This window comes from Excalfactoria chinensis, chromosome 3 (genome assembly GCF_039878825.1).
Source record: "Excalfactoria chinensis isolate bCotChi1 chromosome 3, bCotChi1.hap2, whole genome shotgun sequence".
Classification (NCBI taxonomy): Eukaryota; Metazoa; Chordata; class Aves; order Galliformes; family Phasianidae; genus Excalfactoria; species Excalfactoria chinensis.
Genome location: NC_092827.1, coordinates 37,376,199 through 37,496,398, shown reverse-complemented (window position 1 = coordinate 37,496,398; position 120,200 = coordinate 37,376,199). Strand labels below are relative to the sequence as shown.

Genomic DNA, 120,200 nt, shown 5'->3' with positions numbered 1-120,200 from the left:
TTGCTTTTAAAAGTTGTCTATGAAGAGTCAAAAATTCAAGGACACCAACTGGAACTGACCCTCTCTTAAGAGGTGCATGAGAAGCTTGTGGGCAGAAGGCACCTAAATTTGTCCTCAACAAATTCCCTTCTAAGGAAACAGAATAAACTATGCGGATGGCAAAATGGTGCTTTGGGAAAGCTGAGGTTAGGTAATGGAAGGGGCCTCTTAACATAGGTGGAGTTCTAGTGTAGAACTACATTCAATTATTACATATGTATGAGCGTGCATTAATGAATCCCTGTGTAACTATATTACCAACTGCTTCAGCAGGCTAGAGTCATACAGAGGATATTTGTAAACAGATGATGCTACATGAACAAATGTAATTTATCCCCATTTAGACACATACCTGCCACAGTGGTGTGACAGTTTGTTGCTAATTCCCAGAGCAGAACCAGAAATTTTACTCCCTTTTTCCAGCCATCCTGCAGAGTTATGGGCTTCTGTAGTTTTTCTAGAGGCCAGAGTAATTCAGCTTTGCTAGTTCCCTTAAAGCATTAAAACAGGCACACCAAAAAACCCAATCCTTAGAATTATGACTATGTAAGTTTATAGGTGGGAATGAGATGGGTTCGTTTGGGGTTTTTTTAAACATTTCAGATATACAGATTGATATATGGAGAAGAAAGCAGGGAGTTAGGAAGCTTCCTTAGACACCTCCAATTTTGCGGCCTAAAATGATTACATCTCCATAATAACAACTTCAAGTACATATAAGGCAAGTTCTCACTTGATACTGAGCTGCTAAGGAAACAGAACAAGCTGACTGAATGCTATTGCATTTTGTGCTCAGAAACAGACCAGTGTATACAAATGGATCTACTTCTAAAATATGGAATCACGCATTATGAACAGTAAGTCAGTTTCCCATTGTATACTCTCGATAACATGGCAAAAACTTAAAAACAGAGCTATACATGAAGGATAACAAACCTGTGCTTAGGATACTTACACCAACTCCATTAAACTGCAGTTATTCTAAACAAGCTACTCAAAGTTATTTGGGAAGGGTAATTTTATGCTTACTATCACAGTTTATTTAAAGTCATAAAGCAAATCATACAAAAATCCTAGTAGCCAAAAACATTGAAATTCTTGTCACTTTCTTCCAGCAAATAACATAGTGCAAATTAAAGGCTGAACGAATTTAACATCTGTTCATTTCATAGTCCTTAATTTAAACAAAGCAGTTAATATGCATGGCTAATGAAATGCTCGTTTACATGAGGAAATGGGAAAGGTTTGTATTCTGAAAGTGGAACGTGGGTAGTTTGAATGCTAAAATCTACAAAGCATCCTGAAGGTGCGGCAGGAGCTGAATGATGTCATCTTCATTTTTTCTCTGGAGATTCATGTTTTGCCCAGTCCTCAAAGCCACCAGCATAGTGCTGAACTCTGAAAGTATGCAGAAGATACGTATCACAAAGGACTCTCCTTTATCAAGGTACGTAAGGTGGGGTAGAAAAGTCACAGAAAAAAAGCATAAAGAAATTATCTTAAATACAGTTGTATGTCATACAGTGAACCAGCCAGAATAAGGGAACTCAAACACTGCCCGCATCTAAACAGAACACCCTTCCAACACCGATGTAGTCCTGCAGCACATAGATCACCTTCAGCACAGAAAGAGTTGCTGGGGGTTGTTTTACAGGACATCTCACTTTACTGTAACGCCAAAGATGATCTTTCAAGGTACAGTGGGGACACGAGGAGATACTGTCTGGCAGTTCACTACCCCCTATGATTAATCTCTTCGTTCATGTCCCACATCACAATTATTACTCACACACATTGGAATCTGAGAGAGTTACTTACTGGGGGAGGTTGTAGTAACTTCATCCTTAGGCATGATTTCATGCTTACCTGCTGAAACCCAGGGATGCAGCAAAACTCAGTGCTTGTCTACTTCTTGTTCCTGCAAAGCAGGAGAAAACCACATGGTCTGACTTGGCAGGCATCTTCTGGTTGTACAGCTCCTTAAAGTCTGCTGGATTCATCTGCAGAGCTTCCACTAACTCATTCACTGGGAAATACAAACATAAAACAATATAGAAAGTCTCACTTATTCTCTGTCCACCAGCAGCCCTATATTCTAACGTTTCAAATTCCTCTGAGATGATCTGGGCTCCCCTGCTCAAGAAAGATGGGGATTTTCTAGACAGTCCAGTGGAGGGCCGCAAGATGATTAAGGGCCTGGAGCACCTTCCTTATGAGGGAAGGCTGAGAGACATGGGACTGTTCCGCTTGGAGAAGACTGAGAGGCAACTGTATCAATGCTTATAAGTATCTTAAGGGCAGGAGTCAAGTGGATGTGACCAGGCTCTTTTCAGTGGTGCCCAGTGCAATAGGCACAAACTGGAACATAGGAAGTTCCATACAAACATAAGGAAAAGCTAAATAACTGTGAGGGTGCCAGCACTGGAACAGGCTGCCCAGAGCAGTTGTGGAGTCCATTTCTGTGGAGCAAATCAAGATCCAGCTGAACTCCTTCCTGTGCCACCTACTGTAGGCAACCTGCTTTAGTGGGAGTCAGGCTAGATGACCTCCAAGTCTCTGACAAACCACGGGGTTCTGTGATCATGTGTTCCATAGCCTCGCTCACCAGCCAAACTGCACCAACAAACACTTCCAGGTAACAGTGCGAGTATCTTACGTGGTATGTTGATGGACGCAGGGATTTTCCCATCTCTCTCAATCTCCCACCTCTCTCGAACATCGATGTGAAGGACGTTGGCTTTTTTCAGGTCCTTGAGCTCCTGGTAGGACACGCTGCTCTCGGAGCAGAGGCTGGGGGAGGGGACGTGTACCGCCCTCGGCTCTGTAAGAGCAGCACAGCCCGTGAGCCCACGCCGAGCTCCCCGCGGCTACCGGCAGCAGGAAAACATGAAACCCCCCCTCATGCTCTGCGCCTCGGGTGACCCCCAGCCCGACCAGCCGCCCCGGTTCGGGCCCCGCGCCCTGCCTCACCGGGTGCCGCCCCCCGCCGCCGCCCCCAGAGGTTGCCGCCCGCCGCCCGCAGGGCCAGCGCCGCCCGGCACCGGGACCAGCCGCAGGCCGCCATCTGCCCGAAGATGGCGGCGACGCCGGCCCGCCCTGTCCTGCCCTGTCTTGGCCGCTCCCTGGGGCCCGCCCCGCCGGCGGACACCGCTTTGGAGCGAAGGGATGGGGGAGCCCCTCTCCTTCCACGTGTCTTTGTACGTACACCGCGTAGCGGTGGTGCCCGTCCTCAGAGGCAGGCATGCTGATCTTCCCTCTTCCTAAATGTGAACCGTGTTTTGAGGGCTGCCGTCTTTGCTAATGCGAGTTTTCTTTCTCCAAACGAGAACAAAGTGTTTCTCAGAGCCGGAGAGTGTGACAGATCGAAGCTGGCACAAGAGCTGGTTCCCCAACCGCCCTTCTGCTGCTTCCCATATGGCCCCGTGATGGGCATTTGCAAACGTCTCTTTGGAGCAGCATAGCTCTATGTGAGTTCAAGCTTTATGCGCTTCCGTTTTTAACAGGACACGGGGAGACGGAATGCTTCCTCTTTTGAGGCGTGTTTTAAGTGTGTACTTCATGGGCTGTGAAACAGTGACCCACGTTTCTCTTGGTGTGCTGCAGTTAGGACTGTAGGTACAGGCGGTGGTGCATCAGAAGCTGGAACAACCCAGCAGCTGGCTTTGGCAGGGCTCAGTTTGAAGTCAGAGTGGGTCAAGGCAGGCACAGCCCCGTGCTTACTAAATGGTTGGGAAAGGGGACAGCCCAGCCAATGCTCCGAGCTGTGGTACTGCATGGATCACCATTTCTAATAACTCTTTTACGTCTTTTCTTCAAAAGCAGCGTATTTATTGTCTTCATGGTACTGCCATTAGCACACACCCACCAAATTTACCCACCTTCCCACACTCCTTAGCACCATAATCATGCTGTGCTGCGTGCTCTTGGCTTTCCTTCTCTGCTTTCTCTTTACTTTTCTCTCTGGCTCTGATGGCAGGTGCTGTTCACGTTTCATCCTTCCTCACCCTTAGCCTTTCATCTCCCCTCACTATGTGATGTCTATGACAAGTCTTCCTACCGCACAGCTGTAACTTCCCCGAGAGTTTTTCCTGGGATAGGCATAAAGCCTCCTGACCTTACTGCACAGAGTTCAGTCTGTGCTTCTCTAACCATCCCCTCAGCCCGTGTGCCAGCGCAGCCGCTGCAGGTTCTCCGTCCTTGTTTTCGAAGAGCCCCACAGGACGCCCCTTCCCTGGTGTCTCTAGAGCCGCACTTCCCACACGCTGCCCGCCCCAGGCCGGCTCCTCTCCCGCTCACCCAGCGCCGGGCCCGGCCCCTCTGGCGCAGGAGGCGGCCGGGCCGGGCCCGGGGGCGGGCCGCGCCGGGCGGAGCGGAGCGGCGGGGCCCTGGCTGCGGCCCAGCTTCCTCCGCCGCTTCCTGCCGCTGCCGTGCCTGCGCGCCCGCCGCTCGGTGAGTGCGGGCCGCGGGGTGACGGGGAGGCCGCCGGCCGAGCTCAGGGGGGCCGTGCCCGTGAGCGGCTCTTCCTGCCGAGCGGGTAGCGCGGGGCCACGGCGCGGGTCCGGACCGGGGCCGGCCGGGACCGATCTGCTCCGGCATGGCGGCGGCCGGCGCCGAGACCGCGGCCTTTGGGGGAAGATCGCGGCCCGGAGATACGGGGCGTCGGGTCTGCGCCGCGGGGCTAGGCCGAGGGCGGCCGGGCGGAGATCCCCACTCCCGAAGTTCCGGGCGGCGCTGCCCGGCGCCGCTCTCACGTAGCGACGGAGCGCGGCTGGTGTGGGCTTGTGGTGCTTCGCCAGCTGCCAGCTGCTGGTGTCCGCCAGCCGTCAGCGGCCCCAACGCGCTGAGCGTGCAGCGAGGTGAAAATAGCAGCATCGGGCCGTCCTGCCGACCTGCGGCGAGCTCCTCGGCGAGATGCCTGCGCGGTGAGAGGGAACCAGCCGCCGCGCAGTTGGTCGGGCTTAAGCATAAGCTGCGGTCACTTCGCATTAGGCGAGTGAGCGGGCGTGCTCCGCAAACACGGCTGTGACATAGCGCTGCGATCGCGTATCGCGATGCCGTCAGGCGGGCTGTGCGCGGCACTGACAGCACGGCATATGCCGGCCCGGGGGTGACCGGGAGCCGCCGGTGCGCACCGCCCCGGGCCGGGCGGCCTGGGCCGAGGCACGGGGCTGTGGGTGCTTGGGGCTGTGCGGCAGCCTGGACGTGCGCTTCATTCGTCGGGGTTGTGGGGCTGCTGACCAGTAGCAGCGGCTCTGCAGGGCACGTGTGGGTTCGTATTTCGATTCTTATGATGTGTGGATGTTCGCAGAACTTCAGTCCTTTGTTGTCTGTAGGCTTTACTTCAGGACCTCACCCTGTTCTTGCTGTGGGAATGTTGCCGCTCGAGCAGGATGTGTTTGTGGCTGCGTGTACAGGAGCACGAGAACAAACGTGAGCAAAGTAGGAGCAGATGGCACTCACTTCAGGTGTGCTGTGGCACGCTGTCTTTAGGTGTGAGTGAATTCTATTAGATAGACCTTTAGTACATAAGGACTTGTGCTTAAACATTTCTTCTTACCTCCCTCCCCCCACACATTTTCTAGCATTTTAAATGGAAGTGCAGTAGTGGCATGCACATACACCAGTCTGGTGGCAGAGCATGCCTTGTAAAACTGCTCTGCAGCTTACTACTGTTGTAACTATTTTGTCAGATTTCTTCATGAAATATTGAAGAACTTGCATTCTGCAGTTTTGTTTCCACCTGATTTGCAAAAATGCAGCTGGCATCTCGTGGTTCTGCTGTGGTACATCAAGGACAAGTTGTTCTACTTTCGGTGTGTTAGCAAAACAAACTGGAGCAGTTTGTTTGTAGGAGGGAAGTAGAATGAAATGCTTTGCACTACGCAGTGAGACTTTGACTTTCAAAGAGCTCAGACTAGTTTTTCTTAAGACCTTTATGCTGTCTGTTCTACCACGTCAGTTTGCTCACTCCCACAACTTCCAAGGTAGATAGAAAGCCTTGCGTGGTCTTTATCTCTGTGGGATCTGTTCCAGTTCAGCCCTCTAGGCAGGGAGGCTGCATGGCTCTGTGACACCAAGGCCTCTCAGTTTGCAGTGTGGGCTTCGGTCTGCCTTCTCAGGCAGTGTACTACTGCCACAATTCCTTTCTATTATGTGACTTCTAAAAAAAGTATTTCTTATTATTTTTTAAGACTCCACAGATGTTTCATCACAATTCACCATTTCTTGGTATTGCCCTTTGTTTCTTCTTTATGCCTTCTTGTGGTTTTTTGTCTCGCAGCCCTGCCAGGATGCCATGAGCTCCCTGCTGTTTCTCTGGCTGTTTCGGCTGTTAGTTCTCATGTGTTTGTAATGACAGCACTGCTCATGTTGCTGCTCACACCACGTGGCTGCTGGGGCTGTCAATGCTGCCAGCACACTGTTGCTTTACTGGGGAAGTTCTCTCTGGCAGGCCAGCATAATAACTTAGAAGCTATTGCTCTTGCTATGGTACTTATGTATTTTCATTTCTCAAGGATATTCATTGTGTCTGTAGGAAAATCCATGTTAGGTCCTGAATGTGTCAGCCCAGATGCTTTTCCCTCTTGTTGTGTTCACTATGAGGCTGGATATTGGCAGGACACTGTCAGACACTAGCAAAACTGATGGTATAAAATGCTAGCAAAAATATGTCATCAAATAACTGTTCCTTTTACTCTCTCCAGGGCACATCTTGTTTCTCTCCATCATTAAAAGCAGTGGATTTGGGGTTGGTTTTTCTTTTTGGTGGCAATTAGGTTTCAGTGGTGCATACGTGGAGAGTTTTGTAGAAGGCAGATGTGAACATTGACAGACTATGTTTGGCACGGACAGGTGAATAAAAAACGATTAATAAAAATAAGAAATGCCATGGGATTTTCACTCTCGCTTGGGAAGTTGTATCCAGTGGTCAGAAGGCTCTGTCTGTCTGATGTGCAAAAAGTACATCTGTGTCTCACACTGTGAGGAATGCAATCTGGTGTCAGGACTGGCGTTTGAGCTCCAGTGATGGTGCAGGATGTGTGATGTGCCTTTGGGCTAGGAATCTGGGAGATGACACTTTGAGAATTTCAAATGACGTTTTCCAGGGGAAGAAGTGTTGCTGCCACTACCAGTCAGCAGTTCTGGTCCTATTACTGCTCCAGCAGGCAGCGAGGGCTTGTTTGCTGTGAAGGTTTTGGTGGCTGTCAGAACGCACAGTGTCCTGGTGGCTGATTGATGGCACTGCCCAGTTGCTGACCGTGATGGATGCGGTTCTTGCTGCGATTGGGTGACATTTGATCTAGCAGTGAATGAGCCAAAATGCCACAGGTAATACTCTGAACAGACATCCAAAATAGATCAACTTGCAGCTTACATCAAAACATGTTGCAAATCTGCTCTCGGGGAATCCGGCATTACTGTCATGGACAAGACAGTCATTTTACAGTTAGAAGGAAGCTTGTAAAGTGCCATTGCAAATGTGCTGCAGAGCATCTTGACCTTTTGGCTTAATCTGCACATCTTTCCTGCTCAGTGGCCCTGTGCTTTGGTGATAGGCTGCTGTTGGCAGCTGTGCAATGCTGTTGAGAGTCATGAAAGACCTCTGCTGATTTTTGGAATGCTATATTTAGTGCTTTTCCAGCCTGGTACAATGCTTTTGTGTGTGTGTGTGTGTGTGTGTGTGTGTGTGTGTGTTAGTGACACAAAATGGTATCATTTGAACTGTTACGTTTGAATGCAAATGGTGAAGCAGTTGGCATTTAGGATACCTGAGATGAACTGAGATAAACACATTTGTCCCCACTCATTTGCATTCAGGTGCTGACTGTTGGGATAGTTCACTGTAGTGGTTTCACACTTAATGGCGAGTTCTTCTTGGAGAGTCTTTTCCGTATCCAAAATAGTACCTGGAAACCATCTGGAAACTCTTGGTTTTATTTTGTAAGCATGCTTAGGTAAACTGATGGTTATTAAGTCGTTTTTATCTTACTGTTTACATTCCAGTAACGCAAGTGTAATTCTCCCAGGTAATCATGAAACAGGAGAAATGTTGTGATAGGCGTTATACAGGTAAGAACACATAAAGGCAGCACTTGCCTGGAAGAGCTGGCACACTAATTGTAAGATGGGAAAAAACATGGATCTTGACAGATGGAATGGAACATTGGTATGGAAGCTGGCAGTGTAGCGGGCTATTGCTGGTGTGATTCAGGTTTCTTACAAATGCCTCAGTGAAGGTACGGCATGAGAAAACACTACCAGTGCAGTGAGTGAGTTGTAGGAGTTGTGGGAAAGAGGTACTTGACTGCTGAGTACGGTGTGCAAGGTAAGATGGGGATAAGTTTTGAGGAATATCAGCAATGAAGTTTGTATCTCCACCTCTGTTGCATAAAGATCTTGTGGAGGGGAGTGACTTGTTTATTTTTTCCCAAAAGAGGAGTGGGACACCAGCCTGATGCCTTTTATTGGTCTTAGCTCTACTGAGTTTCAGTAAAACGTAACATTTAAAAAACAATATTTAATTTAGGAATTCTATCCAACTCTTTGAAGCTTCTAGATGTAGACTTCATTGAAAGGGCTGTGTTAATTAGCGACTATTTCAGGCATACCTTACATTAAAAATAATCTAGGCATACCCGAGTTTAAGTCAACAAATTTAGCGCTGTTACCTTCTGTTGCTTGTTGGCACTTTATCAAATCTGAAGCATTTAAAATTAGGCAGGCAGTTTGTTCTGCTGCTTTTGAAGTGTTTTGATCTTTCTAGAAAGGTGGAAATTAGCAGCTAGAAAGAGGAGCTTTTGATCTTCGTCAGCTTTTTGTAGGCAGCCTGCCATTACGAGTCATTTTAAAAGGAAAAAGTAAACCAAGAATAGCAGGCAATGATGATTACACTTCAAACTCTTGTATGCTGAACTCAAAGCCTCTGAACAAGTTTGGCAAGAACTGTTTCTTATATTTGTATGGAAGGATTATTTAAATGGAAGAGATTTGGCTCTTTATTTTATTTTCCCATGAAACTGAATTGTTTTTATTTAGGGAAGCTGGGTTGGAAAGTGGCAAATCATGCAGATATTGCCAGCATTTTAATCCTTGGTGTACCTAGTTCATTTTGTGTTCGCTTTTCCTCCGCCTGCTCGTCTTGAATGGATTGTGCCTATGATCAGGAGAAACTTAAAGAGTTTCTTTCTTGTTTTCTTCTTAGCTATACCGTATGGTTTTTTTGAGGGGTTCTGTTTTTGTTCAGGGTTTTCCCCCCTACTATCAGTCTTTTGCACCGAAATCTCTGATAAATTTATTAGCTTTTAAAGTTTAGCGTAAAATATTTATTGTTCAGTTCTTTGTCACTTAGGACTCCGTTGTTAATGTCCTATGAGAGTGTTCACCCGCGTGGATTCTCTGATGTTGAACAAGGGGGTCAGCTCACGTTGCAGTTGGTCCACACTTAGAGTTGATGGCAGTTCCATAAGAACTGGAAGACATTTGTCTTTTGTTAAACCATTTGAAATTGCTCAAAATGTTTTCGGGAACATGCGCAGGTAAATGATGAGAGAAGCCTTTCTTACAGGAGGTATGTTATGGGAGAGATGTGTTAAGGAAGGAAGCTTTTCTGATAAGATGTGGCTGGGACTCTGTAGAAGTTTAAAATGTCAAAAATAAATAAAATCTCAGTATGTCAGATATTTAACATTGCTGCCTGGAAGCGCGTGTCCCTTGTAGCTATAGATGCGATTTATAACATTGTATAATATAACTGATATTGCAGCATTCCTTAGAGTCCATTCCTGACATATTCATATGTTTTATTAGCAAATAGGTGACATTAGTCAAAGTCTAAAACTATGTCCCTGAGGTATAAGCATGTGACGTACTCACACGCTTATACAGTTTAAACTTAACAATATGTTTAGACAATAAGCAATCCCTTTTTATCCTTCTTAGTAAGTAACAGATGCGGGTGAAAGATCCATCAAGAGTTAACCCTGAGAAAACGAAGAGAAGCAAAAGGCCTAACAGGCCGCAGGATGAAGACTCTTCAGACGATATTGCAGGTAAATGCATTAAGTGATGTTTTGCCCTAAGGTTGAGAGCTAGTAATTTCCAAGTTGACTGATGAAAGCCACCGCTCATTGGTACCAGGAGGTACTTTTATTGTTTGAATTCATAACAGAGCATCTTCAGTCAAGTCTTTACTTTGTGGTTGTTACACTGCATGACTATCCTGAAGGGTTGTTTTTCCATGACAACCATTTCAGAACACAGGGACAGTCTTTTCCCGTGCATGGAAGATCAGATGCATGGCAGGGGGATATGTGGCTGAGCAGGGAGCTTCTGACTAAGCTGAAAGGCAAAGAGGAAGCACAGAGAGAGTCGCAGCAGGTTTGAGTTGCCATCTGAGGGGCTTTGATTACGTAGGGATGGGATTGGGTAAGCCTACCTTGGTTAGAGTTGAATCTGATGAAGGGTTCACTGCATACTCTGCTACAATGAGTGTGAATGTGCAGCTTGAGAGTGCAGGGGACTTAGGGACAAGGGACATGGAAAAAAGCTGAGGAACTGAATTCTTTTTTTGCCTGTCTTCACATGTAACAATGTCCGCACTCAGACTTCTCTGGTCCTTGGGCCTGGTGGCAGGCTCTGGATTACAGTATTATCTGGAATAGAGGACTTTTGAGAGCTGTTAAGCAAACTGGACATATGTGAGTCTATGGGATCAGGTAGAACGCATCTGAAGGTGCTGAGAGAGCTGCATAATGTTCTTGTAATGCTGTACTCTTGTCATCTTCATCAGTATCTTGACAGCAAACTGGGGAGAGGAGTGGATATAATGGAGGGTAGCTCATCTGTTGAGAGTGGCATAGGTCTGCTGGAGAAATGAGCTGACAGAAACTTCACAGAATTCAACAAAAGCAAGTGGAGAGTTCTGCACCTGGGCCAAAATAATTGCATGCAATTACAGTGTGGGAACCTTTACTGGTGCTGAATTGTTAAAGATTGTGTTCCTTTAATGTACGTATGCTCTCCTTCCTGTTATTTTCAATTGCTCAAAGTGTTATTTCATTAGGCTTAACCTGCCAGCACGTGAGCCAAGCAGTGGATGTACATCATGTGAAGAGAGCGGTGGCTCAGAGCATTTGGTCAATATGTTCAGAGTGTCTGAAGGAAAGGCGGATGAGTGATGGTGAGCCGGTGGCACCTTCAGACATATGGCTGTGTCTCAAGTGTGGCTCTCAGGTAAGCGCATGTTCTGAACTCGGGGGGGGATAGGCCCTGATTTTCTAAAGGACATTACAGATGTAGATCCTGTTGGCATGGCATCTCTTTACTTTCAGTGAAACACTGTTACTTAAGTGCTTAGTTGTGAGAATCCGTTCTTCAGCTTCTTTAATAGAATGGGATGTGGCCTTGTGTTCTTCGCTGTTTTTGGCAGTGTTTTGGGGTAGCTTTATTTAGGTGCAGTTCTGCATTACAGGCGGTAGTTCCACCTCTTCTCTGTACTTGGTGTGCATGCTTTTGCCACATGTGGAGAATGAGCTCCAGGAACTGTACAGTTGCAAAATATACCAGGTGAGCCGTTTCGTCTGGCAGAAGATACTGCAAATACAAATGAATGAAAAAGTGAATTTGCTGGTACTGAAAAATGGAGTCTAGAAGCAACGTCATGTCTAGTTCAGCTGATAGTTGCCTAGAAAGAACATTTCACAGTTTTGTTAAACAATCTACAGATCTTTCTGTATAGTAAGGACAAATGCCAGCTTCTACCAGGGTTATTTGGACAGATTTAATTTTGCAAAGAAGCATGCAATTGTTAGGCTTTGGAAGATAGTTAACTAGATCTGACGAGGACTCATAGATTATCTCTGAAGATTTGTAGCTAAGAAGATCTTTTAAAGGAGTTAAATCAACGTGCTTTTTCATGTTTGTGCAGTCAATGGCCTCTAAAATTCATACCTTATTCAGAGACCAGTATTCCTCCTTACTCTTACCCTACCTTCTTCAGAGTTCCACTCTGCAGGCACTTGAAAAACTGCAGATGTTTTCTCTTGAATTTGCTATACATGTTTTATTCTGAGTAGCTTTTTAGTGGGAGAAAAAACAACCCAACAACAACACAAGAATTTCTATTGCCTTTTGCTTTTGCTGTTTGGAATGCATGAGCAGTCTTGAGCAGTGAAGGTTACCTTGATATTCCATGGACAAAATGAGCCACACAGTTATTCACTTTTCTTTTTGTAAACCTTTGTAAATGGCATAATTGGCTGTATACTGACAATACCCATTCAGAAGATAGGAGTTATTTCTCTTCATTCTAAGCAAGTTTAATAATTTTCCTAAGTAGAAAAGATGAGATGCTATTTTTGTGTTGCAGTGGGTTTTCTTGTATTAGATAAAAGAAAATGTGCTCTTTTTTTTTTTTTTGCAAAAATGTTAATTGATGTCTTTGTCATTACTGGATTATTTTGAATGTTAAACCCTCTCAGTTGTTGAGAATGAATATTTTTAGGCATTACAGCTTTCTGCTTGATTTTGAACAGTGAAGTTTTTGTAGTTTATTTAACAAATAATACACTCTTTTCTCACTTGTCTTTTGTTCTCACTGTGTTAATGTTTCCATTTTTAGGGATGTAGTAAGAACTCAGAAGGACAGCATTCTCTAAAACATTTCCAAACAGCACGCACAGAACCCCATTGCATTGTTATCAGTCTCAGTACATGGATCATATGGTAAGAACGAGTAGGAAGGTGTTCATTCATGCTTGTATGCAAGGGTTACTCCTAACTAAGAGTAGTGTCTTTTCACTATAAAGAATACTTCTGGAAGATAAAATAAGCTGTTTATATAGATCTCTGAAGAGCAAAGAGGCAGGTTGTCTGTACGGAAAATTAATTTGTCCTTAGATATGTAGAAAGGTCACAAATCAAGTAAAATAAAAAGCAATTTTGGTAAACTTCCTGCCTGCTTATCCAATGAGAGCTATTTTTTCTTTTTATCTTATTTGTCCAAACACAGGTTTCTTCCTGCCAAGTGATATTCAGTCACATCACCCACCTTTTTCTTGTTTGTCAGTTGTTTTAAAGCAAAGTGTCCACCGGGTTGTGGGCTGATCTATGATTTTTGCAGTGGGAACTGTACTTTATTTCCATGGAAGATTACAGCACACTGGCATAGCAGTTTGTGAGTCCATTGTGTTGTGTAGAGAGTTGACTGATTTTTGGGGTTTGCCTTTCCTGCTTGTTTTAATCTGGCTACTTGCAGGGCTTTTAGCTGACATTAACAAAATCTGTTAATTTTGAAGTGAATTAGGGCTGATCTAAAGAGGAGTATGTATGGGATGAGGGGACTTAAATTTACTCCTCTTTTTAGCATGAAGATTTGAGACTTAGAGCATAAGTAATTTGTGTAAGATGTTTTTAAAAGTTGGTTAGAACTTGGACGTGAATACAGATATCCTGAATTCCAGTGCATTTCCTCTTTTGTTTAGGTGTTATGAATGTGATGAAGAGCTGTCAACACATTGCAACAAGAAGGCTTTGGCTCAGATAGTTGACTTCCTTCAGAAACATGGTTCCAGAGCTGAACCAAGTAAGTGTACGCAAATAACTTCATTGTGGACACCTGTAACGTGCTATCTCTTAAAGTGAATATTTCAAATTTTGAGTCATTAAACAATTAATTCAAAAAGTACGTGTGACTATGGGAGTATAATACAGTTTTTAACTGCACAACTATTTAGGCAAGTAATGCTTCACATAATGGTTTTTGTAAACAATTGAATTTCTTTTATTCAGCACAATTAATCTTTTCAAGTATTTTGGGCGCTGTAGAATGGTTCTCCCAAGCTTTCTCTTTAATGAAGAAGTACCAATTTGTTGTACAAAAATTATACCTTCAGTAAAAAGCCGTATGAATTAATGCACAAAAGCTACGTGGAGGAATTAATGAATTGAGTTTCTATAGTGTGGATGTGTAACATCTTAAAGTTTCTTCTGATTCTGATTTGTTTTCTGTAGTTTATTAAATCTGTGTAAGGGGATCTTATAGTACTGTGTTGTTGAATGTAATGCTTTCTGTTCTTTGATTGGATTGTGATTTAATGCTTATTTCTGTTAATAGAAAACTACTTTAAATTATTTTCTTACTTGAGGAGCTTCCTGTATTTATCAATATATATGATTGTAGATAGAACTCTGTATGTGTGGCCCTCAACTGTCTGCTCTTGCTAATCCCTATTATTCATCCCTACTGTAACACACATTGGACCCTTTCTGGCTTTTGACTTATGAGAGACATTAGATTCCAGGTTATCTTCACACACACATGCAGAAAAGCTTAACTAAGCCTGTGAAATAGTTGGCTGCAGATTTTAGCAGAGATTGGCAGTCAACTGGTTGGAAATAGGATTGAAAAAGATTGCCTTACTGGATTGGACTGTATTCTTCCAGCTGCATGTGCACAAATCCTGCTAGTTCTAATGGGTGATAGGTAATTCTTGAGGGAAAAAAATCTAGGTGTCACTCAGAAATTCATATTTTATCTGGTCACAAGTTCTACACTGAGTAATTTATTTGTAATACATTTATGAATTGCTCCTTTTTGCATCTTTTTGCCTGGAATGATGAAAATGGCAGTGTGTGATTTCACTTTCATTCATAGCTACAGTTTCAAGCTTTCATGTGCACATAAATTGGCATCACAGCTTTTTTGCAGATTAAAACGGAGTGTTTGATTCAGTTAATGGAAACAATTTCATTCTAGCTTAGAACTTCTGGGTAGGACTTTCAGAAGTGATAGGATTCTTGTGCTTCATGTTTTGGAATATTGATTTATGAAACTTGAAGACATCGAGAGCTTTCAGAGTTGGGGACTTAGAAAATTACTCTTCTGTGAAATGTCTTAAATTAAGCCAGCACAGTTCCAAATTAGTTCAGAAAATGTAGGGTCGTCTTCACAATCAGGGGATTCATAGTAGAACAGGGCAGAATGTATTTCCTCTCTATCTATTTGTGTTTCGTTTTGATACTCTTTTGTGGAAACATGCATTTCAGTTAAATATCTGCTGAAAGGAAGAGATTTAAAGGAATTAGATTTAAAGGAGTCTGTTAAAGGAATAGACTTAAACCATTTTTTTTTCCCCACTCTCCTGAATCAGGGATTGAGATTAAGATCTAGCCATTGTCCAGCTTCAGTCTTTGGTTACATATGTGGTGACAGGATTGTACGGAGTCCTTCCTGCTTGCTGTAATGCCTTGAAACAACGTGCTGTGGCAGTGACTGCCGTGTAGCTCTAGTAATCAGTATGACTGGTGAGGTCAGGCTGGCTTTTACTGAGAGCACAAGGCAGTGAGCAAGGTAGTGCAATTTTATGTCGTTTACAACCTAATGTGTCTACATTCCCAGTGCCTCACACCATGTCTGTGAGGTAGAAGCTGTTTGAATGGTGTAGCTGGTTGCATTGGTCCCATGCCTCACACCATGTCTGTGAGGTTTTTGTGTCCGTGCTGCCTCAGAAGCGAGGCCCCACTGCTTGTTCCTTCTGCTTCTTTCCCCGTCTCCTTCACTGGTTCAAGCCTAAGGCAGCACAGGGAATTGGTTTAGAAAGCTGAGAGGGGCAGGATTTCTGCTGGCTTTATTCTGGCTTGGGTCAGTTCCCCATTGTACCCCACTGCATGCTCACTTCTGCAGCAAGAGGCTGCTCCATGTGTGGAGATGGCTCCTGGAGGGTGGTCATGTTGCATGACCTGTTCCAGACAGGGGCTGAAGCTCACCTGCAGTAAGCTGATGCAGAAGTAGGAAAATATGTGCTCTGAGCTGGGTTGTTTGCAGCCCTCAGTCAAGAAGTGGCTGTGCCAAGCTGTTCAGTTTGAGCTCTGTCAGTACTGGCCCAAAGGTACTTTGTTGGGCTTCCTCAGAAACCAGAAGAAGTAGAAGCTGTTTGACTGGTGTAGCTGGTTACTTTGGTCCCAGCTCCTTCCTGGGAGATGCTAGGAAATACTGATGCATGGATGAATAAGTAATAGGTGTAAAAGCAAAGATTTCCTAACAGATCTGGTGTTCTAGTTTAACTTCCATGAATTCAACAGCATTCTTTTACATCAGCTAGTTACATTGAAGCGCTAGGTGCTTGCACTTGAGAAATGTAGCTTAAAGAGTTATTTCTTTTTTAAAGCTAGAACACCTTCAAATAGGTATTCTAACAGAATCAGAAATCAAAGCGTAATTTGTGCTGTTCAGAAAACAAAGGAGACAAATGTGAAAATTAGCTCTACCATTCATGACTTACCTTTTATTTTGTTTAAGGTTCAGCATTTCATTTCAGTGATATTTTCAGTGTAAACTGTCTTTTAAATTCTTAGTTGGTTTAGATTAAATATATATATACACATATATATATATAGTATAGTAGTCAGTACTAAATTACTGATTTTAAACCTGGAAATACAAACTTGTTGGTTTTACAGAGCTTGTTTCTCATAGATTATTTTTTCATTTATTTAAAATTAATCTTATGCTTCATCTCATTGCTTTTCTTGTTTCTGCCTTCAGTTAAAAAAAGCCTAATCGAACATATTTACTTGCTTTTCATACCCCAGTGCTGCTCTGTAATAAAAATGCATCCTATATCTGGATTTCTTTAAATTCTAATGGCTGGTTGGCGTGGTGCTTCATTACAATTCAAGTGGCATTGTGTAGAAAATCCTACAGAAATGCAGTATGAGCATAAATATAAGTAGCAGATGAAGGCTGTTGGGGATTTTTCTTTCCTTTTTTTTTAAAATTCTTGAGAGCACGGGAGTCATTTAAAGATAAAATAATCAGCTTCAGTGTGCAAGGGAGGGTTATATAGATTTCTTAATTAACGCAGCCTGGAAAATAAACAAAAGCAAAATGCTTGTCATTTGGTACTAATGTGGTGGAATAGTGTGGCAGCAGGATCCCTGCTTTTCACTCAGCCTCTCATAAAGATTCGACTTCACTTCAGCTGTAAAAATGTGCAAATTACATTACTACTACATGACTGACTTTTGTAATTACATTAAGCGATTGAGATAAATCCCAGTGCTGGGTTCCCAAAAGAATGCTTGCAGCTGTGTGATTTTCGCATCTGATCCTATGGTTTGTTGTACCCAGCCATGCCTGCTAGTTTTTTGTTTTTTTTTTTTTTTTTCTTTTTTCTTTTATTTTTTTTCCCCTCCCCCTCTCTGTAGAGGAGTTTGTTTGGTTAAGAGGTCACGTTGGGCACAAGATGGAAGAATAAAGCAAGATTGCTTTCTAGGGTGTACCACCCAGAAATTTGTTTTGTGGAAAAGGTTAGCAGGCCATGATGATTTCCACAGAAAGGCAGGTGCAGTATTGTCAGCGTGGCACACTTGTGAGCTTCACATGGACATAATGCACATGTAGTACACAGAAACCATGCTGAGACATTGCTAGCTGGGTGCCTGCTCATTTGCTGGAGAAAATAAATTGTTCTGAGTGATTTAAAAAATGCGTATTTTCCTTTCTAAAAGCCAAACTAGACATTGGTGAAGACGTAGGATCGCATACTGAATTTCTTTATAAAGCAGTTAATTATATTTGTTTGTATGGCAATAGAATGAGAAAGAAGAATATCTGTTCTCAAATTCCGTAGTTAATTTTGTTGTTTGGAAGGTAAAGCCGAGGAGTAAGATTTTGCTAGTAAGTTCAGCTGCTCAGCTTTTGCCAACAGATGAAAGCTGAAAGCTTGATATTTATTTTAGTGGATATAACTGAGGGAAAAATTAGAAATATATAGCTTTGCAGGATGAATACTGGGTGTTAACATGTCCGGAAAAGCAAATGGTATGAAAAATCTGAATGTAACTAGCAAAATAATGCAGAATATGTTGACCGTCCAAATTTGAAGTACACCTCAGCAAAAAGAGATTTCTGTTCTCTGTCCTACATTTTTCTTATGTAATTAACTTGTTATAATAAAAACAAATGTTTAGGCATTGTCATTTTTAGCTATAGGTTTTTCCCTTTCTTGTCTGCATGCTTGGTTATGTGTGAGATGTGGCACCGGCCATCTGAGCAAAGAGCATCAGCTCTGATGGCTGAGTAGGTTGCTCTTTCACTCTATGCGCATGAGTTTTTTTAGTTCATAACAACCTACAGACAGAATAGTGGAAATAAAGTTGGTAGGACAGTAACTCCACAAGAGAAATCAATCCTTTAAAACATGAATCTAGTGATCGTTTATGTTTAATACAGTGCTGTTTTTCTAAGGGTTGGATTCTCATTGTTGTACGGTGTTGGAAAAAAAAAATAAATAAGATTTTTAAATAAAAAAGTAGCGCCAGACAGTTTGGTAGCATTTTGTAATACAGCATGAGGAGAACTTGGTAAAAGAAAGGAAGTCTATTAACCTTGCTTTTGCTATGAAGACCTTCAACTGAGGTACTGCAGTTCTATTCAGTGAAAACGGCTTGACCTTGGGATACAAGTGCATATTCCTGGAACTCTCATATTTAATTAAAAAACAACAACAACACAGCAACAGTTATATTGAAAAGATGAGCAAAAATGCTTCCTTCCCCAGCTGAAAGAAAAATTGGATGTCATTTACATTTTTGCTTGCGTACCATCTGCACCCCCAGGCACATTTCACTTTCAGCAAAAGAGGTATAAAAGTCCATGTACACTGCAAATGTTTGCAGTGCTGGAGAGCAGATATAGGACCACTGGTAAGTTTTCTGAATGTCTTTTACAAGTGGTTGTGCCAGCACTATGTTGCTTTTGCAGCTGGGCTGGTGACTTGTCATTCATGAGCTGAATTGCTCTCTGCATCAAAGTAGGGCTTGAGCTCTGTCACCTGTAAGGCCAATTCTGTGCAGTTGTGATGTTCTCTTCTCTTAGAGCCTACAAGGTGAGATATAGATGATCAGAGGGAGCTAGAAAAGCTGAAGAAAACAGTGGCACAGTATTAATCGTCTGTTGTGCTGTAGGAGAGGAGCAGCCCCTGACGGCTGCCTGGGGCTGATGCCCACCCTCTCTGAGAAGGGCAGAGAGGTTGAGGGGACCTGTGTCAACTCTAAGGATACAATAGTGAATTGCAACAAAAATGAGGTGATGAATTCCGTTACATGTGCACTTTTCACCCACCTTGCTTTTGGTAAGGCTGACAGGAGTTCCTCTGTAACAGTTACTGCTGCCTGTGGCTGGGTGGATGACAGTTCTTCCTTTCACTAAATGCAATTCAGCCAGGGGTTGTAGGTCCTTGTGTACAGCACTAGATTTTTTTTTATTATAGAGTCCTTATCTTAAAATTCTTTTATCTATACTGGCTTAAAAAAATCACTTTTCATATCCCAGAGCATTTCTGTGAAAACATTTCAGAATTGCAAGATTAGGGCAGGAAGAATCTGAAACAGTTCAGTGCAAATTCACTTTAAAAAATTATGTATTGGTCTTTTGATTAATAACAGGCTTGTAGCCGTGGGTTAATATTGCAGCAGGACCCTCCAGCCCCAAGCTGCAGAAGTACTAGCTATCGCAGGCATCACCAGCATCTTCTATTAAGACTGGCCAACTCATCACATGTCAACTAAACATTCAGCTTTAGGCCTGTCTGTCATCTATCCTCAAACCAGGGACGCTGAACAGAGTTCAATTAAGAACTGCTGTCCTTCCTCTGGCTCTTTGTATGTCCCTAAAAATGTCTGTATGGAGTGAGCTAGATGGCAGATAGTGATTGTAATGGCAAAGCACTGATGTTTTTCACAGATACAAACAACAGTGAAATAGTAGAATTAGCTTGTAAAGTGTACTGAAAAGTCAAGAGATGGTAATTAAAGCCTTCTTAATGAAAGGAGGTTCCTATATTTCTGTAACAACATACAGGCCTTTTCTTAATTTATTGCTCCTTCTCACCCCTTTGCTAATTATCTGGCTTTGTGGCATCGTATGGCTGGTTCTCATGCACTGTGCTTAGCAATTGCATTTTTTCTCAGCCCTTATCACAAAACTGGATGCTGTTGCTTTGTTTTTCCCCCTTAAATAATTTATATGTGAGGTTCAGCAAATGGAGCCTTGCTACTTGTGTGAAGTTTCCATTTAACCATGAAGTGAAATGCTTTTATCGAGTTTGCCCTGCAGATATGGTCCGCTGTGGCAGTGCTGTCCATATTTGGTGGCTATGCAAGGAGAGCCAGGTGGTGCTGCAAAGCGTAGCACAGTGAAGCGTGGACAGATCTAGGTTTGACATTTGTCATCCCGTACTGCTAAAGGGAAGAGAAAAATCTGCTTTTCCATATGCTTATGCTTTAATTTTTGCCTGCAGTTTTGTCCAGATGGCCTTGTGAACATTGTTTACTTTAAGATGCTGTCCCAGATGTTTTTGAATGCCGATGGATAAATGCAACAACTGTGGTATACTAATACACAAATTATTTACACAATTTTGGCTTTTTTTTTTTTTCTTCTTCATTTTAACCATCTCTTCTCTCCAGCACTTTTTGTGTGCACACTTTTCCTAAAGAAAGAAGTCCCTAATGATATTATTCAAATAAGTGAGGAGTGCCTTCAGGCTGCATATACTTGGGGTTCCCTCTCTCCCGCTAAGATTCTTTTGGAACTCTTTGTGGTTGAAGGAGCGTCAGACACTGCAGCACAATCCCTTGCAATGTAAAATGAAAATTGTTACTGCACACAGCCCACGAAGCATTGACTGCTTTTGGGTGTGAGCAGCTCTCAAGATGTTTGTTGTTTACTGCATTCAAAAACATGTTACTTTTTCAAAGAGAATTTCGTCTCTTTCTTTGCCCTTCTCTTGATTTTCCACACTGGTGGAATGGAGAATATTTTAAAGCTGTGTAAGCAGCGTTACTAGGAACATTTAAAAATATCTTTAAACAGCAAAGCACCTCTCGCTGCATTTTGACTAACTCGGATGCAATTCAGGGAAATAATTATGCCTTGATGGCGCTGCAGGGTGCAGACAGACTGCATCAGAGGCTTGTTGCAGATAAAATATTTTAATGACTTCTTCTTTATGGAATTGTATTTTTTCATCTTGTAAGCAGGGAACTATGCAAGAACCTACATTAAAGAACCTTTTGGCATGAGCATTTCATTAACGTAAATAGGCTGGTTAGTTGTTTCCCAAGAACACTTTAATGAGACTTCGATGTGAAACTCATTAGAACAAATACATGAATTCATATGTCAAGGCATAGATTGCAGCATCACAGTTCTTGGCATCTATTAAGTCCATAACTCGTTTGCATTGACATGCATTGTTAATCAATATTTAAGACACTGCAGATGTCAGTAATGTTCATATTTAGTCCCGCAACCATGACAATATGAAAGTTGCTAGTAGAATTCCAGGCTAAATATTGTTATCTCAAGTCTTTTCCATTACCTCTAGGCTACAAGTTAATGACTGTCTAACTTTGCTGCCCCAATCTATTTAAATAATAAGAGAAATAGGGGAACGCACGGATGTTATGCTGGTAGCATATTCCACTGCAGTTTTATCAAATTCTTGTGGTTTAAAATTAAAATAACGTTGTATGAATTTGGGTTTCACTAGCAACTCCTCAGGCTGTTACAAAGGGAGGTGAGTGGGGGAGTAAATGTAGCATTTGAGAAAACTCATAACAACTCTAATTGAACTGCCTTGGTCAGGTTGTACTGGACCATTTAAGGAAAGAACAAAAATTGGTAAAGACGTGCAATATTCAGGTGGTAGCTTTTGGTTACCTCTCCATAAATGCACCAAAAAACAGCCCTTGTGTGGTGTTTCCAGTGTGTCTAAAGAGAATACGTTAAACTTCCTGTTGTTAATAAGCAAACAGAACCAATTTTACTTCTTTATTTTTTTTTCCTGGGGTTTTAAGTGTTGATGTCTCATGTTTTATAAAGACTTTGTAAAGTGTCTTAGAGTACCGTTGGGGTGTCTTTCAGCTTATGTCAAAAGTAATAAACATAATCCAAAGAAGGACGGAGTTGTTTTAACTATCCAGTTATCGAGTAATGCTAATCCATAGTTTAATTACAGGTTCATCAAAAATCATCCGACTCCGTGATGAAAGCAGTGAAACAAGTGAAATTCTGAAAGGGAAAAGTTCTGGTAATGGTACATCAGTTCCAGTTAAAGGAATAAATAATTTAGGAAATACGTGCTTTTTTAATGCTGTCATGCAGGTAAGATGGAATGCTCGTACAGTTTTTGCTTCATAGACTTCAGAAATGTTAATCTTTATAAACCGTGGGCTTTGTGAAAGGTTCTGAAGGTTACCACTTTCTGCTTTCAGCAGGTCCTTTTCAAATTCTTTTCGTTCCTTTCTCTCAACATTTCCTTTTATTAACAAAAAAAAAAAAAAAGAAAAGAAAAAAATTCCTGATCAGTAACATTTTTCGAAGTATTGAGACAAGTGAACATGTCGTGTGTTACACATTGCATATGTGTGTGGGTTGTACTCCAGCATATGGTTTTATTTGTAGTTCAGCATTAGGCAGTCATGAGTAAGACACGGTATTTAACAGACTGGTGGGGTTGAAAAAATGGTACTTTGTGCATATTTTTATTGATTCTACATTTTTTTTCCTGACCAGAATGGACTATCTGAGTAAACTTTTATTGATTTGGATGTATAATGAATCCAACATCCTAAAAATAGCAGCAGCTTTACTAGCTTTTATATTGGAGCATCTTAATGCCCGCTGGTTGGACAGAGATATATACGTGTGTATCTGCAGTCAGGAGTAAGCACATGAAATTAAATTGCTACAAAGGTGTTCTGATCTGGCACACTGCACTTAACATTTATGATGGTGGCTATAAAAAGTAAATTTTTAAGTATATAATTACTACAGATTATTCTCTGAGCAGATGTAGGGCACTGAGGAGACCTAACAAAACAAAGATGTTCGACCATAACAATGTTGTTAATAGAAAAATACTTGGGAATTGCAGAAACAGAATTAGGTCCAATTTAGAAACAGTCTGAGATTAATAATAGCTCTTGTAAGAGTGATAACTTGCTTTTTCTACTGATTTAATCCTCAGTTGCGCATTATTAAATGTGTCTGGTTTTGTCTAACAGTGGGTTTAGAATTTATAACTAAAGAGAGCTGTGTAGTAAAAAGATTGGTGTGTTTTCTTGGATTTGTTTATTTTTTCTTTAAGAATTTGGCACAGACCCACATACTCAATGAACTGATGTACGAGATGAAGGAAAAAGGAACAAAGTTAAAAATCTGTCATACTTCAGACTCCCAGTTGGTAAGTATGCAGTGCGAAATACAGGTTTGGGCAAATGTGGGAAGAAGCTGGAGCAAGGAAATCACGTCTCTGTTCAAGACAAGCTCTTACTCTCCTGTTTCTTTTTGTCTTAGAATTATAGACGAGATTGGGTGTTGCCAGGGTGGTATGGCTGCCTTTTAGTAGTTCAGCCAGTTTATGATGTCTGTGAACTCAATCGTGTTACAAAACCAATTGTTCTGCCCTGAAAGAAGGGGAATAGTCACTTCTTTTTGAATTTTCTGATACTGGAGTAACAAATAATGCTTGGCCCTAAGAAAGAGTAGCTTGTCTTCGTTTCCCATTTTGTTTCTTTGGTATGTGTGTATAATACAGAAAAGAGTATTTCTGGCTCTGTAAAGTATTGATGAAGTATTTTATTCTGGTCTATCTCAGCAGTACGTTGATGAGGCTTGTGAAATGTACGGCGTGCTTCCCAGATGGAGAGTTAAACTGAGGGTAACAAAATTCTAGTTGAAGACTAGACATCTTGTCCTCAAGTTCATTGGAGGCATATAGGAAAGAAACTATTGTCATTGTGATCAACATGCTGTTGTTCCTTGTCGTTTCTTGGAGATAATCATTTTCATAGTATATTGTTGGCGGGTGGAGTAAGGATAGTGCCCCTTTCCCTCCTGTAGTTGAAACAAGCAGTTTGCAGAGTTTTCGTATATATTTTTTTCTTTCTTTCTGCTGGTTGCTGGGAGCTTTCTGGTGGTGGTAAGGATTGAGAGGTGGGAATCTCTCTGCTGAAATTACAAATGTTTCTGTATATTGCTCTCAGTTGCACTCATAGCTTCTCCAGGCAAGAGCAGTGTGAAATTCATTGCACTGTTATCTGTGTTATTGCTAATGGCAGTTCTGAACAGCAACATGTTTCACCAAGTTATTCCCCAGCCGCAGCTGAAGTCTGGAGCTTGTTTGTGCCGGGAGGCTTAGAAAAGCAGCGGTATGTTGGTTTATGTGTGATGTGAACCTTGTACAGCCATAAGGTTGAAAGATTTATTTCTCTTTAATGACAATACTTTAAAAGTAAGTAAGCTCTTTGGAGCACAGAATATATTTTGTGATCTGTGTGTGTCAGCAGAAGATCAGAGGACTCCAGTAGCCTAACTGATTGTAAGGGTGAAACTCCTAGCTTTGTGCTTGGTAAAGGGCAGTTTTGATAGTGCATATGTAATGTGAGGTGATTACTTTATGTTTGTGTGTATCCATAGAGCTTATGTTTTCTTCAGTTCTGTGTTCAGAAGAGGCACCTTCTCTAGTTGTTTGTCTGGAAATTGTAATCTGTTTTAGTCAGGATCAGAAGACCAGTAGACACTGTGACCAAGGATGAACCTAGGGGCACATGAAGGAGAGCTGCTGACCTGCAGCTTTCAGAACACAAGTAGCCCTAAAGCAGTTCAGCAGCATCTTCTGCTCTAAGACATGACTGCTGGTCAGTTCCCTGCAGCCCTGGGGCCTGCTGGGAGGTGTGAGTCTTAACCAGGAGGAGATGATGCCATGTCCTATAGGTTGTCCACAAAATGGCTGGCTGGTGTACAGTGGTCTGCTGTCAGCGTCTGCTTGTGAACTGCAGTCTAGGCCTTCCTGGTGCTCAGTTCCTGGGGGAGCAGGGTGGGTTTCTGTGGCCGCTGGATGTGTGATAATTTTGGTATGCAGCTCTCAGCTCAGTGCACGTGGGAAGAAGAGTAAAACAGGTAAACCAAGGGGTATATGATGGAAGCTTCCACTTGGCATTTGTGTACTGAAAAACAGTTTGAATAAATAAGATTTCATTACGTTTGTTACTTATTAGTTTCAGGGAAAAAATGGGAGAAAGTTCCCTTATGGATAGCTTTGATGACCCGTAGCCTGGTTAAAAGACCTCACTGTTTAAAAACTCATTACTCTTTCCATAAGCACTCCTACATTTCACTTAATTCTGGGAATAATGGACATATCTGTTTAAAAAAAAAAATGCTGGTTAATAGCCAGTTTATTCACTGAGAATTTCTTGGTATTGTTACTTTTACAGTTTAGTAAATAACTTTGCTCAGTTAAAGTCTTTGAAGAATCAAACTAAGACTAAAAGTTACTTTGTTCTTTGTGATAAACATATTAACCTGAAATAAGACTTATGTGTCACTCATTTTGAAATCTGATGCATATTTTCCTTTTACTTTGAAGGATCCTTTGGTGGTGAACCTCTCCAGCCCAGGACCCTTGACTTCAGCGATGTTCTTGTTCCTTCACAGCATGAGAGAGGCTGGAAGAGGTCCTCTTTCTCCCAAAGTACTGTTCAGCCAGCTTTGTCAGAAGTACGTGTTGTCAGTATCTTGTCAATATCTGTGTTTTATTTTCCTAAATTTGCTACGATATGTTTCTAAGTGTACCGTGTCTGTTGTGCTTTCTAGTATGCTCTTATTACCAAGTGGTCCAGACAATATCATCTTTGTGTTTTGAAGTTCCAGGATTCCTTGTTGCACTCCAGGTTGTAAAGGCTTTTCATGAAATGTATGCCTCAGCCCTTAACTGCTGACATGCAATGGGCTTTCACTGGGGTTTAAAGAAGCAGAAGAGGACTTGCTAAAACAAAACCTAATACCATTATCTTTCAGGTTTTGTTGAAGGCTGTATATTAGATTAAAGTTGTGCTAGTACTGGGAGAAGTTCAGATGCTTTGGAAAAAAAAAATCAACCTTTAAATGGGAAACCTCTGCTATGATGTCTGTCCTTGGCATCATTTCCAAATTAATAGGCTTCTAACAAGTAAAGATGTAAAGCAGTACTGAAATGGCTTATGATTCCAGATTGCAAAGAGCTTAGAAGCCCTAAAAAAAGCCTCTGATTCTTGGTGTGGAAAATGCTTACAGTGGTGCTTTGTAGGTAACTTCAATTATGATGCAAACAGTCTTGTTTTTGAAAACATCTGTGGAGGACCTATTTAAAAGCTTTTGCAAATGTTTCAGTATTGACTTTACAAGCAAAATGAGCTGTAAAAACAGAGTAAATGGAAGATGTTATAGTCGAGTCTCACATTTAAAAAATGTAGAAGTTAATAAAAGATGTTGTTTGTTACAATATTGTTAAATAGAACAAGAAACACTCCGTGTGTGTTCTGCAGCAGGAGATTTAGGAGCATTCCAACTTATTACTGCAGAATTCCAGGGTAACATAGCTGTGCAAACATGGGTTTAAAATACGCGATAAAGAAACATCAGCTTTTAGGCTGGAGTGGAGACCATTTAATTCAGAAACAGAAATCACATAATACTCTTAATTTACCCTCATTAATATTATACATTTTTTTTTTCTATTGTACTTGACTTATTTTTGGTTCTTCTGAGCTGTAAAAGGAAGTGTATGTAAAATGTCCTTCTAGTGACTTTGAATCAAATAGTAGTGTTCTCTGCTTAGCATCATCTGCTTGCAAGAAAAATATACAAGGAAGTTAAGATATGTCCTTTGCTCTCTTGTTTTGTGGATGACTCAAAAAAGTAATTATGAGTACAAAACTTGGTAAAGAAATGGAAGGGAAATTGTTTAATAAGAATAGCAGCTTTTTCTCTGTAAAGACTCAGAGTAGAAGAGAAAGGACAATATCAAACGTGTTTTGAAGCCCAAGTCAGCAGATTCATTACAAAGTAATAACAGTGCAGTGCACTTCAGATGAGGTTGCACTTTTGAAATCACAGCTGTTTTGTATTTGCCCTCCGTGTTTATATCTGTGTAGTCATCAGGTGATGAAACGGTATTACATTTTAGATATCTTTATTTTCTTTTTATTTGATTGTATTTTGACCTTTAAGATGAGTGTACACTAACTGTGGTAAAAGTTTAATGCTATGTGAGCAGCAGACTTGCTGTTCAGATATCCTTGTGTCAGGTTCTGCCATCTCATATTTTTATCCCTACTTCTTACTTTCGTTAACCTTGCAGAACAAACCTAACTGAAATGAGTCCTTTCCTGACTCATGTATCAGTAATGAAGGCCACATCCTGTTAGCACGAAGTTAAGTGTTTGGGGACTGTAAATGCCTGCACAGTTAGCATAGAAGGTTTTGATCTCGATTCTTTTGTTGTTGATGATGCGCAAGAAAGAAGAAAGGGAGAATTGCAGCAAATTCAGCACTGCACTGTAGTAGAAGGGGAAATCTTTGCAAAATGAATACGTTTACTGTCTGTAACTAAAACAAGACACATGCAGTGTTCTGTCATGCCATTTTTATGAAGTCTTCTTTCATTTGTTGAAGTTCGGTTTTCCACTCCTTAGCAAAGCTGAAATGAAAGGGGTAGGACAGGAAAGTGGTGGGAGTCCCAGCTAGAAGGAAGTCTGCACTGCTGCAGCATTTTCTTCAAGGTGCTTTTTGAATCCTGCCAAGACATTGTGTTAACAAAGCAATCTTAAAGACCTGCATTAGCACAAACTCTTTTTACTTAACGAGCAACTGTGTGAGAAGCAGTGTTGTCCTCCTGTCTGGATTCTCTGATGTTTAGAAAGATTCAGCGTGCTAAAAGGGACACATTATTTAGAGTTTCCCTTACATTCCTAACTAGACTCTTAATTTCATAAACTTTAAAGAAATATTTGTAATTGTCATCAATTTTGCTTTAATTTGTCTATTGGCCTCAAAAGTTATGAAGATCAGGTTAGGGGAGCATATGTGTGCATGTTTTCGTATGGATCCCCAGTGATGCAAGTTAGAAACCCCCCTGTGTGGGTGGACGGATTGCCCTTCACTTCCTGCTCCTGACTGAATCCTTGAAAATTCTCATTAGAAATATTACTTCTGTTGTTATTTAAACTTAACCCATTTGTTTTACAAAACTAAGGACACAGGGAATATAGCCTGATCTGGTGGTTGGCAAGCTTGCACATAGCAGGGGGGTTGAAACTAGGTGATCATTGTGGTCCTTTTCAACCCAGGCCATTCTATGATTCTGTGATTCCTTTTGGTCTAGAATTTAAACTGGACTCTACATTTTATCTCCCCTCTGATCACTTATAGTTCTTGTATGTTAACTACTAGGTGAAATACATTGAAGAGTTCAGTAACGAGTGAGATTTTTACCTGATTTTTACCTTCTCTCTAAGAAATACCATCATTTGTACTTCTGCAGATCTAGGTAAAAAGTTCATGTGTTTCATTTCAACTGTGATTTTAAAACATTTTGTCAATTGTATTTCCAGCAACTTTCCATTTTCAGTTAGAATGACCTGTGTCTGTACATCCTTAGCATAGGAGCAGTGGTTACATTTTGCTATGAGCTTCCAGGAAGGTAAAAGCTCAAACAACTTCTCTGCTAAAGAGATAAGGTGATAAGATGAAAAGAGAATAACTGCGCTGAAAAAACACATTCATATTTCAGAGAGAGATGTCAGAGAAAGACACGTCAGTTAATGCCAGGGGAGAAGGGCACAAGTGAAGGACTTCTAATGCTGTTGGTTTATATATTGCACTTAGAAGATTTTTGAGTCCGATTGCAGCTTGGTTTCAGTTTAACTTCTTTCCCCATCAAATATCTCACTGTCACTGTGTCACTGCACAGAATATGACTGTGCCTTTCTTCAGTAAAGGGTTTATGAAATACATTAGAGAGAGTCTAAAATATGATACTAGGAGTTGGAGTCAGTGACCAAGGAATTGTCTTTCCAGCCCTGTATTTACCATGACATTAGTTTGGGAAGTAGCTTATAGTGTACAAAACAGGGAGACACACTGACTGATTGTGCAGAGTTTAGACTTTTAAGTAAGACAGTGATTTCCCAATAGCATTTTTATCATGTGCTGCAGAAGACTGGTTCTTCAAAAATGATTGCTTTTCCATGGTGGCACAATTAGGATATTTGTATTTATATATAAATCATATATAAGCACACTAATTTCTCTGGCTGTCTAAATTCTTCAGGTAAATCACTACTGTGCTTGGAAGCTTGGAGAAGAAAAGTGTATTTTAAGCTTTTTAAACATATCTATATTTATATATATTGAAAAAAATTTGTTCTGATGGGTTTGGGATTTTTTTTCACACCCCTAGCAGAGTAATGACATATTTTCATGTTGGAACAGCTGACACAAGATGGAATCATGGAATCCTTAGAGTTGGAAGGGACTTTTCAGGGCCATCTAGTCCAACTCCACTGCAATGAACAGGAACGTCACAGCTAGATCAGGTTGCTCAGGACCTGAGCCAGCCTCGCACTGGAAGTCTCAAGGGATGTGTCATCAACCGCATCTCTGGGCAACCTGTGCCAGTGCCTCACCACCCTCACTGTAAAAGACTTGTTCCTTATATCTAACCTAAATCTACTCCTTTCATGCTTGATACCATTTCCCCTTGTTCTATCATAACCTACTAAAGAATTCTTTCCTGTAGCTCCTCTTTAGATACAGAAGAGAGGTAGAATAGATATAGAAGCTGTATACTTTTAACACCTGACACTTAACCTCATTTGCAGTCCAATTCCTGATAAACTTCTGAATTTGATATCCAGAGTCATGTTTTTTTTTTTGGGGGGGGAGGGATAAGTGGTGAGGGGAGGGAGAGGGGAGCTTGTCCTTGGAGGATTTCAAGAGTTTGTCTGCTTCAGATGTTCCAGAATGAGTTTGAATGCCAGCACTTGTGTTGGACATCCTTACTCAAATTGTTTGAGATGTGCTCAGCGGGAAAAGAGCAAAGAAGCAGGGAAGGAAGGAAGAGCATAAAGGAACAGGTGAAGGCACTTAGAAATGAGGCGAGGTATGGACAGGGAGCTTGTAAAGGAAGAGAGCAGATGCTGCCTTGTTCATTTGACAGCTCTGTAATGACACTGAGTTCCCACAGCCCAGAAGTGGGAACACGCTGCAAGCGGATGTATGTTTTCTGCTCAGAAACAGAGAACTGGGGACATAGTCCTTTCAGCTGCAAGCTGCACCTTGAAGAGTTTGTGGAGATCACAGAGTGGAGTTCATCATCTTGTGTATGAAAGGGTATTTATGGTGCATTTTTTTTAAATAACAAAGGGAAAAAAAATGATACCGAGTGTTAATTTTGTCGAGTGGTGGGGTAGCCAGGTTGAAGAAGAGGGGAAGAAGAAAAGAAATGGATGAGTCTTTCTATAGCAACTGTTTAGCGTCTGGTACTAATTCTTCCACTGTTAATTCTGTTAGTGTTGCAGCTGTCAGATGTTTTGCTAGGACAGATTGCGAACATAGCTACAGGGCCCTTCTGTTTGTTTTCCACTGTTCTGAATATTAGGATTGCAGACTTCTGACTTATCTGGAGACTTAGTGACTGATGCAACGTTCATGTATTAAAAGGACACAAATTTTATTTCCCTTGTTTTTTATCAATAGGTGCTTTTGTTGGTGGGTGAAAGTGTAGATTTGTATAGTAAGTAAATCTTGCAATATATAAATTAATAGTCCTATAAGGAGTTATGTAATCTTAGAAAATGGTACTATCTTGCTGCATTAACACACAATAATATTTTCTTAACAGAGATTTTGTTGGTGACAACTAAATCCACAGAGGTTTAGTTCTTAGTTACTTGTTTTTCCTAATGAGTATTAATCGTTCCTTCTCATGCACAGAGGATAGAACTCACGGTAGAGGTCTGTGTGGAGCTGACAGAGCTGGGATCATAGGCATTTAAGTCTATTGATTAGTTTTGGAGAGAAGCCTAAAAAACGTTTGGAACATTCCACATCTGTCACTTCTGAGCAGAAACACTCAGAAGAAACAGGTAATTTTGTACCAGATTTAAGAAGTGAAGAAAATGAGACTTATTAGCTGGAAAACTTGTTGATGCTTTTCTTTTAGTACTATTGTAGAGAAAAAATCTCTCTTAAAAAAACATGCCCACCTTCCTCATTTTGCCCGTTGGACTTTAGCCCTTTGGAGGTAGCAGCAACAGAACAGCAGGTTGGTGTTTTCTTGACCAGTAGTGAAGAATGACTTTGGGTCCCACTTGTACCATTGTGTTGCCTGCTGATAGTGCTGCCTCAGGTTCTGGGTCTCTCTGACAGAGGAGTCTGCATTGCGTCCTGCAGCAGAATTTGAGAGATTGCACATGTTCAGTACAGTTGGTTTCCACAATTTTTGAACACATTAACAAAAGAACATGGATGGGGTTTATGACTGAAGCATAGACTAATTGCATAAGTAAGTCATGTGCGTTGGCAAGATTCATCTGCTTTTGCTCCTCAGTTTAGGGTTTGCTTCTTCCATTCAGGAGGAAGAGCTGTACAGCATTTTGAACAGCAGAAGTGTTTGCATCGTGTGAAGTCTTGATGAACTAAGTAAGCACTGTTTGTAGATATAGTAGAGGAAGGAAACAATAATTTAGTTAGGTCTGATACAGATGTATCTGCAGCTGGAACACCCAGGTTAACCACAGAACATTGTAAGGTAGGGCCCTTCCAGAGCTTTAGGGAGAAGTGACAAAAATGGCAGCACTTCATGTGAAGAGGGACTTAGTATCAGGAGATCAGACAGAAGAGGAAATTAAAAAATGTTACCACAAGAGAACACGATAAATGATAGAAGATAAATTAGCTATTCTTATTTAACTGCCCTCATAAGAGTTGGAGGAGCTGCATGAAACTGAAAGGCAACAGATTTAGAGCCAGAGGGGGGAAAAAAAAGTCTGTGTTTTTTTTTGCTTATTTGTTTTTTAAATTATTTTTTTACATTCTGTATAACCAACCTGTACAATTTGCTTCCATGGAACACTATTGAAAATATCAGTAATTAAAGGAAGAAAGAAGGGGATGTCCATATAAAGAGGACATTTCTGTAAGGTCTTATAATGTTACGTGTAGACCTCTTGTGTACAGGCATTTACTTGGCTACCAGCTGGTAGACAAGAAGAAATTCCTGCAGAAAAGGGAAATAAATTTCCATTACTTGGTGAAAGGACCTGTATGTTCTCTCTGATGGTCAAGTGGGAAATGGATCTGTTCTGGCATGTCAGCTATTACCTCCATTCAAAGATACCTCTAAGAAGTGCTTTTTGCTCATATATCAGTTCTTGGTACACTGTGGTAAGGGAATGATACTGCATCTCCTTTGAGGGTAAGGCAAGGCAGAAAAAGATGAAGCAAGTCATGCAGTACAGCGGAATGAGAGCTAAATCCTGTCTGTTCATGCCGTCAAGATGAGGCAGGCATGTCTCTTTTATTTAAGTTACATGTGCCAAGCCTGTGTCTTTTTCCTGTGTAGCACCTCATGGTAGCAGAATGTCTGCAACTCTGTGTCAAATCTGAGATAAGAATAACTGAATTTCTGTTAGCAAATAGAAGATGGGAATTAAAAGTATAAATAATTAGAGGACTTCATTTTTCTTTGGCCATGTGTATTACAGTGTAGTTTTTGTTATTAAAAATATTATAGGAAATCAGATTATGATGAAAAATATTTTGGTGAGTGATAGTCCAGCAATTATAACTTGTCTCCAGATGAGTAGTGAGAGGATAGATAAGTAGCACGTATGTGGATGTCACAGTTGTCCTTCAGCACTTATGGCCATTAGCAGGAGTTCAACCTGTTCTGTCATTATACTGCTGACACTGTACAACAGGTTGTATCGCATTGGCACTGGCTTCCATATGTCAGCACATCTGTGAGCGGTCAACTCAACCAACCATCTTAAAGTCCCCCACTATTGCCAAGGATCTTGCTTGAAGCATATTTTCAAGGAGACAAGAATGCACATCTTTTAGTTGTCAGATTTCTATGTATCAACATGGATTAATTCCTTTTTCCTCCCAAATACTAGCTGATAAATGTAGGAATTTTCCAGTAAATGCATTATGTCATGTGAAATTCCTTCCATTACACCTCTTGTTTTGTTTTTATTTTGTGGCTTCCTCTTGAAAACAAATATACAAGCCTGAAATGTTATTCCAGGGTTCAACAGACGTGAATGATCAGTTAGCTTTGTGTCAGTGCTAACAATGACATCATTTCTCAGTCAAAATAAAGGGCTCATACCTTGCATAGCTTCCTCACAGTCAGCTTCCCTGACATTTACAATGGTCACTTACATTCCCATCATCCTGTCCCCATTAAAATCCAGGCATGTAGATACATGTGAGGCTGAGTGAGGATTTAGTACAAGCACAGAGGAGTGTAAATAATCTTGCCCATTACAGATGCACCGTGTGCTAATAAAATGAAAGATTAACTAGTGCTGTTCCGTTGAAAACAGTTGCAGCTGGGTTCATTTTTCCCTTTCATTTACACTAATAAAACTGAATGGAATATACAGATAAACTATTTTGCCTTCAGATACCATTGATAGAAAAATTTTCATCAGAAGTGAGTATTATCTGGTGTTTATCTGCGGAAGGTTATACTGTAAATCATAAACACTAAGAAAAGGCATTTATGTGGCTTTTTTTTTTCTTTTTTCCTACTTTGCATTGAAAAATGAACTCAGTGCTGTGTTCCTACAACAATTAAAAACACCAACAAAATCCCTCCTGTAGATGTGATGGGTTTTTTCACTGCTTGTCAAGTAGTCAAATATTTGTCTTCCTTTGCTGTGTGTTGTAGTCCTGTGGCTAGAAAAATAAACCCTATTAGTACAAAGATCTAGTTTGTGTCAGTGCAAGAGTTTAGTCTGTCACTATACACAGGAGCTATTAGTATGGCTATGTTGGAGGAGCCATGCTGAATATGCCTTTTAATTCTCATTGTGTCAGGAAGACATTTCTCATAAATAAAAGAAATAATAATACTGTGGATAACCAGGCTTGTCAAACTTAAACTCATCTCTACTTCTGGGTTTTTAAAACAAAGATTCATTGATTTCTGGCTGTTTAATGAAAGATGCAATGAGAAAACTCATAGTCAATTGAAAAGTTAAAATGTGTGCATGTTCCTTTAAATATATGTGCAAGTTAATATCTCATTTAATTTTTGTAATGTAAGTTGAGTGTTTTATTGAATCCAGTATAAAGGTTTAGTGCTTTTTGGAATCTGTTTGGCTTCAATAATCAAGTTAACTGGAAATAAAACATTTGATGTGAATAGAAGCAAAGGCTGGGCTTTAATAGTATTAATCCGATGTGTTTCATTTCTTAGGAGGAGTACTTCAAGTTTGAATTTATTGATATATTGGAAAAAATTGGAGTTAAATGTTTAGGTTGACCTGCACATGCAAAAATATATAGCATTAAAAAGAAAGCTAAGAAAGTATACCTGCTTTGCTGTGTCCAGGTTTTGTTGTAAACCTCTTCATAAAGCAGTGTCATTAAGTCATTTTAACTATGAGTATTATTGACCCTGTATCAAAAAAGCAGATAGAAATGCAGGTAGGCTTTTTGTAAACATGAACGTGTTGTTTTGCATGTGCAAGGCCAGATTTATTGCACTTAATTTTAGGCACTGACCTTAGATTCCTAACCACCTTAGCTCCTTCTCCAGTTACCTCCTACTGTGCTTACAGAGAGCGACTCAGGCCTTGGACCCATCTATCACTGTACTGCATGGACGCTCAGTCTGTTGCATTTCTAACGTGACATCTTGCCCAGGTTTAAGTTTCACTGTGGTAGGCACGTTGCAAGTCTGATGCAGCTTCTTATGGTAGCCTTTAATTTCTACTATTTCCAAATTTCGAAGCCAACCCGAGTGTCTGTATTGTGTAAGTAGGAAAGAAGCCTCATCTGCAGGAATCCCAGAACAGCTAAAGAGCACGGCTGGGCAAGGAGGATTACTGCGTGTTGAGCAAACGCAGATAGATATTTACAGCTCAGTGCACCTGTTAGTCAGAGCCTGCAATCTGGGGCTGAACATGAAAACTGGCTCGAGATGTGTTTCATAAAATGGAATAACCCAGTAAGTGGTTGGTTTTTCTGTCCCCTCTGCCAGTTTGATCAAATTCCTGCTTGAGCTCTGCACAGCCAGTTGTCTCCTGTGCTACATTTTGGAAGATTTTTAGCACATGGCTCAGCTTGTGCATCTTCTTACTGTGCAGCAAGAGACGCAGCTGCCATTTGGTGGCATTACTGGAAATAAAACAGAAAAAAAACACCCTCACTTTCAAATCCCGTTTCAGATGAATCAGTCCAAGGCTTTAATTAAAAATCTGAGGAGCGAGTAGTTTGGAAAGACAGGCGTGATTTGGCCAGTAAATTATTGTTAATGTAAATAACAGATTGTTTATAGGGAATATTTGCACAGTCTCTTGAGGGATTGGGAGAAACTGGAGATCCAAACTTCTGTGAGAAACTATTGTTGTCTCAGTACAGGTAACATCTAAAGTATCTATCCACATACTCATAAGTGTATTTGATAATGCTTATGTTATCGACACCTGCAAATTATGATCCTTACAATGGATTTAAATACTGTGAGCAGTACAAAAGGAATCAGCAGTTTTGAATACTGGTGATTTAGACTACTGAATGCCTGTGTCACAAACAGGCACAGCATCGGCCCGGTGCAGTTGACTGGTGTAAAGTAGAGTTTGAAACAGATGCTTTTTCTCTTTTGCTTTATGAAAACCGTTGTAGATGCTGCTGGTGGTCTGTTTTTTACTGGAATTGCCTTTGCTGTGTACTCCTCAGTTTCCATGTGTCTGGCATAGTGAAGTGTAACAGTAAATAACGGGCAAGTGCCAGTGTTCTGTCTGTGTCCTTGGGCTGACTGGCGAGCTGGCTGGCCTCTGTCGGTGCTGATGCCAGGCACCATCAAGGAGGACAAGCTGCTCCAAGGGCAGGGGAGGCTGAGTGAACCAGGGCAGCACCAGATGCATGTTTTCTGGGGCGTGTAGATCCTTTCTGTCAAGACTTGTAGTTTCTAGAGATGAAACATACTGTAGTGCGCTCACCTTTTTTTAAGATGATTTGTTTCCCTGTTTAACCTGAGTAGTAAGCTTGTATTATTTTAGAAGGTGGGCTTGTGATCTGGGCATGTCAGACAGTAAGTATCGTCAGTCCAAAAGGTAGTGATGTTACTACTTACGGAAAAGCAGTATCTTCATCAATTGCAGCTCTAATGCATTTTAGTTAGCGGGGATCTCCAAAACAAAAAAAATCTTCACTTTGCCTGATTACAACGTAGGAAGGAGGACTGTAGTGCAGTTAGATGAGAAGAGCTGTCATGCACCCCACAGACAAGATCACAGGACAGCTGGGGAGTTGGAGCCCTGCAGCCTTCTGTTGTGAGCCCCTGCAAATGCTCAGCCTGAGGGGCTGCTTGCTGCTGTGCTGGAAAGTGGTTCCAAGGAGCTGCCCTGCAGGATCCAATTCTGGTGGGCTCAGGGCTAGCACATGTGCCATCCGTACTTACAGGTGCAGCATGGAAATGGGCTTTAAGGGGTTTTACCAAGGGTTGTGAAGTTCTAGAGGAATGTATCCCATCTTCTAAACTTGATTAACGGCAAGATAAAGAGCTTTGTATCATGATTTTCATTTTAATGGTAGCTATTCAGATTAATAAAGGAAACTGTGAGTGATGAGAAATACAGCAGTGTTAATAAATGACAGTAACAATTAAGATTCTTCATGATCTTCCATGGTTTGTACATCTAACTCCTTTGGTGCACTCAGGAATTACAGAAGAGCTAAACATTTGTGATGCTTTTGTATTCAATATGCAGTGGGAGCAAAGTTCCTGATACAGTTGGTTGTTCTGATGGATGCTTAAGGAGGGTTCCTTAGTATTAGTGTAGACTGGTGCAGTTTGAACCTCTGTCATCTCAGGTGGTGCTTTGCTTTTTTTTTGCTCTCTAAACCAGTTGGGCATACAGTTCCTTAAGCTGTTCTGGGGAACAATTATCAGGTGTCTACCCTGGTTTATTACTTGCTTTGGCAGACCTGATAATCTTTGGTACCTGGAAACTTTGAAGAGGTTGTCCCATCATTTTCAGGCTTTTTCCATTTTATTTAGGTCTGAAGCTATGCTTTATTTGCTCCTAGTCATGCTGTACATTTTAATATGAGTTTCAGATATTAAGTATTGCAATTTGTTAGATTACAGAACACAAGTTTGAATGTGGCTGTGGTCTGATTACTATGACGTGATTCATGATGTTAAAAGGTCCTTGTGAAAACTTATGTGAAGCAAATATAAGAGAAACTCTTGCCTGATGATATAAAGAGCATCTAACTCTTACGCAGGGAGTGTTGAGTCATTGCAGTAAGCTACAGATTAATAGAGTGGCTGGCTGAAGAGCTCTATTAAGAGATGGCTATAGATACTTTTGTTTAAGAAGTTAAGATTTATTCTTGTTTGGATTCTGACCTGTGTGTTTTGCTTGTCTGTGTGCAACCCTGTAACTTCCCTTAGATTTCAAGATATTTTTCCAATCTAGATTATTGGGCTGCTTCTGTTTTACTGTACACAGACTTCTTGCATATGTGCTGCGAGATGTGAGAAACATGAGACAGCTGGAGTGTCCCGTTAGGTCCAGTAAGGACTGCACCTGTTTGTACCTCAGCATCCAACAAGAACCTAACAAAGATATTGTCTCTCAGTGTAACTGTAAATTCCTTACTGCTTCTTTTGCAGGGCTCCTCGATTTAAGGGATTCCAGCAGCAGGACAGCCAAGAGCTTCTGCACTATTTGCTGGATGCAATGAGGATTGAAGAAACAAAGGTAACACCTTTGTGTGTGTTTTTAGTGAAGAAATACTTGACTGTACTGTATACTGATTGTCATTCTTCAGTATTCTTCATGTTTCCATTGTTCTTCATGTTTTAAAGATGTCCTTTATAGATAAGGTGAGGCTATTTTTGTTATCATGAGAGAAATAATGACTTTTTAGGAAGATGATATAATCGTGTTCATGTTGGTGTCTTAAAATTGCTGATTGGGATGAAAGTTTTGATGAGCAATAGAAAGATTATGGCAAGTAGATCATGAGAACTTTGGGAGTGTGAATTGTTTGCATTTATTACGAAAGAAAAGAACAAAAAAGCCCCTTCTGTGGGTTCAGGAAAAATGCCTGTCAGGAGAAAGCTTTGGGACAGAAATTAGCAGCTCCAAAGCATGAGTCAGCCCACAATTTTCATTGAAACCTATTTCACTAAAAAAAAAAGAACAAAAATAAAGTCTTGTAAAGTTAATCTTTTATCTTAAGAAATAGTGAAGAACGACTTATTTTGTAAATAACACACTGTGTTCTATTAAAATCAACATATATATAACTCGTTCTATGAAATGAAAAATGTTCCCCCTGTATCTTTCTTCATGTTTCTTTCCCTTCCTTCTTTCTGCCTCCTGCATTGTTGAATACAAGAAAGTGGTTTTTTGCTTGCTTGAGCTATTTTGACTGTATCTGATTTCATCTGCCTGACTTAGTCTTGGAACCTTCCATTCAGATGATATTGTGGTAAATAACCTTTTCTGAGTCTAGTCAAAGGAAAGTCCTTAAATATTGTACTGACCAGCGTGCTTCTCTTCCGTCTCATTTGATTACACAGGGAATGTAATGATCCTAAGCTGAATTCTTCTGGAAACAAAATATAAAGCTGTAACAGAGCCCAGTTTGTGACACTAGAGTAACACTGAATGAACCCTGTCATCGGTGTACTTAATAATAAGCACAACTGAACTACAGGGAGAAAGAGCTGACCCTTGACATTGTCACAGCTAGAGGGTGGTGTGTCGGTATAGGCACACCACAGAAGCAGGTGACTGCTGCTGCTTTTCCTATTCAGTAAGAGCAGTGGCCGTGCTTTTACAGTAGAGGGAAACTCTTGTTGCTGCACATTGATTTTCATGTAAGAAAAGATGGAAATTATGTTTGCTTCACAATCGTAGATTCACCCGAAGCAAAACCATTGCAGGCACTAAGCTGCTTCTGTAGTCACTGCTCTTTCCCCTGCCATCAGTCTCTTGGTCCATCAGTGAATGTGCCATCATTACAATAAGCTGTGTTTTCAGTTGTTTGTTGAGTCATCTGTTAGAGCTGAACAGCTATTGAAGCTACCATAAAAGGGTAAGGGGACATGTTGCGAATTTAAATGACGTTTTAGGCAGCAGAGTGTGTCTGCCACCCTCAGCACTGAGCACATAAGGGCTGGTCCCACCCTTCCTGCAATTACACCCCCTGTTTGCCCGTAATAGTGCGTTACGACAAACACTGACTCCATCACCTCGGGTTGCTCACCGCGGGTGATAACTAGTGAAAGCTCTGCCTTTCTTTCCACCCTTTTTTTCCCCTTGTATTTGGAGTCTGTAGATTGTGTGACGGAGCGGGTCACGGCTCGTTCTGCTCTCTGCCAGGAGGGAGCGGCATTGTCAGCCCTGGGAACTTCACAGCTGCCAGCTGCCCGCTGCCCAGCCCCACACCCCCAGCCCGCTGCCGGGGAAGGCCCGCAGCATGCTGCCTGCCACCAGAGCCAGAAGTGTGTCCAGCAACTGCCTGTCCTGGGCACTGCTTGTAATGCTGTGCTCCAAGGCAGGAGGTGTGCTGTGCTCCACCTGCCACAGGCCGGGCTGAGCGCTGCAGGCCAGCCGGTGCCCCTGCTGGGCTCCTTGCTCTGACTGACAGAGCTCTGAGGAGAGATGTGTATAGTACAGAGCACGGTGTGAGTTACAGCAACTTACGGAGCTCTCACAAGTCACATTCTGCTTTCGCCTTTTATCTGTTTTCCTGCCTCATGAAACAGCCTTCTCAGACCAGTGTTGAACTTTTTCCTGTTGCCATTAGGGTGTGTGTATACACAAGTGGGTTTTTAAGATAAAAGGCTGTCGATATGACGATAAAAATGACATCCTGACTGGCGTACCCAGCAGTGCGGGCTGGAGATTGTTTCACACCAGGGCCTGAAGTAGCTGAACCCTGCTGCTAATTGATTAATGTCTGCTGCCATTGTCGGCAGCACCCTGCCCATTCAAAGACTGTGTTTTTCTTTGACCTAAATAAATGGTTCAACGCGCTAATCCCAACAAAAGGGTCGCTTATGGCCCTAGACCCATTTATGGTGTTCAACTTTGTGAATTATCTATTGATTAGCCCTTTTAGTATATTGTTGGCTTTAAGATGAACAAAGCTGAGCTTGGGGCAGCGGGAGTTAATTCACAAGCCAGGTCACATACTCATAAGGTAGGAGTATGACTTAGCCTGATGGGTGCCTGAACTGGAAACCAGACCTCTGGGGCTGCCTGCCATCGTCACGCTGCTGTAATCGATGGCTTGAAAGTGCACTTTGCTGTCTGCAAACACAAGTTATTTGTTAGCTTTTTTTCTGCTGGTGCACAGGTTTTGTGTTACTCGCGGAACGGTTGGTAACACCATTTGTTCCTAGAAGGGTGCTTTGCTCTAGTTGTGACTTTGATACCATATTTCATTGTAAATGTCATTTGCACACTGACATGGGCAGCTGTTAGTGGAGTTTCTGGATTGGAAAGCAAGTACATTTGCCAGGAGAAGAAAACTGGGGTCAGGCATGCTGTGGTGTTCTCTGGTGGTAGAACCAGTATAGTCCTCACCTTCCCTCTTCACAGCTCATCGCAGGATGGGTAGAGTATTTCGTATCAGCAGGTGCCAGCATCATACACATCCAAGTAGTTCATAAAAATACCTCCTTTGCCCAGATACAAATTGAGGTATGACTCCCCTATAGTAGGAAGAGTATAGTAGGCTGCAACTACTACTCACATGTAAGAGTATATTTCTTTCTGATTCTTCTTTAAAAAATGTAGCTTAGGGGAAATTTTTAAAAATAGTGTTGTTGAAGTTTATATGGATTCATAGAAAGTTTTATGTATCTGAAAAGATATTATTACATATCTTTGAAATGAACGGTGTTAGAAAATAAAGTAATAAAATGGCTGAACGGAGTCACAGAGATCTGGCAATTGAAAGGCTCTTAGCTGCCCTTAGCTGCCTTCAGGTATTTTGTATCCCAGTCAATCAGTAATAGACCATTTCTCTGGTAGTATGGTGCTGATTTTTTTTCCCTAAGTATGGAAGAAATGAAAAGCATTTGTTCACTGACAGTCTTACTGTTTGTTGATCGCCTCCACAGCTGCTCCTTTTTGTGGGGAGGAAATTTAGTAATGGTTACATGCTGAAGCTAGTAAGCTTGCGTAGCTTTGGCAGTGCTTGAATAACAGTAGTAAGTTACGCTTCTTTTAACCATATATTAATTGTGTTTAGAATGTTTACACTGTAAGTACTTGCTAATATTTTATTTTATTTTATTTTTATTTTATTTTATTTTATTTTATTTTATTTTATTTTATTTTATTTTATTTTATTTTATTTTATTTTATTTTATTTTATTTTATTTTATTTTATTTTATTTTATTTTATTTCTCTCTTTTAAATTACAGCGTATACAAACTGGTATCTTAAAAGCATTTAATAATCCAACAACCAAGACAGCAGATGAAGAAACTAGAAGAAAAGTCAAAGGTATGAAACACTTTATTGAATCACTTCTAAAGTGTAGAAATTTTAGATTTTCTTCAAATGTGACTCTAGCTAACAGCAGTCTTAAAGTACTGTAGTGTTAAAATGTTATGTATTATTCTGGTGCCACCTAGTGCATATTTAAAGTATAGAGAGCTTCTTATGTGCAGATTGTAGCCTGAATAAGTTTCCACTGCATTAGTAATGCCTTCTGTAATGATATGTTGAATCTAATTTTGGTTTCTTAACTAGCCTGCTGTTTGTTTGTTACATAGCCGCAGTTACTGTATTGCTCAGAGAGGCCACTTAACATAAGCCAAAGTTATTTCTCTCAGGTGGCTGATACTGTGAGTGCTCGAAATACGATTACAAAGCCAAAATGGGAAGCTGTTTCAAAAGAATGCTTGTTTCTTTTAAACAACAAGTTTAAAATTATTTTTCTTCTGTGTATATTAAAAAAAAAATATATCATAATTTTTGCTTTAATTAAAATGTAAATAATGCTGAAGCTCTTTTGAATGCCGGCCTTCCCAAATCTGCAATAATTGAGACATAGAACTGATTTTTTTCTGTTCTCTATTAGTTTTTTTTTTTTTTTTAGTTTTATAGTTTTGAGGGCTATTTAGAAAAATTGACAGCCTGTCTGCCTCTGTAGTGTCTACATCAAAGCAATACAATGCTATATATATACTATATATTAAAACAGATTATCTTTAAAAGCTTCCTCTTGAGAGACACTGAATGATTACTTTGTTATAGCAGGTGGGGAGAGCGAGTATGAAGGGAAATGTATCACTGAATAACAGATGTTTTAAAATACCGAAATACAGTATATGATAGCTTAGTTACTGTGCTGTGTTTAAAAGCTTTTGAATATGTTTAATAATTGTGCTTTCAACATAAATCTTAGCATTTTGTTGTACTTATAGTGTGGCATTGCATCTGTTATTTTTCACATTTAAAAAAAGGCAATGTTTTTTCAGCATATGGAAGAGAGGGTGTGAAGATGAACTTCATAGATAGGATCTTTGTTGGTGAATTGACTAGCACTGTCATGTGTGAGGAATGTGAAAATGTAGGTATTTTGGAATTTGGTTTGATGTGGAATAGATCACATACTGGTTTGATTACATTGTCTTGGAAGTATAAAATTGTATTGCCAATTTTATACTTGCTTGTTTGTCTGTAAAAGCAAGACTATTGACAGTTTCTCATTTAAAATAACTTACTTACGCTTCCTTAAAGCATTATCCTCTGCAAACCTGAGAAGAGGGATCATTTGAATTCAAAGTTGTTTCAAATACTGGGCTTCATTTTGCATCTAATTTAAGGCCGGAGGTTCCAAATTCTGTAATTATCTATGTTTCACTCCTAATTTGATATTCCTGAAATGCTTACCTATCTGAAAATATAAAACCTCCTGCCCAGTCTTCTGGGATATACCTGAAAATTGGGAAGTACTTGCTTTGAATTAGTATGAGTGGGGAAATGCTAAAATTACTTTCTTTTCTTTAAGTGTTTCTTCGAGTTAACGTAATATCTCTAATGAACAGCGTATTCCTTTCATAATTAATATTACTGACATTTCATCATAAATGCTTTCCATTATCCTTATAATTTTCTTTAACTTTGGAAAAGAAAAATCTTACTTGCATGACTTTTTAAAACTTAATATTACGTTTGTGTTTGGTTTGGTTTAAAGCATTATATTTAATATTATAGAGATTAAGTAAATCAATCAATCTGAATACTTGAGCACAGTTCTGCAGTGCCAGGTAAACTTCCCTGTGTGTGATGTGCAGATTAAACTTCAATGTGCTTCTAGTATCAATGAAGAACTTCAGCTGTGTATCCAATAGGCATCGTCTGTGTTTTGTGTGTACCTTTTATTTTTGTTGGGTTCTTATATTCTGCCTGCACAGGACTCAGAGCTTGGCAAGTGGTAGCTGTATGAGGACAAGCTTAGTAGTCTCTTTCCTTTGCTTCCACTGGCAAAGATCTTTCTGACTAGTGCTTGTTCCTTAAAAGTCAGTCTCTAGAGGAACCCCAGTGTGAGTATTGCTCATCAGTCAGCAAGTGGACATAGTTAAAATAGTTCTAACCTCATTTATTGTTTTACTGGAATTTAAACCATGCTGAGTCCCTCACACAACGGATAAATGTAAGCTTTTTGTTAAGAGGAGCCTCCGGTCCTTATGTCACAGGTGGAAGATAGGGTCATAAACATCAGAGAAGGGCAACAGTGACAGTAACTGGAGGTATGACTGTGTTCAATTATGTGTACAATGTGATGTTCTTTTTAAAGGCTTTGCTTTTCTGTCTTTCCTGAGGTAAGAGAAATCAGTTTTGGCAGGAATGTGAGAATGGTGAGGGAGAGAGGTTAAGAAACAGGCTTGGACTGGATGTGGTAGTCATAAAGTCATATTTCCAGTTTCAGCTTAGAATTGACATAGTTTATAGAAGGAAAAATAATACTGCAGAACAGACGGTAAGGTATTTTGCTGAAAATAAAAGCACCGCTTTTCCCCATTAATTGGCTTTATTTTAATAATTCCTAGTGTGCAATATGAACATTTCTAATAAAATTTTTGGCTGCAACCAGTAAACCTGACATCATCTTCCCGGTGAGTGCCAGGTTACAACTTGCCACCTAACTGCCATTAACCAGTTCTTGCTGCTGAACAGCATACAGGATCAGTGCCCGCACAGAAATATCCAGGCTTAGGAAGTGCTTAAAAGTTAGGTTTTCTTCAGAACTCTACTGGATTTGCTGTTTCTGCTGTCCAGAAAGTTGTGTTCCATCTAGAAGACCCACATGAGTTAAGAATGCCTTGAGCTCAGAGAAGCTGAGCACCACAGTGCTTCTAGGTGTGGCTTGTGCCTGGAGGAATGGCCTTGCCTTTGTGTCTGTGTGCTGGAATTTCCATGCAGTGTTAGAACGAAAAAGAGAACTATCCTAAAATCATAAAAGATAGGAAAAAAAGCTTGTGGGAAGTTCTTCATTGTAGTTTGATACATCTTGTAACTGATCAGCTTGTCGTGTAGTTTCTGATAATAGTTTGGTTTAAAAAAAGGAGTTATGTGCTGAACCTATGCATTGCTCTTTGCACTCAGTACACTTTTTCTCTTTTTCTTCAAGATTTCAACAGTGAAAGAACCTTTCATTGATCTTTCACTTCCTATAATAGAAGAGAGGGTAAGATACAGAATACATAATGACTGTTGTTTCCTCTGGATTGCTTTATGAAGATGTTTCTGTATGTATATGTCCAGTTTTCATTTCAAACCTAGAAATGCTTGTCTATAAACACATGCATGTGTACTGTCTGCTCATTATGTGATTTTTATATATGTATACAGATAGAGAAAAAAACATTTTTTTATTAGACCAAACTGACAGTGTTACTTACAGTATATATAGATCTGAGATTAGTTTAATAGTATTTTTAGCATATAGATTGGTTATAAAATTCTTTAGGAAGGTCCAAAAGGATAGATTCTAACTTACTGGTTTGCGACTAGGGAGATGATGCACAAGCGGACTGAATCAGGGTAAAAATGGATAAACTTTGAAAATATTTGTCCTGGTGTTCTGTCATAAATAGCCTACAGAATGTCTTTGTTAGCTGCAGAAGGGCTGGATTCATTTTAGAACATGTGCTTTGTTTTTTGTGGGACTTGGAATTTTGATTTGGGAGTAGGAAGATAGATTGAGAGTGCTTCTTTCCCATCCCTCCGTATCTTTGCGTACATCTAAGGAAGAGTATTTAATGTAATATTTAGTCCTTCCTTCATAAAATGCGCTTGTTTCCAAACAACAGTTTGGTTCATAGCAATGTAGGTTACTGCTTTCTGATGTACAGAAAACAAACCCACCTACATTAATCTTTTCTGCGTGCTGTAAAGGAATGAAAAACAGGCATATATCCTTTCCTAAATTCCCATCTGATTTCTTAGGTTGCAAAACCTGTGCCTCTGGGAAGAACAAATAAAAGTAAAAGTGTGCATGAAGCAGATCTTGGGCAGTATACCTGTTCTTCCATCAGTGCACTGAATAATCAGCCCAAAATTGTCAAGAAACACACTTCAACAAAAGATAAGGTAAGAACTTAGATACTCTAACCAACCAGTCATTTTGAGTTTGTTCTGAAGTTTCTAGGTGTACACTAGGGAAACGGGAGAAGGAATATTGGCACCTGCAATTGTTTGTTTGTCTAAATATATATATGTAGTTGACATAGATTAGTTTAAAAATATTTAGATAACTATTAGAAATATGAGAGATTATAATCATTGGGAACCATTGGATTTTCAATTATGGGGTTATGCTTGTAAGAAAAAAAGATCTGCTCGTTAATTTCAATTGATGTTGGTTTAGATTTTCTGTCCAGCCTTCCTTTTATCATCCTCCTGATTTGTTTCTGGCAGCAACCCCATGAATGGTGACACTAGCTAAGAGGGCAGGCAGGTCTGCACTAGAGCCATCTGAGGGATTAGCTGCCAACAGGCACAACAAAAATAGTACCAACACCAGAGATGGTTGGAGGCTGAGAGCGGGATTTCCATGGAGCACTTGGCTTTCAGTAACCCAGTGGGTTCGGTTCAGCCTCTCAGTACAGTCCTTCCTTATGGCAATGAAAGGGCTTTGCAAATACACTAGCTGAACAGAACTGTTTGTTTTAGAGACTGAAATTAATCTGTAGTAAGTATTGTGCACTTTCATTGTTAATGAAAGTGGGAAGGGCTCTCAGGGTTTATTAACACTTTTTTTTTTTAAATAAGCCTTATATTCTATATAAGATTTTGGACAAATAGAATCAATGCTGGAGGAGACATGGAAAATTCCAAAATAGAACGAATAATGATGTTAATGCTGTTGCATAAAAATATGGTTACTGGATGGCTTTCAAAATTAAGATAATAAGATACAGTTTGGATTCAGCAAACTAGACTAGATAATAACATAAAGGAGGAAACAGCTCTGCTTTCAATAAGAACTGATAAAGTGGTACATGAGGTGGCTGTCTAACTAGTGAATCTGTGCTTCCCCATGCTTTTGGGCATGTAAAACAAGCAGTGTTGGATTCAATTAGTGTGTATTGATTTTCTGTGACTTTTGTTAATTGGTCTGTAAATTTGCTTGTGAAAATCCAAGTGTCCAGTGGGTGGTTGTGCAGGTAACAGAGTATCTGAGCATTGGTTGTTATCTTTTCTTCCTGAAGTGAGGAGCTTCACGATTTTCAAAGTTGTAAGAATTGTTTGTGTTATGCCCCAAACATCAGCAGTAATTTCTGACAAGTTTCTCTCCCTCTTCTCTATAAAGAAAGTAAAACACAGCTGAGACAAAAAGTAGTCTTAGCAGACAGTCGTGTTTGGGGGTTTTAATGACTTCTTCATTTGGCTTTTACTCTTTTTTGCTAAACATTGCTACTTGTTTTTAAGATTAAGGACTTGAATTATGAAGTAGAGGATTCAGTGTGACTTCAAGCCCTACTTGGGAAAATATTTAGAAATAATATTTGCCCTTTATGTTGACTTTATTTGGACTTAGTTTTAAGATTTAGGGATGAACTTAAGTAACTGTTGAAGATTCCGTGTGATTACACTTAAGGAATAGTCTTAAGATAAAGATCTTATAAGGCTTCAAGTTAGGCACTTAACTGTGGTGCCCAATATGTTGGTACCCGTGACTCAGAGTGGGCTCTGAAACTTCAAGACTTACCTATATAGGTAACAAAGACAGTCCAGAACTCCTCTCTACTAAATTGGAATATACTTGGCAACAGTTTTAAGCTGAAAGAGATTCAATGTAGATTGGATATAAGGAAGAAATTCTTCTCTCAGAAGGTGGTAAGGTGCTGGCACGGGCTGCCCAGAGAAGCTGTTGGTTCCCCATCGGTGGAGGCATTCAAGTCTGGGTGGGATGGGGCCCTGGGCAGCCTAATGGTGGTAGTGACCCTGCACACAGCAGGGGACTGGAAATGGATGATCTTAAAGATCCTTTCCAACCTGAACGGTTCAGTGATTCTAAAGATAGTAGGAAACCGTAAAGTCATGTCTCTAATTATATCCTTACTGCTACTTAGGCCCATGCCCAAGTGTGCAAAAGGTATTTCTGTCCACTTAGCGTCCCTGTTATGGAAGCAAACCATGAAATTTGCATTCTGTTGTTTGTTCTGTTGAGGCAATGGAAAGAAAAATGCTCATTTCTTTAGGAAACAAGCCAAATGAAAGAAAGAACTGTGAATAACTTAAGATTATATCTGCTTGAAGTACTTACAAATCTATAGTGGTATTTTTGTGACAGCAAAGCTTTTTCTTCTTGTGATATAAAAAAAGTCAATTTCAGACAATGTAAAATATACGAATAAAGAAAATGTATTTCATTCTAAGACAAGTGTCTGCAAGGGGACATGAATTCTCTTCTCTAGATGCTCATCGGCTAAGGCCTCTTGTGGAAGGCCAGCTTAAACTTGAGAACCTTTTAGAAGCTTAAGTTAGATTAAAGGAATACCCCTTCTCATGTGCCATCCACAGCTGTCACTGTGATTGTAGGAGGTATTGATTTCACAGTAAGTATAGTGGTCATAGTTGACTGGTACGGAGGTTTCTAATCCTATATTAGTTTAAACAGATCTTAAGAGGATCAAGTAGCTTAAGCACGTGAAAGGTAGAGAAGATAAAATGCTAGGTTTATTTGTCATCTTTTAAAAGTTGTTTTAAGTCACTGGTATGTTTTCTGTTTTTCCTGCTTACTACTAAAATGCCATAATTTACAGAATCAGTTGAACCAGGAGAGAAGGCTTGCCAGAAAAGCTTCCTCTAATGAAGAAGAAAGAAGCCCTGTTATCATGCAGGAAAGAACCAAAAAGCCAGAGCTGGAAGATAGCCCCGGTGTGCTGTACTCCAAAGACACAACTGTGGAGTCTGCCATGAATGGGAGTCAGACAGAGGGCAGCGAGAAAGAAGCCAGCCGCTCTGAAAGCAGCTTTGATGCAGACAGTGAAGCCTCTGAAAGTGAAAGCGCTTCTAAGCAAACAGCTTTTAGCTCATGCAGCAACACATCTGCTTTGCATGTCAACCACGTCAGTGTTAAAATGCCACACGTCAAACCAAGTGACAGTAATGATGAGAAGATTTCCAGTGCCATATCCAAACTCAGCTTCTGTGATACTATAAACGAAAATGAAAAGTCAAGCTGCGGTGATCCAGGTTTATCAAATAATTCCATGTTCTCAGTGGACAAGTCTTCGTTGTCCCCAAACCCTCAAAACGCTTTTCAGACGCTTTCCCAGAGCTATATAACTAGCTCCAAGGAGTGTTCTGTCCAGTCCTGCCTTTACCAATTCACCTCTGTAGAGCTGTTAATGGGGAACAACAAGCTTTTGTGTGAGAGCTGCACAGAAAGGAAACAGAAGTATCAGAAGAAATCCAATTCCTCAGGTAAGCTGTTAGTATGGTGGCATTTCATGACCAGGTTAGATGGGGCCCTGGGAAGCCTGGTCCTGTACCAGATCTGGAGGCTGGTGAGCCTCCCTGTGGCAGTGGTTGATCTTCGAAGTCCCTTCCAACCCAAACCATTCTATGTTTCTGTGATTGGCTGTACAAGATCTTCTGTCAAAACCTGTGCAACCTCTGGTGTTTCATTTTTCCAGCATGGGCTTCCCCCTTGTGGCTAAACAATAAATGCCAATATTGGAACGTAACTGTAGATTTATTCTGCAGTTGAAATATTCTACTTTAAGCATATTAATTGATTTTTTTCCAGGGGAAAAAGGAAGTGCTGGTTCATGTTCTCTTCTTAATCTGTAACTAACAGCAGAGTTACTTTTCGTAAGAGCCCCCCCCCCTCCATTCAGTTCCCACTGCAGTGCAGTCCACAGTTGCCAATCCTATATGCTTAAGCCACCAGGTTAGGAGGCATCCTGAGATGGATCTCACCTCTTCAGACCCTTCTCAAAGATAGGTACAAAGTGTGTGCTTTCCATGAAGGATGGAAAAGTAATCTCTAGCTTAGAGGCTAGGACATCGGTATGGATAAAGAGACCTGTGCTTTGCATTTATTCTCCCAGCGACTGTCTGTTCATTTCAGGTGAAATGCTTTCCACAGGAAAGATGGGGGATTATGGCAGCAGATGCTGTATCTCAGTGTGCACACTGACCTAGATACTGAATGTGCTTCTGATTGTTGGTCTGATCAGGCAGATCAAAGTAATACTCAGGCCTGGTAGGTGATTATATTGTAAACAAGAAGAATGAGGTAGTATTTTTCTGTTAACTCCACAAAATTTCCATTGGAAAACATATACATGTACTAAGTCATTGCAATGTAGATCTGTTTAGAAAGTAAAAAAAACACAACAAAAAAGCAAGTTCTGTGTGATTGTCCTCACTTCACAAACTGTTGTGATATTCATAAATACAGAGAAGAAAATGGAAGGTGTCTACACGAATGCCCGGAAACAGCTATTGATTTCTTCAGTTCCTGCTATTCTTATTCTCCATCTGAAAAGATTCCACCAGGTAAAACGCCCAAACCTCTTGTATTCGTGTGCTGTTCTGGTGGATGAGCAACTATTTCAGTGTCATTGTGCATTTTAACGTTTGCTTTTTTTTTTTTAATGGAGGACTGTTCTGAAACATGCTTGTGGTTTTCTGAACCTCTGATACCCTCAGAGCTCATTTAGCTATTCAGATGTATCCAGGGAAACCTTTTATGTGCCTGTCATACTTGCGTGTAGCATGCGGCACGTTAAAGACGTAATGGAGAATGTTTCAATAAGTTCCAATCTGATTCTTGCTTTGGTTTATTTTAATAACATAATAATACATATCAGCTTCAAAAAGCTACCTCGTCAAAGTATTCATTGTACAATCTTTTTTTTCTCTTTGTTAAAGGCTGGTTTGAGTCTACGGAAAGTAAACAGGCATGTGGATTTCCCACTGATTTTAGACCTAGCACCATTTTGTTCTGCTTCTTGTAAGGTATGCATTTCAATCTCTGTTTTTATCGTGCTTCTAACAGTTGCTGTTTTCCTGAGCACAAGTTAACTGTGATGATAATGAGGATGATGATGATGATGATCCCTTCCTATCCCATAGAAACTGTAGGCAGTATTTTCAAGCAGTGTACTCAGAATGTTAGCTTACTGAAATTCCATTCATATCGATGAATAGTACCAATGCTAACTATTGCTACTTAAGCTGTGCTGCCCTGATGGTTTTAGTGTATCTGAGGGTGTTAGGGACAGATACTGCTGCTTCCATGGTAACTGAATTCAGTTAACAAGACTCTTGAGTGTTTTTAATAGATGTGTCTCATCACTGGAAATGCTGTGGATGTCTGTCTGTATTTTGAAGTAATATTGTTGAAGGGTAATGAAGATATTTGTAAAATTTACTGTGAAATAATTCATCGTTGCTTTCTGTGTTTCTGGGAATACAGAACGTTACAGATGGTGCAAGAGTGCTGTACAGCCTTTATGGAATAGTGGAGCACAGTGGGTCAATGAGAGGCGGTCATTATGCGGCTTATGTGAAAGTCAGAACGCCCTCCAAGAAATTACTAGAGCATATTTCCTCCACAAAGAACGTTCTAGGTATGTACAACAGAACTTCCTTCCTCTGTGAGTAAAGCCAGAAGCAACCGCTGGCTGCAGCTTCTTTCCATCAAGGAGATTTTGAACTGTTTTAGCTCAGAATGTAATTTTAAGGGCCCTACAAATAATTCTGTTTCTTTCTGATACACACAACGCATGACCTGATTCTATATTAAACCCACACACAGCTGAGTAAACGACAGAATTTTGGTTCAGCTATTAGACAGAGAATTGGTGGAAAATGCTCCTCTTTTTCCTGGTCCAAGTGGTACATTTGGAGGAATAGCGCTGCCTTCTAATTTGTAATTACTTGGTAGATTTGGTATTTCGAAATATTCAATTGTAAGAGCCGAATCCACAGCAATTTAATGCTTGTTTTTTATATACATGTTTACCTGTCTTACCCATTTGTTAAGAATTGGTATTTTTTAATGCTTAAAAATTTGGAATACTCTAATTTAATGGGAGCAGCAAGAAATCTTTTCATGTCGGGCTTCTCGTGCTATTGGGAGAAGAGCATGCCAGTCCTTTTTGATGCTTTGGGCACGCAGAGTGAAATAAGATTCTAGGACAGAACCTGTTAGTGAACGATTTGCAGAGGCAATGTTGAGTTGCCAGAGTACCTTAAATGTATTTTCTGTTTCCCTTCATGAGGGAACAAGAACCAAGCACCCATTTTGTCTGTCCCGGGTATTATCACTTTGCATTTGAAGCTCATTTCCCAGAAGCACAACATTTAGAATTATTTCTGGAACAAGTCTCCCTCAGTCTGAGGCTTCCCATGCAGTAATTACTAGAACTGATTGTGTCTTTTCTGTGTTGCTAATTTCACACCGGTCAGCTTTTGAAACTCAACTTTTTATTGCTTTTTTGAAACATCCGTTGTATTTGTTTGATGACGATGCGAAAGACAAATGAATGTGACTTCCTTTGCTGTTGCATTTCAGGTTTAAAAGAAGCCATGGGAGCATCATCGGGACAGTGGGTGTATGTTAGCGATGCCCACGTCCAGATGGTTCCAGAATCACGAGTACTAAATGCACAAGCGTATCTGCTTTTTTATGAAAGATTACTGATATAATCACAGTTTGATTTTTAAAAACTGTAGTGGTTGTTTAGTTTCTCTTATTTAAGGCTGCAGTAGAAAGAGTACCTGTAAATATTGTGCCTTTATCTTGTAGAGAATTTACCATACGTTGACTCTGAAATTCAGTCAAGCTATTACAGATATCTGAATGGTTCCTTTAGAATATGCACTTTGTCACCCATTTTAGTTTTACAGTTAGAATGTAAGGTGATGTTCTGTCCTAGTGAGGTCAGTGGAAACTGCTGTTCTTGATTTTAATGAGGATAAGCTTTCACCCGTAGTTCTAGAACAGGTGAGAAGAAAAATGCTGATAGTTCTAAGTGCCTGGATTTGCTGCTGTACAGTAACAATATAAAGTACTTGAACTGCTTTTCAATGGAGTCCTTATCCTTCCCGTCCCAGGGTTGGATGTCTGCTGTTAGGATTTCTGCAAACAAGCACATGTCAAAGCACGTAGCCTGCAGATGTAGTGACTTGGAAAGCAGCGTTTCCAAGAGCAGGACAACAGTAGATGTCTCTGGGTAATGCTGCAGTACGCTTTCCCAGTATGTTGTTGAAAATAGGTTGGGAAAGTATTATAATATTGCTTCTACAGTGTGACAGTATAGATAGTTAACACCTGTTCAGCTGTCTCCAACAAGCGCTGGTATAGCCGTGTACTCCTGTTTTAATGTAAATATATGCTGTGGTGTGCATGTATATATTCTCTAAGAAAAGTATATATGTATATATATATATATATGCACACCATAAATCCATCAATATATATAATCGTTTTACCTATTAGGATAGGAAAGAATTGCAAACACTTCTGTATTCGGTAGATTTTCAGATTCCTGATTGTGACAGATGTACAGCGTATGACGAGCTTGTGTATGAATACCTATGGGGTTGAAGTGTAACTGGGTAATTCTGTTACTTTTGGTTCCAAACATCAATTTGTTTATCCGTTCCGGAATACTTTTCTCATGGAAGTAATAAACTATAAGTTATTTTTGCACTGTGTGTGTGAGTTGGACCGTAAATGATGACTTGTGCCTTCTGATGCATCCCTGGACTTCCCTGTGCCATCCCGGGAGGGCAGCAGGTTTCATAGCATACTCTTAACTCCAGGTTTACAGCCTTGCTGCCGTAGGCTGGTTTGTGTCCATTATTTTGGCTGTCCATCCCGTGTTGTTACTTCTTACAGTAATTTCTCTTTTCTTAGGCTGTATTTTCCCTTTTGACACGATGTTTGGGAAGCTCTCACTGAGGCAATCTTTGCTTCCATTAAACGAAGGTTCACAGCTGTTTGAACTGATGAAATCTTCCCAAGCAATTAGGAAGCTAGGAAGTAAAGCTGACGGGATCATTTCCACAATCACATCTGGAGAACATTTTCTTCCTATTAGGGTGTTTTATATAAAACATGGTGGGAAAGAGGCATTAAAAAACATTGGGCACCTTTAACAAAGATGGCCATCATTTTGCTGTTGAATGAGGCCTTTCTATAGGCGGCAGTACAGTCATCTGAGATGAGCTGACTCCCAAGCAGCTGATCGCTCACACAACACCTTCAAGCCAGCGAGGAGGAAAGCAAAGTAAGTGACTGCCCAGCCAACTGGAGCACCTAGTAAAGTCCCTCCAGCGCTGAGGCACCAATACAGATGTTGTCTTTGGCTCTACGTGCCATTTATACCGTATTTGGCTAAAGATGGCGAAAAGTACTGGGGGGAAAAAGAATGACACTAACCCACCTACTACAGCAACACGTACACGGTCTGGATGAGCCTGTTCTGAGGGTGTCCCACAGATACACTCTGCAGGAGAAGCAGAGTTGTGAGGGGAAAACAAACACAAAAGCCCATCGAGTCAAACCGCCTCTTTGTGCGCCATGACGGTGTCACTGGCCGCAGCCCCCCATGGGCCGCCCGTCTCCCCGCCGGCCCCGCAGCGCTCTCCCATTGGGCGCCCCGCCCACCGCCGCGGCTGCCACGGACAACGCCGAGCGGCCGGAAATAGCGTGCTGCCCTCGCTAAAGATGGCGGCGGCGCGGCGTCTCTCGAAGCGAGACGCTGAAAGAAAGCCGCGCCGTCCCGCCTGCCTGCCCTTAGCAAAGATGGCGGCGAGCGGAGTTCTCGCGCGCCCGGCACGGGTCAGCGCCGTGACGCGTTCTGCTTCCGGGGCAGTACCAGCGGGCGCCATATTGTCTTGTTCGTGAAGACGAGAAGCGAAAAGAGGGGAGAAAGCGGCGGCGGTCACGGCAGCGCCTGCGGTGGGAGGCGGGGGAGCGCGTAAGTAGCGGGGCGGGCAGCGCTCCCTGCGCTCCGGGGCTGGCGGGCGCCGTACCGACCCCACCTTCCGCCGAGCGCCTCCTCCCCGGGCCGTCCCGCGCCGAGCAGGGGGGCGCCGGAGGGCGCCGAGCGCCGCGGCCGGAGCTCCCCCAGCTGTGAGCGGCCCCGCGTGGCCTCCGAGCGGGACCCGCCCGCTGAGCCGAGCCCCTCACCCCGCGCCCTCCCCCGCCGCCCGGCCGGCCGCCGCGCATGCGCGGGGTTGGGGGGGGGGGAGCGGGGCCGAGGGGCGGCCGCCGCCGGGGTGCCCTGTTACCTCGTGCCGCGCATGCGCGGCCGCCCCAGAGGGTCCCGGGGACGTCCGAGGCCGGCGTTGGGGCGAGCGGCAGGGGCGGCTCCCTCGGCCCGGGAGCTGGGCAAGCATGGCCGTGTGCAGCGCCACGCGCGTCGGGGGAACCCTCGGCATTGCGCTCCGCTGGGGGGCCCAGAGAACTGCCTTGAGCGGTACCGGCGCACGGAGCGGCGCTGGTAAGGGGCCTGAGCGCTGCACGGGACCTGGGCGGGCGCTGGGCGCTCCCGAGCGGTGCGTAGCGCTGAGCCCGCAGCGGGTGCGCACACAGACAGGCCTCGCGTGCCGCTCCGGGCGGTGGGCTGAGCGGGGCGGGGGGCCGGGCCTCAGGGCCGGAGGGGGTTGCCCCAGCTGGAACGGAGCCGGGCTCTGAGCGAGAGGCAGCCGTCTGCCTTTCTGCTGTAAGAGTCACACCTGTACGTGGCTGCGTGCGAAAGGCCTTTGCTGAGCGGTGAGCTTAGTGCCGACTGCCTTCCTGCTGCCGGGACACCACCCTGCTGTTGTCTCTTGCCGTGTACGTTGTCGGGGAGAGTGTTCCCTATGCTGTGGGGCTCAGTGGTTTTGCAGAGCTTCACAGTCCCCTCAGTGCACAACTTGCCGCATCACCCGCAGTCCTAGAGGGGACTTAACTGCGTTTGGCTGGCAGTGAGGCACAGCACTGTGTGGACCTGTGTAGCGTTAATCCTCCCTTCTTGGTGTGTTGGAGGCGTGTGGCTGTCAGAAGTCTGCCTTTGGCAACCAGTAACAGTGCATCTGTGGGCAGGGTGTATTGGGTGCTTCCACCAGCAACTAATGTGTTCTCTTGAGCTGCAGATATAATGTGGGTATAGCTGCTTATCTGCTTAGCTCGTGATTTTGTTCATCAGTTGTTGGTGCTATTTTTATACAGAATGTACTTAAAGGAGGAAGTTGCAAGTGGGCTGTTTTCTTCAAGGAAAAAATAAAAGCACTGTTGCGTGGAGAGCTGGAAATCCAGCATCAGGATTTGTAGTGGAATATGTGCAAGAAAAGGGAAAAAAAAATCAGGCTTTTTTTCCAATCCCAACAGAAATACAAGTTAAGCTGTTTACGTTGCTTTGGTGTTACTGTAGCGGTGTTTTAGCAGTGGTTTTCGTGCTTGTGGTAATCAAGCGTGTGTTTGTCCTTATGTGTTCAAAATGCAAAACACAAGTAGATGATACCTGAGCTGCCAATATGCGGCCCTTTTGCTTATTTAAAGGGGTTGGCTTCAGCTCAGCGGATATGTGGATTTATGTTTAAAATAACAGCTTGGAAGCTACGCTGCTTGAATGACTCACTGTAGAAGTTCTTGTACAACTTTTGTCTTGTTTTAGTTGGCCTTTGTTCAACTAACTTCATCTTAGCAGTGCTGTAAACGTTAGTCAGACGTGCTGATGTGTGAGGTGGGTCCTGGAGGATTTTGTAGGTGCTCTTTTACAAAGGATCATAGAATCATGGAATGGCTTGTGTTGGATGGGAGCTTGAGGATCATGAAGCTCCTACCCCCCTGCTGCATGCAGGGCTACCGGCCTCCACATATAATACTAGTCCAGGCTGCCCAGGGCCCCATCCAACCTGGCCTTGAACACCTCCAGGGACGGGGCATCCACAACCTCCCTGGGCAGGAATAGCAATGAGACCATTTGGGCTGCTGTTTTCCAGGACCTTTGCTTCTGAGACCTGTTGTTTTCCTTTAGGTTCCCTCTCCAGAGCCTAAGGTTGTATGAGGGATGGAATATGTGTATATATATATATATATATATATTTCTTTTAACCTAGATATGTGACATGATTTGAATATCAGAAAGGGCACGCCATTTTTAAGCTCTGCCATCGAAGACTGTATAGCGTAGGGATTCTCAAGCATGCAGCATGGCCTGTGGTTTCAGTTCCTGTGCTTCTTTAGGAAATGCATACTTCTTGGTTAGAAGGCAGTGCCAGCTCAGAAGGCCTGTGGGACCAGGTCTTTAGTCACCAAAAGTTGTTCTGCTGCTACATAATAGGGCTCAGACTGCAAATAAAACTTGTCAGGCCATCTCATGTCATGTATGGACCTGTCATTCAGGGTCGCTGAGTAACATCAGAAAGGTGATGCAGCAGCCTCTTTTCTGCAGTAGAATGCACTTGATTATTAGGTATGGTTCCATAGGCTCCAAAATCATCTGCCTCCCAGTTCACGTTCTGGATGTGTGGTCAAGTAGTGTCTGGTGTACGAATTCCTAACCTTGATCTCTTCAACTCATCAAGCAATGTAAGTTGTCTGCTGCTCTCTCCTATAGATTACCTGAATTCTAGACTGTTTCTTGATTTCTTGGATTTCGGGTCATTTTGTGTATTCTTTAGTCTTTTTGTAAGAAATAACCTATTTGTCATCATCTTCCAAAGATCCTTTTTTCTCTGCCAAGGTATTTCAATCTGAGGAACGTCCCGGGACAAATCATTAAGGATCTCCAGATCTCTTTCTCTGTTGAAATATAAGGTGTTCTGTGTAGTTTGGATGTTGTGTAATATCCACGTGGGAGAAGAGTATATTTTCCCAATGATGGGAGCCTCTTAGAAGAGGCAAGAAAGAATCTGCTAATTGTGCTCTTCTGGCCACCTACATTTAGTTCTCTTCCTGATGCTCTTATGGAGTGCAGCTGACTTTGTAAGCCCACGTGCTTCATGCTTTGGACTGTCTGCTATTCAGACTATCCATTAGCTCTCTTAAGGTTTGCTTAGAGACAGGTCTTCCTTATCACTCCACATAAAAGTCCTTGGTATTTTTCAGTTGCACTGAATCCAGTATATTAATATATACAGTGGAGACAACCCATTTGTCAACCTGTGCTCTGTGCCTCACTCCCCAAGACCGCTGCTCTCCTTTGTTGAGTGGCCCAAGCAAGGGTAGCTGCACGAGTGCCCTACAGCTGTCAGTTCTGGGTGAAGGATTTTATTAAGCTTTTAAGGTAGAGAGTTGTCTGAGGGATCTGGGTGAGTTTCAAGTTCTGTCGATTGCCTTGTTTAAAAATAATGGCCTCATCTTTGATGTCCAAGGGCAATTGCCTGGAATGTCTCAGGAGCCTTCAGCAAGCACCATGTCACTGGGAAACCATGCAGTACCCGACACAGTGCCATTCCCATGGGTATGAAGGGCCTCTAGCTTGTTGTAATGTATCTGTGTTTTGTGGGGAGTGCTGGGGAGGAGTCTACCAGAGGTAAAAGTGAGCATGAGAGTTATCGCTTTATAACTCAAAACTGATTGCTGCTAAGTGCCTTCTGTTTGTGTCCAAACACATCGCACAAACTGAAGGATAAAGCTGTGTCAGAAAATACCTTATTTTGTGGTCAGATAATCAGGATGAAGAAGATGCCATTTTCCCTAAAAGAACAGGTTAACATACAGGTGCTGCTAAAATTCACACCATGATGCAAGAGAGGACTGAAAAGATGCCTTCTAAAATATCTGTCTTAAGCTGGCTCTTTTTGTTGGGTAAAATACAAAAGCTAATAGAGCCTTTGACAGCAGCCTTCAGTTTTGCTGGGTGCTGTTGGCCCTTGAGGTTACTGCCTGCTAGGGATCGAGGTAAGTCCTGCATGTACCCCTCTGCCAGCTTCTCTTGCTGGAACAGAGGCTTTCACCAGCAGTACTCAAAGGTGGCACACTTTAGTACTAAAACATCAGCAGGATCCGCCTTTGCCTAAAGTTCCAGCCTTAGAATGAGTTTCTAAACACGCAACAGGACGTATTTTGGACTGTCTGCTTTCAGAACCTTTATCAAAATGTTGAAATGTCATATTAATGTTCCCTAATGTTTTAAGTACACGTGATTGTAAGTAAATGTGAATTGACTGGGAATGTTTCTGTCACGTGATCGTGTTTCTGTATAAAGCAAAAAGAACCCTGCATTGGCTTCTGTTTCTTCATTGGTAACCAGAGTCAGGTTTCTGTTCTGTGATCAGACAGCAGGGAACAGTTCTTGGAGCTTCAATAAGTGTTCTTTTGTTTATTTGTGTTTGCTGGAGAGAGAGGAAGCAGAAGGGCTATATTCACTTAAATTGTAGAGCAGAACAGCTGACTGCAGGCATTTTCATCCATCCTCAGTAAGGACAGTTTGCACACTTCCCTTTGCAAGTGGGTAGATGTAAAATTGATCCATTCTTTGAGCCTGTTTCCTTTTCAAAACTTGTGTGCACCATTAACGTTGGAACTAGAGTGTCTTAGTGGCTTCTAGTTTGATGTGCCCTCTCTGTTAGTAGGGAAGTGCTTTGCTAGTGGTTGGACCACCTGCTGACCATCTTCCCCACTGAAAACAAGGCTTGTGTTTCACTGCAGTTTGGTCACTCCGCTGTGTGTTGGTTTGGTATCATTAGTGGGAAACAGGCTTAGATCTGCCTGTTGCTGTTAGAGGAAGCCATTCTTTCAAGCCGTACTGATTTGAGAATTCCATAAGAAATTCAGATTTGTTTCTGGTTTGTGAGGCAGCATAAGTTAGCTTTGGCAGTGCACATTTCAGTTAGGTGAGAGAGGATGGAGAAAAAGAGGACTCTTTTTCTATGTATGCAAGCAGTGTACCAAGTAATACCACTTCTATGTGAAATCAGTAACGTTGGACAGTCTCTGCACATGTAACTTTACAGATGTGTGCATATAAGATTTATCTGTCTTTCAGAATTTGGTAACTTCCAGCAGAGAGCTAAAGCCAGTTCATTTGCATCTGAAACATAACAGGAGCTTGTGGTTGTTAAATAAAGAAATACTTGGCAACACAATCATAGAATTACCCAGGTTGGAAAAGACCTTGAAGTCCAACCGCAGTCTAACCATAGTACCCTAACTCTAACAACCCTCCGCTAAATCATATCCCTGAGCACCACATCCAAATGGCTCTTAAACACATCCAGGGATGGTGATTCAACCACCTCCCTGGAGAGCCTATTTCAGTACCTAACTACCCTTTCTGTAAAGAAATGCTTCCTAATATCCAACCTAAACTTGCCCTGGTGCAACTTGAGGTCATTTCCCCTCGTCCTGTCACTTGTCACCAGTGAGAAGAGACCTGCCCCACTCTCACTGTAAGAACCTTTCAGGTACTGGAAGAGGGCGATAAGGTCTCCCCTCAGCCTCCTTTTCCCCAGACTAAACAGCCCCAGCTTCCTTAGCCTCTCCTCAGTTCACAAAGATGATAAACCATTTTTAAATGCCTGTAGTAAGCAAGAAACGTCCTCATTATTTTGGTTACCTTTTTCTTGTTTACTCTGTGCCAGTAAGTGAATGCTTAGGAGAAGTTAAGGAAACCAAGCAGGAAGCAAAAAAAGCAGGGAAGTCTACCAGGAACAATGTTAAGTGAAGATATTCCACTGGTCCTGTTTCTTCAATGGCTGTGAATTGTGCATATTAAAATATATCGCCTTGTTTTAAATGCTGAAGTCGTTTGTAAAGACTAAAACAAATTGAACACATCTGTATTTTCTTTTTAAAGATCAGTTTTATTAAATATAAACATTTTGAGGCCGATTTTTGGCCCTTCAGTCCAATTCCCGTCAGTCAAAAAACAAACAAACAAACCCAACAACGTGGCACGAGGATGAGTTAAAATTAATAGGAACAGAAAAATCAGAAATGTTGCTTGGCCAACTTTGAGGTGATATTTGTGCTTTTGTGTGTGCATGTGTGGATGTGTAAAGACAGTGACGCAATTGCTCAAACATCCGTGTAGTACTTGTTTCTGGTTGGTAGAGAAGCTTTTATGCTAAATTTGGTAATGAATGCTTACTTGAAAGCCGGCATGTTTTACAGTTTCCCCTGTATGAAAATGGGTATTTCTCCAGGATAGCAGAGCAAGTACAAATGTAATATAGTATACAAAAATTTCAGGTACAGCTTAGAAACTAAAATGAGCAGTTCAGAATATGATTCTACAGTCAGTCTGATCTGGTTGACATGACCTGAGTTAACCAGGTGCTGAAGTTCTTTGAAGTTACGTGGAGTTGTTGCTGTCTGGGCGTTCCATTTTGCATCAGAACTCCCTGTGCTCTTGGAGTCTTGCTTTGCACCCCCCTACCTGTTTTCTCTCCCCAGCGTAGCAGCTGAAGTGAAGCAGGGTGAAGTAATGTCTCTGAGGAAAGCTGGAAACGCTGGGCCGTGCTAAATTGCGGAACGATGGAGAAGATGCTGACAGATAAAACCTGCAGGCAGCTCAAGTTACAGAGTTGTAGGGTTGGGAAAGGAGGATGAAGGACATAAAGTCCAATCTCCATGTGAAGGCGGGTTCCCTTGGTAGGTTAGTAAAGTAGTTGCTGTGTTGGTGGCAGGTTATACAGAAGAGGTAAAATATTCGTATTTGAAGGAATTTGTTAGATTAGGTTCTCTTACACTCCTAAACTGGTTTTTCAGTTTGGTGAGCTTAAAAGAAAAGAGGAGAGAATGCTAAATGGCCACTTATGTGCAGAATTGTTGAGAAAGAGGGAACCAGTGAGTTTTAGAAGGTACTGATGTTTATTGCAAACTAGTCGTGTTAGCTGGAATGCATCCAAATCTACTATGTCTTAGGATCATAGAGTGGCCTGGGTTGAAAAGTGGCCTCAGTGATCATCCATTTCCAACCCCCTGCAATGTGCAGGGTTGCCAGCCACCAGAGCAGGCTGCCCAGAGCTGCATCCAGCCTGGCCTTGAATGCCTCCAGGGATGGGGCATCCACAGCCTCCTTGGGCAACCTGTTCCAGCGTCACCACCCTCTGTGTGAAAAACTGCCTCCTAATATCTAACCTAAACCTCCCCTGTCTCAGGTTACTTTGTAATCGTTCCCCCTTGTCCTATCACTATCCAAATAGTGGATAGTGATATCCAGATAGGATATCTAATCTGTTCCTATAAAGCAAAAACTTTGTGTAGGCGTCTCCAGTTGAGTTGAACTTGTGGAGATGTTGAACTTGTGGAGATGTTGTTTACAGTATTATTTCTATACTTCCAAAAGAGAAGTTAATATTTCTTTAGCAATTTTAAAATTCAGTATTTTTTTCCTACAGTATAATGTGAGCCTCTTATATATATATATATATATATATATATATATATATATATAAAATGTATATATGGTGGTTCCCTTATTGGCTACTTCTTTGCATTCGACTTCTTACGTACAGATCAAAATGTAACAAAAACCAAAATCCGGACAGCTTTCACCCACTCAAAGTTTGGTTGTGATAAAGATGGCGCTGAGAAGGAAGAAATATATATGTATTTATGATTTAGCATGAAAATATAGGAAAGGAGATGTATTATTTGTATTTTGCCTGGTTCTCCTCTGTTTCCAAGCTTGATTGGTCTTGTTTAAAGCTCCCCAGGAGGCATTTGCAACTGGCTATTTTTCTAATCCATAAGCCTGTAATTTTTATGCTGGCTCAAAACAAAGGCCACATACAGCTTTTCAGATTCAGTGATAACACTTGACAGAAGTATGTAAAATATCCACCTGCTGCATTCATCTCAGCACGACCCATCGATCCATCGTCCCACAGTTTTGCCTACAGCTTTTTGTTGCTGTGTATTTTGGAAGCATGCAGCTCCCTTCCTGTGCAGTCACGCAGTTGTTTACTTGAGTGCTCGACCACTAAGCACGAGCTTCCTTTGCAATAGGATTCCCCGTAATTGCTCTCTTTGTGCCAGCTGAAAGCATTGTGTGGGGATGTGTTTTTATGTGGTCAGGGCTGTATTCCTGGCTGTCTGTCCCATGGCATCAGCTATTTGTTTGAGCTCTTCTGTGTCCATGTGTTCTTTATCGCACTTGGCTCTGAGTTGTGTCCAGCCCATATGTGCTGCTCTTCTGATCTAAGGGAATTTTTGTTGTTCTAAGTTTGAAGTGTTTGAAACGGACTGTGTGGGTCTGCTTCAGAGCTGGAGAGACTGTAGCTCGTGTCTCTGCCTGGTTGAATCTGCCTGTTGCCCAACTCTGCCCTCCTGCTCAGCCTGGCTTTCCCTCTGATAGAGTTGGAATGTCCAGCGGGCTGTGGGATGAGAGGCCAGGGAGTGGCCCTGTAGAATCTTAGTCAGCATTACTCCCTGGCAGCCCAAAGGGCGAGCCGTACTCTGGGGTGCATCAGGCCCAGCACTGCCACTGAGTGAGGGGAGCAGTTGAGCTGCTCTGCACTGTGCAGCTGCATCTCCAGCACTGGAGTTTCTGGGTGCCATCAAATAAGAAGGACCAAAGAGTGTCCAAAGGAGGGCTACAAAGATGGAAAAGGATCTAGAAGAAAAGATGTATGAGGAGCAGCTGAGGTGCCTTGGTTTCCTCAGCCCAGAGCAGAGGAGCTGAGCAGGGGCCTGATGGTGGCTGCAGCTCCGCACAGGGAGCAGAGGGGCAGTGCTGAGCTCTGCTCTGTGTGACAGCAACAGGGTCTGAGGGAACGACATGGAGCTGTGTCAGGGGAGGGGCAGCTGGGGTTAGGGAAAGGGTCTGCACCAGGGGGTGATGGGCATGGAATGGGTTGCTCAGAGCTGTGGGCATGGCCCTGGACTGCTGGAGCTCAAGAAGAGCTGGGACAATGCTCTCAGCCATAGGGTTTTACTTTTTTGGCTTGTGCTTTGTGAAGCCAGAGGTTGGACTCTGATCTTTGTGGGTCCCTTCCAAATTGGGATATTCTTTGATTGTGTGTCGAATGCCCTGTGGAGTGGCATGAGGATATATTGATTGAGTAGAGAGCCTTTTGAGAAGTTGTTAACAACACGCATAGGGTAGAGGTAGAGGTGCAGTGCTTGTTGCATTCTTACAGCACTGGGATTTGGGAGCAGGTCATGGACTGAAGGATTCCCAAAACTGCCCAGGCTTCGTGTTCAAGGAAGCTGTTTGGGGCAGCATAGGTTGCCACACTTTGATCCTTCACATAGAACAGGTTAGTTGTATGCAGGAGGTGTGTATGAAACAGGTTTGCCATTGTAGACATCCCTCTGTGGCACACTGCTGCACCTCATCCACTCCTACAGATCTCCCCCCCATCAGGTGGAGGCTGGCTGCTTAGCACATACATTGCTGCACCCAGAGTGCTTCTGATGGTTTTAGGGGCCTGTGGTCAACATGTACAGTGAGGCAGTGTTATTTTTTTCCTCTCAGATTTTAAGGCATATTTTACAATGCATAAAGTGGTTACGGATACAGTCTTGAACCTGTTTAGTTCTCCAGCATTATTAATGATCTTTTTTACTACTCACTGATTTTCTTCTACCTCACTTAGCAGCCTTGCATGAATTAAACTAGTATACAAAAATACACTTTCCCCCTCCCTCCCCTGAGATTCAGACAAGGATATCATTTAAATAATGTCTTATGTAGTTTCAGTTTCTTTAAATCACATTTACTGACATAGATCTTCTCTGTCATGTCTTTAAACTTCATTTCATAGTTGATTTCTTTTTGAGAATACATAGAAAGCATACCGGTCCTCTGAAATCTTACTGTGGTATTTTCAAATGTTACTCTGAAGGATGAACCATTTTCTCCAGCTTAAAATATTAAGCCAGCATTGCTTCAGCTTGCTTTGCAAGGCTTAAATATGTCTGCAATTATGTAAGTTTCAGTTGTGTGATATTTCATGGGCATCTATTTAAACATACAACTGTTATTTTTAGTTGAAATATAGACTATATAAAGACTTAAAAGATGTGGGATCAACCTTGGCAGCAATGGCCTTTGAACCAACAGCAGTGGATGCAGTCATTTCAGCACCAGCAAGATCCGAGTAAGTATAAAGCTTTGGGGAATAAATTACTTCTATGCTGTAACTTATACTTTTGAATCTTGGTTGCAGAGCATGACTGAAAAATGCTTTTTTGTATCTGTTTTCAATATAGTGTATTTATGTTGCTTTTCTGAGCAGCTAGAAAGAACAGCATTCAAACATTCCAAGTGTTTTGACGTCTTTTATACTTAATATGCAGAATACAGGCAAACAAAATGAGTAATCCTGGACAAATTATCAGCATTATACCAGTCACACAGATCTACATCTGGGCCTTGTATGCTGTCACAGACCCTGTGTCCCTTTCAGTTCTTTAGCCAAGCTGAATCATGACGGAACTTTTTATTTGAGAAATTGCCCTTTTGTCCATTGCCTCTTTGGCTGAAGTAGTCATGCAGGTGCATCCACAGAAAAAAGTGTCACTGCTAAATTAGTATGACACTTGTGTTAGGTTGCAGCAATGATGATTGTGATCTGTTGTTTGGATTCCTCCCACTCCCATCCCATTAAATAAGAGAAAACAGAACCACATTTTAAATAATAGAAGATTAGTTAGTTCAAATTGAGTGTGAGGTGACAACAATTGTATGTATCCAGAGAAATACAGCAGTGGGTATGAAAATACTTCATGCTCTTGGAGATTGACTGGTTTAACATCGTTTTTTGTCACGTTTCTCCAACTTCACAAGAGAGGTTTCTTGACTCGATGATGAGAAGAAGGCAAAATGCTGTCTTCAGACAAGAGTGCCATTTGTTTAACTGCTGGTAGGAAAGATAGCAAAGAAAGAAGGGGGAGAGGACTGTAACATAAAATAGCATTCCAAAAATGTGTTACGTAAGAAGTGTACATTGCAGAATGTATAGAATGCGTTAGTGCTTGAATTTAGAATTTAGGGCTATTTAAATTTCTTTTTGACATCAGTATTATTTCACTTGTGGGGAAAAAAAAGTCTATTACTGCCACCTACTCAGTGTTAATGAGACCCTAAAATTTGCCTTTTTGAATGCGTGCAGGGAAACTACTTCAGCAAATATGTGCATTTTGACACTTATTTTGTTTCACTGTACCCTGGTAAATTAAGTTTTAATGGTGCTCAGGGTACTTGCTGAAGGTAAACATAACCGGCTTGAACAATGGCACGTGTAATTAAGAAACAGCGTTACATTTGAGAGATGTGAACACTAACCTTCTAAACTTCCTCTGTTTATTTTAGGCCAGATTGACTGGGCTGCCTTAGCTCAAGCATGGATCGCTCAGCGGGAAGCCTCGGGGCAACAAAGTGTAGTGGAACAACAAGGAATGATGCCAAATGGACAGGATATTTCCGGAATAGAGTCTGGTTCAAACAATCATAATAATTTTCAGGGGGATCCCAACTTCAACAGAATGTGGCAGCCAGGTTTGCTATATTTCCCACTTGTTTCTTCATTCTTCATGTGATGAAATTTTATCTTTGTCAGGCACTTTTGTGTGTGAATATGCCCTGACTCTCACATGTCAACGCCACCACTAGCATCAGCTAATCCTCTGAGTATCATAGCTGCTACTTCTCAGTCTTCAAGAGAGAAGTGTTATTTTGATGTCTCTACGATATGTTATAATTTGAAATGTCTGAGCAGTGCCGTTTGGAAGCCTGCATGCATACTTTCCCAGTGGAAACTGCATTCTGTACTTAACTGAGTTAATAATTGAAACAGACAAATCTGAATAAGTCACAGCCAAAACTGGAGGTGCTGCTAAGTGCAGGGTTTAGTAGAATTAGACTTAAAATGTCATTGGCAGTTCTTATGTGCCCATAACAAAAGGGAGGCTGACATCAGGTTTCACTTAAGTTTAACCTCTCTGGGCTACAAGTTACTGTAATTTTTAACTTTACAGTGTGACAGCAGGGTGTGTTCTGGCTGCATTTCTGAGTTTCCGTGTCCTTCTGAGTTAGATTTCTGTCGGTTTTGGATCCAAAAGCTTTTTTTTTTTTTCCTGCATGTTACTTAGAAAAGGACAAAAGGGCAGTTTGAAATCCAGCTGTGTAACTGGCATTATGTGTCATGGGTGCCATGTTCCAGGAGGTAGTAAAAAACACGGTCTGTAAGTATCTTTACAGTGAATATGATCTGTAAACTGATTTCCTAAGAAAATACAGCTTATAGTCACACAAGCTATTAATTCCTCAAAACCTCTGAATCTCGCAGAGGTCTATGGCCATATGCTATGGCCATAAGCCTTCAAACTGAAATGAGTCTATTGTGACTGCAGTTAGAGGGCTTAGGGCCGTGGGTTCTATCTGCTGTGTGTTAGGGAATCCAGGAAGCTATTCCTTATCAAGACACATGACCTTAGAAAGAAGGATTCAGTAGTTCTGCTGCTCATAGAACCATGTACTTTTGCAGTAGGTTTTTCTAGGCCTATTATGCAAAGGGATTGAATAGCTCATTGCTTCGGAAGCTAAAATGTCACAAAAGTTGAGAAGAGCGGTTCTTTTAATAGCTGACACAATTTAAAAGCGCCAGGGTATACTTGATGTTACTGGAAATCTACAGAAATTCACAGTTTCTTCCCTCCCACCTCCACACGTATGTGTTCTGGTTCATCCACAGCTGTTTGTTTTTCCTTTGCTTAGTTAAAGGAAATTATTGGGACAGTATGATACAGTCTGTACGCTGATTATTTTCATCACTACTTTATCCTCTGCATTGTTTTGAGGAAACTTCTGATAAAGAACACTGAGAGATTTGCGACTGATACGAATCTTGTTAACTTGTTATCAAATTGTATTCTAAATCCTAAACAGAATGGGGAATGCCTCACCAACCCCCTCACCCTCCTCCAGATCAGCAGTGGATGGCTCCAACCACAGGTCAAATGGAAATCGTTCCTCCATCTGAAGACAGCAACAGTCAGGACAGTGGGGAGTTTGCATCTGACAACAGGCATATATTTAACCAGAACAATCACAACTTTGGGGCACCTCCCGATAACTTTGCAATGGGGCCAGTGAACCAGTTTGACTATCAGGTGAAACATATTTGTTGCTTTTATATTGTAGACGTGCAGAGTCCCTTCCATGGATGTGTTCCTCTAATATCATCTAGCGGCGACTTACACTCTTCAGTTCTACAAACTACTACAGAGTCTGTTATCTGCTAAGATAGATCTTATTTATTTGCCAAATAATTTACAGAAAGAGACTTTAGTTTTCTGTTCTATTGAGGCCCAAGATGTTCTTTTTTCTAGGCTAGTAATGAGGATTGGCTGTTGTCTGCAGCATTAAAATGGGTCAGTGTTTTCCAGCATATGAACTAACACTGAGGTGCTGTTTTGTTTGTTTTCCTAAAAAAAAAAAAAAGAAAACAACAAAAAAAGACACAAAAGAGCCAAAGTATTCACTTAAATATGCTAGATAATGTACCATGGGGATCAGTCTTGTATTTGCAGGGAGATAGACTGGATGAGCCACTGATCATTTCCATATCTGCTGTGATTCTTTGAATAAACAATGGTATTTCTTAAAAATCCACATCTATTTTTTCGTGGTTCTGGCATGTAAGTTGTGTAGCATGATAAAGTTGCAGGTGGTTTTAGCGCTAATAAGAGAAGGGGGCATTGGACAGATGTTTAAACGCAGAGATTTTGGATCTTTCCCCACATCTCAGTATTTTTCTCTAAACTTCTGACATAAAGGGTAGATGTATCAAGAAGTATAGCTTACCTTTTGTTCATGACCGAACCCCAGGGAAGACTGGCAGAAACATTTCTGGCCTTTGATCTGTTTCTTTCCATGATTCATTCTTTGCGTAGAGCGATACTGACAGGAAGTCAACCGTAATATTATCACCATCCCACCTGTTAACTACAGCGAGAACAAATCTTAAAATGAGCTTTTTAGATTCTCTAAATACTACAGAAAACTTGTTTTGCAGAGGACATCACGGGACTGCTTGACCTGATATTGTAGTAGAAGAATTCTTCTACTGCTATGGACTTACACAGTCAACAGAATATAACGATATTAAGAGAATGATATTGTAGCTTTCTTCCTAAACGCTGCCCTCTTAAATAGCTTCATTAGGCTTCTGTGGGTTCCATATACTTCTAAAACAAGAAAGTGACAAAGAGCCCCATTCATGTATGTCTCAGAACCTGTTACTTTTGGATTGTATGCAGCTTGCTCAGAATCCAGGATCTGTACCGAACGCTTATATGTGTGCATTTATTATTTTAATTTCCCATACTCATAACGTCTGTGAACGATGACTGGAAAATACGCAGTGCAAAATGATTCTTGTAATAAAAACTTGAGCTTTTCACTTTTGTCCTCAGGTTGTAAGCACAGAGATTGACTCCTAGCACAGCTAGAATTTCAAACTGCATGCTCTGATGATAAGTTTGTGAGGAACTGCTGGAGGAAAGCAGTTATTGTAGGGCTTATTGTTTAATACAGTATGAAAGGAGATTGATGGAAGTCTTTTCAGCTTCACTAGTTTACTTTCTAAACCTGAGTTTACTTGTTAAATATTTAAGGAAGGCGTGTTTGTTGGGGACCACAGAAAAAGAGATGGAAAGAACTTGTAGCCTAGCAATGGTGCTTGCAATCCCACTTGCATGGATTTCTGTAGACCAGCTTGCGCACATATACTGTGTTCAACGTGAGGAAAAATAAACTGCATTACTCTTTCAGCATGGGGCTGCTTTTGGTCCACCTCAAGGTGGATTTCATCCGCCTTATTGGCAGCCAGGACCGCCAGGGCCACCAGGTCCTCCAGCACCTTCTGCACCTCCTCAGAATCGAAGGGAGAGGCCCTCATTCAGAGACCGACAGCGTTCGCCTATTGCGATGCCTGTGAAGCAGGAGCCTCCACAGATTGGTACATGTCAACCACTCCTTAATGAAAAACATAAGAACTGTGTTAGAAAAAGATTTTTTTTTCGAAATTGGAAGACTTGTTTTATACTTAATAAGGAAGAAAGGGAAAGAAAAAAGCTATTCTGAATGGTTTTTCCCCACAACCACTTGTGTGAGTTGTTCAGCTTGGGGTGGAGGATTTGCTTATTTGTGGGGTTGTGGGTTTTTTGGTGTATTGTATTCTTCTTTTGTAGGGGTTGGGGAAGGTTTCTTTCAGCTTACAGAACTGTAAACCTCACTTATGTAGATGCTGTGAAGCGTAGAACTCTGCCTGCCTGGATTCGGGAGGGCCTGGAAAAGATGGAACGAGAGAAACAGAAGAAACTGGAAAAAGAGAGGATGGAGCAGCAGCGCTCACAAATGTCTAAAAAGGACAAAAAGGAAAACGATGAGGCTGAAGAAGGGGATGGCCCACGGTTGCCTCAGAAAAGCAAGTTTGTAAGTAGAAAGGTTTGGGTTTTTGTCAGGTTTGTATTTCCTGAAAGCGTTAACTTTTTAATCTCCTCAAAAGAAAAGCTTTGTATCTTGGTGGTCTTTGAAGGACATTTGAACTTTAAGTAGTTGAACAAGTTCAGATATCTGTATTTGCTAAATTGGGCCTGTTTAAGAAGCCTTGTGTTGCATTTAGCCTGGCCGTTATTTCAGTTGCTTGCAGTTCTGAGTAACTGGTAGTGAGTGAACTGACAAGTGTGTATTTACTTCTTGTAGGGTGAGAGGCGTGTGTGTTCGTTGCGAGAAAAACAATAGGGTTTTACAGTAACTGTAATACAGATTTCAGTGCTAAGGGAAATCAAATTATCATAAGCAGAAGCTTACATCTGGTTTTGGTTTGTTTGTTTTTTCTTTCTGAAATACGATGCTTTTCTTGTAGGACAGTGATGAGGAAGATGAAGATGCAGAAAACACAGAAGCTGTAAGTGTTGGGAAAGTCAGCAGGAGTCCATCCCCAGTTCCTCAAGAGGAGCAGAGCGAACCAGAAATGACAGAAGAAGAAAAGGAGTATCAAATGGTACTAGTGGTGGAAGTCTCACCTGCACTGTTTGTTTGCTGATGTTATTTGGGCACGACGGTGTAAAACACTTTTCCTCTGCCTGATGATACTCTTGCATCATACAGTGAAGCAGAGTTAAATCTGTGTGTGTCTTTATAATGCTGTCTTTCTCACACGGATAGAATGTAGGTTATAAAAGTTTTCTTTTGGCACAGTAGTGATAGAATGTGGTGAATGCAGTCTTTACGTTGACTGCTTTTAATTCTGTAATTTTCCTTAATTGGACTCAGTCCTGAAAACGTTAAATGATGAAACATATCCATCTTAAATCTCTGCTTCCATCACTGCTCCTGAGAAAGGGGACTTAAGAAATGTATCCTTGCAAGAACGTGCTAGAAACTTAAGTCTTTTACCAGTGACTGTTTCTCTGTGTCTGCAGAGCTGTTGTACAGTCTGTGCACAATCTTGATTTCAAAGTACAGCTGAAACCTTGCTAATGAAGGACGTGGATTCTAAAGAAAACAACAAAAAAAAGTCCCAACAAAATAACAACGACAAAGAACACTTTATCAGTGTACTTGAGGACAGACTAAAGTCCTTGGAGAAGTAGCTGCCAACATTTCATCTTACAGCAAATAAAGACTAATGAAGTCCTATACAAGTGACTTCTGGTGGTTTTTGTAGGATTGGGGGTCAGTGAGGCAGCATAGCAGGCAGAAATATCTCTTTTCTTTTTAGAAAGCATGTATGGGGTCAGTCTCAGTACAGTGCTAATTTAAATATTGATTATTTTGCATCATCTTTCACATTAGGAATTGTTGCCCTGCATAAGTGTGTTTAATACATGTGGTTAAGGTTTATGGTCTGAATATAGTCTGTTCTGAAAGTACCGGAGGTTTGGATCAAACTTAAACGACTTTAAACTTAAGTTTTTCAGTAGCGAATAATAAAAAATATGAAGGAAAGTATTTTCATGGCCATTAAAAGTAGTGAAATTCTGTGAGGTTTTTGACCCATAATTTTTGTTGTTCCAATTTTCTTCAGATGATGCTGACGAAAATGATGCTGACAGAGATTCTTTTAGATGTCACAAATGAAGAAATTTATTATGTGGCCAAAGATGTGCACCGTAAAGCAACTAAAGGTATGCTGATTCTTTTGGTAGTTTCTTCTGTGAATATGTTATATTTGCATGTCTCTAGAACATTTAACCTCCATAGCTGTTCCCCAAGAACAATTCCAGTATAATGCATCCGACTTTATGATAGAGTTCAAATCCAGTAGTCATATACTGTTGTCCTGTGCAGTGTATTGTGAGTTACTTCAGTTATTCCATTTCTTTCATACGATTCATTTATCTATTTAAAATGGTACCCGAGTGTCGATGGCTGTTCAGTTGTAGCTGTTTCTTAATGCTGTCATTTTTATCTCGAGTTCTTAGCTGTTCAGAAGTGAAAAGAAACAAACTTTGAGTCCTCAGTTAGTAATCCATTTGCTTTCATTATTAACATGTTACTGTACTTGCTTAATGTATTTTTTTAATGTAACTAAATATGTAACTACTGGAGCTTGAAAATGATGCGCAGGTGCGGGAACTTGGACAGTGATTTACAAGTATATATTTGTTCTTTTTCTCTTCACTAATGATTTGCAGTTAAATTCTAAATCTTCGTGGTCAGAAAATCTAGAATTGGTTTTAAATGGATGATACGTTTTTAATGTTTCTTCTCTCCCTCCAAAGAACAGCAATAGTAGTAGATTTAACAATACCATAGACTCATGACTATGAAATCGTGGCTATTTGTGTTAACATGTTGTTCCTGTTGTTGATGTGATACAAAGCTCCTGCAAAACAGCTGGCACAGTCCAGTGCACTGGCTTCTCTCACTGGACTCGGTAAGTGTGTTCCTTATTTCTGAGAGGGCTTGAAGGGGTTGTTGGGTGGCGGGGTGGGGGTTCAGTCTTGCCTTGCATTTCTAGAAACTGCATTTGATGCTAGATTTTAATTGCCAGGGAATATGGATCACTTTCCAGTAACTTTATCAGCACCTCTGTTTGTTCCACAGGATCCTAGGATAGGTATTGGAGTAAAGGCCTAGTCAGTGTGAGTTAGTGGATGGGAATTTTGCTCTGATTTTGAAAAAATATATATAAAAACATGACATGAATTTGCTTTTGAAGTATGTTTGTTTCAAGAGCATGCTGAAGTCTTCAGAGAGGGGAATACTGTTTTTCTTTCTTTCTTGTTTTGATCCATCTGAACAACAAGGGAAAACTGGGAGAACAGTAATTCAGATACTCATAAATAAGCGTTACCAGTGTTGGACTCTGTATTTAATGGGAAAGCTATGTAAGCACAGAGGCTCCCATATCATGTATTACCAGAATCAACGCAGGAAAAAGAAATTCCAGCTTGAGACACAGCAGCAAAAGATCTTTCCCAACATGCTTTTTATCATCTAAAATATATTATGCTGGTGTCAGTGTTCAGTTATGTGCTTGTTACATGGAATTCTGATGAACTTGACTGATTGTTATAATCATGAGTGTTCAAACTTAATAACCTCAAGCTGAAAGAAGGTAAAATATCTCCACGTCACACGTTCAAATTGACTTTATATATTTTTTTCAGCTCAGTAGTTATTAGTATCTCAGAGAGAGAAGAAAGTCCATTTCTGTTCCGTCTCTGTACCTGTCAAAATGCAGTGTTATGTAAATTGGTGTAGAAAAATTCCATACAATGTTGAGAATTTCTGTAGCCTTGGACTGCGGGGGAGGCTGAAGTCATTTCCATGTTCTCTTCTGGGAGAGATCCCAGGCATGTCACTTTTTCCCATCCGGTTGCTGATAGGAAGGAAGGCGATATTCCAGTCTTCACGGGGAGGTTTTTTTGCCTTTCCATACAGTGGAAAAAGTATTGTGATCACAGTGGTTACCTGATGAAAATAGACGAGATGTTCCAGAAGGAGTAGAACCGGACAGTGAGCATCAGTGCAGATATGGGGGCCTTGCTCGTACCAGTCAAACACCATTGGCACTTAACAGAATAAAGTAACTTCTGCAGAGAAGAGGAAGTGAAGGAAGGGCAATTGTACTCTCCTCTGCCCAAAGAAATATTAAGAATGAAGCTTAATCTTTCCTCGTGATAGACCGGACTTTGTATACGCAGGTGGACTGGGTGGTTATGGATCAGGAGACAGCGAAGATGAGAGGAGTGAAAGAGGCTCTGAATCATCTGATACTGATGATGAGGAACTGCGACACAGAATCAGGCAAAAACAGGAAGCATTTTGGAGAAAAGAGAGAGAACAGCAACTATTACTAGAAAAACAACTAGAAGGTAAATAACATCGTGTCTTCTAATCATACTTGGTGTATAGGACAGAATATGCATTTTAAGCAAAAATAACCAAAACCAAACCAAACCTGCTTTAGAAATAATATGCTTTCATTAGAACGCTCAAAAAGTCTCTTTTGTTAATACAACTTGATCAGAATTAGACTTGCATCTTTCATACCAAAAAAGCCCCTCCTAGTGCTTTCCATATCAACTCTTTGACCTCAGTGATAAAAAGATTATAGATTCTATTAGAATCTCAGTTGCGATTGGGGGATAAATTTCACCCCTCTGCACCAATCTGTGTTTATATAAACTTAGTTACTTACAGCTAAATTCAGCACATTCAGCTTCCTCCCAAAAACTTGCTTTTCATAGAATGGCCTGGGTTGAAAAGGACCTCAGTGATCATCCAGTTTCAACCCCCCTGCTATGTGCAGGGTTGCTAACCTCCAGACCAGGCTGCTCAGAGCCACATCCAGCCTGGCCTTGAATGCCTCCAGAGATGGGGCATCCACGACCTCCTTGGGCAACCTGTTCCAGTGCGTCACCACCCTCTGTGTGAAAAACTTCCTCCTAATATCTAGCCTAAACCTCCCCTGTCTCACTTTAAAACCATTCCCTCTTGTCCTATCTCTGTCCACTCTTGTAAACAGCCATTTCCCCTCCTGTTTATACGCTCCTTTCAAGTGTTGGAAGGCCACAATGAGGTTTCCGTGGAGTCATCTCTTTTCCTAGCTAAACAAGGCCAGTTCCCTCAACCTTTCATCATAGGAGAGGTGCTCCAGTCCTCTGATCATCTTAGTGGCCCTCCTCTGGTCCTGCTCCAAGATCCCCACATCTTTTGTATTACATACAAGTAGTGTAGAGATGCATGAATACAGTAGTTAGAAATCCACATAATTCAGGGTCTGAGTTTAGTTGAAGGAAGAAGAATATGCTGTTGTGATTATTTAGCTGTTTTTCCTTATTTTAAGATAATGGATGATTTCATCATTTTTGCTCCTTATTTTAAGGCTTAGAACTAGACATGGATCTCTGTGTTAGGTAAACGTTTGCTTTCCTTAACATTCCTGTTTCTCTCAGAGTGTCTTAAGATTTCTGCGTCATAGGAGAGGAGTATGGCGTGTGACTGAGTTGTGGTCTGTAACCCCTGCCTGCCTAGTTGAGATGCCAGATCAGAGACACCTGTGTTGAGCTGTTGACAGAAATGTAAACCTAGAATTAAAAAGCTGTTCTGTTAAGTTCAGAATAGTGAAGTCGGGGTCCCATTTGTAGAAGCCCTTAGAAAAGACTAATTTTCAGTATGCACGGTAGCATCTTCCGAGGTGCACTGGCTTTTGCTGCCTATATTGCTTACTATCTTCAGGGACCAGATGGAATTGTTTTCTGGGTTATATTTGACCATGAGTTGCTATTTGTAGTACTCTGCATATCGGGATGCAGTTTTATACCCTGAATTAATTATGGAGCTTATGGCACATGTCAAAAGCCATTTTTTTGGCTAAGATATGTTATATATTACTTTTTTTTGCGGGCTCAATTTAAAAACAAGGAGGGGTGTTGAACTCGGATGCTGATGCAAAGATCCTAAGAATAAATAGAACTTTGTTAAAGTTGGGAACTTCTGGAAAATACTCTGAGGGTCTGAATTTCTTTATTTGCTACACTGAAAGTCTTGGCCTGTATATTCAGGGCCAGGCTGGTTGTGGCTCTGGGCAGCTTGGTCTGGTGGTTGGGGACCCTGCCCACAGCAGGGGATTGAAACTAGATGATCTTTAAGGTCCTTTTCAACCCGGGCCATTCTGTGATTATGTTACTTGCAATAAATGTGTTTGTACTTCTGCAGTTATCTCCTTAGCATATTTGCTGACTTTTAGGCTTACAGATAATCACATCTGATGTTAACTTCTTGTATAAGAACATTGTCATCTGTCTGCACTAAATATTCTGGTCTTTACTTCTTAGCTGAGTCTTAAGAAGTTAATTGTCCACAGGTCCCATTTATGTGTTGTTCCTCCCTTTGAATTCTTTTACTAGAATAATGTTAAAACAAGGAACAATGTCAACTGCTTGTAGTAGTCAACATTTATGACCAATCCTTCCTGTGACAAAGCCATCAAACAAGCACACGTTACTATGGCAGAAAGTAGTTTCTCTAAGATCTATTTGGTTAACAAGGCCTACAAAACATACGGGCAGGTACGGCCAACATTGTTCTGAGATTCGGGGGCAATGCGTGCACTGCTTGGGAAATACACTTTCTTTAAACCAGCCAGTGATCTCTCAGCCCTGCATGAACAGAACTGAAAGGGAGGCAGGAGGCACCGGTATAGCTAGGGGAGTGCTATGTGAAGAAGAAGATTCTGGTATGTAGAATGGCAGCGGGAGGAAAAAGTAGGTGTGTGTATAAATGGATTTGAGAGCTCTGTCTTAAAGCAGTGAAACGTTGAAATGCCGTCAAGTACTTTCTGAAAGTTCATTTCTTCTTTTGTTTATTTTCTTAGAAGAAAGGCTACAAATTGATAAAGTTTCAAAGGAGATGAACGAATATATGAACAAAGAACAAAACAGCATTTCGACATCTCAGGAGGCAAAAGAAATTGAAGCAGATATGGTTCACGACAAGAAAAGATCTCCAAATGCAATTGTGCCCGATATAGAACCCAAAAAAGAGGGTAAAGAAAAAGAGAGGACAGGAAGGAGTAGGTCAGGAACCTCTAGTAGCGGTAGCACTAGCAGCAATAGCAGAAGCAGTAGCAGTAGCAGCACTGTATCTAGTTCATCATATAGCAGCAGCTCAGGTAGTAGTCGCAGTTCTTCACGTTCTTCCTCTCCTAAAAGGAAGAAGAGGCACAGTCGCAGTAGAACACCTTCACACAAAGTTAGGCGCAGCAGAAGCAGGAGCTACTCTCACAGAAATAGAAAAGAGAGGAGTAGAAGCAGGGAAAAAATAAGGGAAAGGAGGAGATCCAGTAGAAATCAGAGCGCTGAGAGAGGGGAGAGGCGGAGGATTCAGAGCCCTTCTCAAGAGAGGAGCTGGGATAGACGTAGGAGTAGCAGTTCGAGAGACAGGAGAGTTGGCCGTGCTAGTCGCAGCAGGAGCAGGGATAGGCGCAAACCCGAAGACCAGCATAGAAGTCCTCCTGGAAGTAGGCACAAACACAAAAGCGATGGTAAAGATCAAGAGAGGAAGAAAGAGCATGGCGGAACTGTAGAGAAAGACAGAAAAAAGAACAGGGAAAGGGAGAGAGATCAGGAAAAGAGAAAAGATAAGCCTAAAAAGGAGGAAAAAGAAAGCAAGGCCGGCAATCACGATGACAGTAGATTAAAGAGAAAAAGAGACAGTGAAAGAACTTTCCCTCGCAGTGAGACAATATCTGTGAAAATAATAAGACAGGATTCCAGACCAGACAGCAAAAAAGTTATTGCCAAAGATAGCAGGAGGCAGTCGGGCTCCGAGTCTAGTGCAAGGAGTAGTTCTGAGTCACCAGGAAGCAGTAAGGAAAAGAAGGCTAAGAAATCGAAGCATATTCGGTCGTGCTCCATGGAGAAATCTCAAAGGTCTGGTAAGAAGGCAAGCCGCAAACACAAGTCTAAGTCACGATCAAGGTAGTATACTTTTTAAGTATTTTGTCTGATTTTTTTTGTTTTTATTTTTTATTTTGGCTATTGGTCTTCATGTGTACGGCATATGAACTTTTAAAGTATGGCATTGATTGAATTTGCGTAGGCAAAAGTAACTTGGGAAAAAATCTTTTAAAGCTATTAATTATTAAAGCCTGAAGTGTGTGTGGGTTTGGGGGTCTTTTATTTTTTCCAGTTAACTTTCCCCCCCCCTTTTTTTTTTCCCCTCTATTTTTCAGGTCAGCAACTCCTCCTCGTCGTAAACGCTGAGCGATGAATGGCACCAGTGCTATGATGTTTAAAAATTCCATGAGTTATAAAGGCTTGTCTCATTATAGAGGCACATTGTGGCTATGTAGGTGAAACCAGAATCCTTTTTTTAATCTGTAAATAGGTGTATTTTTTTTCCCCCCCCTCCAAACGCTGCTCTGAATTAAACACCCAATTAGGATTTCTTTGTATTCCATTTCTTTTTTCCAAGAACGGTAGTGCTTAATAAGAATATCAAACATACCATTCTCTTTCAGCTGTAATGTTCTTAAAAATCACTATTGAATGTACCGTGATGTCAATAAAGCTCTTTAGTTCTTTTTTTTTTGTTTAAAGTTCTTGCACCCGGATTTTGTGTTGAATTGTAGAAAATAATACTTGAGGAAAAGGCAGCTTTTTTTCCTTTGCTATGACACATTTTCCAAGTACTTGAGAAACGATTTAAAGTCGTCGCGGTGTGTTGCCCATGGATTCCATGAGATTCATCTCTTGGGTGGGGGATGCGGAAGAAGCAGAGAGTAGGCATCTCCCTCTATAGGCATCTTCCTTTAGATGTGTAATAGAGGGGTTTTTTTTGTTTCATATCCTTTTATTTGGACTCTCGAGTAACGTATGCCGTGCGTGTGTAAACTATGGGTCACTGTAATGCAAGCGGTGTGCTTAGACTGAGCCCCCCCCATTAGGAATACGTGCAACGAACTGATGTTGTGTGACAGTGCTCTGGAACTCTATTCCTCACCCAGTTTCCAGAGAAAAACTGTGGACGTTCAGGGACATTGCGGGAACGAGACTCGGTACGTTAGACGTTGGATGGAATATATTGATAAATGGCACTCAGTGCGCGTTAGGAAACTGACCGTAGGTAGACATTACATTTTGGCACATGCTCTAAATGTATAGTAAACATTAAAACTGGTTATTTATGCTATCGTCATGAGAACTGTGATTCCTATAAAGCGAACACAATGGCTAGACGGCAACTTAACGTAAGTACGGCATCACCGTATAGTGAAAGAGGTCACTGATTGATCGCATCCTTTGGGGAATGAACTACAGCTGTTAGTAACAAGAATGTGAAACCATACTTGTTGAAAAACAAAGAACCAAAGGCCGCACGACCCCGGGCCTCTGCCTGTTGTTGCAGAAGGAACGTGGTTTCAGGAGCGGGTTGGAGGTCTTGTGCCCACAAGGTCTGCTCTGATAGTGATGGTGGGAAAGATAAAAGGCTCTGCATCAAAGTGAGAGCTCTTTGATGGCCGTGCCTTCTAGGGGAAAAATCGCACCGGAGCAGCAACTTGCAAAGTGTGTCTTCTCAAGCAGATTAACCCATTTAACTACATGTAGAATGCAGTTATGTGGCACTTTTGCTAATATATGATTTTCATAACTAGATGCAGAAGCGAGCTGCTTCGCTGCAAAGAATCCCATGTTACCCTATGCATTTATTAAGCAGTTTCATGGCTGTCGCATACACGCGTGTTTACCAGAGCCCTGTTACGAATAACTAATCAGTTAATTCACCTGTAAATGATGTGCCCTCGAGATTCACATAGCGTGGAGTAAGCAGTCATACCGAGCAGCAACGTGAGGCACAGATTTGTACCGCACTGCTTTCATTGGTATAAACAACAGCACTTGGATCCAAGCTCGTTATGCTGCTGGCTTCTGGTAGAAGTGAGTTTGTGCAGAGGAGGTGGCAGGGCATCTGCCATCTTAGGAGGACTTGGAGGGGGAGAGAGAAGAAAATTAAGAGGAGACTGAAGGAAAGCTACCGAGGAGTACGGTTTCCATGGCGTGCTGAGTTTGATTTTGGTTCAGATTTATAGGATCTAACAATAAAAGACTGTTTGAAAAGCTTGATGTACTCTGCCAGCAACTGGAACACCGTCACTGCCTGCAAATATGAAAACTGGCTTTTTGGATGCAAATGCATCTCTGTGGGTAGTGACTGGATGCCAATGAAAGGACACGCCACCTCCCAGCTGTTGGGGGAACCTTTGCTGAGCAGCATACCCGGCCTGCCTGTCATTAAACACACGTCGGTGCTGTGGCAACACCGCGGCCATCGGGCTGCTTCCTGCTCGCTAACTGCCCTGTGAGCAGTGCGTGCAGCCCGTTCCGGCGCAGAGCCGCGGTACACACACCATCAGCCCGCATTTAGCCACGGTAGGACCCAAACTCGGAGCGCTCCGTCCCGCGGGGGCTTCCCGTCCCTTTGGGCCGTAAAGCAGCCGGCCCCGTGTGCGGGCACGGCCGGCGGAACGGAAAGCGGCGGAACGCCGCGGCGCCGCCCCCGTTGCCGGGGGACGAGAGGAGCGGGAGGCCCCGAGCGCGGCGATGTTGGGCGGCGGGGGGACGCTGCGCGCTTTTGTCCGCGCCCTGAGCGGCCGGCGGGCAGCGGCTGCGGGCGGTGAGAAGGGTTGAAGGGGGGCGGCCAGCGGGCGGGGCCCGGCATGGCGGCTGGGTCTGCGGCCCCGCGGGGTGTAGCGGGCGGTGTCGCGCAGCCCGGGCTCCTTCGGGGCGCTGCGGCCGGAGGTTGGGAGAGGGCCGGGGAACGCGGCGCCCTTGTCCCGGCTGTGCCCCGCCCGGCGGACGTTTCCCGGCCGCGGCGTGTGTGCGTGAGCCGCAAAGGAGCGAGCGGCCGTGTGAGCCGCGCTCCGACACGCAGCGAATGAGGGCTGGGAGCCGCGGGTTTGTTTTGCCCAGCAGCGTGATGGCGCAGCCGTGATCGGAATAAACTGCCTTCCTTTTGCCTTCCAATTGCCTTCCAATAAGCAGTAGGTTCTCAAACTGCGCGTCGACGGAGGCTCCGTGTAGGAGTCCCAGAGCAGCAGCGATAGGCCGCGTTGCTTTCTGCCTGCGAGCTGCAGGGCCGGCGTGTGCCGCTCAGTGCCCCCCTCTGTGTGTGCAGGTGGCCCCCCGAGCGCCCTCCTGATCCGTCATGGGGAAGTTCGGCTGAATCCCGGCAGCGCTCCGACAGACCCGAATGGCAGCACGTGAGGACCGGGGCCGAGCTCACTAACACCGTGCGATGGGGGTTGGCGGCTTCTGTAACGACTCGATTTGCCGTGATGGTATCGCGTGAAGGCATTCCTAAATGCCGCCAATACTGAGCGTGTGGGGAAGGCTTTTTCTTTCATTCCCTGATGATGAAGAACGTGTTTTCTCAGCAGATTTCGGGTATCAGTTTCATGACGTGGCTTTCGTTGCTCAGGGTCACGGTGAGGAGGCTGCTCAGCACCTCCCAGTCATCGGTGGATCCAAAGGAAATGAGGAAATTCCAGCTGCTGGCACACAAGTGGTGGGATGAGCAAGGAGAGTATTCAGCCCTGCATTCCATGAATGACATCAGAGTGCCGTTCATTAGGTGTGGGTTTGAAGACAAGTGTTTTTATGGGTGCTGCTTCTCTGTAACCTCAGAAAACACTGAGAACATATAACTATTACTCAGCATGTAAGTTAACCACGTGTCATGTTTGCTGAACCACCCTGTGTTTGCCCTTTTCTGCCAGAGACACCCTGCTCAACATGGGCGGCACCTACCAGCAGGGCAGCCCGCTTGGTGGGATCAAGGTTCTGGATGTCGGCTGTGGTGGTGGGCTGCTGAGTGAGGTAAGAAACGATGCGCTGCTGTTTCTCTTGTTTAAAAGTACGTGTATTTGTTGAGTTAACTGCTCCATTTCTAATCCTTGGAGGAGGAGCTCTTCTCTTCCAGTTGGCAGTACAGACAGAGCAAGCTCCTGAGCGGTCTGCAGAACCCAGAGGCCGAGAGGTGGAACCAAATGGTTGCACAGGCCCTGAGCAGCACTGCATCTTATCAGTAGACCGTGGGTGGTTTGTAGTTTCAGCATTACAGATGGGAACTTCAGGATCAGGATCTGAAATGAAATGCTGCAAAGGGACCTGAATCTTTTCCCCACTAATTCGTTCTGAGCAAAATCCTGTGCTCTAATAAGAGTCTGCTCTCATGCAGAACCAGTGTGCTGTGTGGCTCTCTCAGGCTAATAACTGTTGGATCTTGGGTTGAAATAACATACATGTGGTCATGTTCGGCAGCCTGTTTCGGTTTCAGAAGAGGTGATGACTGAGGTGTTAACCTGTGAGTAAGAAGACACTGGAGGAGCTTGAGTGACAGCCAAGCCTGCTGCTATCCTAGCAAACATCAGTGTTCAGTTCTCAGCAGTGAGAAAGCCCCCAGATATAATCACGTATTAAGTGACCATTAAAAAGATATGAGGATTTGCCGTTACAGATGGATGTTGAAGAAAGTAATGACAGTAATTAAATAAGGCATTGCTTTCCTCCTTTACCTACTGTGTTGGTTTTCCTCCTTCGCTTTTCCTCTGCCTGAGGGTATTGTTGGAGGAAACCTTTATTTGGTGAACAAAGTGGGTTCAGAAGTTATTCTGCAAAATACCGTATGTTCTGGTATATCACTTTCTGTCAGAGAAGGTTATTGCACCAAATATTGTACCCACGCACCAAATCTAAGCCTTTTATTTGCCTTTTAATTAGCACGTGAAATAAAACAGCTGGGCCAGAGCTCATCATTTATTGGCGTTTGCCTTGTTCCCTGCTTGGTGTTTCCTGCATCATTTATGGACGCCGTGAAATCGAAAGCACCTTTAAATGAATTGTTTTCACGCAGAGAATCAATGACACCCTGTATTCTTAGCCTCTAGGTAGACTGGGAGCTTCGGTTACTGGAATTGATCCTCTGGAAGAAAACATCAGAACGGCGGATCTGCACAAGTCATTTGATCCAGTTCTGGCCAAGAGAATACAGTACAAGTTGGGCTCACTGGAGGAGATCGTGGAGGAGTCTGTGGAAACGTTTGATGTAATTGTAGCTTCTGAAGTCGTGGAGCATGTGGCTGACCTCGAATTGTTTATCAAGTGTTGCTCTCAGGTGTTAAAGGTAAGAGAGCTCTTGCTTTCGTTATTGGAAATATGTATTCTCTTTTGTTATGGAGGTTTCCATTTGAAGGTATGTGAGAACGCCTCCATCTACATCCCTTTCTCCACCCGGGTGCATGAGGGCTGAGCCGTGCTCCAAAGGTGCGAGTGCAACTTCCCACCTGCAGGAACCTGAAATGGGAGGATCTTTCTTTCCCCTGCCCTGCCTTAGGAAAAGCATTAGTGGCATTGCCTACTGTTGAGGTGTTGCTTTGCTTCCCAGCCTTCATCAGCCTGGTTGCATCCCACTTCATCTAGGTAGAACAAGTCAGTGATGGAGTGCAATGGCTCAAACTGCCTTTAAACTGACTGTAATAACGTGTCTGGTTCAGAAGCTCCTGAATTGCTTGTAGAAGGTGATAGTGACCTTCAGAGATCATCAGGTGTTGTTTTATTTCACACCCTTCTGACTGTGGTTCCGTTACCTTGTAGCATACAGGCTCATAGATAGACGGCTTAAGCTCTAATGAGAGTAAATGCGTTTTCAAAGAAATGTTTTTTCTGATTTTAACGCTTGCATATTTTAACTAGCCCGGAGGTTCTTTGTTCATTACTACAATCAATAGAACTCAGTTGTCCTATATCCTGGGAATCGTGGTTGCAGAAAAAATAGCAGGCATTGTACCAGAAGGAACACACGAGTGGGAGAAGTTTGTTCCCCCAGAGGAGCTGGAGCGCCTCTTGGAAGCAAGTGAGTACTGGGCTGGGTGACAGCGAATGGGGAGAGACACAGTGCTTGCTGGAGGAGTGGCGAGGGGATAGGAGAGCTGGGGTGATGGCTGTTGGCCGTACACAGCTTTTCCTGTGCGAGTTACTAGTCAGGTGTGAAGTACCATTTCTGGGTTAGAGACACTGCTGCTTGCTGGCTATTGTATGAACTAAATGGAGCTGTACAGATGTGGAGACTACTTAAACAAAATCACCATTACAGCCGCCCTGCTGTTCAAAGGCTGAAGCAAGGAGGCCAAGTTTTCCATGCTGTTGTGGTGGCAGGATGTACTCTCTGAAGTGGTTCATATCTTGTAGGTCAGGTTTCAGGAAATAACGGTATTGGCACTCCAGGGCTGCCCTGCTGCACTGCTTTGTTTGTCATCATCTGGGAGAAGGTGTTTGATTTTTGGTTGCGGCTCCACGTTCTTTATGAATATTATGTTACTATAAGATTCCTTTAAGACTGTGAAGGTGAAATCTACCACAAGTACAGCAGTCAGTTCTCGAGAAGCAGTGCCATGCTGATTTGATCAAATCAGCTGCGGCTCGATTGCTTTTAGAAGAGACAAAGTACTGAGCTGGGTAGAGTTCTGCTTCATTGCCATCCTTCTCTACACATGCTTTAAAACCCTCTCATCAAATATTTCACTGTAGTGAACCTGATGTATAAGATGGGTATTCTCTTGGTAAAGCCTTTGCACAGCACGTTCCAGCAGTGCCATCAGGATCGCAGCCTGCCTCAGCATGCTGCTGCTTGTTCCTGTTCTCTCTTGAAAAGGAGAAGCATGTGCAGCGGAGTGATTTGGTTTGACTGGCTGTATATTTTCTGCCTTGCCTGCTGCATCCTACTGGGGCATGGCAGGCACATGCAGTGAGCTGAGTGCTGCTCAACAGGGAGTGCTAAATCACTCCTTGCTTGTGCCAAGTTCCTTATTGCACTCTTCTGCCTTTCTTATTTCCTCTGCTTGGAGGGATCTGCAAAGTCCTTCCAGAGACATATGCTCACGTTTTGATTTTGAAGCATGCGATGTCAGGCTGAAGGATGTGTCTGCCTACAAGAAAAGCTTTACCATTCACCCAGATGTGGTTGTTTGTAGTGCATCTCTTTGCAGTGGCTTACCGTATGGCGTGGTAATGCTGAGGCCACTGCTGCTGGTGGTGTCCGACGAAGGCAGGCTTGTAAAGCACAGTTCCACAAGTGGAAGAGGCGTATTTCAGACTTGCTGTTCTGAAGCGTTGGATGTGGCAGTGGCTCAGAAAGAAAACGTTTCTTTATGCCTTCTTGCTTTTCTAGATGGCTTCTCTGTCGAGACTGTGAATGGGATGCTGTACAACCCCCTCACCGGGTCCTGGAGCTGGATGGAAAGCACAAGCATTAACTATGCCCTGCATGCTGTGAAATCTGGGGATCAGGCACAGACAAGCCAAACAGAGCCTCTCTCAGAGATGGAAAGCGAACAGCGCTCAGCCACAGCTGGCACCAGCGTGTGACCAGCTGAGCTGTGAGCTGATGGACTGCCACCAGGAACAGAAAAGGTTTTAGACAGGCACAATAAAGCCTTTTGTACCAGCGAGCTTGCTGTTTGCATTAATAATGTTGGGGCCATTTTTGGCCAAATATTTTCGGGCAGTCTCAGGAAAAACAAGTGCCCGTTATCTCAGGAATCCCTTAAGATTGAAATGGGCAAAGCTCTGGAAGAAGTATTTCTGAATGAAAAGAAGTAGTTTCAAACAGTTTCCTTCGTAGCTTTGAGAAGGTTCTTTCGTACGGATGATGATTTCTGTGGGATCTGATTAAAGAATGCAGCCCTCTGCAGAATGGTAGCTTAACTGCAGGATGAGTTTGAAAACGGCACGTGTGAGAAATAAAATGCTTTGGATATGTCAGTTACTCAACTGAGTCGTGTTGAAATAAATGTGCATTTAAAAACCACAATCACCGCTTTGTTTCCACACCGTACCTTCCTCCTGAACGGGAAGGGGGATGCTGAAAGAAGAGCAGCAACCTTTTGCTATTGGGTTGTGCTGTTACCTCAGCTTGATCACTGCGGCGGAGGGAGAGTCTTATAACCCAGAGTGCCTCTGCTGCCCGAAGTCTCGTCACTGTAAGGTGACTTTATCTGTGCCTATTTTAACCTTCTCCCTGCATCCGAATAAGGGACTATAAAGCTGCAAGAAGAACTTTACTAAGCAACTAGAGCTTCAGAATGGAAGTGTTGGTTATGATGACGTATTTAAGAATATAGTTAATTACTAAGGGAAACAGTAGTCATTCATAGATATTAAATCTGAAAGGATTCTGTAATGTAAACGTTTGTGTGACAGTGAATTCTGCTTTGTATTATCTATGCTATAGTTTGGCTTTTGGGAAGAAAAACTATCTTGATGTGAAGAGTCCAGTGATGCAGAAGGCAGTATATAGGGCTTATGTACCTTGGCATGGGCACCTCATCTACTGTCGCTACATGCTTATAGAAACCATGTCAAATGGGAGAGCTTGAGTGGGTGGCAGGGGCCTTGTAGCCTGTTGCTGTGAAAATGCAATAGGTGCGATTGAAGTGGATAGAAATTAAGTCAAATAAATTTGCAGGTCTTTGGCTTTTCTGTTGCAAGTTGTTTCTGAGTATGGAGCCATAGTTCTGAGGCTTACAAGAGCAATGTTACAGCAGCAGGTAAGCAGCTGGGACTGCGGGTGAGGCAGGAGTGATCATTGTCTTGAGACCAGTAAAAAGAGTCATTTATTCATTTATTTTCCAGCTTCTACATGTATTTGTTTGTTAACCCTTGAGCCTCCTGTTCCCAGCCATCTGTTTCTGCAACACAGCAGATCAGAGCAAGCATCCGAGCTGTCTAAAAGGAGCAAGAGAGTAAACTTGTTCTGGCCGGTCACAGCTCTGATTTGGCTCCTGGTGTCTGAGCTCTCCCACCCTGGTCCACGCAGTCTCACTACGTTACCGAGTCTGAAGCTTGTCCGAGTTGTCTGTGCTGTGATTCAGCTCACTTGCTCAATAAATAGTTCCTTTCTCAGTTATTTGGGGGTTGGTGTTTGCGTTGTTCTGGGAGATGAATTTTCCCACCGCTGAGGACTTGCAGCAGCCATGTGGAGAGATAAAGGTGGGGCAGGATGCTGAACCTGCCTTGTAAAGCTGCCCTTTCAGATAATAATTCAGATGTTAATTGCTCTCCAGCCCAATATGAGAAGTATGAGATCCTCAGAAGAGGCTCAAGTACAGTTTTCTTTTTAAATAAAAACAGAACTTGAAGTTTCCCTGATGTTTTGTTGTGCTGCCTCACTGTCCGTTGCCACCTTGCGATCAAGTCTTTCTTAGACCACTTTAACAGAACCTAAACATATGTTGGCAAACCCCCTGCATGAATTCCTTAGGGAGCGGAAAATAAAGGGAGTAAGTGGTGGGAACAGAAAAAGGTGGTGGCTGTGAACGGTAAGGAGAAGCTGTTTTCAGAATAACCTTCTGCAGGATGCTCTCAATTCTGAATTTCTTCCATTACGTTGAAACCTCAGCTTTAATTAAAAGCAAGATTTCTCCAAGTGCTTCTAAGACATGCTGGGAAGGAATAATGGCATGCAGCTGAGAGGTACAGAGGCCAAAAGGCCCAGCTTCTGCAATTAACCGGTCTGATAAAGAAGGCTGGAGGAGGAGAAGTGAGACAAAAAGATGATGAACCACCATCAAAGTGTTGATAATGTGGCTGCAGTGCTTTGAGAGGATCTTGGTACCACTTGAGTGTTTTCATATTAACCCTGGTTCCTTGTCTCAAATACCTGCCTCATCACCAAGCTCCTGGGAAGGAAAGCTGGGCTCCTCTGCCTTCAAATTGAATGCTGGTCACTTATTACTCACGAGGAGCTGCCAGATCCTTACTTATGGTGTTTCCTATGTTGAAACAGTCTTGTACTCTGATGCTTCCAGGTGGAATCCCACAGTACATCTGTCATGGTTCTTCTGGAAAGAAGCTTTTCCTGGTATCCAACCTAAACCTGCCCTGGTGCAACTTGAGGCCATTTCCCCTTCTCCTGTCACCTGTCACCAGTGAGGAGAGACCAGCTGTGCTCTTGCTGTAAGCAAAGGTGTATTGCATTCCTCACTGCCTTGGAATAACTTTCTCCTTTTTCAGCCCACTGTGGATCTTATTGCACTGTCTCCTGCTTCGCGATGGGACAAGTGACAAAAAATTGTTCCTGTTATGTAACGCACATCTTGCCATCATAATCACATATTTCCTCCCAGCGCCAATGGAAGGTACAATATTGTTTTTGCTGTCATGTTTTACCCTGGCTAGAAGGGCTGGGTTTGTGTCTGGGATGTAAAGCCACCCAACCTGTCCTGACTTGCACACGTTGACTGCGCAGCCACCTCTCCCAATGACATCAGTGCATTAGAAGCTCGGGATATATGCTTGATTTGCATTTTATTGTGCTTTTATTCCCACATGGAGTCACTCCAGTGATGTAATCAATATTCACCGTCTCTAAAAACCACATTATTTTTTCTTCTTAAAAGGATTGTGAAGACCATTAGCATCCCATTAATAAATTTGAATCCTCTCGTGTCCTCATGAGTTGGGCCAACCAAAACAACAAACCTGATATATCTGAGATTAAAATGTAAATATGGCCTTAAAATAAATCAACTGCATTATATAAACGTGTAATAGAAGTTATAGGAAAAAGATTTGAGGTGTTTATGCTCCTGAATAAGAATATGCACATACTGAGGTCACGGAAGCGTGAGTCTGAATTCCTCTGATGGGAGGATGCTGTTGCCAGTCGATACCTGAAAAGGAGGGAAGGTGGGAGCCATTGGCCTGAGCAGCGACTGCAGTGGGTTCCTGGAATGGTTCTGCTCTGGGAAAGCTTCAGATGAAAGATCCGACCACAGAGGTGTGCAACTTGCCAGCTGTCCAGAAAGCTCGTATCATAACACAACTAAAAATGACTGAGGGAACCACGAGACGGGTCTGACAACCAGGGCTTTGTTTTCAGTTTACTTAGTTCATAGAATAGAATCATGGAATCGTTAAGGTTGGAAAAGACCACCGAGATCATCTACTCCAACCAGCATAAATAACTTACAAATGTGGCCAGCTTAGCACTGAGCTGCCAGCCAGAGCAGTTCCATTTGCAGAAAGCAGGAGGCTTCTTGCATAGTCTTTTGTTTGTGCAGAAGGAAAGAGCACTGAGCTATTTTCATTATTTGGGGCAGTCTCCTGGTGTGAGTCCCCTCCGAAAGTGGCCTTGTTTATCAGAAGGTGTGAGGTAAACTGGGACTTACACAGAGGTCCTTCTGTACAGAAGTATTTTAGATTATGGTTGTTCTACATTTTCTGTGTATCTGTAGGCTTGTATTTAATCCAAGTTCTCACCGACTCCTTTTCTACACACAAACTGAAACGCAGCACGAACGCTTTACAGCTATACCTTGGCTATTTTTATCTGAATAATTAAAGAGTTGTGTATATGAAACCCAAGCTGCCCAGAGAGATCATTAATATTACAACAAAACAAAACCCTGGCAGCAACCAGTGACTGTTTCAAAAAGGAACTTGCGGAGCCTGCTGGCTACGATGAGCTTTTTTTCCACACTCTCAGACTCAGTCAGATGATGTCTCCTGCAAGCAAGGGCTCAGTAAATGCAGGCTGCTTCAAGCAGAAGAAAAGCATTTCTATGCCCCCCAGCTCTTCCCAGAGGATGCATTGCTGGCACACTCCTACCTGAGTGGCAGCGTCACTTGGGGCTGGGGATGGCAGGTCTCTGTTCATCGGCACTGTGGGGTGGTTTCACTTCAGACAGAGCATCCCTGGGCAGTGCTTACAGGAGAGTTTCTTCTAAGCATCCAGAGAGAAGGAGGATCGCTTAATGCCATGTTGCCTTGGGACTAAGCAGGAAACAATCTGTATCAACTAATGGAGCCTTTAAAGCATTAGTTTGCCCAAGTTCTGGCTGCTTGGAAGAAGGAGACAGCAAGAGCTGTAGGGTGGTGAGATGAGGCAGCCACGATACCCAACTCAGAAATCTGATGGGGTTTCATGCCCCAGTGTAATGTAATGAAGATACAGACACATGTGGATGTACCACTCCTTGTTCTGATATTCCTTGCCCCAAGAAGTGAGGGGATGAGGTGAATGACATCCAGCGGAGGGGCAAGCTTTGTTTCTTCCTCCCATAAATGAGAGAGCAAAGCAGATCTTGAAGCCTTCATCCAATCTGTGCAGCATCTTAATGCCAGCAAGGGCACAAGCTGGAATGTCAGCACTGACTTCCTGAGCATGAACTGCTACCTTCAAAGCACCAGCTTTGCTCACCTTGTGCCGGGCAGTGCGGAGGGGAAGGATTTAATGCCTGCTTCCTGCTCTCCTCTCCCACTCAACTCGTCACAGCATGTGCTGGAAATGATTTGAAGCACAGATTTTAAGAGAGCTCATTTGCCTCTACAAGTGTGGCAGCTGCCATGTGGATGCCCAAGATCTCTCCAGCAGCTTAGATCCCATCTGTAATTGGATCGCTCTTATCTGTACCACAGGACCCTTGTGGCAGCAAATGCTGAGACCGGCCACCAAGCAGCAGCAGCAGCAGCCCAGATTTATTGGGCTGCCTGCATTAAAGCAGATCTTAACTTGAGATACGCAGGTGTTGGTGCAGAGAACTCCTTTGTCTTATTTGCTGCCCTACTGTAACATTTAGCAGAATCTCATCATGACACTGCTGCCAGTCTCCCTTCCTGCCTGTACTTTGCTGCCTGTAGCACGCAGCAGCCCCAGCTCTATGAAGAAGGAGCTGTGCCAGCAGCTCACTAAGGGCCCCAGGAGCGCAGTAGGGTTTGGAGGGAGCGACCTCCAAGAAGGAGGACTTTGCTGTTTCGTGCTGTGGTTGGGCACCGGTATGTGATGGCGGGTGTCCTTCATCTCAGCCGCGGGGTAGCACACCGGGCCTCGCTCCTCGGTGAGGAGCCCAACAGCGCATCCCCTCTCACGGCCGCGAGGATCCCTCCCCAACCGCACCCTTCGTGCAGGGCTCGGCTCGGCACCGGCTGGACGCGTCCCCGCGCTCAGGGCGGCGGCTGCCCCCATCAGGCCGCTCGGCGCACCGCCGCCAGCCCCGCGCAGCCGCGCCGCAAGGGCGGGAGGGGGGCCGGCAGCCGGCGGAGCCGCCCGGCCGGGCAGGGCTGCCGCGGGGCCGGGCCGGAGAGGAGCGGGGGATGCGGGGCACGGGCGCAGCATGCTGTGGGGAGTCGGGCTGGCGGCGCCTCGCTCCTGCGTGGCGGACCTGAGCCGCAACCGCAGCCTGTCGCTGGGCTGGTGCGCGGGGCCCGAGGAGCCGCCGCCCGCGCTCTATGGGGGCGAGCTGGTCGCCTTCCCGCTGGCGGGCGCGGGGGCGGGCGGCACCATGGCGGCGCTGGGCTCGGACTCGTGGTGGAAGAAGACGCTGTACCTGACGGGCGGCGCGCTGCTGGCCGCCGCCGCCTACCTGCTCCACGAGCTGCTGGCCATCCGGTGAGCGGGGTGCGGGATGGGGGCGCCTCGGCGCCCCGCGATGCCCCGCAGCCATTTTGCGTTACCTGGCGCAGGGGCGCGGTACGTCCCGGAGGCCCGGCGTCCTGCCTCGGGGCCGGGCGCCGCGGGGAAGGGTGGAGCGGGGGCGTCGGCCGGCGGCGCCGTGCCCTCTGCGGCGATGGCGGGCGGCGGCTGCCCCGGGTGGGATGGGATGCGACGGGAAAGCGGGGACGGAGGGCTGCGCGGAGCTGCTCGGAGCGGGGTCGGCGTGGGCCGAGGGGCGGTGAGCCGGATGGTGCCGGGAGCGGGACGGGGCCGCGGGGCCTGGGTCTCATCGCCGCTCCTCTTACGGGCGTCTGTGGCAGCTTCCCGTGGTACCCAACGTGGGAGCAGCCGGGTTGCCGCAGCGGCGACAGTGCCTTGTAGCGGCCCTCGGTCTGACGAATAAAACATGACGGTCATCCATGACGGGAGGATGCGTGTTTTGCATCAGCTGGGATTTCTCCTCTGTGTATTTAAAACGCTGATTTATGATGCACCCCGTTTGTTTGTTTTTGTTTTGTTTTCTGTCAGGAAAGAGCAGGAGATTGATTCCAAAGATGCTATCATACTGCACCAGTTTTCGAGGCCCAATAATGGTGTTCCCAGTCTGTCACCTTTCTGCCTGAAAATGGAAACGTACCTAAGGATGGCTGACCTACCCTACCAGGTACATCCGTACAGTTCTTCTTTATGCCGCAGCTCATTGTAGTCTGTATTCCCCACAGTCTTTCTCATGCAGAGATATGTAAATATGTATGTACCCCTGTGTGGGTAGATGGCAGCTCTCTTGTCTCTGGTGAAATTTGATGTATAAGCTTTAAAGTTACCACATGAATGTGGTTGATCTAGAATGGCTCTAACGTTAAGTGGTAAAGCAAAACGAATGGTGGAAGTTAACTTGTTTGGAAACGATGAAGTAGGAGAACAGCCTGCAGTTCACTGAATGATACCGTAAAACTGAAAGACAGTGTTACATGGCCTTTGAATTTGTCCATGCTGAAGAGAACAAGGTGGGGAGGCTTCAGCTTCTTGTTTTCTGGAGCGTTTCACCCTGGTGCCCTCCTGGGAAGACATGCCTCTCTTCTGCTTTGCCTGGCGTCACTGTGGCTTCCTCTCCCACGTGGGAAAACGGGGTTGCTGTGCAGGCCTGTTCAGCCGTGATGCTTTGAGTTGGGTGCGTGCTGTCTGGTGGTGCCACCTGGCAGGTTGTGCAGAAAACAAACTCTTTGAGACATGAGTTGGGTCTTTTTGCTGTTTGTATAAAGCGTTGAGGTCACTGCAGGTGTCATATTTATTGTTGCTGTTGTACTGAGGATCTTAGGTGGAAGAAACCTCTCTTTTTCCCCCAAGTTATGTAGGTTTGGGCTCTTACTTTGCCTCAGATGGTCTGAGCTGCGTCTGAGTTGCATGCTTACCTTGGTTGGGTTCAAGTCGCTTTTTTCTGCTGCATATCCAGGTATTATGAAGAATGTTTTGATCGAATCTGGTCTTTTGTAGAGGAAAACAAACTGTTTGAGGACTTGATTTTGTATTTGTGATCGATGCTCATCCACATTCATACGTGGTTAAGCTCCCTTATTTCAGATGTGAGAGAAAGTCTTAATTAGTACGTTTTGCTTAAGCACTAAAAAGCATACATTTCAATGTTTATTATATTAAGATTTAATGGCTTTTGAACAAGGCACTTCAGAGCAGCTAAAAGGGAATTGGACCAGATGGCCTCTGGAGGTCCCTTCCAACCTCAGCCTTCTATGGTTCTGTGAGAACAGCCGGGATGCAGCCAGAGACATGCTGTGGGTCATCACCTTCCTGGGCAGGGGCTGCTTAGAAGGAGGAGCATGAAGCTGGGCTGTATTTTCAAAATGTTTGATGCTTTTCTTCATAAAGCTCATATGAAAGGAGCCCGTTGCGAGTGTTTGTGGAAGCCTTTTTGGTGTTCCTTGATTTCCTTGTGACTGTTAAGATTCAGCTATTTCCATAATCGGATGAGTGTTTGCACAGCAGCAGTGTGCTGTTTTCATACCAGCTCTGTGAAAATGGCAGAGATGGCAGCCTCTGTGAGAGGAAACATGAGCAAAAGTAAAGCGTTAGCTACAGTAATTGAAAATGTAGAGGCTAATTTCTTCTGGAGAGTACTGTAAAATTACCCCAGAAGAGCCCTGTGCTGCGTGGCTTACCATTTCCTCTATAAATGAGGTTCTCAGGAGCTTTGTAGCCTGCAAAGCACTATGAGGCACGAGGGTGTTTTTTTTAATGACAGCACCAAAGCTTTCCTGCTTTGCAGCTGGACCAGCTTTCAAGTGGAAAATTGGTAAATATTTGATGGCAATTAGGAGCAGCCGTAAGAATACTGAGGTTTCCATCCTAAAAATACCCACTTGAGAACAGCAGATACAGCAACTATAGAACTGAGATTTGTCCTGAGATAGAGGTTTTCTCAGGTCATTGCGAGACATCCCCTGATTAGTTTGATCAATGCCATGAAACAGGAAAATCCTCCAACAGTTTTTTGGTTGTCTTTTTTTTTTTCTGTGTTTACCCCAAACCGACTTTCCTCAAAGAACTTTAGCCATCGCTTGCATTCTTTTAAGTGTAACATTAATGCAACACTAACGCAACATTTCACGTGATGCATTTATGTGTGTGGATGTGGGTGGATAAGAAGAATCTGCTTTGTCTGGGTTGCAAATAACACAGACTGCAGTAATTGTATGTAATAAGCACATCTTCCAGTCACAGAACATCAGTATTTGTGCACAGGAAGGTAAATCTCATACTGAAGGTGTGATGTAGACTTGCTGCTCTCTATTTGGTTTCAGGTGTTGGGCAGTTTTGTGTTTCTCTCATTGATCAGAGCAGTTACCTGCACGTGCAGATGGGCTGGATTCTGCTGCTTTGTTCATCCAGGCTTGGATGCAGTAGTTCAGACATTACATAATCCAATATTCCTGCTGTAAGATTTGCTTGGGCAGAAGTCCCAGAGAAGGTGGTGACCGGAAGGTTTTGTTTTCCCAGCAGCGTTTCCCATTCCTTCTGTTTTGATCTGAAAGGGTTGAGCTTCTGGGAGCGGCCACACGTGGGTAGCGGTTGCACACCCTTGTTTTAAGCACCAGCCAGGAGGATGTGCATTCAGGCTAAGCTGGAGCCTCTGGTGCGTGGTGACCCTCTTCATCTTCAATGAAAAAATACGTATAAAATATGTTATTACTGCTGTACAAGTGTTATGTGGAGGAGACGTGCCAGTGTTGAGCAGCTGTCTAGTGCTGTGCTGGGCAGCAGGGCTGTGCCTTCATAGATCCAATTATAAAAACTGTGTGTGAAGGTATACAAAACTTCTGTATAAAAGTTAAAAAAAAATAGCTGACCTGTGTGAAAAGATGGATTTCCCTCCTGCCTGGTGCAGGAATGATGTGTCTTTGTACTGTGGGTTCATGATTATGTTTTACCCTCAGAGATACTACAGCTGTCTGATACAGGCAGTGAATTTGGATGCCCTGTTCCTAAAGGCACTCAAGGCCAGGTTGGATGGGGCCCTGGGCAGCCTGACCTAGTGGGTAGTAGCCCTACCCATGGCAGGGGACTTGGAACTCCGTGATCTTTAGGATCGTTTCCAACCTAAGCCGTTCTATGATTCTATGAATGAGCATCTTTAATGTGCTTCTAACATGAAAAGTGCTGCTCTGTGTGAGAGCCAAATTTAGGCGTGATTCCTGTGATTAAAAACTTGTTTAGAATGATGGACCCGATCTTCCGGGAGATCCGAGTGTCCCCATCCCCTTAAATAACCCAAGTCCTTAAATAATGTTAAATCACATGGCATCTAATAGAAATGCGTGCAACGCATTGCGGGACCTGGAAATAATTATTTTGGGTTTTTCATATTGTTCAAAGCTGTTGTTCCGAATGAATAGCTGCAGTTATCCTGGAGTGTTGATTCAGAAATAACATTGCTTTTGAAAATACAGAAAGATATTAAAAAAAGCCTTATTCTCATTGAAATGGAATCTGAAGGGCCTTTTTTTTTTTTGTCTGTCTGTTTGTTTGTTTACCTGCTTTTTTTTCTTAGAACTATTTTGATGGAAAACTTTCCCCTCAAGGAAAAATGCCTTGGATTGAATACAATCACAAAAAGGTGTCTGGCACTGAGTTCATTATTGACTTTTTGGAAGAGAAACTTGGAGTGAATTTAAATAAAAACCTTGGTCCGCGAGAAAGAGCCGTTTCCAGAGCTGTGACAAAGATGGTGGAGGAGCACTTCTATTGGTAAGCTTGCATGGAAAGGCTGGCTGTGTTCTTCTGTCACACCTGTACTGTTTGTCTAGAAGTGAATACTTATTTTGTCTCGGATACCCCGCTATTAATTACAGCTTTTTTCACTGTGGAAAATTGCTGCTCCTTTCTGCTTGTGTTGGAATGAGTCAGGAGTAACTCCCCCGAGAGCTGCAGTGATATGTAGGCAAGGTAAGGAGTCGGCATTGCAGTAAGGAGCAGCAGTGGGCTGTCTGTCTGTCCTCTTTGTATGACCTCCATACAGAAGAAGCCTCGTTAAAACCCTAGATGGCTGAAAAGAGTAGAGGTGAAAGAGGGGAAACAAAATCTAGTGTTTGGAGCGAGTCTGAAATATTATGGATATCCTTACAGTTATTGGTTTTAATTATCTGTATGTGTGATTACAGTATGGATTACTGCCCCATTACTCCCGTGAGTAAGTATTGTTGGCATCAGTGCCTGTTGATAAGATACAGTACTAGTTGTGGTATCCCAAGAAGATCAAATATGGGTGTGAATGGAAAACCTAAATATAGCTTTGCTGATACTTCGTGCATTTTACTGACAGCTCTGAATGTAGTGTCTGTGACTTTTGTTTTTTATGCTTCCTGTTCCCCCACCCCAACTTTTCAGTCCTTTTTTTTCCCAAGTGTCCTTTCCTGACTGTATGTAACTAGAATACATTTACCATTCTTCCTTTCATCTTCTTATAGAAGATCAGCAGCAGCATGTGCACGCATGGTATTTTGAATCATTTGTAGCATTTCCTGAGGTCAGCTATTCATTCAGTAGCATTCAGTAGTTTAAATGATCTGATCTGGGAATGTAATCCCTGGCTTCCCAGAAGTGTGTGTGACTTTCACTGGTGAGACCTATCTGCAGTGACTTCTCAGCAATCTGGCTGCAGCTCTCTGACTCCAGTAGTCTGCAAGTGTGATTTCTTTGTTTTGTTGGTTCTTTTTCCCCCATAGTTTTAGCTGCCAGAGGGAAGATGCGGCCTTTAGATCCCTTAATGCTCCATCTCTTTACCTAAGTGTATTGATTGTTTCATTGTCCACAGACTTAACCGCTTTTAATGTAACATTACTGATGACAAACTTGCACAGCTCTTGTGTGTCTGAATTATAGATTGCTCTTTCCTTGGTGAAGCCATTGGATGACGATCCATGTTCCCACTGAGCTCAGTCAGCGCTGCTGGCCATGAAATAGGGGTCACATGCATGGGACACAGGTACTGCAGATCCAGGTGCTGAGCTGGGGCTGAAGTAGATAGACAAAGCAAGTGTGCATCGTGCTAGTTCTCTATACTAGGCCTGAGCCAGAGTAATAGAGCTTCATGCTGCTATAACTCTTAATAACAGGTCTGACCATCCTGTAGTTAAACGTGATAAAATTAGGCAGTAGCTGTGCAGAGCTTCGCACAGGTTCCGAGCCTTCCCATTTCCCACCAGGAGCTGGGGGTCTGTTTGTGATGTCCTCAGGTCCCCTCAGGGGGAACTCACAACAGTCATGGCCTTTCTGCAGAAAATTTATAAACCAAGCCTCCAAAGCAGTGACATAAAATGTGATTAATACAGCTTCATTGCCAGCAGCATGCAATGTAATTTCATCATAAATAAGTAATGCTGTATTACATCAATTGAATGAACAAGCAAAGAACATCCTGTGGATTAGCTCTGTGGATGGAGCTAATCTGTGTGGGTGCTCAGCATCCTCCTGAAATGTTTAGCCTCTGCGGAACTGATTGCATATCTTTGGCTGCACTTCTGATTGCTTAGTAGCCCTTAAAGGTGGAAATTGTTGCTCTGGCTGGAGCTGAGAGCAATGTAGGACTGTTGAGAACCTCTTCCCTAGGCTGCGGTGCCCGGCAGAAAGCCAGTGAGTGATTGAACATGCCTATTTTAGTGCTGAGATTAGAGCTTGTCTCCAAGATGCATAAGACTGGTGCTGGAGCTTCTGTCCCTGGAGGAAGCTATAATTGTCAGGCTTTTGCTATGTTTAAATCAGCAAAAGAAGATACCTTATAGCCTCGGTGGGGCTGAGGTTGAGTCAGTAGGGAAGAAATAGGAGCAGGCTGGTTCTGTGCTCCGGGAGCTGGGCCTGAGGTCCTGGTTGTGGGCAGGCTTCTGTCATCTCCCCATGGCTTGTGCTGGGTCACCTCCACTGTCTGCATTGACTGCCAGGGGCTCTTGGAAACCTGTTAAAGGCATTACATTGGTTGCCCTTGTTGTCAAACACGAGCGATTTGTCAATATACACACACACACACATACATACCTACGTTCGTTTCGTACTTTGTCCTTAAGAAGTCCATGTAAACTTCACTAATGTATTGGATGTTTGAAGGACAGGAGGAGCATGGCATGATAATGCAAACGACTGACAGATATCCAAACTTGCCAGGTACTAAACAATACATGTTTAACATCAAGCCAAGTATAAGAGTGACATCTCTCATGCTGTTGAAAATGATGATGCTTGAATACCACTGGTGGCTTAAAGGCCCTTCTCTCTGAGAAGTCGCAGAGCGGGTAAGGTAAGATTTGTAGAAGGAATTTATTAGAATCCTTTTCTGTATCAATAAATTCCACTCTGCACAGGATTTTGATGAGCAAAATAACCGCCAGTTCTCATCCTTGTGAGCATCCCCCTTCCCCCCCTTCTTTTTTCTCTTTTTTCTTCATGAGTTACTTGGGGGATAATCAAGCAAGCTGTTCCTGATGAGTCACTTTCTCTCCTTTCTCTCTGTCTTCTGATATATGTATTGAGGCCAGAGCTGCTGTTGCATTTATACTTCAGATTTGCTTCACCCCTGTTGCATTTTGTTAATGCATTATGGTCTTATTTATATTCTTAAGAATTCACATATATCCTGGCACAAATGGAGGTGCTAATATTTCCCAAAATGACATAAAATAACGTCACATACGTTCTGAACTACAGTCAGTTTTTATAGTTAGTGTTTATAACTGTGCTGAATTAGGTTATGTAGAAAACTTGATTTCTTTTGTTATTTTTATAATACTCTGCTAATGTAGTCTAAACAGAGGAACGGTGGCTGGAATTAAGCACAGAGGAGAATGTTTTGGTGAAAAGTGCAACTAAATCAATCTGAGTTGAATATAATTATTTTAACGAAGTGCTTTTAAAGCTAGTTTTAAAAAGATGTTTAGCTGTGCCTCTGAATCCAGCCCTACCATTTTCTTTGCTTTTGCATGCTCAGAAGCCTAACGTTATAGGCATAAACTGAGTGTGTGTCTGTTCAGTTGTCTTTGTTGCTCACATAAATTTGAGATTTGGGACGTGCAACAACTTTACTCACTCAGAGTGACGGGCACACATCCAATATTGGACTTGATGGTGTAGCCAAGGCAGGGTTACCTAAATCTGGTTCTGTTTAACTCTTAACTGGCCTCAGTTTCTTCCAGACCCAACAACTTTCTCCTCCAGAACGAGCAAGTGAGTGTTATGGAAATGTACTTTTGTTTTACAGCACAGGCTAATTAGTTCTGTAGGAAACCTTATTTGTGCTGTCTGGTGGAACTGAGGTTGTCCCAGATGTGGTTGATGGCTCGGTGCGATGCCGGCTCACTGGTGGAGTCAGGGTGAATGATAGTCATGGCAGGTCTGGAGGGTGTGCTGACGGTGTGTGACTGGGATGATTTTTCAGAAATGCTCCAGCAGTCTCCTTTCTGCTTCCTTGCTTTGTCTTGCCTTGTTTTTCTTGCTACCCCTCTGTGGTGAGCTCCACTGTGCTAAAGCAATTACAGTAGTGTTGCAGAATGGCCAGTGAGTGAAGCTGTTGAGATCCATGCTGGCGGATGAGGGTCTTCTAGTGACATGCACAGCTGTGCTAGTAAAGAGCAGGTTTTTGCAGTTTACTTGAGTAAATAGTATGAGCAATCGCTGTCACACACAGATAATAGTTTAATTATTCCCTATGGTTCACATCCAGACCAGGTTCCTTCTTCAAAGCTGTATTTGTCTGAAGGACTTTGTCCTCAAAAGTTGGTGGGTTTGGTATTTCAGTACCCTCTGCTTGCTGGCTTTGTGTTCTCCTTAACTGTTGGTGCTCCTTTCTAAATCCAAGCCTGTTTCAAACTCTGTGAAAACTGGCCCAAAGGCTTTAGTTGGTTCATCTGATTTGAATGCTAAGGATTGTGCAACATCTCCATTCAGAACATCAGTGAGATGTTGCTGTTATACAAATGCAGCACAGGATGTCTTGGCGAAACTTGATGAGAATAAAAGAAGTCCAAAATAACGCAGGTACGGTTCTGTTCTTTATTCTTCATGCAGTTGCACTGAAACCTGCACGGGCCCCACTGTTGCTGAATTTAATGAAACCGATCTGAGCAGAAGGTATTGTCCTGCAGGGGACCAATTTTAAGGCAATTAAAATGTGTTTTATCCTCTCAGGGAGAGTATAGTACATTTGAGTTTTAAGTGGCTTCTTTTTTCAGCTGTTATGCCAAATATGTTCTCTTTACCTCATGTTATTAGTAATTTAAATAAGGAGTGTATGGAAATGTAAAGATCGGAGCATTTTCATGGTGTTAAAAGTAGTTGCTCCCTGATGGTAGTGCTAAATTCAGCTTCTGGTCATGGTATACTGGAGTTTGAGAAAGTATACGTGTGAAAAAATGCAGGAGGTCTGTTTTTTCCCTCTTATTTTGAATTAGTTGATCCATATAGGCATAAAGAGAGTGTGATTAGAAATATGTACAAAGATAAAAACTTAAGTCATGTTACTAATTAAAAAAACATAATTTCCAGCCATAGCAGAAATGGAAGCATTTAATTATTAAACACCATTCAATATTTTATGTACACGTATTTGCAACTTTTGATATTCCAACTTCTCTATCAAGCTTCTTTAGTCTATGAAATCACCAAGGTTGGGAAAGACCTGCAAAATCATCCAGTCCAACCATTCACCCGTCACTAATAGTTCTCACTATACCACGTCCCTCAGCACAATATCCAAACATTCCTTGAACACCTCCAGGGTCAGTGACTCCACCACCTCCTTGGGCAGCCCATTCCAGTGCCTGACCACTCTTATGGAAAAGTGGTATTTCCTAATGTCCAGCCTGAATTTCCCCTGGTGGAGATTCAAGTCCTCATGAACCTTTTTTCATACAATTCAAGTGTGTAGGCCTACTTCTAACTTTTTCAGTTTGGAAATACATAATGGAACATGGCTATAAATTCCCAATCACAGAATCACAGAATGACCCGGGTTGGAAGGGACCTCAAGGATCATGTAGTTCCAACCCCCCTGCCTAGCAGGGCCACCAAACATACGCCTTTACTAGATCAGGTTGCCCAGAGCCCTGTCCAACCTGGTCTTGAACACCTCCAAGGACGGGGCATCCACAACCTCCCTGGGCAGCCTGTTCCAGGGCCTAACCACTCTCCTAGTAAAGAACTTCCCCCTAACATCCAACCTAAATCTTCCCTCTTTTAACTTAAAACCATTTCCCCTAGTCCTGCTATTATCAGCCCTTTTGAAGAGTTTACTCCCCTCCTGGGAGTAAGTTCCCTTCAGGTATTGAAAGGCTGCAATGAAGTAATTCCCAATGTTAGACCCTTGGCTTCTTGCATTTGTCACATCTACTTAGAGATGTCTTCAGCTCTTCTTTCAGTATCCCTTGAACTTGTGACAGAAGTTGTATGGTCTCTCCTTTCCTCAGAATGCCCTATGTCAGAAGGTGCTATATATTAGAAAAGTTAACATAGCAACAAATGACCTTTGCCTACAGTATTAGTAAAGAATAAAAAATATGTAGCCGCTAAGACAAATTTTGATGAAAAGATCTTCTGAAGTAATACTTTGGCCATTTAATGAAGTTGAGGTCCAGCCTGAATATCAATATGTCAATCAATATATCAATGAATATCAAATATATCCTCTTACAAATATATCAGTGGTAAGGGGAGAACCAAGGAAAATGTCCACCCCTTACTTGATGCAGCGGGGAATGTGACCACTGAGGACAAGGAGAAGGCTGAGGTCCTCAATGCCTTCTTTACATCTGCTTTTAATGGGCAGATCAGTTATCCTCAGGGCACTTTACACCCTAATCTGGAAGTCTGGGATGGAATGCAGAATACACCCCCAGTGATTCAGGTGGTGTTGATCTGCCTGAGGGTGGGAGGCCCATCAGAGGGATCTGGATAGGCTGGATCGCTGGTTTGAGGTGAATGGGATGAGGTTCAACAAGGCCAAATGTGGGGTCCTGCACTTCGGCCGCACTAACCCCATGCAGCGCTATAGGCTTGGGGATGAGTGGTTGGATGACTGTGAAGAGGAAAGGGACCTGGGGGTGTTGATTAGTGCTCGGCTGAATGTGAGCCAACAGTGTGCCCAGGTGGCCAAGAAGGCCAACAGCATCCTGACCTGTATAAGACATAGTGTGACCAGCAGGAGTAGAGAGGTAACCATGCCCCTGTACTCAGCTCTGGTGAGGCCCGCATCTCAAGTACTGTGTTTTGTTTTGGGCTCCTCACTACAAGAAAGACATTGAGGCCCTGGAACGTGTCCAGAGAAGGGCAACAAAACTTGTGAGGGGTCTGGAGCACAAGTCTTATTGGGAACGGCTCAGGAAGCTGAGATTGTTCAGCCTGGAGGAGGCTCAGGGACAGCTTCCTGAAGGGAGGTTGTGATGAGCAGGGGCTTGGCCTCTTCTCCCAGGCAACAAACAGGACCCGAGGAAATGGCCACAAGTTGTACCAGAAGAGTTTTAGACTGGACATAAGAAGGAACTTTTTTCTCTCAGAGAGTGGTCAGGCCCAGGGAGGTGGTGGAGTCACCATCCCTGGCAGCGTTCAAGAGGCGTCTGGATGAGGAGCTACCAGAGACGGTTTAGTGGTTTGCTATAGGTTTAGTGGTTTGCTATAGCTATGGTAATGGGAGGATGGATTGACTAGATAGATGATCTTGTAGGTCCTTTCCAACCTTGTGATTCTATGATTCTGAAATAAAGCAGAAGCCTTCAGAAAGGTATCTTACGTAAGATCAACATCTTCACTGAGGGAAAGAAAATTCAGATGAGAACTAATCTGGTAGGTACAACCAGCTTTTTTTCCCCTTATAAAGATTATGTCATGGTTAATCTATGAAGAGAGCAGAGATCTTTTTGAAGAATCACTGCTGCAATATTTATGTTGGTGCAAAGTACTGCTGAAACTTAGCCAAGCAGTGATAGAATGCAAGGAGAACAGGCCGGTGGGAAAGGCTGCTTTCTTCCTCCGTTTTCCTCTGTTTTCCCTAGCTCTGTGCTCTCTGGGCACTGTGCTGTTATAACTTGGTGTTTGCATCCTTGCAGGACTCTAGCTTATTGCCAATGGGTGGAAAACCTTCATGAGACGCAAAAGATGATTTCAGTTTACGGCCCCCTCAGTGATTTGCTGAAGTGGATTCTCTGCCATCTGACCAAAGGGATAGTGAAGCGGGAGATGTACGGTCACGGAATTGGCCGCTTCTCTGAGGAGGAGATGTACACGCTGATGGAAAAGGACATGCGGACTCTAGCAAGCCTCCTGGGTAATGTACCACAAACCACACTCCTTCTCCTTGTGCCTCAGTGTGAAATGGCCATAAGTCAGCCTGGTCACAGGCACAAATAATCTCACTTGCTATCAGGTGGAGTTCACACAACTGCTGTTCCCCGGTGCCACCTTCACTCTTGGGGGGATGGGTTTCTTTCCTTGCTCTTTGTTACCAAACTGCCTTTCTAGGAGGGTAAACAGGTTTTTTCTCTGGGCACTGAGTATTTCTATCTGGAGGAGCAGAATGTGGCCATTTGAAAGCCCTTTGCAGTAGCTACTTTCAGTTGGATGTTGCTGCGTCTGTTTGGTGTTAAAAGCTTCATTTAAAGCTGCTGGTGGGAGATGGGTCTGTGTTGTCAAAATGGATGGTTTTAAGCTTGCTGGTTGTTGTGGGTGGACAGTGCAGATTGTCTTAAGGTTGACCTCCCTCAGCCAGAACCATGCAAACCTCATTTCTGTGATGTAGCTCAGGCTGAAGTCTGAACTAAAACTGTCTGCACTGTGCATTTCACTTTCAGTCTGTTGAGAGCTAACTGTACTATGCTTTTGTGTAAAGATGGGTATTCTGAGGAGTTCATCTGGGGCACAGTATCTCTTACTTTGAGCTTATCCCTCCCTTGGACCAGAATCCAAGAAGTGGAGCTGCTGTGGTTTGTTGTTCGCTGTTACGATCATTTAAGTGTTGGTTGGAGAGGGGAAAGAGAGGGTCTTCCCTGCCCAGTCCTGGCTCCTGCACTCATCCTGTGCTCAGAAAAGAGGACTGCCTAATTGTGAGGTGATTGGGAGGAGGAAGGGTGAAGGGAGCCAAGTAGAAGGTAAAAATGAGTGCTTGCCAAGCAATGGAGGGATGTGAAATGCTTTTGTTCTTCCAGGGTGTTTGGGAAAGAAAATTGCAAAGGACCTAGAGGGAGCTGTGCAAGTTTACTGAAATGCAAGGAGCTGCTGGGTTGCAAGCACAGTGAAAAAGGACTGATGGTGATGGACAGTGGGTGAGGGGGAGATTTGTTGGCACTCCTTTCTCTGCCAGCTCTTTCTCATGATGTATCTTATTAGTTTAAAATAAAAGGTTGTTTAAGAAAAATCATAGATTTTCTTTTGAAGAAGCACTGTTTTTGGAGGCCAACGGGTCAGAAGATTTCTGATGCTGAAGATGCAGCTGCTTTCATTAGTAATTGGGTGGCAGATGTTAATCATCAAAATCTGTTCAAAATTTGCCCAGATTCAAATTGGAGGATGCATGGTCTCAGCCTTCAGGCAGATGTTCTTTTTAGTCCTTCCTGCCCTCCCTGGGCTGCTTGTGCCATCTCCTGCGAAGATAAATGCTGTGATTAAACCATTTATTTCACTCTTGTTTTTGCTTGGAAAAATGGCTGGGAATCCTCAGACCTCTCTGTAGGATTTGTTTTTTATTGGTTGGAAATAATTCTTCGTTCTCTGGGTAGACCTTCTCCTCCCTGCTCCTACACCTCCATTTGTGTTTTCACAGTATGTGTTGCTTGTGATGGCAAAGGATGTGAAGGGCAGTCATAGAGCTGACAAACTGGGCCACATCTGCTTTTTTTTTACTGTGTGGTGCATATGTTACTTTTTTTGTTGCTTTTATATTTACTTCCAGGTTATTGATGAGAAGGTTGTGCCTTGTGTATTTTAAGAAGGTTTGATGGGTACCTGCTGTGTTATGGTTACTTTACTACATTACTAGCTGAATATCGTACATTTCATTTTTATCTTCCCTTCTGAAATGAATGTTGTATTAGTCAGTGTACAGTTACTATCACAGAATTGTAAGGGTTGGAAGGGACCTCTAGAGATCATCGAGTCCAATCTCCCTGCCAAAGCAGGTTCCCTACAGCACGTCGCACAGGTAGGCGTCCAGGCGGGTCTTGAATATCTCCAGAGAAGGAGACTCCACCACCTCCCTGGGCAGATGTTTGCCTACTATGTTTGCCACTGTGATTGTTGGTGTGTTTCCCTGCTCTTCGGTAATTGCCTTGACTTGCCATTAACACCAACTTGCTTTCTCCATCTGTTCTTGGCTGGGTCTAGGTACCCTTGGCCTTGGGTCATATCCTGAGCTGGGGGCAGGAGGCGAGTGAGAGTCACTGCCAGGCTGGATGGGGCAACCTGGTCTAGAGGGAGGTGTCCCTGCCTATAGTAGGGGATTGGAACTAGTAAGGTCCTTTCTAACCCAGATCATTCCATGATTCTATGACTTTCAGTCTGACTGAAGGCTCTCCTCATTCACAGGTTTGATTTGCAACCTGCTGTTGTTGCAGTGGACTTGCTTCCCAGAGCAACATTATGTATTGAGACTCAGACCCAGTTGAGCAGTCCTAAATTTATAGTGTTGTCAGGTAAAATGGGATTTTACACAGCATATTACTGTGGTTTAGGGACCTGTTTTTGAGCAGTGTTTGAGATCAATGACCGCAGAGCAACACATAAATACAGAAAGTACACAACATTTACCCAGTACGTAGTCGTCAGAGAATATGTTGATGCAGTTCTGAAAGAGCTGGGGAGAGTTAACTCCATTTCTGAATCACATTTGACATGCTGTGGGAAGTTATTACTTGTTATTTCTGTGTACTGCATTGCTACATCATGGTGCTGAGGGATAACAGCCTTCGCAGATTTTGCTGCATTTTACTGGTGGACAGTTTTTCTAAACTCATTTAATAACCCTAACATTTAATAACCTGCTGAATTACAGGCAGCTTCTGGCATACAGGGGAAGAATATCCTGGGGAGATGGGGTAACTGGATTTGAAGAATTCAATTACACACAATATTTCACAGGGTTTATAGCACTTTGGGCAAGGGCAGGGACAACACAGCCATCTAACCTGACCTCTGAAGTGCCACATGATTCACTTTTCTTTCCTTCTTTGCTCCAGGTCTAATGTCTATGCTGGGGAAGCAAGCAATCCTGGATGTGTTCTTGTGAATGATGTCTTTAAAGATGATACTCTTCTCAGTCTTCTTTATCTTGTAGATTGAAGGAAGACATCTCCCTATTAAAATGTCTTGCTGTTGTATTTACAGGTGACAAAAAGTACATTATGGGACCAAACCTTTCCACTGTTGATGCCACAGTTTTTGGTCATCTGGCACAGGCAATGTGGACACTACCTGGGACTAGACCAGAGAGACTAATCAAAGGTAAGAAGTTTAAAGTGATCTCTGACAAAAAATGAACTTTTGGTGGCATTTGCTGTGTTTAAGTGTGGAACATTTTGTAGGATTTTTGTAGGACTGCAGGAGTACTTCAGCTGTATCATGAATCATAAGCTGTTCTCATATTTGATATAGCATTTCTATTCTGTAATTTGTTGTTGTTGTTGTTGTTAAGCTCTTGTTTGTTTTCTATTTAATGCTTTGTGTGGTAGTTGTTTCTATTCCTGTATTTGATCTTTTCCCTGCTTGACGTAGCAAAGGCTGAATGTTTTTAAGGGATGAATGCTGGGTAAAGTATTAGAAGCAGTGAGAAAAATTCTGCTGAGCTAAATAGTTTCATTGATAGTAGAACTGCAAATACTGTTGTCCCACTGAAATGTAAGCTTTTGCTGTTATTAAGGACACTGGGCAAGAAGAAGAATCCAGTCTGCCTTTGGAGTAAAATGAATTAGAAACCAATATACCGTATCTCCTTCCTCTCATCTCTTTATTATTCCTTGTGGAGAGGAATTGGCAGATGAAAGTCTGGTGGAAGACCTTGGCATCACTTTATAGAATAAACATAGGGTGAAAAATGGAAAGAACCGTGGAGGAAGAGGATGTGAAATAGCTGTGAAAGGAATGAATCTGATCCATAGACCTACTGTGTTTAAGAGGTAGCCACTGAGGCAACAGTTTGGATTTTCTCATTACTAAAGCTTTGATTTGGGGAAAAACATACTTGTGATCAAGGGTTTGTGATTTGTGGGTCATAAATAGTCTGTACAGTAAAACCCTTGATTGTCTGAAGAGTTACAGATAGAATTCTGAAAGGTCCATTGGTTTTAAGAACAACTATGATTGAAATACTTTGTGTCTGACAAAAATGAACAGAGGGTAATAGATGTAAGCTCAGGAGCAGTAATGGATGATGCTCCGTACCTATCCAGCTATTCATGCTGTGATATGCTGTGAGTGCAGGTTTCACGTACACCTTCATTTTCCACTTAATATGCTATTATTTCGTTGTTGATTGAAGTTTTTTTGTTATTTCTTCTCTCTAAGCACACATATATGTATCTGCACATGGCCTGATGCACCTGTGCGTGCTAGGAATGCTGGAGGTGAATCAGAAAAGAAACAAGCCCATGAATTTATCTTGCAGGCAATGCTGCCATCTGGCGGTAAAGAGAGAAAACATCCAAATTCACTGTGTTTTAACAAATGAGTCAGCTGTATGCAGAGTTGAGTTCAGATCTGTCTTTATAAACTAAGTTTACAGCCAATCAGCAAGAGTTTTGCTAGGAACAACTTACAGTATTAGTATGTTTTCTTGCTTTATTTCTGTTGAGGTTGAATTTGGGATGTTTGTTTCACTACATGCTTATATGTTCCTTTCAGTGTAGCCTTTCTTATTCTACATACGTTAATAGTATCTGTAGTAAGTTATGTGAAAATTATAAAGAGCCACAAGGAGGATTGACTGGATCTCGGTGTTTTGAGACAAGGCTCATAACCTGCATAGATTGTTTCCAAACAGTGCCAAATCATCTGATAGGTTACAGTTTTGTTGACAGAATATACTTACTGGAATGTTTTGTGCTGTGTTTCAGGTGAACTCATTAACCTTGCTATGTATTGTGAAAGAATAAGGAGGAAATTCTGGCCAGAATGGCACCATGATGACGATAACACTCTGTATGAATCTGAGGAAAGCAGTGATGCAAGCAAGACTCACTCCCCCTTGCAGGACTTCAGTTTTTATTCAAGGACAGAAACATTTGATGAGGAAGGGAACAGTATTTCTCATACTCCTGACACAGATTACACTGGACACTCCCTTTTTGATTCAGATGTGGACATGGATGACTACAGAGATCACGAACAATGCAAATGATGAGTACAAGCATCTCTTGTTTTGCAGACAAGCTGTTTTTTGGGATCAGTTGGATTTATTTTCTGCTCCATGTTGGGAGAAGGTTGGTACCACCTCCAACAGACCATTGTGCTTGACTTGGCTGTCATGTGCTACCTGGACTATCTCAACCTTATTTCATTTTGTGTAACTGTACAGATGGAACCAAGGTAAAGAGTTATTTAAAACATGCAGTGGGTAGACTAGAGGTCCAGAGGACAACAGTGACTTTCGATCTACATTCTTGCTCCCATTGAAAAACAGATCCTGCAAGCGAGTGGGAGAAACCTCTAGGAGGTGGAGCATTTATAAGAGCTGATTTCTGTTGATATCTTTACAGGAATGGGTCAAGGACAAAAGTGGAAGAGGCATTACTGGCACACCTTTCTCATGTGGAAGAAAATGATTGATGCTGATTTGATGCAGTTTCAGGAAAGCTTTGATTGCTACCTGCAGTCTGTGTGATTATGGAGTGTTTGCAGGAATGAACTGCTCCTGGTTCTTTCAGAGACAGACAAGGAAGGCAGGAGGAAAACATGTTCCTACAGAAGGGAGCATTTTAGCATTTCTTGTTCTTTGCAGAAGGTTGAAATCACTGTTCTAGAATATTTTTATTCCGAAGAAGAAAATCAGTTTTAATGTATAATCACCTACACGCTGATCTGGGAAGTGTGTTGGCCAAAACCTGGCTTCAGGCCCTTAAATTTCTTCTGTGTTTTTGAATTATTACTATGTTTGTACTTCCTGCCACCGGCTGTTATCTGCTACTGATGCTTGAGAAATAGGATTCATTACTGAAAGCCTGGAGCACCTCAGCAGTGGGTGCTTTGTGCTCTTTACACAAAGACACATCAAACCTTTAAAGTTTGCAAAAGAACCTGAGGTGTTTTTAGGTGTGAGGTGCTGTGTAAATGTTATCCTGCAATCAAATGCTTTAGAGCTGGCTAGGACGGTGGACGTTTGCTGGCTTATAATGCACAGCTCCTAAAGGCAGTGTGTGGGAGCGAGCTATGAGAAGATGGTGGTGTCAGTGTGGATTCTGTGAGGATTTCCAGGAGCTCAGATAGTGACTACAGTTGATCATAAGGCCTCCTTGGTGGCATACTTGTGAATCTGGAGAACCAAAGCAGGAGTAGCTGCACAGGTGCTGATGTGTTCTGGTGTTGATATGAAGATAAGAACGGATCCCACCTGTTTGAAGTTAAGCGTCTACACCTGTGTTGCTTGGTAGTGTATGGTTGATTTTAATTAGGGAGAAAGCATATGGAAATTACAGATGGCTCTGGTCTTTGTAGACTCCAAAATCAGGTTTTGCCTGCATAAGTTGGTGGTAGTATGTAGAAATTAGTTAAATTTTTCTCACTGAGTTACAGTTCCATGAACCACGATCTCTCAGCAGAAATTTTATTGTATGTTGATTCTGAGAATAGGCAGGATGCAACTACTTGGTGATGTTTGTTGCTGATGGTCCTAGTAGTCTGGAGCTTGAACTAACTCTAGCTTTCAAAGAATGTGTCCCTTTCCTGCACTGTTGAGTGTCTTTGACAGGAAGATGCTTATTGTGGGGGACACCCAGCTAGCCACGGCTCTGCAAGCAGAGGGGACAAGGCTGCAGTGAATTCCTGTGTCTCTTCCATGTCTGAGAGCTACTGCAGTGAGAGTAGGCAGTTTGGTCTGAGGTGAGCACAAACTTGCATCTGTTTTCTAAATTTCTGACACCTTTGCTTGACGCTGTGCTCCAGCCTCTATAATCACATGCAAGTCTCTATTGTCATGTTTGCAAAAGCAAAATGAACCAAAGCTGAGGAGGGGGAAGGTATAATCCAGTTACCTGGGACCCTTCTTAAGAAACTAAGCACAGGAACAGGTCACAAGGACATGAGTCTTGGGCTTGAAAGCACAAGGGGCAATGGTCTGACATGTCTGTGAAACTTTGCAGGTAAGTCAGGGCAGATGCAAACATTTAGGTACCGGTATTTTGGATAAAAAGCATCTAAATTAAGAAGCTTCTCTTCAAAAATACTGATATTTTGGGAATTCTGGTAGAGACATTCTCATTTGTTTATCCATCTTTTCAGCATTAGGAGTGTGTGTTTCTGGGTATGGAGCCCCTGCTTGCACCAGATGAATCCCAGCAATGAGTCATGGTTATTAAAAGACCAGCCTGAGTTCAATGAACAGAGTCATGTTTATAATTTTCCTGGGCTGACAGGTCTGTCAGTGGCAGCGATGCTTGGGGCATCCCAAAAGGCAAACTGATCAGAAGCCAGTGATGTAATTTTACCCTTTCATGTGGAAGCAGTTGCATTTGGATATCGCATGGTGATACGTGGCAGTGGGCACAGAAATTGGCATCACTGCTGTGTTACAAAGCTGGTGTCATGTTGTGGTCTTCTACGTCTGAAAGTTTTCTTGGTGGGTGACCAGTGCTTTGTTCCTAGAATTGCTTCTGTGATGCATCTGGTACTGTACATAGCAGGACATGTGTATGCATATACACACACACATACGCTATTGAAAATATATTTGTGCATATATAAAAATATGTGAATGAATATATGTGTATGGATGTTCTAGTGCCAAAAGGAGCAGTATGGTGAGAAATAATTTGAGGATTCATCCTCAGCAGAGCCTTGACTTCGCTTTGGTTAGTGTGGTGGTGGGCTTTGTTGCAGAAATGTGAAACACAGAGTGGATCTGAAGGGGCTGTGGAGGGGGAAGGAACCTTTTGTTGTCAGCTGATATTTTTTTTCAGTGATGTAATGAGTTGGGTGAATGTATTTTGTAGCATGTCACATGCCTTCCATTTCTTAGGAACTACTCAGGTTATTTTAGAGAAGTTACTCAGTAAGTAGCTTTCTCCTTATGACAGCTATTGTGGGTACTGTGTTTCCGTGTTTGGCTGTGTTTCAAACTAGAGGTGAAATTATAAACAGCATTTATTTAGGAATTTGTATGTACAGTATTTTGCCAAGGGCTGGTAGTAAATCCTTGAGTTCATTTATCCTGTCGAGAAACAAATACTTACTGTTAGACCTGTGTTAAGGATTTAATCTGAGCCTTTCTTTTTTGGAAGCTGGCCTTGGCAAAATATTCATGGGGGAAAAATGTTAAGAAAAAGAAATTGCTTTGTTAACATCCATGAAAAAGTGCTAGATCGTCTTGGTTTGCATGGTGGTAGAGTGGACAAGAGTTGTCTTCAACAAAACTGGAACACACTTCAGTTTTCAACGTTTTGCTAAAAGGGCAACGTTTCCTTAGTCCTGCAAAGGTTTTCTCCCTTTTTTAAATCTCCATGCTTGAGGGGCTGTGCAGACCCTACAGTTTGTCTGAGAGCATCTTAGAATCACATAGTTGGAAGGGACCCATGAGGATCACCGAGTCCAAAACCTGGCTCCACACAGCACTACCCAGAATTCAAACCTTGTGGCTGAGAGCTTTGTCTTAATGCTTCCTGACTTCTGTCTGCTCAGGACTGTGCCCACTGCCCTGGGCAGCCTGTTCCATGCACCTGGTGAGGAACCTTTCCCTAGCCTCACTCTCACCCTCCCCTGATGTAGCTTCATGGCTCTTTATTTCCGTTGGGCTCTTCATTCATTATGGTGTGCCCAGGTGGCCAAGAGGGCCAGTGGCATCCTGGTCTGCTTTAGAAATAGTGTGGCCAGCAGGAGCAGGGAGGTAATCATCCCCCTGTACTCAGCACTAGTGAAGCCACACCTCGAGTACTTTGTTTGGTTTTAGGCCCCTCACTACAAAAAAGACACTGAGGCCCTGGAACATGTCCAGAGAAGGGCAACGAAACTGGTGAGGAGTCTGGAGCACAAGTCTTATGAGGAGCAGCTGAGGGAGTGGGATTGTTTAATCTGGAGAAGAGGAGGTGCAGAGGAGACCTCATTGCGCTCTGAAGGGAGGGTGTGATGAGAAGGGGTTTGGCCTCTTCTCCCAGGCAACAGACAGGACCCAGGGAAATGGCTGCAAGCTGTACCAGAAGAAATTTAGATTAGACATAAGGGAAAACTCGCAGAGAGTGGTCAGGCACTGGAATGGCTGCTCAGGGAGGTGGTAGAGTCGCTGTCCCTGGCAGTGTTCAAGAGGCATCTAGATGAGGAGCTACAAGATATGGGTTGTTGGCTTGTGGTAGCAATGGTAATGGGAGGACAGTTGGGCTAGATGATCTTGTAGGTCCTTTCCAACCTTGTGATTCTATGTTTTTATTTTGTCTTCTTTTTTTTCTCCCTCTCTCTCCCCCAATTAAAATCACAGTGGAAGTCCATGGCAAGCACCCTGCAGGCCCTGACCATGGTCCTGCCGGCCCTGACCATGGTGCTGCAGGGGGGAGGAAATCAGGTGTCACTGCAGTGCTGAAACCTGAGACAGCCTGGGAGTGCTGACTGCCTGCTGTGTGAGGTATGAGGGCCTTTTGAAGCTGAAGGGTGGAAGAGACCATGATGTGCCTTTGTGTCATGGTGATGCTGACCCTGCAGGGTTTCTCACTGACTAGGGACTTCTTGCGGGGCAGCATTAGAAAGGGTTCAGGAGCCTCTGTCATGAGAGCCGTGTGCGTGGGAGGTGCTGGAGACCAGACGAGGTGCTGGAGACCAGACATGGTGCTGGTCCCAGCCATGACTGCGGGCTGACCTGGCAGAGTGGTGAGCATGGGAGTAGGCAGTATGTGTGAGGGGCCTTATTCATGAGTAGGAAGTGGATCTTTGTCTTCACTATGGGACAGTGTGACCACACCATTTTGTTTTTTTCTTATTTTGAATGCTGCCAAATACTGAGTATTGTATTTATTTCCATAATTCTTCTGTGAGGGAATGATAATTGGTCTTCTTTTCTTCATTTGACGAATGGGAATTAAAAAAATACTCTGTGTTCACCCTGTAGTTAAATTTAAAACAGCCTGTTTTGTGGTTTTTTTTTTTTTTTTTTTTTTTTTTTTTTTTTTTTTTTTTTTTTTTAACTGTGAATTGCAGTGTTTGATTGCATAACACTCTGCTGTGTCAGGATGGATTTGTGTGTCCATGTCAGCATTGCTGGCTCTGTCAGCAGAGCTCACTGTTACCAAGTGAGGAGACAGATGCTGGGCTGTATAGGTCCTACAGAAATCGTACAAATGTGGCGCTTGATTTAAGAACCAAACCAAACCTGATGTTTCAGATCTGGAGGACTGTTCCCATCCAATTACAACACTGCAAGTCACACATTTTGATCTTTAAAACCTTGGCAGTGTCCCTCCAGATCTGTATTCTGTTTGAAGAAATATTGCCTGAAATATTTCTGTAGCAATAGTTCAGGCACAAATTTCCTTTTGTCAGCGATGTCTGCTCAAGTAATCATGACAGCTTCATACTGTTTTCATTGAAAGGGTTGTATCTGTCAGATACTGAGCCGTACAAAAATATTGCCTTCTGGAAAAGTGTGTTATGTGCAGATTTATGCAGGGCGGCTCACCAAGCAAAATTTCTGTGGCAGGGGATAAATTCAAGTGGGTCTTGTCCTTAGATGTTTGAAGACTTTGAGTCTGTTTCCTGACAAGTAGCTACTTATTCTACCCCCCTCGTCACCAAATACTGCAAAATTATAAATCAGGCCTATAATCAATCAAAATAAAGCAAATTATGCTCTTTAAATGCAGAGTTAAGCTGAACAGCCCTGTAGCTGGTATATGGAAATGGATATACATAGTGTGGGGGTGAGTCATGCACATACCTATCAGTGGCTGTGATCTGGAGGAACATTCAAGCTGCACTGTTTGATCTGTAGACAAGGAGGACTAAAGGTACCCTTGAATGACCACACTACTTCTCAGCAGCATATTAGTGCTGTCGTATCCATCTGTGCTTCAGTTGCTTGTTACCACTGAGGAGGTAGTGGAGGGGCTTCCTTAACGCTGCTGCTCAGCTGGGGCTGCTGCTGCTCTGTTGTCCTGTACCCATGCTGTGTTCTGTGTCCTTGTGACAAAGGACAAGGATCTCTTTTGGTCTGGTTTCTTTACACGGCACTGTAGTGACTGCAGCTTCCTTCTGATGGTGCCCAGTGGGGTGTGTGGGCCATCGTGACCCACTGGTGCCCAGTCAAGGGGAGATCTTCTCCATCACCCCATACTGTGTGGGCCTCCTGTGTGAGGGTGCAATGGGTGCGTGGATTTTCAGGCTAGTGACCCCAGTCTTTACAGCTTCACCTTAGCTGAGAAAAGCGTTGTAGCATGGATCAGCTCTGTCTCAGCAATTTTGGGCAGTGCTCTCTGATGGCTATTGTGAAGAGCTTTTCTTGCACGCCTTCCCTGTACGCGCTAACACGAAGAACTTCTCAGCAGAGATTTTCACACGTCCCTGAGGTGTTTGGAATGAAATGGGATGTCTGTGTGCAGTATGGGAATCTTAATTGATGAAAACGTTCAGTGAGTCACTGTGGTGCTGAGCTGTGAGTACTGCATCCTGTTTGCCCAGCTGGCAGATTCTGAGGCCAGAGATAGTTATGGGCATTGAGTGTGACTCATACATAAAAAGGATCCTAGAATTTCATCGTAACAATTTCCACATCCACCTCAGCAAACTTAAGCAGAAATAGAGCATCTGCTTCTGAGAGGCTGTTCAGTTTCTGCGGAACAGCAAGATCCTGCCCCTTTGAAGTCACTGTCAGAAGTGCCATTGGCTTCAGATGGGCCAGAGGTTTCCAATTGGGCTTCCAAGTGACCCAGAAATTACCACTTCTCTCAATCCTCTGTCTGGGTCACTTGGAAGCCTTCTTGTAGAAATTTACTTCACTGGGGCTGTTCACTAGAGGAAGGCAAACAAGATGTGATACTGGCTGGTTCTTTTTTAAACTCTTAAAAAATAATAATAATAAAAAATATCTTTTAAAGCTTCACTGATTGCAATGATATTGTCACTGGGCACAGTGTTTGCATATGCTCTTCTCTTGTGTTTTAATTTGTTCTTAAAGAGTGGTCTTCTCTTGACTGTACAAGTTTTTATTTTTCAGAATACTTGAAGAATGCGGGCCTCAAAGTTTTAACCTTCAGGGTACAAAATCAGCCAAGAACAAACCATATACGGGTGGGTATAGGGGAGGGCTGTATCCAGCTCTGTACGGCGTACAAGGTTTTCCTAACAAAGTCGAGTAACACATTGCTAAATGAGGACTTTGATGCTGTAGCTGCATTATGTTGTTTGTTGATGAATTCACAAGACATACGTTATTTTAGCACTGTTATTACTACTAGTTTACAAAGCCATATCTAAAATTGTACACTTAATTGTAACATAACTTTAAACTGTGTACTGTGTTGATTCCTGTATGTATATATGAAAATCTGTATATTTTGTCTTTATGCCATATGTCATTGGTGTGTAAATTACAAGTAATGGATCTAAAATACCTTTCTGGTTCATGTCCTTTTTATGGATGTCTCTGCTTTCCGCAGGCCTGCGCACTGACCGTGACTAAGCATGAAAGTGTGCGAAGCTGTAATGACCAGTGAGTTAAACCCACAGCTCCTCAGGCAAATACTTTAGCCACCATCATGATGTAGGTTGGTTACTGTCACTGTTCCTCTCTCCCCTTGGCAATGCAAGAATATTTCCAGGTCAAACTCAGAAGAAAGAACTGCACTTAGCCTTGGATGTGAGGAGGAGTCTCTGCTCCTCTTTACTCTGGGATATTGCTACCAGCATGAATATAAATAATCTTGAGAATGTCAGAGGAGTGTGTGTATTTTAAGATCATTGCCCAAAGCACTGTGCTGGCTAGTTTCATTATACAATAATATTTTGGAAAAAAATTAGCATTTTAAAGTCCTTAGCCAAACTGAGCTTGTGGCTCTGAGCACAGTGTGTGGATGGAGTCGTGATGATGAAGGTACCAGACTGTTTACAGGTGCACTCACACCATCAAATTCACATCAATTCCTTCCTCATGACTTATGACATCAATGCTGCAGGCATATACATGTGTGTTCAGGTTGGATTTATGTGCATTTTACCCAGCTTTCAGTTTTGAGACTGGGGGAGAGGACAGGTAAGTGCACTTTGTTGACCTGAACATTTAAAAAACAAGAAGTCAGGACAGACCCTACTGTTCTGAATAGGTATTTTGGTTCCTTCTTTTGTGTTACTGTTTTATGGCCTCTGAAGTCAGTGCTGATAGACTTCTCCACAAAGACTAGGAATGTCGGTACATTTGAGAAATAATCAATATTGCAAGCTCAGAAGAGCTGGTAATACAAACTGCCCTTCCCAGATGAGGTCTCAGTTCCAGTGAGCTTCTGTGTTGTTGAAAAACTCACAGGCTCTGTTTGTGTCCGAATCCCAAAGCTTTAAACTGTGGTGTACAGGACAAATTCTGGATGTCCATTCCTTGGATGTTGTTCTTTTGAATAGTCGAATCAGATTGTGGTGAGGCAGTTAAGTGAGTTCCCATGCACTGACCATTTAACAGCCACTGATCCACTGCAATTGCCAGCTGAAGATCTTTGCTTAAAACTCAGTAAAAAAGATCTAAGCTCACATGTTTTACCTCTGCTTTCTGCAGCTGCACTCATTAAATCATAGTAAGTGGTGGTAAGCCTGATCCTGCCTTCAGAGAGCACTTCTGAATGGGTGAACACAGTCCATGATGCGAGGAGGTGGAAATCAATGAGCTTGGCGTGGCCCAGGATGAAAATGCTCCACTGTCGAGGGGAGCTCCATATTGAAGTTCCTCAAGCAGTTGTTCTGTCACCAGCCAGATCCTGAGTTGGAATATTCCTCCTTTTTCAGTGAAGCTGTTAATTAAACCCAGCTGTTCAGAAGTCTCTGTGCTGTTTTCATCGAGATCTCTCCATGAGGTTTAATTTACTTGCCCAAGGTGTTGGTGTCCTATACATCCTGAGGTGCCCAGGCTGGGCACTACCCAACTAGCATTGCACAGAGCTGGGGTATTTGTGCAGGGCCTGTGTTTAGGTGACTTGGATCCCGCCCTGGATAACCACTTCAAAAGAAAATAGTGAGTGTTGGTAGTATCGTCATTAAAATTCAATGCTTATGTCATGATAGGATTCAGATTATCTGACTGACGTGGGTCCACGTAGAAGCTTACGAGCTCTGGGATAGGCTTTGGTTGTGTACGATGAGGTTTACAATCCAAGAAAAAAGTGATACAACAAACATGAAAAGAGAGCAGTCAAGTGACTGCTGTCTCAGTATTTGGCTTCCAGTTTGGCTATCTACATTTATATTAAGGCATTGCTAGGCAATTCTTGGTGTATGCATTGCTGCCACTCATGGAGATCCATCCAAGCGATCATCGCAGCCAAGGGCTCCTTGGCAGGGCAGGAGTAAGCCCCTTCTCTCAGGTGGGCTCAGCCCCTCCTGCTGGGGACTGTGCAGCCAAAATCTCTGGCTAACATTTAGCTCACAAATGTACCCCACAGCCACACATCAAAATTAACACCTCAGAGTCAACCTCAATCCCACCCTAAAACATGTGTCATAACCTGAGACCAGCCATCAGCTCTATTTGGACACTTTTTCTGAGTAATGATGTACCATTGTAGATGCAAGAAATTCAACGAAACTTTAGGCTGTAATGGCAGTTAGGAAATACCAGGGTTAAATTGCAGTGTAGTTTTACTGTAATCTCTTTTTGCATAAGCATTGATCTGCAGGTTTTGATTCTTTCTATCTCATACTATTTTTTCCTTAAGACCTCTGCCTCATCTGGTGGGCTGGGTAGAGCCTAGTGAAGTAATGATTAGACGTTGGTTATTTCATTTGAAGAGTGACTCCCAAATCTTATTTACTGCACAGTATTCGAGCCTGACAATGGAAACAGAATGACTAATTTCCTCATCGAGATTTTCGTGGCTGTCATTACTGTGATTTCTGGATGCTTCAAAAATATTAACAAGCTTATTTTCACAATGTCACTGTTCAGTGCTGTAATGGATAAGACTAGAAAGAGTTGTTAAGAGCCTTGAAACTAACTGCAGTAAACTGGAATATGATCCAAGAAGAGCCAGTGGATGGGCTCAAAGAAAGGGATGATATAAACAAGTAGTTGGCATCCAAGACTCTCTTAGCAGATGCACTTTATGTGGGTTAGAGGGCATTGGAGAAGTGCTGTTTGCTATAGGCTGGAAGATGAGGGTCTGTACTACAGCTTTGTTTGTCAAAACATAAAGGAAGTTATTTAAAGAAGAAATGCGACACAGAATATAAGATTTGGAAAGAGGAGTTGTGGGCTGACACCCAACAGGTGCCCTTTTCGGTCCTTCACAGAAACTCTGCTGCAGCTGAGTGCGCTGCCCTTGGAGACAACAGGGAAAGATGCTTAACCGTCCCTGTCCGGGCATGGAGACTTGGAGGCTGGGTCGCACTTTGCCATCATTTTGAAGGCAGCATTCATTTGGGAGCCGCCCGAAGCATGGTTATTATCTGATAAGAAACTTAGTTTTGTTGAAGGGCAGGATCTAGAGCAAGATGCCAGCTACATCTATGCATTCAGAAATCAACACAATTTCACATAACGTGATTCACTGTGACAAAGAAACCTATAATTATTCAGCGGACAATCTCCACTGCATGCTAACACGGCTCTTGTCACCATGACTTCTGACACCCCCAGAGTGTGAATACAGTCTTGCAGGAGCAGCCAGCGGGGAAGGGAGACCAGGCTGCTCTCAAAGGGATCAGAAGTACTTGGAGGAGGAGCAAGGTGCTTGGGTGCCTGGGGCGCTGAGAGCAGGAAAGGCTCCCTCACAGCAGCCTCTTGGCTCCCAAGCCTATTTTTGGTGCTGTAGCTGTAGAGCATCAGTGATTCACTGTCACACAACAATTTGGAATGGGAAAATGCAAAGGGTATCTGACGAAGAAAGCATTGCCATGAGAGCAGTTGGCTCCCAGATGTGTGCATCTTTTGTTCCTGTAAAATCAGAGTGTGAAGTTTGTGCCTCCTATCTACGGAGTTGCTGTGTGAGTTGTGAACAGCCACTGCTTTTCCTCTCAGAACTCTGGAAAATTCTGCTGTACTATCTCAGCTGGAAAATACCACTGTGCATTTTAAAGGTGGGAGAGCATCTATTCTGTGTTTGCAGGCTTAGTGTGATCTGAGCACTGAATGTTCTCCAAGCTATCTTCTGAAAGTCAGTGCTGTTCCCTGTGAACAAATTCCTTGTTATTCCCATAACAGTAATTCAGAAGATTATATTTAATGTATAAATAACAACAAATGTGGGTTGGGAAGTGCTTGAATTTAACTGCAAGAGTGTAAGAGTGTGAGGATGTTATGGGAACCTTCTTGCTGCTTTAACTATTGTTAATTTATTTGTTTTCTGCTATGAGGACAAAAACAAATCTTAACCGAAGGGGAGAAAGTGACAACATCTGAGACACAGTTTATATAGGTCTGCACATTTCTGGAAACTACTCAGGGAATCACAAAGAAGAGCATTCTTTTTAGAGACTGCTTCATGAAATGGTTCGCAAGACCAAATCTCTTAGACAAGTAATTAAAGAGGCCTTCAGACTGTCATTGAAAGCTGTGAATGTATTCATACTCTTACAGTGAGCCTAAAGACGCAACAAACAAGAATGAGTAGTACGACTGCTAACTAATCTCTCCATGTTTTTGGAGCTAGCTAACAAGTTGGACGAAAGTCAAGTACTGTGTAAGGATTTGCCTTCTTTACTATTGTATGTGTTCTAATCCCAAGATAGATTTCAGAGAGCTTTGGGAACATGCATCACCTGAGCCTGACAGCCCTAGGAAAATGTCAGAAAGGACCATATGTATATATATAAGTGTTGGCAAATAGCCATGGTTGGTGGGGAAGAAAGAGCAAACATTTAAACAAATGGGGTAAAAAAGACACTAACGATAGGAAGAGGATGTAGAAGACAAGCAATCATTTTGTGAACTCAGACCTAATGGTTGTTACAATTCCACTTAGCAATGAGCTTTCCTTTCTGTGTAGTGAGTATGATTTAACACTGCTTACCAGAACTCAGCTTCAGAGGCACAGGGCTTGGAGCCTTTCCAGTAGAGGAGGTCTCTCCCTGGGTACCTTTAGAGATGGATAGTAGTATTTCATGTGTTTCTTCTCCTCTTCCACAGACAAAGCAGGCACATCTATGCTGTCCTCAGCGTGCTCTCAATGCATGCAGCTCTGTGTTTAGTTGGCCACTCTCAACAGATCCCCTCCTTACAAGCACTGGGAAAATTTCCTCACCAGGAGCAACATACATTTCTTAGCAGTGCTCCCACCTGGCTCTATGAAGGCAGAGCAGGGATGAGTTTTGGTTGGAGATGAGGCCTG

General features: G+C 42.8%; 5 protein-coding genes across 11 annotated transcripts; 4 read left to right on the top strand and 1 right to left on the bottom strand.

Moving 5' to 3' along the window:
• Window positions 1–567: 567 nt before the first annotated feature.
• On the bottom strand, window positions 568–3,201 carry TSTD1 (thiosulfate sulfurtransferase like domain containing 1). The gene is made up of 4 exons (XM_072331991.1): window positions 3,010–3,201; window positions 2,696–2,860; window positions 1,906–2,065; window positions 568–1,437 (listed from the first exon to the last, which is right to left on the bottom strand). The coding sequence occupies exons 1-4, from the start codon at window positions 3,101–3,103 to the stop codon at window positions 1,374–1,376; spliced, it is 483 nt and encodes a 160-aa protein (XP_072188092.1). The 5' UTR covers window positions 3,104–3,201; the 3' UTR covers window positions 568–1,373.
• Window positions 3,202–4,376: 1,175 nt separating this feature from the next.
• USP45 (ubiquitin specific peptidase 45) lies at window positions 4,377–53,332 on the top strand. Of its 4 annotated transcripts, none has more exons than XM_072332388.1 (18): window positions 4,377–4,488; window positions 9,979–10,088; window positions 11,102–11,271; window positions 12,659–12,762; window positions 13,521–13,621; window positions 22,062–22,207; window positions 23,193–23,288; window positions 25,476–25,606; window positions 37,788–37,875; window positions 41,563–41,644; window positions 42,625–42,716; window positions 44,781–44,837; window positions 45,599–45,742; window positions 48,421–49,084; window positions 50,067–50,164; window positions 50,540–50,626; window positions 51,087–51,240; window positions 52,188–53,332. In XM_072332388.1, exons 2-18 carry the CDS (start codon window positions 9,989–9,991, stop codon window positions 52,319–52,321), a joined length of 2,448 nt encoding a protein of 815 aa, XP_072188489.1. In that variant the 5' UTR covers window positions 4,377–4,488; window positions 9,979–9,988; the 3' UTR covers window positions 52,322–53,332. The 4 variants fall into 4 exon arrangements, 3 of the variants coding, with proteins under 3 accessions (XP_072188489.1, XP_072188490.1, XP_072188491.1); XM_072332389.1 differs by lacking the exon at window positions 4,377–4,488 and adding an exon at window positions 4,789–4,961; XM_072332390.1 differs by lacking the exon at window positions 4,377–4,488 and adding an exon at window positions 5,196–5,308.
• Window positions 53,333–54,472: 1,140 nt separating this feature from the next.
• PNISR (PNN interacting serine and arginine rich protein) lies at window positions 54,473–78,709 on the top strand. 3 transcript variants are annotated; one of them, XM_072333486.1, is made up of 12 exons: window positions 54,473–54,600; window positions 64,551–64,660; window positions 65,875–66,060; window positions 67,450–67,673; window positions 69,337–69,523; window positions 69,809–69,999; window positions 70,433–70,570; window positions 71,597–71,696; window positions 72,395–72,448; window positions 73,722–73,892; window positions 76,397–77,501; window positions 77,756–78,709. In XM_072333486.1, exons 2-12 carry the CDS (start codon window positions 64,582–64,584, stop codon window positions 77,784–77,786), a joined length of 2,466 nt encoding a protein of 821 aa, XP_072189587.1. In that variant the 5' UTR covers window positions 54,473–54,600; window positions 64,551–64,581; the 3' UTR covers window positions 77,787–78,709. The 3 variants fall into 3 exon arrangements, with proteins under 3 accessions (XP_072189587.1, XP_072189589.1, XP_072189588.1); XM_072333487.1 differs by lacking the exon at window positions 54,473–54,600 and adding an exon at window positions 54,941–55,125; XM_072333488.1 differs by lacking the exon at window positions 64,551–64,660 and having other exon boundaries at window positions 54,478–54,600.
• A 1,344-nt stretch (window positions 78,710–80,053) lies between these two features.
• On the top strand, window positions 80,054–86,846 carry COQ3 (coenzyme Q3, methyltransferase). 2 transcript variants are annotated; one of them, XM_072333491.1, is made up of 7 exons: window positions 80,054–80,196; window positions 80,698–80,782; window positions 81,001–81,153; window positions 81,299–81,398; window positions 82,462–82,704; window positions 83,309–83,433; window positions 84,748–86,846. In XM_072333491.1, the coding sequence occupies exons 1-7, from the start codon at window positions 80,124–80,126 to the stop codon at window positions 84,830–84,832; spliced, it is 864 nt and encodes a 287-aa protein (XP_072189592.1). In that variant the 5' UTR covers window positions 80,054–80,123; the 3' UTR covers window positions 84,833–86,846. The 2 variants fall into 2 exon arrangements, with proteins under 2 accessions (XP_072189592.1, XP_072189591.1); XM_072333490.1 differs by having other exon boundaries at window positions 80,063–80,196; window positions 83,274–83,433.
• A 3,771-nt stretch (window positions 86,847–90,617) lies between these two features.
• On the top strand, window positions 90,618–115,279 carry FAXC (failed axon connections homolog, metaxin like GST domain containing). Its single transcript, XM_072332253.1, has 6 exons — window positions 90,618–90,966; window positions 91,540–91,675; window positions 95,075–95,271; window positions 102,609–102,826; window positions 105,877–105,993; window positions 107,601–115,279. Exons 1-6 carry the CDS (start codon window positions 90,692–90,694, stop codon window positions 107,882–107,884), a joined length of 1,227 nt encoding a protein of 408 aa, XP_072188354.1. The 5' UTR covers window positions 90,618–90,691; the 3' UTR covers window positions 107,885–115,279.
• Window positions 115,280–120,200: the final 4,921 nt, after the last annotated feature.

What these genes read in the sequence shown, in the direction of transcription:
- USP45 (XM_072332388.1), top strand. Translation starts at nt 9,989, where the DNA reads ATGCGGGTGAAAGATCCATCAAGAGTTAACCCTGAGAAAACGAAGAGA. An exon ending in CTCTTCAGACGATATTGCAG is followed by an intron (nt 10,089 to 11,101) that starts GTAAATGCATTA and finishes TTATTTCATTAG; the next exon opens with GCTTAACCTGCCAGCACGTG. An exon ending in TTTGTTCTGCTTCTTGTAAG is followed by an intron (nt 50,627 to 51,086) that starts GTATGCATTTCA and finishes CTGGGAATACAG; the next exon opens with AACGTTACAGATGGTGCAAG.
- TSTD1 (XM_072331991.1), bottom strand. Translation starts at nt 3,103, where the DNA reads ATGGCGGCCTGCGGCTGGTCCCGGTGCCGGGCGGCGCTGGCCCTGCGG. An exon ending in GCGGCGGGGGGCGGCACCCG is followed by an intron (nt 2,861 to 3,009) that starts GTGAGGCAGGGC and finishes CTGCTCTTACAG; the next exon opens with AGCCGAGGGCGGTACACGTC. An exon ending in TGCGTCCATCAACATACCAC is followed by an intron (nt 2,066 to 2,695) that starts GTAAGATACTCG and finishes TGTATTTCCCAG; the next exon opens with TGAATGAGTTAGTGGAAGCT.
- COQ3 (XM_072333490.1), top strand. Translation starts at nt 80,124, where the DNA reads ATGTTGGGCGGCGGGGGGACGCTGCGCGCTTTTGTCCGCGCCCTGAGC. An exon ending in GTGGTGGGCTGCTGAGTGAG is followed by an intron (nt 81,399 to 82,461) that starts GTAAGAAACGAT and finishes CTGTATTCTTAG; the next exon opens with CCTCTAGGTAGACTGGGAGC. An exon ending in GGAGCGCCTCTTGGAAGCAA is followed by an intron (nt 83,434 to 84,747) that starts GTGAGTACTGGG and finishes TTGCTTTTCTAG; the next exon opens with ATGGCTTCTCTGTCGAGACT.
- FAXC (XM_072332253.1), top strand. Translation starts at nt 90,692, where the DNA reads ATGCTGTGGGGAGTCGGGCTGGCGGCGCCTCGCTCCTGCGTGGCGGAC. An exon ending in GTGGAGGAGCACTTCTATTG is followed by an intron (nt 95,272 to 102,608) that starts GTAAGCTTGCAT and finishes GCATCCTTGCAG; the next exon opens with GACTCTAGCTTATTGCCAAT. An exon ending in ACCAGAGAGACTAATCAAAG is followed by an intron (nt 105,994 to 107,600) that starts GTAAGAAGTTTA and finishes GCTGTGTTTCAG; the next exon opens with GTGAACTCATTAACCTTGCT.
- PNISR (XM_072333486.1), top strand. Translation starts at nt 64,582, where the DNA reads ATGTGGGATCAACCTTGGCAGCAATGGCCTTTGAACCAACAGCAGTGG. An exon ending in GCAGGAGCCTCCACAGATTG is followed by an intron (nt 69,524 to 69,808) that starts GTACATGTCAAC and finishes TCACTTATGTAG; the next exon opens with ATGCTGTGAAGCGTAGAACT. An exon ending in AAGAAAAGGAGTATCAAATG is followed by an intron (nt 70,571 to 71,596) that starts GTACTAGTGGTG and finishes AATTTTCTTCAG; the next exon opens with ATGATGCTGACGAAAATGAT.